The sequence below is a fragment of the Aulonocara stuartgranti genome (assembly GCF_965226115.1).
Source record: "Aulonocara stuartgranti genome assembly, chromosome: 16".
NCBI lineage: Eukaryota > Metazoa > Chordata > Actinopteri > Cichliformes > Cichlidae > Aulonocara > Aulonocara stuartgranti.
In genome coordinates this window covers 11,992,820-12,095,975 of record NC_138952.1, presented here as the reverse complement: position 1 = coordinate 12,095,975, position 103,156 = coordinate 11,992,820, and the positions used below count along the sequence as shown (strand labels likewise).

At 39.0% G+C, this 103,156-nt stretch overlaps 4 protein-coding genes and 1 long non-coding RNA gene across 7 annotated transcripts; 3 read left to right on the top strand and 2 right to left on the bottom strand.

Moving 5' to 3' along the window:
- The first annotated feature begins 29,593 nt into the window (after positions 1-29,593).
- htr1fa (5-hydroxytryptamine (serotonin) receptor 1Fa) lies at positions 29,594-56,253 on the top strand. 2 transcript variants are annotated; one of them, XM_082508971.1, is made up of 3 exons: positions 29,594-29,775; positions 52,928-53,050; positions 53,454-56,253. In XM_082508971.1, exon 3 carries the CDS (start codon positions 53,455-53,457, stop codon positions 54,652-54,654), a length of 1,200 nt encoding a protein of 399 aa, XP_082365097.1. In that variant the 5' UTR covers positions 29,594-29,775; positions 52,928-53,050; position 53,454; the 3' UTR covers positions 54,655-56,253. The 2 variants fall into 2 exon arrangements, with proteins under 2 accessions (XP_082365097.1, XP_082365096.1); XM_082508970.1 differs by having other exon boundaries at positions 29,594-29,779.
- Positions 56,254-57,884: 1,631 nt separating this feature from the next.
- LOC309691116 lies at positions 57,885-63,639 on the bottom strand. Its single transcript, XR_014271889.1, has 5 exons — positions 63,403-63,639; positions 61,811-62,073; positions 61,546-61,717; positions 61,041-61,161; positions 57,885-60,736 (listed from the first exon to the last, which is right to left on the bottom strand). It is a non-coding gene; the product is annotated as an uncharacterized lncRNA (long non-coding RNA).
- Positions 63,640-64,417: 778 nt separating this feature from the next.
- LOC309691349 (zinc finger protein 654-like) lies at positions 64,418-80,794 on the top strand. The gene is made up of 12 exons (XM_082508962.1): positions 64,418-64,661; positions 66,672-66,817; positions 67,347-67,428; positions 67,640-67,775; positions 68,480-68,682; positions 69,871-70,007; positions 70,875-71,016; positions 71,276-71,560; positions 71,701-73,038; positions 76,964-77,739; positions 77,897-78,972; positions 79,082-80,794. Exons 1-12 carry the CDS (start codon positions 64,536-64,538, stop codon positions 79,084-79,086), a joined length of 4,452 nt encoding a protein of 1,483 aa, XP_082365088.1. The 5' UTR covers positions 64,418-64,535; the 3' UTR covers positions 79,087-80,794.
- On the bottom strand, positions 80,312-90,536 carry LOC309691353 (uncharacterized protein). The gene is made up of 11 exons (XM_082508969.1): positions 90,367-90,536; positions 88,707-88,954; positions 88,456-88,573; positions 85,363-85,515; positions 85,053-85,241; positions 84,210-84,283; positions 83,702-83,899; positions 83,472-83,609; positions 83,300-83,389; positions 82,945-83,088; positions 80,312-82,814 (listed from the first exon to the last, which is right to left on the bottom strand). The coding sequence occupies exons 2-11, from the start codon at positions 88,944-88,946 to the stop codon at positions 82,686-82,688; spliced, it is 1,473 nt and encodes a 490-aa protein (XP_082365095.1). The 5' UTR covers positions 88,947-88,954; positions 90,367-90,536; the 3' UTR covers positions 80,312-82,685.
- A 467-nt stretch (positions 90,537-91,003) lies between these two features.
- On the top strand, positions 91,004-96,523 carry cUnh3orf38 (chromosome Un C3orf38 homolog). Of its 2 annotated transcripts, XR_014271964.1 has the most exons (5): positions 91,004-91,210; positions 91,435-91,610; positions 92,742-92,944; positions 93,132-94,011; positions 94,055-96,523. XR_014271964.1 is itself a non-coding variant. In XM_082508973.1 (4 exons), the coding sequence occupies exons 1-4, from the start codon at positions 91,084-91,086 to the stop codon at positions 93,493-93,495; spliced, it is 870 nt and encodes a 289-aa protein (XP_082365099.1). In that variant the 5' UTR covers positions 91,004-91,083; the 3' UTR covers positions 93,496-96,523. The 2 variants fall into 2 exon arrangements, 1 of the variants encoding a protein (XP_082365099.1); XM_082508973.1 differs by having other exon boundaries at positions 93,132-96,523.
- Positions 96,524-103,156: the final 6,633 nt, after the last annotated feature.

The following is a 103,156-nucleotide window of genomic DNA, read 5'->3' as shown; positions in this document are numbered from 1 at the left end:
GCATTAAAGCCCTTAAAAAGTACAATTTATGTTCTTGGTAAAGAAAAAGTAGCCAAAGAAAAACTTAAAAAAAAATCATCCAAAGCCTGAAGAACTATTTCTCAAGATCACTTAAAAAATATAATAACTTTCTTGGAGACAAAATATAAATACATGAGATGAGGCTAAATATTTTTTTGCACAGGACTATATAAAAACATTTTTTTATATAAAATAAACATTATTTATTTTATTCTTCTTTATGTTATTATTTATTCTAAATATACTATTAATTAAATGCAGTTTGACTATGTTAAATGCTTGTTTTGCAGTTGTTTGCTCTTTGGAGGCTGGAAGTGGAAATCCATTTTCGAATACATAGCATCATTTTTTTTAAGTTGATATTATGCCACTATTATGAATACAGTTATGTTCTGATCTGCAATAAGTGCTCAAATGTGAGATGTTAGAAAACTGAAACCACCGATTTAGAGGTCGTGATCATGTTTAAAAGAAACCAATGAGAAAATGTGTGTAGGAGGAGAGAAGCAAGCAGTGCCACATGCCATGGTCACACTCTCAACACTCATTCATCTAGACCCCTTCTTTAAAAGGTTTTCCAGTGAAAGGTCAGTAGTCAGGGAAACATAACCATAAGCTGTTTTAAGCCTTTGAGCAATAACACTTTTATAGATTTTCTGGTCAGGGCAATCTTTAGCTTTGTTTATGAATAGCAGTCACCTGCACTGTGTGTGAAACACTGCGTGGTATTCGTGGCTAAACCATGTTTAAAATGTGAGTTTGACCAGTTGCTATGGGATTGCAGCTGCTGTTGTGCTATCACCTCTGTGCACGCGCCCATGAAGTTTCATAACATCTCCTTATTTACAAATGAAATAATTTAAGAGGGTGAAATACGACTTGCTGGCCTTGAGAAATAAGGAAGCAACCAAAACCACAGATTCGATGGACTATGCTGGCGTCACCATGGCAACAGCAGATAGCGCAGTAGCAGAACGCTTGTCAATCAAACCATCTCATGAAGAAAGAGCTTATCGATCTAGGAGAAAGCTGTAAGAGTGTGTATGATAAAAATTGCAAAAAGGGACAAGATGAATGAGAAACATGGTTAGGACCTTACTATCAGTTCACAGTGCTTTTAATGCTCCCACACCTTTGACCAAGGCCTGTTGAATATTGAAGCAATGGGCTTAGGAAGTGTGTCATGTTACAGTGCAGTCAAGACCTGACCCAGGACTGCAAAGATCAGTGTGTGGTGTGAGCTGCACTCTGCTGGCGTGGGGACAGAGAACAGTCTAGCATAATACAGCAGGTCCTCTGGAAACAAGAACTGTAAGCAACAGGCAATTTTTAAAAACAAACAAACAAACATAATAAAACATTTGTTTTCAAAGTAGATTAATATTGCTTCTTAGTATTTGGATGGGTTACGAGTTAATATTCCACAGATAACCCATTTTTTAGCTATCTATTGATGTAATCAATAAGTAGGTAAATTGTATTAAACTATTCCATCAAAGAGCTGGAAAACATTGTGGGAAATAAATTAAATAAATAGATGGAATTGTTGACATTGCAAAATGTTGCCAATAGTAATTCTTCTCTTTAAGAAATGCAGAAATCCTAATGGTCCTGGTAGCTTGATAAGACTGCCGACTGAATTACTGTTTCACTTTACATATGCAGAAGTCATATTTTCTTGTTTTTTCATGTGAGAATGTAAGTTACTGCATATCGGCTAAATCCGCCCCAAAATGGGAACCACTAATCCACTATTTGAGCCATTTTTGTGGGAAATTTCAACATTTTTCTTTTTTTCCAGAGAACAAAAGTAAAATGGCCTGCATTTGTATAGCGCTTTTCTAGTCCCTAAGGACCCCAAAGCGCTTCACACTACATTCAGTCATTCACCCATTCACACACACATTCACACACTGGCGATGGCAAGCTACATTGTAGCTACAGCTGCCCTGGGGCGCACTGACAGAGGCGAGTTCTGTTAGTTCTGCCACTTCACAGTAAAGGCTTAAAAATGGCTGTGTGTTGGTCCCACACAGAGACTGCCACACCTATGCAGACTCACATGTACATGTAGCCATTTACTGTCACCAGGGGGCAGTGTCACAAGCAACCAGCTAGTGCTCTAATTAATTACAAAGAGCTGAAGTGAAATCTAATGTTAAACCAGTTAAAGCTGTGCACTGCGGCCACACTGTCTGTACTTTTTGTGCACTTTTTTTGCTCTTTGATGGTTTTTTTTAAATGTTTTTTCGTCAACAGTTTTCAACCAGCCAGCATTAGACAGTTCACAGTTCAGTTGGTCTTTTAAAGGACTGTGTGCGAGCCCATCTGTGTAGGTTGCATGCCCATAATCCTTTGAGCTGCGTAGGCAAATACCTGAGCAAACAGACACAAATGTGGTACCATAAATCCCTCATAAGAAGGTTTCAGGTCAAATCTGCCTTTGAGTGTTGACCTCTCTCTTTGTTGTTTGCATACTTTATGTGGCTGGCTGGCTTTTCTAGAGTGCCTTTGCCTTAGTGGTTGTAGTGATAATTTGAGGTCCTAAATTGAGTGTAGGTGTGATTATGGATGTAAATGGTTGTGTATCTCTCTCTGTTAACCCTGTAATTGACTCTTGCATGGCTTATCCTTCTCCTCATCCAATGTCAGCTATGAGTTGCCTCCATTCCATTGAGAATCTGGTTTGATAAGAGATCAAGATGATATATGGATGGGTGGATGTCATGATAAAAATGATCAAAAAGCTCTGAAAACAACTGGCCTGATTTAAATGTTGACCGTCTCTTTGGTCCCTGGACTGTGTTCAGAATGGCTGCTGCGTTTAGATCTCAGTGAAAGTCCTCTTATGTCAGTTGTGCTTTAGCAATATCTCTTCCAGCTATCAATCTCTCAGCAGCAATCGCTCTACTTTTCTTTAACTTTCAGGAAGTGGATGAAATTGCAGGGAGACATATTTTGTGAATGAAGAAGTAAGGGAATACTGTTTGTCTGGCCACAAACCTCCTGCATTCTCAATGCTCTCTGAGCTGGCGCGCGCCACAGTTCTGATTGTATCCTTTTAATGTTCTCCCTCAGACACCCCACAATGTTACAGCAGAGCTCCACGTTGACAGTCTCACCCTGGGGGACCATTTCACAGCACAGAACCCCATCCGCTTCCTTCAGGCTTGCAAAATATGGGCTTTTCCACTGGAAACTGCTGAGAACTGTTCAGTTGTAGCCAGAAATGCAGCTCTCATCAATGATCCTCCACATGCAACTTTGCTCTCTTAGCAAGCTGCATCTTTGTGGTGAAAGAGCCTACAAGTTGTCAAAATAGGGCTGTCCAATCTATAAATGTAATTTTGATTGTTTTCCACTCACGAACATAATTTTTACATGTTAGAAAAAATATTAAAAGATTTAAAAAAAAAAACAGTTTTGTGTAAAAGTATCTGTATCTGCTTCTACTGAGTACTTAAATTATATGGGTGATTCAGCTCAGGAAGATAATGGAATAAATTAGAAGAGAATCTTTGAGGAAAAAGAACAGAGAGGGAGTAAGATCGCCAAACATCTAAGGAAGTGCAACAAGGAAAACAATTTGCATTAAAATAAAACTCTTAAGAGAAAACCAAGAAAGGCCCTGCAGTTTTGTTCTCTCTGCATTTGATCAATAGAATCACATATCCTGATGATATTCTTGCAACTACAAGTTTTTGTTAAATCGTTTCCATTACGAACCTGCGCCTGTGTTTAAACACCATATATTGTGTATAATTTCAAAATCTTCGCATTTTTCTTGCAACAGTTTTCACACCCGCAGTTCTTCTGAGATCGGTGTCAGCAGAATTAGAATTGCCCGCTAACAAAAGAATGGTCTTGCTGTAATTTGCATAAAATGATTTTGCATCCTAAGCATATAAACACGTTGAGCGCAAGTCAAAGAAAATGTCTCTTTGATTAGCCTGTCCATTCATGTGAAGTGACACGGGTCCCTGTCGAGGCATCATTGTTTCTCGCAAATCTGCAGCTATGACAACGAAGGAAATTGTTAGAGCACTTGATTTACAAAATGAGAATAGTTAAGAGCACAGGAGACTTTGAAGTGTAAAAGAGCACTGTGAGAGGAATAGGAGAGGAGCGGAAGACATATTTTGAAGTCGGAAGGAAAATTGGAAATGTAACGCCAAGAGGAAGTGAGCCAGAAAACAAATCTAGGAGCAGATAATGAGAACAATGCACTGATGAAAGTGGAAGAAGAAATGTCACAGGAAGACTGCAACTGATGTTGATATATTTTGGATGAAAGAAAAAGGAACTTTCTTATACTTCAGAATATTTTAGTGGCAGGAAAAAGAACTGTAATGAAGCACCCAGTGAAACACAGAATGACAAATAAAAGTTTTTATCCAGTCGCCCCTTTCTTTCCCATACACTGCTTCATCTACAGACAGACTGTCACTGGATTTCAGGACATCCTCAAAGTATTCCTTTTGGTGTACAACTTTTTTTCTGCATTTGAGGTCAGCAAGTCTCTTATTTTCCTCAATGTATAGAGTCTGGGCAGAACGAAGTTTCCCTCGATCATTTGACAGCATTCAAGAATCTTTTCAAGGCCACCTGCTTCAGAGGCTCAATGTTTTTTGTGCGCGCGTGTGTGCTTCAGCAACTGCCTAAGTCCCACTTCACTTGGTTCATCATTATTTGTCAGCTGCCTGTCAGAGACCCACAATCTAACAAGCCTGAGAGAACTCTGAATGTCTGGTGACTGCGACTAATGCGACTAAGCAGTTGCCACTGCAGTTGCAGCCTAATGGAGGTGGTGAACATGGCACATTCAGACTCAGTGTAGACCAAACAGCTGTATTTAATAAATCTGGATTGTTCCCTCTCCATGTTTACAATAATATAACTTAATTGTGTTTCTGTGCCAGCTGCAAAGCTTCCCTTTCATTCAGCTGCATTTCTATCTTTCACGGTAATATGCAATTATAAAAAAGGCATTTTCCCCCTAAATAATCTCTCTCTCTCTCCTTCTCTGTGTTTCTCTCTCTAAGCTGCTGTACATCGGAGAGTTTCTCTATTACAAGTCAAGGTCAAATAGACCGAAATGTCTGGCAATTAATGTTTTTATAGCATGCATTTACTTTCTTTTACTTACACAATCGATAACAGATATTTTTCCCACAGAGTGAGCAGAACAAATGTTTGCATTCGCAGTGTAATCAGTTAAAAAGCACCAAAAGATAAAAATGCTTCACACAGTGTAAACATCATGATTGGAACAGACCTGAACTGATCGATACTAAAACCTTTTATAAACCAATCGGAAGGAAAATATAGCAATGTAAAGTATTTAACAAGATTACTTTCTGCCTGTGTCCTTCCAGCAAATGGCCTGCATCATTACATGAACATATAAGCATGTATGCTTCTAATTATTCTATACGTGGCAACTTCCAAGCTGAACTGTTCTTTTGTGACGATTGTATTTTTAATAAAAACTGGAAGAAAGTAGAGAAAGAAAATAACAGCAAACACTGTGTTGAACAGATGATAGACATCCCTCGTCAGAGAGCTGATCAAAAATGCACCAAAGAGATAGCTTCTGACAAAGATGAATGCACAACATTTTCATCAATATTTTGCATGTCACACCCTCTAAGTGCCTCGGTGCATATAAATTCGGGCCTTGTTAAATCAATTCCTATATAAACAATTCCCCCAAGATATTTAATTGTAATGAATCCATTTGCAAATAAATAAAGAAATAAAGGAAATGCCTGCATATTACCATAGCTGTAGACATATGATGTTATCCCCTTAATGCTAATTGTAATTTGGTTTCTAGACACGCTATTGCCAAAAGTATTTGCTCGTCTGTCTTCAAACCCATATTTTATTTTTATTTAACCTTTATTTATACAGCCAGTCCCATTGAGACTCAATGTCTCATTTACAACTTTTTGAACTTTTGAACATTTAAACTTGAGTGACATCCCATTCTTAATCCACAGGGTTTGATATGGGGGAAGGCTTTCCACACAGTTTAGGAGTGTGCTCATGGGAATTTTTGATCATTCTTCCAAAAGCACATTTCTGAGATAAGACTGATCTTGGGCAAGAAAGCCTGGCTTGCAGTCTTCACACTAATTCATCCCGAAGGTGTTTTATCAGGTTGACATTAGGACTCTGTGCAGGCCAGTCTAGTGCTTCTACCCCAAATTTACTCATCCTTGTCACTATGGACCTTGCTTTGGGAACTGATGTGCCCTGGAAGGGGCCATCATCAAAGTGTTCCACAAAAATGGGAGCCAATCACTTCCATTTTGTTATAATCCCAATAACTGTGAAATAATGCCTTTGTTAGCATCCCAGAAAAGGTAGAGGAGTTGGCTGAGAAGAGGGAGGTCTGGGCTCCTCTGCTTAGGCTGCTGCCCCCGTGAAAGAATCGATGGATGGACTGATGGATATTTAGCGGAGAGGACATTTCACAGCTGGAGTTGTTGCACAGGTACCGCGCTGGAATTCACAGAGCTCCTGAGAACAACACATTCTTTCGCGAATGTTTGAAGCAGTCTTCATGCCTAGGGTGCTTGATTATATACACCTGTAGCCATGGAAGTAATTGGAACACCTGAATGCAGTGATTTGGAGTGGACTGAATACTTCTGGTAATATAGTGGTGGTGTGGTGAATGTAAGTCTAATTTTCACCTTATTATCAGTGTCCTTGGTCTCCACCAGCTGCTCCCAAGTTTCTTGTACCAAGTCTGTATGATGCCCAGTTGCTGGCATGTAAGGATAGAGGCGGTAATTGTCAAGGTGATCTGTAGTCAGAGAGTATGCTTGACCCAGGAGACACCATCAACTAAACCAAAAGAGAATCCTAGTAAAACTAAATGTTTCTGGATTGGAAGCATACATGTGTGAAAGGACAACTTGCATTCATGTTGAGGTAATGGGAATCATTTAATGTATTACCTGTAACTTTAATATACTTACTGAAATATTGTAATGCATGGTACTGTAGGTAACATGCTGGAAGTAGCTTTGTAAAACAAACAGAAAAAAACACACAAAAAAAAGCCATTATAACTGCCTCAAGAAAGTAAATTTAACAGCTCGAAGAAAACATTTAAATAAAGCAAAGCTTGAGAATCATCAAGTACTTTAGGACTCACACCACAGCAGCCTCTGCAGTAATGTGCATGACAACTGTTATATTTCCTGGGGTGTTCCTGGTACAATGGTGAAAAAGAAGTAAAAAGGACGCATGGGGGTGGACTGACAGGGATTGAGATGAATCAACACTTTCCTTTATCTGGTGGTGGAGCAAAATGCCTTCAGTTAAAAACAGAAATATACTGAAAGATGTTCTTCTTTCCTTTTCCTGTGGCAATACCAAACACTCCTCCCTGAGAATTTCTTACGCATTATTTCATCCGGCTTGATTTCATACCTTGCGCTTTGTGAACAGACTCAGACCGATGCACAATGCATTTCCTTTGTCCTTTTCTGTTCAAATTTCCAGAGTTCTCACTGGGTTTGTGGGACTTGAGAGGAAATCACAAACTGATGAATCCATTTAACTGATAAACTGATCTTGTTTATTTTGTTGAAACAAGTTATTTCCCCCTGTTTAACTGACACCACTGGCAGATAAACATTTACTTCAAATAGTTCACTGTTAAGAAATAGGGTGCTTACACATTAAATATATGCTGGCCATAGCTGGTACCTGCTAAAGATTATTATGCTGATGTCAGACTTTAGCAGTAAGCTCAAAGAAACCCTTGTCTACAGCCTAATAGTGACATTAAAACAAACTCTCAGACAGAAAATGATCTGAAAAAGAGATAACATTCAGCCAGTGGTAGTTCTCTGAGTGAAAATGCTGTGTTGATGATTGTTGACTACTTTTAGCCAATAGGAATGCAACAGTTATTCAAATAACCCCTTATTACAGCCAAGGTGTGCAGAAGAACATATCTGAATGCACAACACATCAAACACTGAAGCAGATGTGCTATAGCAACAGAAGAGCATACTTAGGGCCAATTACTGGTTCTTGATAATTTACCCACAAGTATTTATAAAGTTTGTTCCTCTTTTCCTGTGCTTTTTAGCTTGAAGTCTTCTTCTTTAACACTGTTGTCACATCAGACAACTGTCAATTTGAAAAAAGCAGTGAAATAGCAGCAGGAGTTTCCGTTTATATCTTTAATTCAAACAAAATTAGAAAGTTTTGCTCATTTGTGCTACTAGTGGTCAAAAAAACTCAGCAGGGAACTTTTAATTCCACAAATTAGGTAATTGGGATGAAACTGAAAAAAAGAAAGAAGCAAAATCTCTTTTCCTGGTTGTTCAACCTCCTGCAAGTGGCACACACAGAAAATGATCACAGTCAGTGTTAGAAATAAAGTCAATTGGGGCTGAGCTCCAACAATGCAGGTACACTGTTAGGCAAATCGCCTCCATTCCCAGCTCAGCTGGATGATGCACAGTCACTCACACATGCACAAACACACAGTTACTGTGGTGTTTGCTGCTTTGTCAGAAAACACAATGTGAAAATGAGCATGGGAACGCTCCAGTACGTCTATACTCTCCTCCACCATGACTGACAAATTTCAAATGCAGCTCCTTGTGGGATCGTTTCGTGCAACCGTTTCTCATTATTTCACATGACTGAAAGCTTCCACCATCAGCATGAATCTGTCTATGTAAGAAAGGCAATATATCTCAATCACACAGGGGTAACAAAGCACATACTCTGCCCCACAGAGTTCAATCTAATATGTCTCAACTTTATTTTAACTTGGAAAAAAACCTAATCTTTTCAAACTACGTGACAGCATCTCAGACATAAGCTTAATCTTCTTGTTGTAACACTAACAATATTTCTTTTTAATACTTGCTTTATGAACCTTTTAAAAAGACCCCTTTAATGTGACAGTGAGGGCTTTCGTTTTTTTTAGAAAATGAACATCACACACACACTTTTAAAGCTAATTACATAACCATCTGCCTGGTGACTGTCCTATTGTGGTGCCTTATTTAACCAGTGTTAGAGCAAGGGTTTTTTTTGGTCCACCTAAACAGAAACCTCCCACAACAGCTATGGGAAAAAAATGAATCATGTTTTTAAAATGATTACCTGCTTTTGCCGTATCAAGTTAATGTTGCTAATAAAGTGTGATTAGTGATTTAAGTCGGATAATGTCTGATATTTTGTTCCTATTGGGGTTGTATTGTAAATATTATACAGCCAATTTTTCACTTGAGTTAAATATTATTTATATATAAAATGCAATAACTGGCATCTGGTCTGTCTTTAACACATACTCTTATAACATATGGACCATCAAATGTATTTATTGCATTGGGATTTGTGTTTGTCATATGCGATGCATATATTTATATATTCTTACTCAGAGTCAGGGCCCACATGGTATCTGTTCTATCACAGACATTTAATATAGAACTGATTTATGTTTATTATAAAATGAATAAATCAGATGAAATGTATCCATGCAATCTGCTCTTGATCTATTTTGGTCATACTTTTAGTTCACATGACAGCTTGGAAACTCTCATTGCTGGGGCAAAGAGAATTTGGGGAACACAAAATAGGTCATGAGCCTGGAAAGGTTGGGAAACTACTCAAGTATTAAAATAGAGTCTTCACTCATCTACTGGGAGACTCTGTTTATTTGACACTTTCACAGAGTCTGCAACAGATGGCAGGTGGTAACTTGAGTTGTGAAAAGCACAGTTGTGTATACACAGTAAATAGGATAACTTCCCCCTTGTGTTTCACAATGTCTGACTTTAGGATTTTTTTTACCATTAGGTGTATTTGCAAGTTTTCCAACCTGTGTGTCTTTTCTTTAAATCCAGAGTTTTACTGGGTGCTTTAGAAGTTGCAATCCTAAAACTCACAGAGTAAACTGATGGTGCGTGAGGCTACAAATCCATGGCAACAAGCTTCCACGGGGTTCACAACTGCTTGCTTAGTGCTTCTTTTGTCCAGATGTCATCTACTGCATCTTCCCTTGGTGCAGTTAGAAATAGTAATCAGTTCACTGAGTATTGGATCAGAACGCCACATCAGGTCAGAGTGCTAGCGAGAGTGCCGGTGACGCTCTCTGCTGAACACTTCTCCAACAGTTGTGAAAAAATAAGAAACTAAAGCAAAAGTAATGGCAGATTTTTGTTTTGTTGTTGGATTTGAGCAACATTCAATGTTTAATTGGATTTAGTGTTAACACCAGGTTGTATTTATGGTGGGACTTCTCACTGCAGAGAATTGATTATTTTACTAACAGAAGTCTGGAAAACATTTGGCAAGAGGACACACAACTATGAGGGATGAAGGATGACATGACCAAGGACAAGGGGAGACTCAGATAATATGGAGTCTGGAGTCTCTGGCTTGAAGGCAAGAGTGGAAGACTGAGATGAGTTTGGTGAGGTGTCTCACCTTAAAAAAAATCATGTAAGTGTTACAATAGTAAACAGAGACTTATTAACCCAGGTAACAGGATGACCTAAGTGACCTGGCAGCTAAGGCATGGGAACATTTTTAAGTCAGTTCTGCCTTTGAATTATGACTAAGTAAGACTGAGTGGTGCTCTTTTTTGTACACTTTAAGACCTTTTAAAAGGTCTAAAAAAATTTAACTCACTTCGGTGTTGGCTAAGTTCTAAACTGCACCAGGTTTGATGCAGCAGAAATGATGCTTAATAATGCCACATCTGTTTTTGTCATAGTAGTGTAATGATTCTTTAGTCAATGTGCTATGATTATAAAACTTGCTGGGAACATGCTGTTTCTATAGCAAATAACACCTTGACTCAGATCAGCAGGCTCTAAAGCATGGAGTGATTAAAAATCTGATGGCTACATTGTGAACCAGGCTCTAGAAAGTGTAGAATCGAGTAACCTTTCAGTGAGGAAACTGTGGGAGTCCAGCTGAGAGGTGATAAACATATGGGAAACTGTCTCTGAGTACTTATTAGATGAAAATATCTATAATTTGTCTCCTTTTTACAGGTTGGTGAAAAGCTGCTCTTTAAAAACATAGCTTTTTCTCATTGAATGTCAGGCAAACTCCAAGATTTTTAATGACTGTATTTGTGGATATGTGGACAGGGGACCGAGGACCAGTTTTTTAGCTTAATGACAGAATGGAGGCGGAGTAATTTGGTTAAGTTTTGTTTTCATTTTGTTGAAATACAGTACTTAACATCTACATCTGACTAGCACCTAATCTCAGGTTTATGCCACAGCTGCACTAAATTAACAGTACTGGATATTACCAAAATCCATTTTTATATTTCTGTAAAGGTTAATACACCAGCATGTGCTAACCCTTTGATCAAATATTTAATGCTAAAAACTAATTATTGTGGTTATTCATGAAGTTTTACAGAAAACAGACAAAATAAAGCACATTTTACATTTAGAAACTGCCATTTCCAACAGAAAATCTTATATTTGCATTAAATCTATATTTGTCAGATTTCTAAATATTTCTGTTTTCTTGTTTTTATGACGAGTTGTCTAATGAATTTGTTAAGCACTGTAAGTCCAGACTTTAGGTGAATTGAGTAGATTAAGTTAAGCATCTTCTGCAACAGTGAACATTGTTTCTGAAAGAATCAAAGAGGAAAAATGTATAAAGGAAATAAGAGGGGCTAAAATTAAAGCGTGAGGGATGCCACCTTTAATGAAAGCAGGGGATGGAGAACAGTTTTGTATTCTGACAGAGATGCTTCTATCTCTGACAGGAAGGAAACCAGTGTGAAATTGGTCTCTGCCAACCAACAAAGCAGAGTCACAAAATATTGTCAACACTATCAAACTTTGTGCTAACATGGGGCATGACTAAAACGCCACCAGACCATGAATCAACACGGAGGAGATTGTTGTATACCTTCAATGATTGTAAACCAGACTGAAATGTTTCAAATATTTCTGTGGATGAACATATTTATTAAATGATCAAGACACAAGGTTTAATATTGAGATCAATCAATTAAGCATCAGTGAGGAAAGGGGCTACTTTTAAAGTTAAATAAGATGGCTAAGCCTCGTTTGATTCTGTGAAGACGACAGTGACTTCCAAGAGATGTTGTCATCCACTGGAAGTCAGGACTCACTTACAAAGACTTTGTGTCCATCACAAACTTCTTTTTAAGTAAATTCAAACAGAAGGAGATGCGATGAATTTATTCTGCTCCTTAAAGCACCTGTCTGTGTTCACTCTAGCTATTAAGCTGTTAAATGTTCCGCTATGTTCACAAGATTGTCCCCTGAAGACCGCCTGCCCATTGCATGGTGCTGAGCAGGCAGTGCACAACAGGAATTTAGACTTTTTAACTACAAACAGGAATCTGCTACAGGCAGTTTGTCAGTTCATGCATTGAAGTTTGCTTTATTTAAATTTTACCAATTAAAAATCAAATACTTTTAGTTGCAGTTCATGAAGTTGCTTTCGTTGCCAGGTTTAGATTAAAGAAGCCGGTTTTGGGTGACTGAATCTGGACATGTTCAGCCGTGAGGCATATTCTTCACTGTGGGCTTTCTAATGAGCACAGCAGACCAGTGCAACTAACAACGAGTTACCACAGCTCTAGTTCATGCTCACTGTTATGTTACAACACACAGCATGTTCGGCCAATTAGAGTGTTTTCTGTGTAGAAATGAAATGCGTTCTGCTTTTTGTTTCTTGTTGCTGCTCTGAGACAAAACAGGGAGCGAGAGACAAATATTTTCAGTTTGCCCTATTATTGAACATTAAAGATACTTAAAGATAATGCAATTTTCATAGCCATAATGCAATAAACCGTTTGGTGGGGGTTTATTTTTCCGTACTGTGCATGGAAAAGTAGCTTGACTAATCCAGCAATGGACATTTGTATGTGCACCTCATTTCCTTCCAGCCTCTTCCTGACATCATGAAATACCATTCTACGTCTGCGCCCTTAGTTGACATTTAGACCAACTGAAGGTGGGAAAGTGTACATGTGAGTCTGCTTTTGTTGTTGGAGAGCTGATAGCATCTGATTGTAAAAAGGATGGCCTGACTCTAATAACTCCCTCTGGCCCACAGACTCACATACAAACAAGCAAACAAAAACACACACACTTTTTCTCAGCTCTTTCTCAACATCTAGCTTTCTGCGAAAAGCAGTGCCTTGTAACAACTACTACTATCAGTACTGAGGTAATAGGGCAATATTTTGGGCAGAACGTTGCACTGTAAAAACTAAAAATGCACAGGGAAAGGCTGTAACCACTTGTGATGAAAAACAGTAATGATCCAGGGCTGGATTGCCATGGATAAATTAAATTTAAAAGAAATGTTCAGTTTCAGAAAGTTACTCCTCTGGGCTTTGAAGATTTTTTTCTGTAATTGCTAGGTTGTGTCATTCCCTTTCTCTGGGTAATAGGCACTGTGGAAATTAATACAGGTTCTTTTGGAATGAGACTGGAGCAGAAAGTCACCCAAGCAGACATAATCCTGCACTGGTGGAAATGACAAAATACACACTCTGTGTGCTGATAATCAGGGCTCGCTATATCCCCAGACATCTTATAGTATAGGATGATCATTGTTTTCATCACCTGCCCATTTTGGTTGCCTAACCCTCCAACAATAAAAGAGTGTTATGTCAATATCCAAGGCAGCAAGTTTTCTTTTATCCTAGCGTTTCACCTGTGTGTATTTGTTGCTTTTCCACTGTAAGCTCCTCTACAAAAGCATTTGTCTGCTCTTCCATAAAGAGGCTGTCTTTTCTGTTTCTTTTGAGGAGGTTAATCTGGCAGTATGTTTTTGGCTCACAGTCATAGTCCACTGAGGAAGGACAGACACTGTCCAACGTGGCCATAAATTCTGACAGATCCACACAACCCTGCATGGACAACAACCCGAGTGCTTGATGAATTAATCATGGATGAGAAAAGAATAAATCAAATACAAGGAAAATTGCTACAATTCACACAGAGTGAGAGATCAGTTAAGTGAATTACAGTAGAAATAACAAAGAATATTTAAGATCCTCACCACCGAACTAGTGTCAGACAGAGACCTCGGCGAACAACTTTAATTGGACCTAAATCTGGAAGAATATATGTTTTTCTCTTCTGTATGCCATCATTATCATCTTAATGACTAATTTATCCACAATGGATAATTTCACTTGTTCATGCTGTCACTTGGTGACATGTTTTGTGGGAGAATGTGGGACATTTTTTTTTATCACATCTTCAGGTACTCTTTCACACCCTTGGCTGATTTAACAGGATCTACAGACTCATTTTTCTGGCAAGACACCTCTTTCATGTGCAGCTGCTCACTCAAAACTCCAGTAGACACTTTCCCTTTAAAGATAATGAAAAATGGAACCTTCGAACTACAGATGCCCGTACACTAATGCTCTAGAGTATTTGGAGATGCCTTGACTTTTCATCATGTGCAACCGCATTTTTGACATTTGGCGTTCAAATTGAAATATTTCAACTTGGATGGATTTTTGTGAGTTTTTTTTTTAATCAGTACACTGGAAGCAACATCTTATTCTGACAGTACTTGCTTTGATTTTTATTTAAGCATTTCAACACCAGCAGAGTTGACAAAAGTACAGGCATTCTATACGTAAGTAGAAGTACAAATACTATTGTTAAAAAATACTCGAGGAAAAGTTGAAGTTCTAAATCAACTTCTTTACTCAAGTAAAAGTAAAAAAGTACAGGCTCTGAAATGTACTCAAGGTGAAAAAGTAAAAGTGAACCTTGTGCTAATAGCAGGTCTTCAATTCAGCAGGTAGGGGACCCCTAAAATCAGCTGTAATGGCTCAGTGTGACTCACAGTCACCACTGAGTGCTTCAGTAGATGTTCTTCGTGTACAGGCTGTGATCAGCTGACGTGCTACTCTCTGTGGATTTACACAACCGAATTCAAGCAGATGTCAGCAGATGTTTCACGAGTTGTCCTGGCTGATTTCCATCCTCCACACTGACAGTACTCTGTTTAGCTATCTTTTTTCTAGATGGCATAAAGCTGAGTTCAGTCAATGGAGCTAAGCATCATCGGTTAAAATGCACATGAATCTCTGCTATGAGGCTCTGTGACCAAACTCTGACCATGAAACCACAGCCACACACTGTTATTTACTTTATATCTGTCACAGTACAGCAAACTATGCTCATGCAACCTTTAAATAACACAGTAAGTCTACCTCAGTTTGTTTAGCAGCATGTTTCACTTGTTTCACATCACCTTAACCCCTGACTATAGTACACAGTTTTTCTGAAGTATTTGTACTTTGTTACTTCCCACCTCTGAAAACCAGTAAAGTGATTTATCTGTTTGATAGGTCTAAATTAAATTTTATTCAAAACTATTCAATCTGACTTGCAGAATTACTCTTCTTCTGTCTTAGCAATGAACATATGCTTGCAAGGAGATTATAATACTGGTTAAGCTAGCATGACTGCCTATTTCTGAAAAGTTGGGATACCATGTAAGTCGTTCACAGAGCTGACAGTGATTTGCTATAAGAATGGAGTCTTTTAGAAGTAATAAGGTTCTCAGTACTTTGCTTGGTCAAAGTTTAAGGATTAAGGGTTCGTCTTTCTCTAATGCTAGTGTTAGATGGCGGTACATGGTGGCTGAATCTGGCACCATGGAAAATTTTCACTGACGAGGCATGTAACTAGGATGCCTTCTGGGCTTCTCATAGGAGCTCACTCACATATATATATCTATATGTTCCTCATGGATGAATTGATGGATGGATGAGTGGATGGGTTGCTTTCAGGTCTGTCACATCGAATTGGGACAGGTTCAAGAACATCATTGTTTAATGGCTCATTGTTACAAAGGTATTATTTGCTCTCAAAAGTACAGCTCTAGGCAGCAAAGTAAGAAACTAAAACTGTGAATACTTGCTGGAGTTCTTTTTCATGTCGCTGAGAAGAATAATGGGGACTTATTTTAAATTTTTCATTCTCAATTAACCGTAAAACAAGTATTACATTTCAGTCTGACATGTTTGCATCTGTTGGTAATTAAAGTTAGGGTTTTGTGGGGGGTTTTTTGACAACAGGACATGTTATACAATAGCATTCGTTTAAGGGATGAACAGCCCAAACGCATACACCTACATGTATACTGAAGCCTCAATCAGACTTACTTGTGCTCGAACAAAATGAGTTACAATATTCCTGCAATTTTCTGAACTGCAGTGGGTTTGTAATGAATAATACAGGAAGCCTTGACCACGCACTCAGCAGCTGTACAATGCACATCCTTGAATAAGTGTTACAGGACTCAGTAAAGCGTCTCAATCTTGTTTCTGCGGAACATAAATTGGGCGATAGATTTGAAAACCATGAGAAGCCGCAGTTATTCTGTCTGGTCATGTTTGCCCTTAGTGGTCACATAAACATTTGCATTAAGAAATAATGCTAATAGTACCATATCTGTTAGTGTATTTACATGTCTGTCTCATGCAACATCTTAGTCTTTGTGTTGTCAGTTTCCTTATACAAATTTAAAAGTAACACAAAACTGCAAAATTGGATTGGTAAAATTTCTCCAGTTTCAATATTCTGCAAATCATACCTGAATCCTGCCTTTGTTACTTCTCTGTCTCGTAACAGTAACTGAGGCATTACCATTACTGACACTCACCTAACATTCATTCAATGTTGCTGAGACAAAAAAAAGTGGTTGATGGTAAAAAAAACACATTGGCAGCTCACCAGGTTTCAAAAAGGTTTTCACATTTTCACATTCCAAACTTGAGTCACTCTCTCCCTTGGCCTTAGGTTGTTGTGTTCTTCAAAAACCAATTATTTCACAAACCTAGCAGCAATCCCTCAATAATTATGCCTGTGATAAAAGCCTACTGCAGCTGCTACTCCTGATTTGGCCTGATCAGGGGAATTAGAGCCATGCTATTCAGTGTCCACATGGTAGAAACCAAAAGAGAACACTTGAATGGGTGGCAAAGCGTTTCTCCGGGGTATCGAGTAGGTTAAATCTTACACGGGGTCAGTGACGTGAAAAACGTGCCATATACAGTAGTCTTTGTATTTTTCATACAGATTTCTGCTACAGTTGAAAATGATTATTTACCCTGCATCAGACAAAAGGAAGGCAGTGTCAGATGAACAAAGCAAACAAATTACCTGCCAGAATCCTGTCTGCTCTTCACCAGGCATTATCTGTGCCTCCATTATTTCATAGCATATGAGCTAAATGAAACTGGACAGAGAAAATTATTTTGGTGCAGTTTTTCTTTCTTCTTGCATGACCCAATATTTGTTTACAGATCTGTGCAGGCAGAAGGTAGGCAAGGGTACAAGATAAGCAGAGGCCTATTTAGAGAATTAAAACCATGGTGGGACAATGGCATTTGATCCCATCTGTAAACTGAGCATTTAATGAGTGACACGACTGTGAAAAAGCAAACAAAATGTTGTTTTTCCTTCTTTATTCAGGTGAACCTTAAAGCATTAGCTCACCCTCATATGTTAGTTTGATAGAATAGCCTGGCAACCTCTCGGGGACAAGCAGTACATTTACAACAGGTAGGTGACAGATAGATTTAAAACTACACATTGTTATGTTATACTGAGGGGTTTTCTTTTAATATAGAATCTAACAATCAGTTCAATTCAATTCAATCAGATTGCCTCAAGGCACTTTATATTGTAAGGTAAAGACCCTACAATAATACAGAGAAAACAGAAATTCCCAGCAATTATATGACTCCCTGTGAGCAAGTGCATTGGCGACTGTGGGAAGGAAAAACTCCCTTTTAACAGGAGGAAACCTCCAGCAGAACCAGGCTCAGAGAGGGGCAGCCATCTGCAGCAACAAGTTAAGGATGAGCAGAGGAAGGATGCACAAAGACATTGTGTAGAAGAGAACCAGAGATTGATAATAACTAATAATACAGGGAGTGCAGAATTATTAGGCAAGTTGTATTTTTGAGGAATAATTTTATTATTGAACAACAACCATGTTCTCAATTAACCCAAAAAACTCATTAATATCAAAGCTGAATGTTTTTGGAAGTAGTTTTTAGTTTGTTTTTAGTTTTAGCTATTTTAGGGGGATATCTGTGTGTGCAGGTGACTATTACTGTGCATAATTATTAGGCAACTTAACAAAAAACAAATATATACCCATTTCAATTATTTATTTTCACCAGTGAAACCAATATAACATCTCCACATTCACAAATATACATTTCTGACATTCAAAAACAAAACAAAAACAAATCAGCGACCAATATAGCCACCTTTCTTTGCAAGGACACTCAAAAGCCTGCCATCCATGGATTCTGTCAGTGTTTTGATCTGTTCACCATCAACATTGCGTGCAGCAGCAACCACAGCCTCCCAGACACTGTTCAGAGAGGTGTACTGTTTTCCCTCCTTGTAAATCTCACATTTGATGATTGACCACAGGTTCTCAATGGGGTTCAGTTCTTGAAGGATGCAGACTTCTTCAAGCAGTGGTACAGGAAGAAGGTGTCTTCCAGAAACTGGCAGTAGGACTGGGAGTTGAGCTTGACTCCATCCTCAACCCGAAAAGGCCCCACAAGCTCATCTTTGATGATACCAGCCCAAACCAGTACTCCACCTCCACCTTGCTGGCGTCTGAGTCGGACTGGAGCTCTCTGCCCTTTACCAATCCAGCCACGGGCCCATCAATCTGGCCCATCAAGACTCACTCTCATTTCATCAGTCCATAAAACCTTAGAAAAATCAGTCTTGAGATATTTCTTGGCCCAGTCTTGACGTTTCAGCTTGTGTGTCTTGTTCAGTGGTGGTCGTCTTTCAGCCTTTCTTACCTTGGCCATATCTCTGAGTATTGCACACCTTGTGCTTTTGGGCACTCCAGTGATGTTGCAGCTCTGAAATATGGCCAAACTGGTGGCAAGTGGCATCTTGGCAGCTGCACGCTTGACTTTTCTCAGTTCATGGGCAGTTATTTTGCGCCTTGGTTTTTCCACACGCTTCTTGCGACCCTGTTGACTATTTTGAATGAAACGCTTGATTGTTCGATGATCACGCTTCAGAAGCTTTGCAATTTTGAGACTGCTGCATCCCTCTGCAAGATATCTCACTATTTTTGACTTTTCTGAGCCTGCCAAGTCCTTCTTTTGACCCATTTTGCCAAAGGAAAGGAAGTTGCCTAATAATTATGCACACCTGATATAGGGTGTTGATGTCATTAGACCACACCCCTTCTCAATACAGAGATGCACATCACCTAATATGCTTAATTGGTAGTAGGCTTTCGAGCCTATACAGCTTGGAGTAAGACAACATGCATGAAGAGGATGATGTGGACAAAATACTTATTTGCCTAATAATTCTGCACTCCCTGTATGTCTTTTTTAAATATCCCCAAATCTCTTTTACACCCGCAATCACTTTTTTTTTTTTAAAACCTTTTGGGCAATCATTCAGCATCTAAGGACATGACTGGCTTAGTCCAGCGTGGCTCTTATTATTTGTTGATCTCCACCAACTCTGAGAAAAATATCTGGCTATTAATTGGACCCTTATGGTCACCACAGCTGGCTGCTATCTTTGTCTGATTTTTGTCTATGAGCAGGCAGCATACAGCTGATTTTTAAAGCTTTTTTTTCATGAATAAGACCTAAATGCTGCTGTTGAAACCAAGCCTAGGGAGCAATTCATCTAAACCCACCAATAAATCTGAAAAGCTCTGAAAAAGAGACATTAACAACACCGTGAACATCCAAAATATTTCAATTTCCACTAGAGCTCTGCTGTTGTAAGACTCTATGAATGAACAGAGATTAGGCTGGGAAAGTGAATTTCTGGAGGAAAATAAGAGAACACAGAGTTGCTGGCAAGTTTGGGGATTAATCTGCCCAAGCTGCCACAAACAGAACTGATGCTTGTTGGCACAACAAATCCCAATCAGGGAACTTACTGACCAGTTTTGGCTGCGAGACACAGACTGGAAAAACAATCCAGAAACTGCAAGTTCACCACACTTTTTTGTTCTTTTATATTATTCCACCTTGAAATAACACATTGTTTTAAAAGAAATCACTGCTGTACACTTAGTGCGATGTGCTATTTTAAATGCAAACAATCATGCCACAATGCTGTGACCCTCTTTCTTTAAGAGCATTAATTCAAGATAACATTGCATAGAGGTTGCATAGACAAGCAGTGAACTAAAAGCCAAACAGGCTCTAAATTATGTAGGCACTGTAAAAACAAAATTTAAAAAATAATAATAAAAGAAACCTCACTTCTATTAATTCAATGACAAGATGGACAGTTTGGCTAAGACCTCAAGGACATCAAGCTTGAGAGGTAGAAGTCACTTGAGCCAATGACCAGATTTAGAAACAAAGAGTGCCAGGTTTTGACTTGGGCTTATACAATAATTATTTCTCCTGCAGAGCAGAAAAAAACCCCAACCATCTCTCTCAGGATCTATTGTCTCATATCAGTACTGTGTGTTCCTCTGCCCATTATAACGTATCAGCAAAGATGCCCTCATTTTCCCATTCAGTGAGTTAGCCTATGCGAGTGTGTTTAATAGCAGCGTGCATTGTCATTGCTGTTTATCAGATAGGACTGGTATTATCTGTATCTGCTTGTCTTTTTTAGCGCCGCCTCAGTTGTCGCTAAGACGTGAGAGTGACTGCTTTTCTGAGAGTGACACATCTTCCCTTGGCTATATTAGTTGAACCAGACACATATTTTTGCTTGTGTTCAAGTGGGCTTGTGCGCACGTGTTTACATGTGTATGATCTTTTTAGCGTGTGCCAGGATCCTCCATTATCCTGTTTGTGAGCTCGCCCTCAGATGGCACTTTCCATCACTTACGCTGTTCAGCTGGACCAAGGGAACACTGGGCGGAGGCCAAACCCACTTCAATCTGCGGTAATGTGTAGACTGGCACAGACCTTTACAGGGTTTGACTGATAAGTGCTTTCAGATGTCTGATACCCATGTCAATTTTTAGATTGCGACTGCCAGAATTTTTGCACTGACAGACAATAAACTTGGATTTTACTTTTTATACTCCAAAAATACAAGGATTCATGGCCAAGATGTGAAACAGCTTTTGGAGCATCACAGGACACTTAGACATGCCAGTAAAAGACAGATTTTGTTTACTATTTGGGGATTCGGTATTTGTCCATATTACACAATGTGAAAAATTTCACATTGTGAAAAACTTTTGTTTGCAGTGGTTAAGTTGCATTCAAAGACCAGTGTGACCCAGAGGCTGCACACACAGTTCCATACATCCAGAGTGAGCTTTGGTACTATTGTGGGATAAAATGTTCAGAACAACCTTTCTCACAACTGGCAATGAGAAACTGGCTTAGCTTGGAGAATTTCCACTATTTATGTTTGGAGCCCAGTCTTATGTATTTAAAAAAATGTTTTCAGCTAAAGCAGCATGCCTCTAGGGATGACGGATGGCAGTGACAGTTGGTCGACTACTTTAGTCCAGACTGAAATATCTCGACCACGTTAGTGTTGGCAGTGCATGTTGTGTGAACATGATGTAAGAAATAATGACATTAAAATGTCTCAGAAAGCTGAAAGATGTAGCAGATGCTACCTTGTTACTGGTGACATACTGAAGGACTAAAGTTTTCCTCCTCAGCCAACCACTCCGACCTGCAGACCCTCTTTGATGGATCCCAGATGTCTGCCAGGTTTGCCCGAGTACGTAGTTTATTAATTCAGTGCCAGCTGATGTTATTTATTTACCAGCTCGTGTTCCATATATGGAGTAGCTGGAATATTTTCCACTAATTTCATTAAAATAAGATGGCATTTAAGTCAAATTGATTGCTAAGACTAGCCTCTGACATATTCCTCTTCAGATTTAGAATATAATAGTTTGAGATGTCCTGTTTCATTGATCATAATGGTAGGTGTATGTTAGGTTGGTAGCATTAAGGCATACTTGTAAAAACTTATATAATCCACCAGCCATAAATCTAATCTTTTAAAGCATCAATTAATACCGTCAACAATAAAAGGAATGTACGTTTTCCTAAATGTACAATTTAGCACTTACAATTGTTATTTTGGTGGTGTTATGTTGTTAATGGGAGGGTTTTAGCATGCTTCAAAGCACAACAGCTGATAGCGTTGACAACCCTGCTGTTACAGTGTTTGAACAACTTCCACTTCTTGTTTAAACTGGGGTATTTATGGATTAGTTTACTGCATGGTGACTTAAAAAAAATGCTTAGTCCATGGATATGATTTAAAACGCTCACCAAACAATGGTTACAAGTCTGAGCAAAAGAATGCAAATAATGGTCATTTCACCAAACACATTAAAAATAATTAAAATACTCTCATCAGCCAAATACTGTACCAAATATCTAAACACAAACACGTGATATCACCAAAATCAAATGCTGTCAAACCAATTTTTTTCTGCTTCATGAATCTTTTATTGTCACTTGAGATTGTGCCAGAGTGATGGTGATTCAGCTTGCTGGTCATTTTCAAAGCTTGTGGTGGTGGTGTTGATGTGTAAGGTGTTCCTGAGAATGAAGGCTGCTAGAGAAAAGAAATCTCCTGAACATTACACATTATATTCATAGCTAAAATCCTTGAGACACACACATATTTGTGATAATGACTAAAAGCTCTTTCAGCGGCGGCACTTTTGGCTAGAACCTGCCTCCACTTCTTCTTTACAAATTCTGTTGGATCTTGAGGCAAAAGTGTCAGTATATTTGGGAAGATTGTTGTCATTAAAAATTTAAAAAAGAATATGCTTGTATCAGATTCTCTCTATGTGTGTGTATGTTTATGTCAATATTCCCACAGCTTAAGTATCGCTAATAAAAAAGAAGGTTAATAAACTTGTATCTGAAAGCACTAACACAATGCAGGAACCAACCAAGGTGACTAAGCAGTGAAAACCTCCATTTTCCAACAAAGAGTGCAATTTAACAAACATAACTGAACTGCAGTTTTATATTTTTTTATGCTTATAATTTAAGGTCTTTTTAAGCAGCTGTAGCAACAGAAAGCAGAAACTTATGAAACAGAAAAGGTTGCTAGCTTGTAACTTATGTTCACCACAAATGTTTGTATAAAACATGTACCAGGGAAATGCTTGTAGATACATCTCTTAAATTTCAATCCCTTTAATTCAGTTTTACAATTACTTCAAAGCAGCATCTGCCATTTGAGAAAAAATAATCTTAAACGTCTTCAGCATTACTGTGCTAAATAGGACAACATGTTTAAGGGTCAACTGATACAGGAACATTTCCATCTGTTTCTACATCAACTTGTCGTGACACTTGTCTACTTCCTGTTGAGGCAAGGCACCAGCGATACTGCCACAGAGACCCCTGGTAACCAGTGGTCACTAGAGAAAATTTTGTATTCCCCATTGGCAAACACTTGGCTGTAGCTGGGCTTATTTTGTGTAAACATACCCAGCTGTCAAAAACAGCTTGTTTGGCTCCAAGGTAGAAATGCCCTGTGAAGGCACAGTAGACGTTTATTGACATGGGTACTCTGACTGATCTGTGGCTACGCAGCCTCATGCACAGCAGGGTACAATATACTTTGTGTTGTGACAGTTTACTCCCACAACTAGTTTACATTTCCTTTGAATTGTGCTACAATGCTGTTCTGTCAGAGCATGCAGGATGCCAGATGTAAGACTGAAACAACTTTGTTAGGCTATTTGTTGCATCCTCTCCACAGTGAGAGGCTTGGTGATTCGGAAGGAAGATGGAAAATATGAGAACATTTGTTGTGAATGGAAAATTAAAAGGTGGTTTAGAATAACACCGTGCTTGTTATTGTTTAAGAATCTTGAAACATGAGTGTCAAAATCATTCCCATAATATTCTCAGGCAATAATATAATACGACTGTTCCAGGTTGCTCTCACTTATCGCTGCCCCTGCCAGCCCTAATTGTGCCTGTTTACTGTAAACTCGAGGGCAGGAAATCATTAGGTAATGCTTGTGTCGTGATGACATTAAAGAAGCCGTGCCATCCATCTGTCTCTCTTAAATGACTAATAGCCGATGGTGGAGAATAGAGTATTGGCATGTTATACAAGTGTGACCCGGGGTTGTTTCGCACTGTCTACCTTCACTACAGTTCCCACGCTGTGCACAGAACATTTGGTTCAAATTATTTGTGTTGCTCTTGATATTCAATTGTGTGGGTGGTGAAATAGCTGATTTGTTTTGGAAATAATGGACTGCAGTTCAGTAAAGCAGGAAAAATTATATTTGAACGCTCTTTTACCAAGTGCTCCTTCATCCTTAAACCTCCAATTTATTGCTCTTGTAGTGGAAGAGCACTGCATCTCGTCGAAAGCAGGCAGTGGGAGTATTCAAGTGTGCACAAAGAAAAAGAAAAAAATAACTTTAAGTTCAGAGAACAGATGTTCCTCTGTCTGTTTTTTTTTTCTCTCTTTTTTAAATTAAAAGATATGTTAGATAGAATACGCGACACACTCTGATGATTCCAATGAGCTGCAATCACCAGTGGATCTATGTTGTGACACAGCAAAGGTTTATATCTCTGCAGGGGTGCCATCAAATCTGGAGTATCTTCTACTGATCTTTGCCTGAAGTATCTCTGAAACCCAAGGAGCGAGTGTGATATCAACACTAAACTGAAAGAGACAGCAAACAACAATAATGTAAGCTTTTGCAAAGCCACTAAAAATTTGACTCGGTTACACTCAAAACACAAAAAGTAACCTCACGACTGGTGATTTTAAAGAATCATCTTTAGTTGGATTCCATGAATAAAGTATTTATTTTTTGAATTATTTTAAAAAGTTATGTCAAGAGGTTTCAGGCGACTGTGTTACATAACTCTTAATAAACTGGTTATGTTTTATTCAAATATGTTGAACTGACTCAATAAAAAAGCCATTGAGATACTGCCAAAACACTGTATTATATTGAAATAATGAAAATTACTAAAATAAATGTTTTTTGGGAGTTACTTAACACAGCTGTATGAAACCGCTTGGCATAACTTTTTTAAGTAAACCAAAAAAAGAGAAAACAACAAAAAAAAAAAAATTTGGGGGAGTGTATATCTGTTAGAACAGTGCAAATTTCAAACCTTTGTCCCTACTCTGCAAACATTATGTTCTTACTGTAAGCCTTTTTTCCTTAATTTGAAGACATGGAAGTCAGTTGGAGTGATTATAATTCAGAAAATTGGAACAGGTGTTAAGCAAAGCCAGAGATGAGTCGTGCATTTGAAGAACAGGTTGCGTCTTTTTCTAAAAAAGAGAGAATAAACACACTATCCAACACATGTGCTCTAATTTGGCTCCCCCCCCCTTTCAAACAAGGCTGAATTTTAAATGCAAACTTTTTTCCCCATTTTAGTAATTTTACTACAAATGTGAGCAGATAAGATTGCAGGAGTACAAGAATACAGTAAATGTGGCCATTTGGATTTAAAAAAAAATCTTACGCACAACTTATTTTTTGTGATACCCAATTACCAAAAATGTGCTACATGTGCCATTTGAGACAGTTTTTCAGTTTTTCCTACCTTCTTGCTTTAAATATGTGTAACAATATACAAATACATTGTATGGCCACAAAAACAACACTGAATAAAACACAAGTTTTCCCAGTGAGAAGGCCATACTGATGTAACCTCCGCTTATTCTGAGCTTTCTAGATATCCCATCGTGACTAAATAAATGGCAGACAACATACCAGTTCTATAGTTCTTCAGAATACCTGCCGAATTTGTGTGTCAAATCTGTTGACCTTGTTACATAACATTCATGACGACATAAAAGAATGAGTAAAATAGGTTGTACAGTAGTAGGCGTAGACAAGCAAGCACACTGGGATGTTGTGGTGTTTTTAAAGTGTGGCAAGCTTGTAATAATTGCCAGTGTTATTTTTTTTTAAATGGATATCTGCTTTTTATAAAAGAAAGATAAAAGATTAGACAATGCAGCAGATACTATATTAAATTCAGTGAAGACTTAAAATATTAATTGTTCAGAAACGTTATTCTGTTTAACTTGCTGTGTATGATCGTTAACAAGCAAGACAACATTAAAAGTGGCAGATTTTGCAGTCGAAGACAGCAATAAGCAGACACGCATGACTAAAGCATGATGAAGGTTCATTAAATTTTCAGTTTAATCTTCACACTGATAAGATGGCAAAAAAGTCACTGCTAATTAAAAACAACAACTGTGATTGTAATTTCTCTACTGAGAGCTCCTTATAAAGTCTCTCTATAATGCGGAATAAAAATAGGAGCCTGAGCTGGTTTAAATATGAAGCTTTAGTTATTTAAAGCAGATAAAAAAAGATGATGGAAGATTAGGTTTCTATAGATAGACAACAGCAATAGACGTAAAATATAGACTTCCCGAGCCTCCGCTTGCAGGTACCTGAAACTGGACTCCTACATTTTTCCCTAGAAATTGATTTAATTAGAAAGCAGTTTATTGGTGTTTACCCTTAAGAGCAGCCTGCTCAAATGTAAATCGTTCATGCACTCTGCTTGCATATGAAAGCACAGAATTACCAGCTTATATCATTAAACCCTAATGAAATGGACACATATGTGCATGTAGATGTAATGGTAAAGAAAATGTTGCCCATATCTTTTTTTATTTTTATTTTTTTACAAACCTGTGTACGCACAAATCTGTGGTTTACTATCCGGGATTACTCAATATTTTCTTGTGTGAAATTTTTCACATTGTGTAATATGGACAAATACCGAATCCCCAAATAGTAAAACATATATTTTAAATGAATGTATATAAAGCATATTAAAACAATGACTGAAAGGGATTTGACTGAAAACAACATTTAATACCATTAGTTCCCTTACTGCTTGTATCAGCTTTCAAATGTGTTAAATAACCATAAAATTTATTCAGTTTCCATCCTTGGATTTCATCACTTTCACTCTCATTTCTTTGTAAGACCTAGGTTATGGAGGTTTGTCAAATTATTGCACTGAGTCTCTGATCTTGGTTTGACAGATCAGGCGGTTCTTGTCCTCCACCTGCTTCCTTCCTCGGCGACAGTTCTTGCCTTAGGGGACACAACATTCAACACCTTAATTATTGCAGCCCGAGCCTTTGATTGCAAAGAGTGAGCATGTTGCTCTTGATTTAGAATCATTCTAATTCACTACACTGAATAACTGAAATTGATTTGGCTCATAAACACGTTTCGCCGATTGATAATTTTGTGTACGCACTTGTTTTAAGAATATTTGAGTGCACAAATTAGGGAATTGACCCTGCATTTTGAACATCTAAGCTGAACACTTTGAAATGGATCGCTAAGTTAAGGTTTTGTTTTTGTTTTTAGTTCACTACCTGGGATGAGATCCTCATTTTAGGTTTGACACCATTTCTAGTAGATAATGGCAGATGTCTTGAGCATGAATTGAGGCTGCGGTTTGTAGAATGTCTCAAAGGGGAATGGCAGCAGCTCCCAGGCCAATAAATTCCAATAAATTATATCCACTTAAGGTTGCATTCTCATAGATCCATTAATTGTTTTAGCATTAAAACAGCATAATATACACTCAATTGTATTTTAGTGGTACACCTTACCAGTATGAGTGTTGGACCCTCTTTTGGCCTCTGAATTGCCTTAATTCACTGCAGATTCATTGCAGGTTGCACTACCTAAACATAACAACATAGATGGCTTCCCCCAAAGGTTCAACACTTTGATCAAATTGGTTTACTTTCCGGAGGGTTTATTAAAAGAAGGGACATTTCCACTTTAATAGGCTTGTGGTTTCCCAGAATTACTTAATTGTATTTCTCCTTTCCCACAGAACAAGGCCACTTGTTATGCATAGACTAAATGGCCTGTATTTGTATAGCGCTTTACTTAGTCCCTATGGACCCCAAAGCGCTTCACACTACATTCAGTCATCCACCCATTCACACACCGTTGATGGCAAGCTACATTGTAGCCACAGCTGCCCTGGGGCGCACTGACAGAGGCGAGGCTGCCAGACACTGGTGCCACTAGTCCCTCTGACCACCACCAGCAGGCAATGGGTGAAGTATCTTGCCCAAGCACACAACGACTGAGACTGCTGGAGTCGGGGCTCGAACAGGCAACCTTCCGATTACAAGACGAAGTGCAAACTCTTGAGCCACGATCGCCCCACTGGAGAAACCCAAGAGCCAGCATATCAAATAAAATGTCAGTTTCACAAATGAGCTTTTTTAAATAGATAAAGGAGGTTTGTTACATGTGGCCAGTGTTTGTTTTGAGGAGCATAGAATCACCTGATGTAGATATTGTAGAGATTAAGGCTGTCCACAGATTTATCTCTAAGGAAATGGAACATTTATCCAAAAGTCAACACTTACAAGAACCAAATTTTTCACTCTGTCTATATGTGATTCAGTAAAGGTTTTGTATCATTTGGCAACCAATACTTTATTCTCAGTGACTAACAGGAGCTTCAGCTTCTCACAGGTGTTGTTATAGGCAGCAGCAATGATAATTCTTTATCACTGTGGCCAAGCCGAGTAGACTGCAGTGCAGAAAATTTAAGACCAATTTATTTTCATTTTCCAGTCTTATGTTTTCTTATTAAATCAAATGAAGCAAATGCAAGTCCACAGTGCATGATCAGCCTATGCAACACATCACAAAGTGGCCATATTTTATTTCCACACCCTGCCATAACAGCTATAAAGCCAATCTACATCCACCAGTCAATCATAAGAGACTAAACATCAACCAATGGTTTCTTACAGGAAACATAGTGACTACACATTTACATAACACCCGGCTAAATAAACAGCAGAGAGCTGCAGTGCTCAGAGGGAGGTGAGTTGAGAGATTGATAACACACACCTCCAGCTCTAGATCACAAGCCAGCTCATTTTATAATCAGTGTTTTCCAATTCCCTAGTAATGACCAACATCTCAACCACCAACACAACCAAAATGACATCTACTTTTTCCATTATTTTTTTCTAGTGGCTTCATACTTGTTTGCATTCTTTAATGAAGGCTTTCATCGCCTCCTCATGAAACCTGCACAGATTTCACACTTTCTCTGTAAAATAAGTGTGTTTCTGCAATACAGCGAGTTTTCTTGCTAATGTGACCAATGATGCATATTCTAGGCACTGTGTACTGCTGCTACAAATTCCCCATGTTAATGTTAACTATTTATGTTCAGCACAAATGTTGGTGCAAAACTCAAGTTACAGAAGTTATAACCATTCTGTACTCCACCTGATGCATGCATGTTCACAACTTGCGTGTGGCTCCAACACATTTAAGCAGTCAAACATCCTTGTTTTGTATCCACTACCCCGTTTCCATCGTATAAGATACCCAATTACGCTGCATTACACTAAGGTCATAGCGAACCAGTAGCAGGCTAGGCGACGTTCTTGCGCATCTGGCAAAGTTATATACAAAATGCCACAATAATACTCGTTTTCTTCATTACTGGAGGGCTGTTATTACTCTTATCTTGTCTTCACACCTCCTCCTTACTGACGCATCTCTCAGAGCTCTGTCTATGCTGGCCAAGAGGCGCGCTCTCGCTTGCGCGTCCCCTTCCGTCGGCACACGGACGGGTGTCGGCGTGAGCGTCGTTGAGCTGTGAATGGACATTAATGGGGAATGTAATACACTTCTCTCAGTGACTGGTTTCGTCTGTTATTTAATCGCTGCAGCGGAAGAGTGGGTAAGTTTATTTTCTGCAGGTTGTGCATTTATTGAGAGACAGACTGTGTTCAGCTTTTGAATTCATGGACCGAAATTAGGAAGGACTTTCTAGACAGAGACAGATCTCTATGTGCCAAGTGCATATTAAGCTTAATTAATGTGGCATCAATATAGTCTTGGTACCCTAATTGTTTTTTGAAATGTCACTCAGATATTGCAACGTTGTCTTTGTACATGTATAAATCAAAGCAGAGCTCCCACTTTGCCTCCACATATGTGCAAAGCACAACTATTTCCACGCTTATAATTCGATAAAGTCTGAACTGGATGTTCAAAAAGACTCAGGAACGATGCACCATCTTTACACTTGTACCTTTCTATTTTTTGATAAAGTTACAGTCCTTCGTTTTCTTTTCTTTTATTCAGTTTACCCTCCTCTCAAATCTAACACAGTGACTTCATAATGAGCGTGCGGTTTTAATTATATAAGAGACAGCAACAAATTAATGTACCTGCTCCTGGTACAGGCTGTTTTTGCATTGACTGAGTATTGTTTGGATCTTCATGGCTTATCAAGAGTGAAAAAGGATGAGGAAAAAAAACCATCTTGTCTTGAAATGTTCTTCTGAAAGCAAAGGCTTTCGAGTTGCTACATGTGTGTTTGTGAATATATAATACAGCCATATTCTCTGGCTGCTCATAATGTGCTTCACATCAGAAGGACATTTTATAGCAGGCAATCAGGTTTCCAAATACCTGGTGGAATTCAGCTACAAGGCTTTTTTGCTGCAATGAAATAGTTCTTTGACCAGCAGCATCAGCAGGTTCACTGGTGTTCCTGGACCAACCCATGGAAGATCAAACCTACAGCATTACATCAAGTGTGCTCAAGGAGGAGGATGATGTGTGGTAGAGACAGGCAGAGCCTTGTATGTGAAGGGAGTGTGGATGTGTTTGTGTGCGTATTACAGCATATGTGTAGGATTATGTGCTGGTATGATAAAGAGAGAGTGAGAAACAGTGATGGCATCAAAGGAGAGGCTTTGCTTTTTCATATAGTTGTGAGAACCAAGCATGGTCACATATCTGACTGCATGCATGTTCATGCACATCTGCAGATGTGAATGTCAATATCCTAATGGGCCAATTTGGCAACATTTATATCTACTAACAACATTTGAAAAAAAGAGTATTTCTTCCCTGATGTGTGCACATGGCTGAGTCTTTTTATGGAAAATATGGCAAGGTTAGTTTATAGTAAGGTTATACAATGACTTGGCTAATGGTGAAAGTCTGTGTTTTCAGGATATGGAAATATCAATGCTAATCGCAGGGCTTGTCCTGGCTACATGTCAGTTGGACACAGTAAATGTTCATCCACCCCTGACTTCCTGCCTCGTTATAAAGGATATACATCTTGCTCCACTGACATTAATATTGAGATAAGATGTACATATGGATATAACTCCCAGGATACTAGAGTGGTCCATGTGCACGCACAGCAAAGTGCCACACCATCCTTCAGAAGCTTGAGGACAGTATTAAGGACTCTTTCATTTAAATGACATGAAATATTTGAGAAGGTCTCCACGCTGGGCTCTTTTTCTGGTCAAGGTGACACATTTACTTATGGAACTTAATTACAGCTGCAAAGTTATCTTGGAAAGAAAAATAATGGACCTCAGTGATGAGTAGCAGAGTCAGACCAAGGACACGTCGTGGCTCGTGATGGTCTGAGGGCCCCGGAGTAGCAGGTATTTAGTGTAGCTCATGCTAACTGATTCCCATAGATACAATATCACATACCAGAGTGATGCTTTATCCATTTCATGCTTAACAAAAAGATCCAAGTCATTGCAAAATCCATTCTAAAATTTATGTTGCAACATATACTGCAAGACAGAGTAGGATTTTATTTTTTAAATATCAATAAGAGCAGTAGTACAGCAATAGAATCAATTTTGCCTGAGGCTAGTTTTTATTGACAGTTTGTCCTACCTCATCCTTACTTGTGATCATGCTTGATTCTGCAAGAACATATTTACCTCATTAAATTATTAAAGCTTCATACATCTTTAGCTGACACATTTGATTTTGGTCAAAGGTCAAATTTACAGATAGGAAATTTATGAGATCCCATTTTAATAGTCACAGTTTTAATAGCAATGGTACTACACTACTTCTGTGTTTCTTAACGAGGGTTTAGGGACCTTCGGGGAAGGAGGTGGGTGGGGTTGGAGAGACTTACAAAGACTTCAATAAAAAGAGAAACATTAAAAGCAAACAAAACATGGAAAATGAGCAGAATATATATATATATAAACATTTAGCAACAGAAAAAGCAAACAAAACACAAAATGACAAGGGTTCAACAATAAAACAGACACCCATGTCACACATTCTGCTAATTCACCCAGAGTGCATCACGGTATTCTGTGTAAGAAATGATAAAAGCATCCCTGCAACTTTATGTAAATGTGAATGTAACATTAATATTTCCCTTACGCTGAAAGGTAGCTGAAAAATATGCCTCTGAGAAGTTCTGAGAGGCAATGTTGGTAAACTTTAGGCTGTAAGCTTGGGCTGCAGGATTATTATTATAATTACTCCATAAGGGATGAGCAGTAAAGAGCAAAGCTCTATGGCAATACTGAATAACCTGTGCGTTGATGCATTGTGCTCTGAATATTTTACAGTTTGAGTTTTTGCAGCCCCTCAAAGGAAACTAGCAAACAGCACTGAGTAGATGAACTAAACCAAAAGGTGTAGCGGATGTGTTTGCTCACTACAAAAATGATATTTACCTTGTGTTCCCCTTCTGTTTATGTCATGCTCCGATAAACTTGTTTTCTTTGCATCACAGTGGATTTCAGTGCTTAGCTGAGAGTTCTTCATCTAACATAAGACTCTTTAAATATTTAAAAGTATGTAATATCTGTAGTTTTGTGATTGGTATGCAGACAAGACCTGCTGTTTCTGTTTACACTTTGAATTATTTGATAGTATCAGCAGTGCAAAAGACAGTATATCAGCAAAATAGAACATCTTATATTGTTTGTCCTGAAGGGGTATTTGTTTGCTGTCTTTACTCTTAAATACACATGTTATCCTTTACCTGTGGCCAGTCTTTTACCTCAAAACATAATTTTATTAGAGAAATGAAGCTTTTAAGATTTCTCTTTCAGCTGATCCAAGTAAATCAGATGAGGGCTGGCACATTTTTCATAAATGTAATGGCTTAAATCGTTTTAAAGAAAGACTTCTGGGACAAGCATTATCTTGTCTTCTTTCCATTTCCCTCTGGCTCTTAACAAAGCCCAGCCACATAGCTGATGTACATCTTTTCACTGACACATGTCACAGAATCAAGAGCCTCAATCAAAACCTGTTTAGACACATCTGACCAATTGCTACCAGACAATGAAAATATATCTTGTTGAATTCTCTGTCTCATAGCTCTGCCTGTCCTAAAAAGATGTGCATTACTGCTTTCCAGCTACCTTAAAAAGTCCAAGGCCTCCCCGAATCAATGTTTAATTAATTGTCACCAGTACATGGCAGATGAAAATTCAAATTAAGGGTTCTTATGCCTACATTAACCGCCAAAAGAAACCGAAATCTTGACAGCTCTTATTGTTTTTTTCATGGATTTTTGAAGGCGATGCTCAAAACCATGACAGCAGAGAACAAACATAGCAATATTGCACACTCTCATTTTTGTGTGTGAGAGAGAGATAGATAAGTGTGCAGAAACAATAAAATAGCCACCTATTTACTTGTTTTATTCTTAAAAATTAATTGAAGCCATTAGACATTAAATGACTTTGCAAGGGTGATGAATGCACACTCTAAAAGAAAAATACAAAATGAAAAGAAAAACAGGGGTTTGTTATTAGCCCTGAAGAGTCCATCATCTGGTCATATCTAACTGAGTGGACTCTGCCCTGGACCTTGAAAGATGGTCTCCCCTATGGCATCTTATATGAAATTGACTCCTAATGGAACAGGGGGGGAGGACCCATAAAGACCCATTAGCGGCACCTAGAGGCTGTAATGTCCATTACACAGAGTGTTTTAAGGAATAAACAACTCATCATACTTATATGCTCATCTTGAAAGCTTATGTAACAATATCACTTGGTTAGGTTTGTTTTCTGAGAGCAATGCAGTAAAGACCACAGGATCTCATATGTCCATCCATGTATTCAATTCTATTCTATGTCTCTTTCTATGCCTGCATATCTTCTGGGGGCTGCATCAAAGAGACAGCCCAAAAAGTCTTTTGGAGACCTGAAAGTCTCACAGAATCCTTGCATTCATCCCAAAGGGAATAGTGTAGCACAGTTCCCCCTTTTTCTGCCAGTTCTTCCCTTTGAAAACTCAAAGCGTCACTAACTTATCCTTCCAAAAGGTGCAGTTATTTTTGTATCATTTATATAAATTATATAACATTCCTGTCAATAATATTATTGATAATGTTAAAAAAACAGATTTATGATGTGGACATGCTATGAAAAAGGTGAAGGCAAGCAAACAGCACTATTTGGTTCATTTTCTTAAACACATTTGATGATACACTATGAAACAGTGATGGTGGTAGACATGTTTTTATTGAAGTGGGGGTGATTGTTTGTTGGAAGTACCATATAATAAAGAAATTCACGCTGCATTTGCATTCTGCTGTTCCCTTTTCATCTGCTCTAATAGGTTTATTAAAAGTGGATCACCATTAGAAACAAAGGGCAAAGTGGCCTGTAGATAACTGCTGATGCCTTTCAAAGCCTAAAATTGCTTAAATTTGACTCTGACAGCTATCTGTGAAAACATTCCCTATCTATAAGCCTCCCGCAGGCTTTACACCTTAGTATACGTTTGCAAAGGTGTTTGTCTATGTAAATACAGATGTTCTTGCATGTAGTCTCCCAACTCAAATACAACATGTAAGCCCACAGCGTTGATGCTTTATGTAGGTAGAATGCTGTACTGTTGAAAAGTTGTCATGTACGGGTAAGGTAATGACAGCAAAATTAAAAGTGAAGAGGAAGAAACTCTGAAAAAATATTACTTTGAATCTGGGTCAGGGACAAGTTTCTGCCCAAGTGGAGGAGTTTAAATACATCAGGATCTTACTCAGTAGTGAGGGGAGAGTGAAGTGGGAGATTGATAGATGGATTGGTGCCGTCTGTAGTGATGTGGATGCTGTAGTAGTCTGTTAAGGTGAAGAGGAGCTGAGTGTTAAGGTTTATGGTCAGTCTATGGTCCCACCTTCATCTATGGCCATGAACTCTAGGTACTGATGGAAAGAATTCGATCACAGATTTGAGTGGCAGAAATGAGTTTCCTCCTAAGAGTGGATGAGCTGTCCCTTATCAATAGGATAAGGAGTTTGGTCATTTGGGAAGCTGGGGGAGGTTTTCTAAGAGAGAATTTAATAATTCTTAGCAGGCTTGCGTCAGTATCCTCTGAGATGGGATGAGGACATGGCCTGGCAGAAGGAGGTTTGGGGTTCTCTGCTTAGACTACTGCCTTTGTGAGCTAGACATGGATGGATGGACGGACGGACAGACGGACGGACGGATGGATGACAGACGGATGGATGGACGGATGGATGGATGGATGGATGGATGGACGGATGGACGGATGGATGGACGGACGGATGGATGGACAGACGGATGGATGGACGGATGGACGGATGGATGACAGACGGATGGATGGATGGACGGATGGATGGATTGACGGATGGATGGATGGATGGATGGATGGACGGATGGATGGACGGATGGATGGATGGATGGATGGACGGATGGATGACAGATGGATGGATGGATGGATGGACGGACAGTACACAGCTACAGCATGTAGACAATGCTGTGCTAAGCTCTGCATAGTACCAACACACAACCATGTTGAGCACTTCACTAACAGGATGAAAAGACACAATGCTTGGCCAAGTATCTTTCTTTGGAAATCGGGAGTTCCGGTACACAGTGAGGGTGTTGTTCTAGTGGGTCAAGTGAGAAAAGAAATCATGGGAAGCGTCAAAGCACCGACAGTGCCACAGGTTTTTTGGATAACACCTAGATATAGTAGGGATGAGTGCGACTAATTAACTCTACATTAAAATGTTGCTGTTTGACACCAGAAATTCAAGTTGCCAACTGGCATGCTTCTGTAGTACTTTTATGTGGCTGCATATAGTCTGTGTAAGAATATAACTAAGAAACCATTGTTTAACTCGAGTGATTAGACTGGGCTCAGTTTTAAATGTTTTCTGTCGTTTTTTCTGTCTTTTAGGCTAGTCGACTAGTCTATTTATTTTCTTGTTTAACTTCAATAAATTAGTCTCCAGGAACATCCCTAGATGGTAGCTGTTGAACCTAAACAGAACTGTCATAACCAGCTTAACAAATACTGAAAGCCTTTATTGCTTTTACTCAAATGTAAAGAGTCAGATTCAGCAGCGTTATCTTTACTTTACCTGTCTCTCAAGGCATCCATTCCATGTGTCTACTCCGCTCTTGTGTTTGTGCCACACTGACACACACAGGGAGGGAGAAGATGCAACACCAACACACAAGCATGTTATTTTGAAAAGCATATAATGCAAACATGTTTAAGGACCCAAAATACAGAGACTTTTATGACTCTTTATAGCTAAGGTCAAATAATTGTGATGATTTCACGGTCCATGAGCTTACAATTTTTACATAGTTAAAATTACACAATAATGTAAAAATCTAGGAAGACAGATAAAAGTCAGAGAGATCCATTAAGAGCCATTACACAATACTGAAATTAAAAAACAGTAGAGAAATTTAAAAAAAATCTAACCCAAGATTAAAAGCTATTCAAAGAATGAATAAAACTAGTGATGAAAGTAAATCAAAAGCTAAAACGTAAACATCTGTAACGGAGCAGAAAGGCTGATTTTATTTCCACAGTGTCGTTTTTTAAAGGAAGGAAACCTTCCTCCAAACGGACAGAGCAGTGGAGCCGCCAAGGGAAAGCACACGCTTAAAAAACTGTAGAATTAAAATATAATTTATTATATTTAAATAGTTAAAAATGTAAAATGAATTAAACCAACCTTGGCCAAGGGGTAACACAATAAAAAGCAATAAAACACAACATCAACAGTCCAGTGGCATCCGCCACGATATAAAAGTCCAAACGGTGCAGAAACCAACAGGATTGTCGCCGTCCTGTCGGCCTCTTCATTCTGATGCCAACCCAGATGGGCAGAGCTCCTAACTCCGCCCACCACTGTGTTGTGCTTCACACGCGTAGCCATAGACTCGCCGTCCCGGGGAAATAAGGCGCCATCCCGCTGCCTCTCTATCCCCTGCCGTGGGCCTCTCTCGGCGAGGAGCTACCTCCCGTCAACACCAGCACAGACCTCTCCGCTCAGCTCCGATCACTCCCTCCAGTGCGCGGTCGTCCGCGATCTCTGGTCTCGTTCTCCTTTGCCGCACGCCTTGGCCAGCTGCCTATAGCCGGGCCTCTGTACCGCTCTGCGCGGCCGTCGCCCACACCGGTTACCATGCCATGTCTCTCCTCCTCTCAAGCCTTCTCTCAAGCTTTTTCTCCCCCTCTGCTCTATGGTCTGCCAGGCCCTCTTATTGGCCTCTCTGGGATCTCTCGCAGGTGTGATCAGTTTACTATCAGGTAGGGGCGGAGTCTTTCCAGGACAAGTCATCAAATAAATACCATTAAAACATGCAGTAAAACTCATAAAAATAAACCAGTGTACAATATTAAAATATTAAAAAGGTAAAACAACAAAACATGCAAAACTTAAATAACTTGTCCCTTTCCACCCCGTGACACATCCTTCCTAAATACATGTCTGCTCAAACAGGCATTTGGGTAATGTTTGTGTACCAGTTCTGGTTTTATGTATTTATGAACTGTAAACCTTGGAGATGCAGGCAGCGCATTCCACTGTTCAGATCCCACAGCCTCAAAAGCTTGATTACCCAGGGTCCTTAGGCAAACTGTGTGACCACATACACAGGAGCTGATGCAGTATTTGCACATAAGGATGAGAATTTTAAACTGGCAAACCTCTGTATTATCTGTTGCGAGCTCTAAGAAATTGTGTGGCACCTGTTTATTGACAGCATTAAAGAACTTGAGCCTTTATGAACTCTAAGCTTTATAAGGTTTTCCCCTTAAGGAAAAGTTAATATAATCAAAGTGGTATCATATTGTAAAACTCTCTACAACATGTCTCAAGGCCAGCAAACATAAAGACAATAACTGAGCTCTGCTAGACATTATGTGCAAATACTGCACTTAATAAACTAATCCGTAAGGCCAGCAATGTTGTGGGGATGGAGCTGGACTCCCTCAAGGTGGTGTCGGAGAGGCGGATGCTGTCCAAGATAAAGACAATGTTGGATAACACCTCCCACCCACTCCATGACATGCTGGTCAGTCACAGGAGCTCGTTCAGTGAGAGACTGAGATTACTGAAAAGCACCACTGAACGACACAGGAAATCATTCCTGCCTGTGGCCATCTCCCTGTACAACGCATCCACTTAACACACTGTTTGCTGCTACAGCTACACGTTTCTTTTCCAACTATTTATTTATGAGTGACTTATGTATGTATGTATGTATATATATGTATATATTGTACTATTCTTAGTTAGTGTATTGTCTGTCTTGTCTTAATGTTGGTTTAAAATGGAGCACTGTAACAAAAAATAATTTCCCCCAGGGATCAATAAAGTATTCTGATTCTGATTCTGATTCTGATTATGAGATAATTAGGAGGTGTGAAGTTTAAAAAATGCATAGCAAACCCCAGATTTTTAAGATAAGAAATAAACCAGTATATACCTTTGCCTGACATGCTAACCAGTTGCAAACTTCATAATCAGGAGTGAAATGCAGAGGTCAGGTAGCATTAACACAGAACAATCACGCGGATAAGAGGATATTAAATGATCATTTAAATTCTCAGAAGAGCAGCTACAGATCTCTCATGAGGAAAAGTACCTTTTTTCCAAAAGCCAGGCTGAATATCATCATAAATATTGTGCCTGTCTGTAGCTGGCTATAGTTCAAGGACACAGCAGGGTCTAAGCAAGGCTACTACTTAAGTAAAATAGGGGTAGGTAAATCCTGACAATGAGGGCTTAATTACTGCTACTCTAGCAGGGCCAACACTGACAAAACTTTTAACAGAGGACAGTATTAGTAGAAGATGACTTCATTTTGCTAATTAATGGCATCAGAGCTTGAAAGCTGATAAGTTGAAATAAGTTCTGAACAGTCAGAGATGAAGCTGATACGTCACACGACGAATACTGCTCCTCATAACCATAACCTTATCAAGAAAAGAGTAAAAAACGTATTATCGCCATGGACAGAGAAGCATTGTAGAGAAGAGTGGGGTGATGAAACAATGTTATTGATAGCATCAAATTCAATCTTTAGATTTCTTTTATGATGCATTCAATAACTGTAAGTGCTCGGGTCAGAAACGCTTCTGTCTAAGACAGCCGACAGCATCCGTCCTCGGAAGAAAAACATTGCAAAGACATTTAGTCCTGGTTTTTAGTGGTTTTAGCCACACTGTCCTGCAGAATTGAACAATCTTCATTAAAAGTTTATTGCTTTGTGAATTGGGGACCCAGACAGGAGTAAAGGGGTACAGCATTTTAGTAGAGCCTTGAATGGTATGTACTGCAAGTTATGCAGCTTAAAGGGATTTTCAGTGCTGTTCATCCAGGCACCAGCAGTCTGAATACAAATTTCTAATTGGCTTTTCCCTAGCGGTTTTCTTCAGTTCAGGTTGAAACATCCTCCACTTAAAAGGTCAAATAATTCCCTCTGCTTGTAGTTCAATTTCAGCTCATTTTCACCACTGGGAACACAAGTTGTGTGTCAGTTCAGGATTTCTTCATTGAGGACAAACCTGTTAAATAAATCACGAAGTTTTGATTTATTAAAAAAGAAAAACAGGAGTGTTTTCTGTGATGTTACCAAAACAATGTGGCTTAAATTAGTATCCAGCTGAGTCACATTGGTGAGATTGTTTTCAAACTAAATTCATCCATCCAATCCCTTAACTGCTCGTTCAGTTTACATGGTTACAGAGCCTCTGGAGCATATCCCAGTTGTTATGTGGCGAGGAGGGGTACACCCTGGACAGATCACTGATGCAAGGGTGTTTGAAATGATTTTGATTGTGATCCGATTGTGCAGCTTTTGTCCTTTACTCTTCCAGTGAGAATTGGCAGTGACCTCATCGATTCGTTCTAGCAACTTCCAGAGCTGTTAACTTTGTATGTGTGGGAGGGTTGTAGATGCAGGAAAGTAAAATAATGTTGCATTATTATTTGTGTGTTTAGGTGTTTGTGAGTTACACTGTAACTGTGAGTATTGTTGCTTGTGAAATGTGCATACTTCAGAGTAAGGATCAAAAAGCACAATGGATTTGTGTGCTGTCGGTGCGTCTCAGGCTCAAAACATGCATACCAAGATTTGCTAAGCTTTTATTTTGATTGCTCTGTACCGATGTACTCGAGCATCCTGATGTCAAAATTGGTCAGAGAATTTATCTCGGCAATTCATTTGTTATGACATGAAAGCTTAAACATAATGTATTGGTAGGACTGTAATGGCAAGACACTTTTTTAAAATACATGATATTTCTGTTTTTGCAACTCTCTACTGCAAATTCTGCAGCCCACAGTGACCGATGTGACAATCTCAAAAAGTTTAATTTACATAAATGTCTGTTAAGTCACTTTTTCCAAATAAGGTAACAAAATTGTAACTGCATCTAAAATTACCATATTTGTCTGTAGGGATGTTTCCATCAAAGGTTTCAGTCCACACACACATTAAAAGGTTTTACCACAGAGGTGTTGTAGATGAGATGGCTCTGCATGGGTTCTCTCTGGGTATTCTGACTTCCTCCTGCAGTTTAAAGAGAAGCATTTTAGGTAATTGGCTATTCTCATTTGGCTGCATGAATGGTTGTCTGCGTCTCTGTGTTAGCCCTATGACAAATTTGTGACTTGCCCAATGTACCCTTCGTCTTGCCCCATGAAAACTGGAAAAGGGCTCCAGCTCGCCCTGAAAGAAAATGTTTGAACTAGATCTTCAGGTTCTGGTGTATACAAGTTGGTGTAACTCTTCTCTGCATGTCCACTGATGCAAGTGTTTGCTTGGTTGTAATGCCTCTAAAGGGCTGGTCAGAGCAGGGAAATTTGTGGAAATGTACGGATGGAAAAACAAACTGATTTTCAATATGGCATAATCATGTGACATCTGAGGTGCAGAACAGGAGTGTAGTCCTTTTTTCATTTTTGATTGGAAGATCAGAGATAATTAGAAACAAAAAAGAAGCAGTGACACTGAGCCATTAATGTTGAACTGCAGGTCACAGTTATTCAAAACTGATGATACTGAAAACTGATATAATAAAATGACTTTCTGACCTTATTAAAGCTTCCTTTTTTCCTGACCCCAAACATTTTGTTTTTACTAACAGCAACTATCAAATTAGTCATTTTCACTGAGAACAGAAATCTTTAAATTCAGTTTGCATTGCACTGGATAAAATACTGTCGATGTAAAACTTGTGTTGACTTTTGGCGTTAGTATGAGTTTAAAATAGAAACGTAGCCAACATCTTATGTTTGTTCCTGGTGTCTACTAGAGTATAGCTGTTCAAGAAGTCCTGATTTATCTCATTCTGGGCCTCTGTGCGGCCCCCTCAGTTCACCCACTGTATTAAAGAAGCTATTTTAGCTGCTATGTGTTTAAGGCCACCCTCCCTTCAAGCCAGTGTTCTTCTAACTGGTTGTTTTGTTAGAAAATTGTTTGAATAACAGGTGGGTGTGATCACAGATCAAAATAAAGTAAAATAAAAAGGGCATTTAGATCACTCTGGGGTGTAGGCTTTAGGCTTTACAAGGGACTGACTAATCTCTGTATTTGAATCTTCATCTTTTTTAATATCCATATCCATCATTACACCGGTGAAAATCATTAAAGGCAAAAGTAATCTAATCTTGTGTCACAAAAGTTTAAGCTGTATCCAGAATTGTTTTTTATATTACGTCTGAGTGTGGCGTGAAGCACAGTGTACTGTAGTACTGGTGTAAACTTCTTATTTCTGTGTAGCTTTGAATGTAGAAGCCCAGAAACAATTACCAGTGATGTGCTCTCTGGTAAATCCAAAGTAGACTTTAATAAGCAGTAAAAGAAGTAGTAAAAGACAGGGATATAAAATGTATTCTGATAAGCTTTGTTTTCTGTAACTTCAAAGTTTGCCTACGCATCATGAACTGATTAAATACAGCAGGAAGTGCATGTGTGTCTATAAACCAATTGCTTGCTGCTGTGAGTAGACGTGAGATTCATCACATTCTTTTAAATATTTTAGCATTTAGTTGAAAACAAGACAAATAAAAAGATTCTATTGCACTCTTAGAAATATTGTTACTTAATCTTATTACGTTCCTACATTTGATATGACACCCTTCAGTCTGCAGGAAAGCCTCCTCCCACTAAAGCAGTTTAGAGCACAGTGATAGTCTTGCAATAGAACTTTGTCAGTATTTGGGGGGGGGAAGTAAATCTCTGCCCTTGTTAATTCATGAATCAGCTGTGATGAGACACATTTTTGGAAAGCTGGGTTCAGTTTCACTAGCTACACCCAGGCCTGATTACTGCTAGACATGTGGATAACGAAATCACTTAAAAACAAGTTGTTCTGACAAAGTGAAATAGACTAAAAGATCTCAAATAGGAACAATCAACACTCTAAAGAAACAACTGAGAAAACAAGGTTATTGGCTATCAGTCTGAAAACGGTTACAAAGGGTTTCTAAGGCTTTGGTACACCAGCAAACAACTGTGAGAGCCATTTTCCACAAGTGGAGAAAACTTGAAACAGTGATTAACCTTCCCAAGATTGGCTAGACCAAGATTACTCCAAGAGCAAATCAACAACTTATCAAGGTCACAAAAGAACTACAGAAATTAAGGACTCACTTCTCTAAGTTACGGTCTATTTATTTCACCAATAAAAAAGAGACTTGGCAAAAACCCATAGGAGAGCTCAAAGGGAAAAGGCACTGTTTAACCAAAAAGAGCAGAAAGGCTTATCTCACACTTGCCAAAAAACATCTTGATTATTCCCAAAACTTTTGTGAAAATATTCCATGGGACAAAACTTTGTGAGTCCCATTACATCTGACATTAAACTAACACATCATTTTATAAAAACAGCATCATACCAATGGTCAAACATGGAGGTAGTGTGATGGTATGGGGAAATTCTGAAATTCCAAAAAGAAAATCCCCCAGTTATGCAGCAAGACAATGATCCAGAGTACACCAGTCCACCAAACAAAATAGAGGTTTTGGAGTGGCCTAGTCAAAAGTGGCATAAATGCCTTTGAGATTCTTTGGCATAACTTAAACAGGCCATTCATGTTTGAAAACCCTGAAGTATGGCTGAATTAAAACAATTCTGCAAAAGGAGAGTGGGCAAAAATTCCTCCACAGAGATATAAAACACTCATTGCCAACTACTGCAAACGCCTGATTTTACGTTTTTGCTGCCAAGGTGGGAAGAACCAGTTGTTAGGTTTAGGGGGCAAACCCTTTTTCCCCCCCACATAGGGCGATTTAAGTTTGGATAGATTTAATTAAATCAACATTTAGAAACTGCATTTTGTATTTGCCTGTGTTATCTCTGTATAATATTGAAACTTGTTTGATCATCAGAAACATAAGTGTGTCATGTGTAAAAATATTTTTCAAAAACTGCAAAAAGAAAGAGAGTGATAAGAAAAGGGTCAAATACATTTACACAGAGCCATATATGGAGTATTTTCACAGATTCACTTTGCAGCATGACAAAAATACAGCCAGAGCCACGGAGAACAAGCAGAGGAAGAGTGAGGAGTCCTGTACCAGATGGTGTGACTCCCACAGGGCCCTGATCTCCACATTACCTAGTCAGTATGGCATTAAATTAAAAGAAACTGAGGCAGGATAAATCCACAGAAGAACTGTGTTAATTGTGTTGTCAAGTATTGAGAGAAACTATTGCGATTTTAAAGGCAAAGCGGGGTCACAATAAATATTCATTTGTTGAGGTTTTTACTAATGTATGTAAATAGAAGAGCCATTATACAATACATTTAAATTTCATTGTATATTTTACACAAGTACATATCCACAATTGATTTCCCATATTACAAATTTAACACTGTTTTTTATACAAGTGCCATTTCCAGCAAAAGCAATACTTAAAACTCCAAAAGTAATCAAATTAAAAATGAGCAAAAGTCTCCTCAAATTACACCCAATTTACTTAGTACTCAGCAGAAATTAACCCTAGTAATTCACCACTCAAAACTCTGGAGACGGCAAGAATATGTGATTAAATATTGTAGTTTTTTTCCCTGACTTGCTTGAAAATTTGTTTTGAAAGCTTAACACCTTAGAGTTATATTATTAATCATAGTAATTTTTGAACCCCCTACAGTTATGTCAGCCTTTTGATACTGTATTCAGATTTTAAAGCTGCATACAAAAGAATTCAAAGCTTTTTTTCACCTTGCAGTCTCAAATCACTTGTCTGTTTTCAACAGTGAAGAACATGCAGTTTGAGTCAGCAGGATGGAAGTTTCAGTAATTTCATGTGTTTCTGACAGTATATTACTAATACACACATCAATCTCTCAAGAAATGTGTCTATAATAGTCATGTATAAAGTGTACAAATAATTTTACATTGATTTATCCACTTCTGGTACTTCAGTAATAGATTGTAATAGATCTCTTTAATTAGGAGTTAATTCATGATCTATAGGAAAAACAATAATCTTATTGAAATGATTGGTCAGTTTTCAAACCAATTCTCATGTTGTCAAAAATGTGGTTTCCATATTTTTAGTTGTGCTGTTGTATTAATGTACATTTGAAATTAAAAAGTCAATGCCTTAAATTAAAAAAAAAAAATTAAATAATCAGTATGAAACAAGTCAAGACTGCCATTGTTAGAAAAAGGACAACATATCTTTAAATAACTTACTTCCACATGAACACTTTTTTCTCAAAGACTTCCCATCACTTTAGCCATTTGCTTCCAATCTCCCACCCGGTCCATTTAAACTGTGTCGTGTTAGAAGGTAACTCTTGCAGAATTAATGAACACCGGCGGAGGATATTAGCTCCTGCTGGTTTGAGGAACTATGAATGCACTTGGATTCATTTCATTTGGCTGATTATGCAGTATTACAGCTACTTATTAATTATCTAAATATAGTTATAGATTCAGTATGCATATGTGGCAAAGTGTTCACAAATTCATAAGCACTCTTTAAAAGCTCTATGCTGAATTTCTCACCAAATTAGCTGTGCAGTGCAGAAAATGGCATGAGAGATCTTAGAAAAGGCTCACCCCCACCAGGATTCAAAATAAAAGCCTTACATGGTGTTTTACTCAAGGGTATAGGCAGGAACTGAGGTGGTGAAATTGTAGACTGATTAACTGTGGCTGTAAACTTAAACACAAACAAAATGTGTTTAACCTCTTTAACCATTAGGACTGCGCAACATTGATCGTCCCGACAACGATATATAATGACAAAAAAACCCCACATTTTCTGTAAATTCGGTGAATCTTGGGCAACTTGACTTGCGTGAAGTGTTTTCAGCTGGGCGTCTTGTACCTGGAGTTTAGTGTTACATACATTGAAACAGCAAAAATTTTCTTTGTGAGTATTTATTTCACGGCGTGCTGCGGAAAAAAGCCTGTTCTACGGGGGTTAGCACCTGATGGCTCTTTTTAGCTTCTCATCCGTAAACACTCTGCATACTATTTCACGTGATTAAGTTTATTTTGAAAAATCTCAACAGAATCTATTGTGAAAGGTTTATGTGGAAAATAAAGATGCGGACGGCGGAGCCACGCAATGGATTTACTGTCATTGTTGCTAACGACAACACATAAAAACAGTCGCTTGTCCGTCCGTAGTGTGGTTATATTAAATATAAGAAAAAGAGAGAACTTCAAGAAATTCTACAGTGACCATCAAAACGATGAAAAAATATTGCCGTAAACAGTTTATTTTGCAACACCACAAAACAAATGGTAGCGTAATATGAAATGATAGATGTTTTTATATCGTCATCCGATATATATCGTTATATCAAACAGCCCTATTAACCATGCTGACTAACTTTAAATTTATCTGGCCTTTCATTTAAAATATTTTTTTCAAGGCTTAAATAACAAAAAAAAAAAAGTCATTTAAGTCACATAAATTTTAAAATTGTGTACTGCAATAAAATATCATAATAATATGTATTTTTTAAATGTACAAAGAAGCCAAGTAGTACTAAGTCTTCTGCAGTTTGTAAATATAATCAGCACATATCATGTTTAGGATCAAAAGCTGGTGAGACGAAAGTTATCACACTTCAGTCATCAGTTACACATTAACAATCACAGTGCTGTACTTTCCACTCTAAATGGAATTAAACCAGAAAAAAAAAGTTTAACTGCTTGCATATTCTTTGAGTTTTCTAATCTTGCTTTTCTCCACAGCGTGATAAGTGAAATAAGAATAACTTTTTTCCTTTTTTGTTGTAACTACTCACCAGTAATGTTTACTTTTTCAATCAATGCTCTCATCAGCTCAAATAACATTTGGCTCTTCAGCTGTAAATTGATGAGAGATAAGCACTCTTGTTTCCTGGCAGTAGCTGTAGGCAAATCCACTCACTGGCCACTTCATTAGAACCTCACCAGCACTGTGCTGGATGCCTGTTTGTCTTCAGAAATGCATTAATCCTTTGGGGCACATATTCAACAAGGTGCTGGAAACTTTCCTCAAAGATTTTGGTCCATATTGACATCATAGCATCACACGGTTGCTGCAGATTTATTGGCTCCACATCCACGATGCAAATCTGTTCTACCACATCCCAAAGTTGCTCTTTTAGATTTCTGATCTGTTGATGGTGGGCCAAAAAAAACTTTTGAGTTTATTCAAGTTTTGTGAAATTGCACAAGTTTTCCTGCTGAGAGCAGCCATTGGAAGATGGGTATGATGTGGAGAATAAGGCATGCATATCGTCAGTCAGCAACAAAACTGTAGACTGTAGCATTTAACTGATACTCAGCTGGTATGAAGGAAGTGTGGCAAGAAAATGTTCCCCACATTGTTCCACCACCACAAACCTAAACCACTGATTCAAGGAAGGATGGATCCATGCTTGTGTCTTAAATTCTGACTCTAAGATTCAAATTTCACATGATACATTAGAACAGACAACATTTTTTCTGTCTTACATTGTAAATTTTTAGTAAATCTATGTAAATTTTAGCCTCAGGCTTTGTGTTCTCAATAGTAATGCGTGCCACCCAGTGTCGTCTGAATTAAATCTGCTTTGAGGGTGGATGTGTTGTATGTTCTGCATATTTTGGTTTTAACAATGAGCTACAGTTGCCTTCCTGTCATCTTGGAGCAGACTGGCCATTCTTCTCCGACCTCTGGTGTCAATAAGGCATTTTGGCCTGCAGCTCACAGGACATTATCTCTTTTTTTGCACCATTCTCTGCGAACTGTAGAGATGGTTGTGTGGAAAAAATCCTAGTGGATTAGCACTTTCTGAAATGCTCAGAGCAGCGCTACTGGCACTAACACCAACAACCATGCCATGTTCAAAATCCCCATTCTTCCTCATTTTGATTCTCAATTTGACCTTCTGCAGGTCGTCTTGAGCATATCTACATACCAAAATGTTGATGCCATATGATTAGTTGATCAATGAGCAGTTGAACAGGCGTACCTAACAAAGCCGCCATTAAGTTTAGATTTCTCTGAAGTAAATACTAGTGTCAGTCTTCAGTTTCTGACATTAAATCTAGGAAAAGAAGTATTATCCCCCACTTGCTCTCCTGTTTACTTCCTGTCATTGTATTAATGAAGTGCTCAATTTAGGTATGTCATACACTGTATTTGCTTTACCTCATAAACTAATAACAGTGACAGACTCACCTAATTGTCTCCTTCAGTAGCGTTCTAATTCGGATAAGGACACCAAAGAGGAGGGTTGGGCAGACAAGGTTGTGTTGCCAGGATGTTCAGTGATGCTGACAGGAAAATGCTGTAAATTGTCATGAGGCCTTGTGTCGCTCCCCCACGCTCAGATGTTTGTGTAGTTGTTTTGTAGTATCTTTGTGAGCGGAAGATACTAGAAACATTTTAAACATTTGTTGTGCACTTTCGTCACCCCCAATAAAACGTGCTACTAGCCATGTGTTCTTCAAAGGGACTGAATCTCCTGAAATGGATTACCTTCATTCACAATAAACTGTAACTGACAGATACAGGTAGAAATGACCCATTCATTTTTAACTAAGTGCAGACAATGTTGGCATTTATTGCTACAAATACTTCTTCAGGTTCCTATGATTAGGTAGCAATCTTGCCCTTTAGGGCAGAGAGTGTATATGGCTTAAGTAGGGGCTAGTCTACAACTAGTTTTGCCTGTTTGGGTTCCTATAAGGAAAGTCTGTAGGTAACAAATTGTGAAATTTGGAGCATGCCTGTGCCCCCCATTGTAGGGCTAGAATGTGCAGTACATTTAACCATCTGTGTGCAGACCGAGTGGCCCCACATGGGCCCCAAGCTGCCATGTTTACTTGATATGGATGCTCAACAAAGTATTTCAGGGTTATTCTAAAATGTATATATAAAAGGAAGTCCATAATATACACTTTAACTTCCAAGCCAACACTTCAGAAGTTGAACCTGATCACATAATATATTTCACATATCACATATATATTCACACATACACTTAGACGTGAGTGTGTGAATTATATTTGCAAGGTCATATGTTCATGAATTGTCCAATGAAGGAGAAGGAGTAGATATATGAGGTACTTTAAGATGGTAATATCACAAATTATTGTACCTATCGGTGTATTTTGTTTGTGTTTCTAAAAAAAAATGTGTGGAGGTGATCTGTAACAGTGAACACCAAATAACCAATACTGCATTACCTGCCAAATGAAATGAAAACAACAGCAACAAATGCACTACAGCAGCTATATTTGCCTCTGGTGAGTGCTGAACCAGTTCCATCAAATTAAGTCCTCAGTGGGCATCTTGCCAGGTAATACATCTATCTCCATGAAGCAGGTAGGGAGAGCTGCCGGTGACATGGTGTGTATCCGCTTGTGTACAGAAACCCACGAGACACGTGGAGGACACAGGTCAGTGAGCGAGAACACTGCTGTAAAATAGAGATGACAGTAATTTAGTGTACTCAAAAAAATAAATAAAATAAAATCAATGAATTAGATCACATTAGTAGCTGGCACAAAATGTCCTTTAGTCTTTGTCACTGTTATCCTGAATGTTACACTTTTTTTACTGGTATTCTTTATCTAAATAAAAAAGTCTCGTCACTTGATTAAAAACAAGGCTAGAGCTGTTTAGTTTAGTTCAATGCCCTAAGCTATACAGGCTGTGCCCAGCAATGCTGTCCAAAGTCTGCCGGGATAGCCCCGTCCCACACCTTAGTAAGTTACTTTATCATTATAATATTGTAGTGGAAAGTATTTTTCTGTCCCAGAATGCAGAATTAATCTTTTAATTGTACTTTTATTCAACTCAGAAACAAATAAACAAACAGCAATAAAAGCAGTAATTAACCTCCTTAAACAGTTTCCTTTGCAGCGTTACTTCTGGCTAACTCTGTCATTTACCTCAACCCCAAAATTAAACAGATACAGAACAAGAAAATAAATAAACAGACAGATACTGCTCTGCCCTCATAGTGATTTATTTAGCATCTTTCCTGAGCTGTCAGTCACACAATCTGGTTTTTCACAACTCTCATCCTTCACAACAACACTTGGCAGCTTGATGTCCAGCCTGGGCCAAACTGTGTTTTAGAGATTGTAATCCACATGGTAAATGCAGCTTCCATGAAGCTGTAAGAAGAAAACAGAGAGAGAGTGAGAAGAGAAGGATTGAATGTCAGGGGAATGACACCTTTTTCACTGATTGCCATCCTTAAAAGTTGATGTTTGTGTGTATACATATAGTATACTGCACTGACTGTTTTGGTTTGTAAATGCTTTTACCGTATGTCTTTAAGTATTACTGAAAGACTCTGGTTAAGATTGGATTATACTGATCTCTATGACATCATCTGTGAAAGTTGGAGAACGATTTTAGCGCGTTTCTGCTTTGTCAGCCTCGAGGTGACAAAGCAATCTACATCCTGAATGTAGTAGACTGCAAGAGTACAATAATCTTGGAGCACAGTTTTATATAATAATTGGGTGCTGTGTAAATCGTCCAATATTAGCAAATGTAAAGATCATTAAAAGTAACTTTGCAGTGTTTGGGTCTCTTATATCTTATCGCAACTTATTCATAATATATAGACTGAAAGTAAATAACGAAAATAATGGAGCAACAGGGCAAACAATGGATTAAAAAGTTACTATGTAATTTTGAAACAATGTGGCTGTGATACAGTAAATTAAGTTCTTTCTGCAGTTTGCTATTTCTACAGTTTGCCAAATTCAAGCAAAGGGACTGGTATTTTTTTTTTTTTTAACAAAGCAGATCAGACTAGATTCATGCTGGCTCACTGGAGCTTATCTTCAGATGACCTCGGACTGAAAGCCTGTCTTATAGAACATTTCAAGGCAAAAGCAGATGTTTTCTTTGTTGCATATAATAACTGGCTGACACTGTTTTTGCATACGTCAACCATTGTGCATGCACACAGAAATGCCCATACTCTATGTCTAAATATACATTTTTGCAAAGACACTGAAAAAAATAAACTATTTTCAGATGCACAGCTGAAAATATGGCAGTGCTGTAACACAGAGTGCGACAGAAGTGCAGCGGTAATTATCATTTATCTAACTGAGTAATCTGCATATTAAGTACTGTTAGGGTTTCTTGCAAACTCATCCATGGGTAAATGGGAAGGAGTGTACAATTGCATCATTAAGCAGAGGAAGGAAATTTCATTGCCATTAAAGACTGATATCAAAGGTGTGAAGGAAGTAGAGACCATCTTGTAATGGGATTATACCAGCTGCGATGCAAGTGAGTTTTTAGACCACCATTAAAAAAAATATACAGTCATGTGAATAAGAATGTTTCCACAAGACCCTACGCAGTCCTGTGAAAAATTAAGAATACTCTTAATGCTTCCATAGGAATTAAGAAGAGAAGTAGCAGCCAGACTGACAATCAAATGATTAATTAATTAATTAGCAAAGGGGAGTGAGCCAAAATTCTTCCACAATGATTGATTAAAAGACTACTTCACGTTATGGTATGGTATAACCTCTTGACTGCATAGATTCCTGCGAAAATGTTGTTTTTCTCATCACTGTATGTTGATTTACTAGACAAATCTAGTTTATAGGAAAAGTATCAAGAGGACAGAGGATGAATTAAGGTTCGTACTAGTGCCTGGGGGTATTAGCTACTCTATATTAAGGAGTCAAATCGCCCACCCATCATTTTTGATATCAGCTACACACCTGTAAAGTTTCATGACTGTGTCTTACACAGTTGTGACAGTTTCGTTGGACAAAATCTGTCCATAGTTAATCAGGATTTACTTTCAGTCAGTGTGGCAAAATTTGTTTTCTCAAACTCTGTTCCACCAAAAATGAGGTGTACACAATTTGTCATAAAATAACTATAGTTCACAAGGGGTTTGTGTCAGTGTGCTTTATCAATAGAAATCTGTACTTATCTTATGCAGTAAAACAATAACACTAAGCAGCAGTGGCACAGTCTGACTAAGGGATGGCCAGTGCCCACACCTTGGAGGATGCTGCAGTTGAAGAATACTCATCGCACAAGCCTGCCTCTGCACTGTTCTTAGTGAATTTCACCTACATATTATATCTTTATGGGGATTTCACCTAGATTACATTACAGTATGGCACCAGTAAGAGCTAACTATGGACAAGGTAAAGACACATTTGAAAATATTTTGTGCTAAGTCAGTAAGACTGAGGTATTGTGAACTGAAATCTCTTATCTCATTTACTCATTATATAGTCTTGCCACCCCACTCACCCACCCACAGAGCCCCGGACATACCGCCTGGGAATCGAACAGTCTCAATAGAGACCTGACAGTCAGAGTTTGGCTGCCTCTGCTGATTACCACATTAAGTGAAAGTACTGTACTTCTTGTGTTTCTATAGCAACAGTTTCCACTCTCGTCTTTGGGATACTGAGCAATTGGTGGAGGAGAGCTGCAATGGCAGCCAAATCTATGCTTTTTAATTTAATCACAGTGGCTGTTGCTAAATTAATGGCAGACCATTACACATTGGGTGTAATGGTCATACCTGCAAATAGGCCTCCATTTGGACTGAAGTTGCTGATCGTGGTTACAACTCTCTGATCATGCTGCTGGTGCTTTTTTATGTTTTATAAAACTTTTTAATCACATTAATTTTAAAAAGCCTTGATAACAACATATACACTAACAAATCATAACATGAAACATAAATTAATCATATTAACAGCCAATGAACTGAACCATATTACTGTAGTAATCATTGGTGGTACTGTTGTTGCATGTTTGTACATGATTATGAGTGCTTGATAAGAAGGCAACTTAATTTTTTTAGGTTTGTGAAGGTTCGCTTATTATCCATGAGGCTTGTTCAGTTTTAAAACAAATAGCCTAGAGTCGCAGGTATTTAAACCCTAGTCGGGGGTGTTCCCCTAGAGGGGGTCCTGAGAGTTTCTGACCTAGTATTAATCGCGTGAATTGCCACATGAGCTAAGGTGTGAAAAAAAATTTGGGTCATTCCCATCATCATTATTGTTCCAGTCCACCATCATGTGAGCTATTAAGATAGGAAAGATGTAAATGGGGGGTTGAAATGCTTAGGAATTGATTGTTAGGTACTGAGAACTACTGTATCCTGGATGACTGAGAACCTACAGATATTTTGTACATGATTATATTAAAGTGTAATTCACTGTACTTTTAAAAAGTGCAAAAAAGTGCAGTGTCTTGAAATGCATCTCTACTGTTTTGGGGTCTTTTTCTCTCTCTCTCTCAATATTCACCTTTTTCACATTTCCATCTCCCTCTCTTTGTGTCCCAGGTGTTGATGAGTTGATGACTGACAGAAGTGATGTGATAGCAGGTCTGCCAGGTTAGACAGATCAGAGCAGACTGTCTGCTGCACAGTGAACCACCTGGATGCAACACGTTACAGCATAGACAGGTAGGACTGGAGTAATATATATGTAATGAAAGATTTGGCCAGACTTTTGTGGGCAAGGCAGCTGTTTCTCCAAGCTTTCTCAGCCAAGTAATGTTTCAAGACCCTAGCAGACTTTAAAAGCATATTTTTAATTAAAAGAAAACTGACTTAATTCATTTTGACATCTTTAATTTATGAAGTCCAAAAAGCGAGAAAATTGACTGATAGTTCAAAAGAAAAATAATAGTGCAAGTCTTTAAACTCCGTCAGAGATTGTAGCCCTATCGCTTAATAACAATTAATACATGCAGGCAAAAAATAAATTTAGACTTGCGCAGCCTTTCTTGAAAAGGAATTTAGTAAAATACAATTTCCCCTAAGCCCCTTTGATGTCTCACTCTCTTCATTTTCTCTTTGCTTGCAGAATGGATTTCCCCAATTACACTGAAGGGGTGTTTGCCACAAGCAACGTTAGCAGGAATGACTCACTGGAGACCACTGAACTTCCCCCTAGTGAAATCCTGCTTACTATAACTCTGTCTGTGCTGGCCATCCTCACCACATTTTTCAACTGCCTGGTGATAACAGCTATTGCAGTCACTCGCAAGTTGCACCACCCAGCCAACTACCTCATCTGCTCATTAGCAGTGACCGACTTACTGGTGGCTGTGCTGGTCATGCCCTTCAGTATCATCTACATCCAAAAGAAGAGCTGGGTCATGGGTCAGGTGGTGTGTACCTTCTGGTTAAGTGTGGATGTCACCTGCTGCACATGCTCCATTCTGCATCTTGCTGCAATCGCCATTGACCGTTACCGGGCTATCACAGACGCAGTGGAGTACTCTCGCAAACGTACAGGAGCCAGAGCTGGTGCAATGGTGGCAGTGGTGTGGCTCCTGTCCATCCTCATCTCACTCCCTCCTCTACTGTGGCAACACTACAGTGGCAATAATGACCATGAAAATGAGTGCATCATCATCCATCCTCACATGGCCTTCACCCTTTATTCAACACTCGGAGCATTTTATATTCCACTGCTGCTCATCCTCATCCTCTACTATAAAATCTACCTGGCCGCTCAGACCCTATATATGCGGAGGGAGGCTAGCCGGGCTAGCCGTCACTCATGCATGACCAATGGCAGCATGATCCCCTCTACCTATCCTGCTGGAGATGGTGATGCCGATGGCGGGCCTCGAAGTCCTGAGCCTGTAAGCCCACCGGAAAAGTCTTTCTCTGAACCCTCAACAGAGGAAACTCCACGTGAACGGGTCCGTGTGTCTGTAAAGGCCTTTAAGTGCAAGTCACGACGGCACGAGTCACGCAGTGAATCACGTCGTAGTCAGTTATACCAAGGACCTCGAATCTCGGGCTCACGAGAGCGCAAAGCGGCATCCACGCTGGGGTTGATAATAGGGGCCTTTGTCGTCTGTTGGTTGCCGTTTTTTGTCAAGGAATTGATTGTCAACACCTGCGGTTCTTGCAGTACTTCAGGGGAAATGGCTGACTTCCTGACATGGTTGGGCTACCTTAATTCTCTGATCAACCCTCTGATCTACACCATCTTCAATGAAGACTTCAAAAAAGCCTTCCAAAAACTTGTGAGGTGCAGTCATTACCTCTGATGATTATTTATGCATGATCAAACCTGTACACCATCTATATATGAGAGGAAACAAAATTAATGGCTTCAGGTCAAAAATACTGACTGAATAACTGAGTTATTATGTCTGAAAAAGAATAATTTAAAAGAGCAAAAGGATTGATACTGGAAAAGAAACTTCATCAGCCACTTCAGCAGCCTAAATGGCACCGACTCAGCAATGAGATGGTGCGAGTTCCCAATTGAAAATCAAGTCCTGCTATTTATAGAAGAGCCTGAGACCTCATTGATGTTAATTGGAGTATGTAAAGGGACACTGAGAAAATGTGCCATCACTGACCTTTTTTGAGGCCTGAGTTCTGAGCATTAGTGATCAGCCCCATTTATACGTCTTGAAATAGCTGACCATTATGTCTGTTTCATCTAATGACCTCCCTTCTGCCGAGTCCACGCTGCTGGCTTAAATATTGGACATGTGTAAAATACCACAGTATACCAAGTTGTTGCTTTTTGTGGCTGTGATGTTATGAAAGGTGACTTGTTTTCTGACTGTTGCAATGATTGTTAGCAGAACTAGTATATATTTAGCCCTGCAAAACATTCCAAAAATATTAAACCTCCATTGATTGATGGTTTGACCTTCTTGTAAGTTAATGGTACAGGTACTGGCTTCATTTACTTGACAGTCTAAAAAGACATGGGAAGATATGGTCTAACTTTCATAAGATGTCAATGCCTGAACTTAACAAATAATATTTTAAATGTTTACAATTAACAGCGTAAAATGTAATTAATATAAAGAAAAAAAATTTAACATCTAGGGCTAAGTCATACCATAAATAACAACAAAATACTGGGGTACCAACATAAACTTGACCCTAAGACTTTTGAAAAGGTCTACTGTTACAAGTTATACAAAGCACTGCCACTTTTATTGATTTTTTTTCAACATCATTTGATTATTTCCTATGGTATTTATATATTATTTATCTAGTGGAACCAACACCCCATCTAGCTTCACTCCCACACCATAGCTAGCATTAGATTAATTGAAGGTGAGAGTCACTGGTGGAGAAATCCTCATTATACTACTCCCACTCAAGTACTTGGAATAGAACTACTATTTCTTTATTGGTTTCAAGAGGGCACATGATATGTTGATGGATGTGGATGAGTCAAGTGTGAGGGTGTACTGTATACCAATGAGATAATATAAGGCATTCCATAAACGTATATAGATCTCTGACAGTATGACCAGTCTGCTGTTTCTTCCTTTGTTTTTCACTGCCTAAATAATCAATAATAAATGGTCCACAGCTGAAATATTTGTTCCTGTTCTTCTCCGAGTTAAGTAATTGTTTAAGGAGAGAGTATCACCATATTCCCTGTATGTATGGAGAAAATGGTAGCAGGAATACCAATGATAAGCTGTATGTGTAAATTAATGTTATTATGCTATATTACATCAGTCTGCTTACTGTTTAATGTGAATAGAGTGGATATTTTCCATATTTTGATTTGATGGTGCCCCCTTGTGGCAAGAAGAAAGACACTCTGATTGGTTAGTACTGTCTTTCAATGCTACAGCAACAAGATTCATGAATCTGAAAATACTGCTCACTTACTCTCATCGGTCAAACAAATAAAAGTAAATAGAAATAAGCATTGCTGTGCAAGTTCTCTCTGTGTCAAATGTTTGTGGATAATGTTTTTACTTACATCATAAACACTGTTCATGTCATGATGAAGACCATGTTTAAATGTTGCCTAAGCATAGGAAAGAACATGTTTAAATGGCATCTTTTCGCACTTGTTTCTTCAAAATTACATGCATTTATGTTCCGGTGTGTGTGTGTGTGTGTGTGTGTGTGTGTGTCAGTCAGTGAGGAGTTGCACTGTCTCACTGGGAGAGCTGATAAAGCTAGAATTCCTGCCAGATGGACTACGTTACACTGCAAGTGGGTGTCCCAGTAGAACATCAGGGCATTCCAATTGTCAGTCCCGCCAGTTGTATTCACTTACAAGCACTATAGCATTTTCCTCAAACAGAACCTGTCGCAGGTTTGCCCAATTTATTTCAACAGTTTCCACATTAAACTTGTAGACTTGTAGGCTGCAATAACGTACCCCATGTCCATACAGACAAAGGCATTTGAAGTGCTTTTCACAAAAAGACAAAGGCCACATCTGTTGGTTATGAACAGAGCTTCTTCTAACTATAGCTGCAGCATAACAGCTGCTTCATTAAATAGGGAATACCAGTGCAGGAATAAGGCAGAGACAAGGTATAATATACTCTACTTTCATATCCTATACCTAAGCAAAAAAAGAACTATTATCAGGGGCTTTGGATTAGTGAATTTGCCCACTAATAAGGATATCAACATACTGCGCCTGACCCTCTATGGGCTTTTCTGATGTTAATGTTATTAGCAGTATTTTATTGAACAGCAATACAAGAAACATTGCCCGCCTGTCTGTGTGTGTGAGAGCAACATTGATAGGGCTTTATGGAACACTAAGTTGTTAAAAGGTGTTAAGTAGGGACCATTTATCTTATACTACATAAAATATCTTTTTTGAGAGTTCTTTTAATTTCAAAAGTACAAGTAAATTTGGCATGTTGTAGTACAAAAAGCACGAGTATACACCATAAAGGCTGAATTAAGTTTAGTTACTTTACTTCTAGTATTTTGGTACTGTGCATATTTTATGCCAGATGCCCTTTCTCATGCAATCTCCATCTGGATAATTCATCTGGGCTTGGGACAGGAGCAAGGAGTACACTGACTTGTGCTTCCCAAGCAGCTGCACCATGTGAGGTATCACAGCAAAATCGCCAGTGTTAAATTGACACTGTGAGTGTTAAATTTAACACTAGAAAAGTGTCTATATGTGTCCACTCTTTTGAGTGTTAAATTAACACTTTTCAAAGTGTTATATTTTTAACAACGAGCTAGTGTTATTTTAACACTGCACAGAGTTAAAAATTAACACTGAGTAACACTGACCAGTGTCAAAAATATTCTACACTGGTGTTAAGTGTTAAAAATTAACACCGAATAGTGTTGGTGGTACTTTACACTAGCCCTGGTGTTAAAAAATTCAACTCTGAATAGTGTTAATTTTCTAACACTAGTGTCAGTCAAATCATTAATACCACCAGATTACAATAAACTCCCATTAATCTCTGATATCTCTACTGCTACAATTAACCCCCAACATCCACCCATTACAAAGAAATACAAGACATTAACGTTCCAAAATACTTTGTATTCAGATACACCACAAGTAAACAAGTCATACAAAATTACAGTATGGGACAATGTACATTTTGTCATCAGTGCCATTTGAAAATTGCCTATCATAAGGTCTATAGTACACCAGATCATCTACAGAGATCAGTGCAAAGACATCTAATCCATCCTCAATAACAAATGCATTTAAGTGATCATTGAAATATACTGTTGAGACCTTACAAGTTAGAAGATAAGTATTGAAATCGCTAACAATTATACTGACAATCTTACTGAACAAAGGCATCTCATTTTCAACACCAGAACAAACATACATCCCAACTTGATATTCTGTACCATAACTTTTGACCCAGGAAGTTGTAGAAACAATAGAAGAAACATCAAACATTTTATTCAGTGCTTCACTGCCTTTTAAGCTGCTGGCCAAGACTTCATTAATGGGGCCGAACTGTAATCTTTTAAAATAAAAATTTTCAAAATGAAAGGCTAATTGATTCTGATGTTTTTTTACTAGTGTTTTTGTGATATTTTTAAAGTTCTTTACAGATCTTTTGAAGAACTTGTGCTTTGCTTCAAATCTCATGCACCACATATGTATGAGTGGCCCAATTTTTCTAATGCAGCGTGGGTAATGGATCATTAGGTGGTGCTTTGGAATCAAATTCCGTTCTGGAAAGAGAGATTTGAAAGCCTTGTGATGATCGGCAATCAGATGTTTCAAATAGCAAGTCATGCCATGAGTTATAATGGGTGAAAAAACAATGTTCACAATTTGAACTAACAAAAGTAGCAAGTTCCAATGTCCATCATTTCTGCAAACGATATCTCCAAAAATCAATGGGCTATTCCGCAAAAGACACCATGACTGCACAGCATTAAGCCCAAGATCTTTGCTGTTGTCATCCAGTTTTAGCCCACCTGGCCTGTTCCTTCTCTGTGCATATCCGTAGTTAAAGCTTATAATTCTCTGTGACAATGAATTCAAGGATATCAAAGAGGTCTTAATCAAGTACTGAAACACAAGCTTTAACTCATACTGCACCACTCCCTCTAGTAGATCATGCATTATGTCTACAGCATAGTTGTCTGAAATATGGAACAGCCGAAGTGAATTGAGTAAACAATTTCTTTTTACACCAAATGTTGAGGCCAAAGCAGGATTTTGTTGAATGGCACCACAGTGTTTGTAATGAAGTTCTTTGGAACGCAGTGTTAAGCCTACATGATCTTCACTAAAAACTGACTGCAACTCTGTCTTATCAGTTAAACAAAATCTACAACAATAGTTTGCACTAAATGATTCAACAAAACCAAAAATGCTATGTAAAGCCAAGTTGTCACCTGTAATCTGAAAAAGCGAACCTCTCACAGGTGTGGCTGAAAAGGGCACTTGCATTCCTTCAGTCTCTAAAATCTTTAGATCATCAACAAGTGGCTTTAGGATAGGATCAAACCCATATTTTTTTAAGTCTTCTGAATGAAAAAGGGCTACAAGATGAATGTTCATCACCACAGAATTTAACTCTGGTGGCAAATTTCTCAAAACAAAATAAATACAACCAAGTTTGTGCACCCCCTTTTTTGAGCCTAAAGGATTAGCAGTTTCAAAATCGTCATAGTAGAGCTGGATCTGGAGAGCATGTTCTTGTTGTGAGAATAAACTGTGATTTTTGAAGTAGGAGCCGTCATTTAAATCTCTGTACAATCCCTCCATGTTTAGTTTTTTTTTCTGGAAACTGCTACAAAGTTCACTGTTTCGAAACATAGATGAAAGGGATCCCATGATAGGAACGTACATGAATTTATCATTGACAGGAACTTGCCTGTATGTCCCTGTTGTTCTATCTTTGCGTACATCAAAACGCACACCAAGAACATGCTCTATGGGTTCAACTATTTTCCATTTTTGCTCAAAATATCTTATCCTTTTAGATTCTGTGTTAAGACATGAAAATGGATTTTCAAGCTGATCAAAGCAATCCTCAACTTTTTCTAAGGTTTCTCTTGATGTATCAGTTGACAAACAGTCGACAACAGATTGTTTTGCATGTGCATGGATGTCATTAACCAGTTCCTCCAATGAACCAACTAAACACTGTACAGTACTTTCAGGAACTCCTGATGATTGTACTTGAGCAATAACAGAGCTGCACATGTTCAGTATTTGCCTTTTTTCAACTGGAACCGGTGTAGTTATTGTCATGGGATGAGCCACATTTACAGGCTGTGAAACAGAGGTTCCATCGTTAGGTACAGGCTCAAAATTGTTGATGACCTCAGAGTGAACGCAGTCTCCATGTGCTCGGAATAAGTGCCGCTTGTAACCAGAGTACGTGTGAAAGATAAATGAACATCCAGGCTCTCCACAGGTCAAACGTAAAAACTTTCCTGGGTACAAACCATGCTGGAACTTCAAATGTCTAAATAACACTGAGCAACTTGTGTGGTGTATCTTGCAAATGTAACAGATGAACATTTCCAGTCAAAGTGCTGAATAGTGGATATCTTTAAACCGTACAGTGAAGACTTCCTCTTGTTTCATTGACCCGAGGACTGTCCTTCACGCTGCCAACATCAATGCCATACACTTGATGGTCTGGATGAATGTGTAGAAGTTGTCCAATGCCTTATCAAAGGACACGGCAAATTAAAAAATGTGCCTTGAAAAGTTTTGCCTTGTCAAAACCTGCATCTCCCATCTGTGTCACACAGGGAATGACCTTTTGATCTAGGACAATGTAGAAACTTTGGGTAGAAACTTTGGATGATGTTCTTTCTTTCTCCAACCCACAGGACGAATGGCTGAGTGGGGCCAGCCTTAAGAAAAGCCTCTGTGCTACCTCCCACCTGAGGGAGAGAAAGAAACCAAGTGATTCACATTAAACAAAATTGATAATCTGATGTTGAGGCATTGCTGTTTGAAATTATGACAATATTAAAATGTTTCACTCCGCGCGCACAATTATTTTTGTTTCAATGTGTACATTTAGTTTTAATAGAAACAATGACATGTCAGTCCTGCAACACCAAGCTTGTCTGGGATAGATACATCTGCTGCAGGTTGGATCACCTTGCCATCTTAAAATATCAGCCGTTGATAATTTGCATCTGTTCTCATCAAAAGAGAAATATACAATTCTAAAAAGCATACCTTGATGAATTTCATTAGGTGGTGAGCAGCATCTGATGTGCTAATCTTTGAAGACGTCCTTCCCTTAGATGATGGAGTGAAGTGAAGCAGCAAAAGAGGGCAGCCGCCTCGCAGTCCCAAACTACAGAATAGAAATTAAGATCATCACAATTACTGTCATTTAAAGGACCACAGCAGTCATTTTTCCACGTTATGTAATACCATGATGACATTTTAGACACCTGATAATTTTTCTAATAAGGCAGTTTTCCAGCGCCTTGGTATAAAAATTCATTTCTAGAGACTTAAAATCTTCTGGCCATCAAGTGAAGTAGATATCGAGTCATAACAATAGTAAGATTATGTAACTTTTTTTGTGTTCAAACTACATTAAATGTCATTTCAGGTTTAACATGTTTGTAAGCTTGTTTTCATACCATACAGAAATGAGTGATATATTGTGTTGTGGGAATTAAGCAAATGCTGTAAAGGCATGCAAAATCTACCATTTCCAACTTACACTTACCAGCCTCGTTAGAGTAACGCTGTGCAGAAATGAGCAGCTCATCCAATTCTGTACTCTGGGACAGATTTTTGCAATCTTTGATGATCCTTGGCTTGAAGAATGTTGGCCACTTTGCAAGGAACTTACCAGACACTTCCTCCCCAAAAAACAGCATTGTGAAGTCTTGGTCAATCTTAAACACAAAGTGTAACAACAGAAACAACACATTAACAAGAAAACAAACAAAGGAACCACAAAGCAGTCATTAAATTATTTTATGCCTTACCAAGCCAGGTGTATCTAGAAATCTTGGGAAAAGGTCCAGGACAGTAGAAGCTATGGCAGGTTCTTGAACCACTTTTTGCCTATGTTGAAATGTCACCTTCATGTTGTCTTTGACATGTTTCATGTCAGTTGAGTGCCTCTTCCTTGCATTTATCACCTGACAACGGCCTCACATTTGAACACAATTTGCGAAGAGTCTTGGGGCTGTCTTGAAAAGCTGACTTTGATTAGTTCATCTCTTCTCGGGAACCAGCATATCACCACCTGCCAAGAGTAAAATAAGGTCCAGCATATAACACCATTTCTTTGCAAAATATCTAGCATGTCTAGTCCCTTTAGACTGAGTTAAAATTAATTTTGTTAAGAAAAACATCCTTGATCCATTTTTTAAGTAGTACAAGCTGTGTAACATGACTGCAATACAGTATTCTCTCAACTATCACAGGGGTTAGTAGGAACCATATTTCTATTTTATTATTTTTTATATATTTTAAGCAATAAAAACCCTCCCCACAAATATTCCTGACAATGTAGCGTTTGGTTTGTTCGTTTTTAAATTTCAAATATTGTATAACAAGACAAAACTGCAAATATGAACGCATCCCCCCCTCTCCCTCTTAACTAACCGATGCCTTTAATTGAACTACCAAATTAACACAATGGTCCTCTCTTTCTGGTCAGACACTTTGCAGCACTTCTGCTGTAATTTTATTCATATTTAACAAAATAAAAATGCAGAAATAAGTGTACACATTAGTTTTTGACTCTCACTGAACTAACAAAGCCAATCCCTCCACATGTTTGTACTCTCTTGTTACCTCGGCCAGGTCCGCGGCTCTGAACCGTGGTAATGACACCTCTGGCCAATACGCTGGGTTGTCGGGCTTGTAGCTTTACTGTCAGCGAACACAGTGTACAGTCGAATCTTAACAGCTTTCTTACAAGCAGGCACTCATTTTGGCGCCAGTGGTTATTATTATATTTACATGCTCTCTTCTTCCATTTCTCATCGGTAACAGCTCTTACTTTCTCCCTCTCTCGCGCTCAAACACACAACGGGAGGGGCAGTTCCACACGTTCTCCCCGCAGCACGGACTACACTACCCATGAGGGCCGGTAACACTCTGCCCTCATTGCCTTTATATTAAATCATTTTTGGCTAATGACAAAAAAAAGTCACTTTAAGGGCCAAATTGCATTATACTTCTTCACCTCACCTGACGTGGGCCGCAAGTGGCCTTTGGGCCACGAGTGGCCTCTGGGCCGCGAGTTTGAGACCACTGACCCTAAGGCTTTGGCAGTTTAATTCGAAAATAAATAAAAGGCATTTAATAAAAACTGTGAAATATATTAACATGTAATATTCATTACAGTCTGCCAATAGCCAGATTATGCTAAATGAATATTAGGAAAGAAACTGGTACTTTGCAGAGTTCTAGCTAGCAGTAGCCCAGCTTAACAAAAACAGTTAAAATTCAAATATGACACTTAAAGATGATGTATTTTGATATAAATACTATTTCTTTTACTAGTTATCATGTTACTTGTTCTAACATCAATCTAAAACTTAATATTTAACCGAATAAAACTTACCGCATCAGCAAGAAAAAATGGCGACCGAAGATTCTGGATTGCGAAGCTCCACAGGAAATGAAGGTGTGGTCTAATTTAACACCCACAGTGTTAAAATGCAGTAACGACTAAAATCTACACTTACACTTTTCAGGAATCAACTCCCGATGTGTTATTTTAACTCGATTAAGTGTTGAACTAACTCGGAACTCTGTTGAAATCTACTAACACTGAAAAATCAACACTGGCATTTTTGCTGTGTAGTTTGAAGACTGTTACACTGACAAAAAGACAGGAGGACAAGCTGGAGGTGGCACAGCTAAATATGTTAAGATTTTCAATGGGGTTGATTGTGATGGACAGAATTTGAAATGAGTATATCAGAGGGGCAGCTCAGGTGAAGTGGTTTGGAGGAAAAGTTTGAGAGGCAAGGCTGCAATGATTTGGACATGTGCAGAAGAGGGATACTGGATATACTGGACGGAGAAAGGTGGTATGGAAAAGGGTGAAGTGAAGGCAGATGATGCCCTGTGGCGACCCCTAAAGGGAACAGCCGCAAAAAGAAGAAGTAATATTTACCTATATGTGAATAACACCTGTGCAGTAGGACTAAGTCCCATTCTGCATTCTTCCTATTGAAATAACAGGTATTATTTTAATTAATGACATTTCTCACTTCTCTTTTAATTATGAATTTCTAACCGAATTCCTCTTTGTGATTAAAGATTCACTTAATAAGCTGTAAAAATGTATTGTCTGATGATGCAGCATGCTAAGGATTAGATTAGGAATTCTAAAAAAAGAAAAGAAAGATTATTGTCATAAATGTGGGTAATTGTTATTATTTAAGCCACGTTTTACAATTTTTTTTTTTGGATGAGTCTGACATGTAATATATATTATATAAGAAATACTGATTTATGCAAAGTCCCCTATTACAAGTGAATAGCTATTTAATACTATTTTAAGTCATAGTGGGTACCATCTTTCATACCGGATTTCCTATTGGCAACAGCCGTACAAGGAACGTACAAGGGTTAGTGACAAGGATAATTGCGCGGTTGCCAAGTAGTTAGTATCCTGTCGTGAGGAATTGGAGGACGCTTTCTTACCAACCTGGCAACTTTGAGTATGCGCTGGATACGGCAGACAGTATGGCGGACAACGAAAGTGATTTGGAAACAGACGGGCTTGAATTAGCTCTGGACACGTTGTGTGCTAAACACTGCAGCGGCGAATCGTCACTGAAGAGCAAAGAGTATTGCTCTGAGTTTTGTGAGGTATGTCGGGTGAATTTATATCCTGTGATTTACGGAGTCGGCGTTTGTTTATCGCTAACGATGCTAGCTTTGAGAGCTAATGCTAGCCCCTGAGCAGCTCTTTTAATGCAGTTATGTGTTTAAGGCGGAGGCATAGCACATCAGAGACAGAGCAGAATTAGTTAGTCAGAGTTTACAGGTACGAACTGGACTTTTGGGTGTCTTATTTTTGTATTAGTGTTTGTTTTTTTTGTTTGACGTTAGCTTTATAGCTAGATAGTAAAGCTAAGCTAATTAACGTTGTGGGCTTAACAAGGTTTGATGAACGAGGGAAATGGAGCAGTTTCTACCCTTGCTGCCTAGAGTTGACATCAGTTGATAAAAATGCAAAAAGACGTACGTACTGACAAATGGTAAGTTATTTTTAGGGAAAAGCAGGAGCGTGGTTTCCTTTCACAATGCAAGGTGCCCTCGAAGTGAAAAAAATACCATAGCTGACTGCCAAATCGCAACTGAATTGTTTCACTATCCAGAATAACAGTACTCTGTTTTACATATACACACTTGGAATGCGTTTATCTGGGAGCCAAACGTTTGGATAGCTAGTCGGATGAATTGGCTTTTAACTATCCTAGAGCATGGAGCTTTAATTGCGTAAATTAATCCATAAGTTCCACCAGTAGCTGTACTTAAAGTTTACAATTTAATAAAGTTGATTAACTTTACTATTATAGCACTTATACTTACAAACACGCAGTTGCGAAAATGCTTCACATTTAGGATAAAAGAAACATCCCTCAATAAAATGGCACACTGTAACTACCACATGGTACCTATACTCAAAGGTGTATGATGTATAACTGAAATTAATACACATGGTTAAAACAAAGAAAAAAAATACGGAATACAAGTTTATAGTGTCTGCGAAATGAGTAATCTAAAACTGTGTTTTAAAGTGGACATGAAACACTAAACGTATTAAGGCTAATTTACACCATGGAATCTCACTCTACAAATGGTCATAGATTTAACACTATTTTGAAAGCGGATTTAGGAAATAAGTGTTTAAAGTTTCAGTTTTTAGATCATCTGTAGAACCACTTGTGCCTATATGTTAGCTAACTAGAGACAGAATTAATAACCTTGTACAAACTATAAAGCAGTGTATGAGGGTCACTGTTGCCTATGTCTGTAGCAATGACTTTTATTTTAAAAACAAAACATGGATATACTGTTCATTTTCACTCTCCATTTCCCACTTAGTGGTTCTTTGTTGTTGGCTAGCTGCACTGAACCAGGAAAATCCACCTGTTTGGGCTTGTGCTTTATAAATGAGCACTGTGTGGAGGAGAGCCTGTTTGATTCAGGTGCACTAGTGGTTCACTGGACCAACAAGCTAAATTTGAAAATTCAAGGATAACAGTAGTTATATTTTATCATTACAAAATATCATTTCAATTAAAGAGTTTGGCCATACTTGTGGATTAACCATTACAGAAACATTTATTTTTTTTGATAATTATGAATACTGTTAAGTTATGAGAGCTGTGGCACAAACCTTAGATTGGGTGATGGTCTAACAAATGTGTTAGACATCCATACAATAAATGTCTAATGGAGATGTCAAATAGAAATGTGCATTCTAATGAACATTTCTATTTGATTGTGTTACAGTGTGTCTTATTTACGTTCTTATACTTTGGTTCTAAGATCCAATTTGTGTTCATATTCACACAGCACATCCACCAGCTGTCTTTATTATCCAAACAATTTCAGTTAGAATTCTTCTTGGTTTTGATCGTAGTGTATTGTTAAAACATTAGTACTCTGATGTGCAGTGTGGACGGATAATGAGTTCCACCATTTCATATCAAATCACTATTTTCTATATATTACTTGTTTTTAACTTTTGGCAGCGTAAACCTTTCTGTTGTAAACTGTGTTAGATGTGGGATGAAAAACATACAGCTTTTAGCTGTCATGCATAGGATTCATTTAAGTCTTTCACATTTCTGTTTCATTCCTCGACAGCTTGTTGAGGAGTACACAGGGCAATGGCAAGTTCCTCTCCCGCAACTGAAGGTGCTGCGGACCGCACTCTACAATTTTACCAAAGCCACCACTGCCTTTACAGATGACTGTCAGCACATCCAGTATGTTCTCAGCAGTTTGGCCTTGTAAGTGCAATGTTCACTGGAAGCTGTTTTAATGTGCTGTATTGATTGTAAATAAATTTATTTGAATAGCTGAACCCACGTATTTGGTTCGAAAATTCTTAATTGCCTAGCAGAGACACGACATAAAATGTTATTTCTAAAACAAAACTGTGAGACAGTTACTGTGAAAAATCAGTGTTGAAAATAGTACAGAACATTTTCTGTAAATCAGTGTTTGTTGATGCTTTCAGATAAAATTTAAAGGCTGTAGCTCAAATAGAGGTGAACCATAAATTCATGGAACCCTTTTTTATCTGTTGGGAAGAGCTGGAGCTCCGTGTCCAAAAGGAATAGCAGAGTTGTATTTGCTGCCTGTCTTTGAAATAGAAAAAGACACATATTGTTTTAACTTGAATCATTTGGTAATGAGCAGCACAATTTTGAGTTGATCACCTCTCCTTTAAAACTAGCACTTGTAAGGCATTCATGTTCTGGTGGTTGTCACCTTGGTGTGAGATATTTTTCTAATGTCTCTGTCATTGTCTTGCAGGAGCTTCTTTGAACTCATGCTGTTTTTCAGCAAGGAAGAATTTGTGGAAGAGCCTTTAAAAGACATCCTTGACTCTTTTCAGGTGATTAAAAACTGACCTACTGTCAATTCACAGTACAATTTTGTAAAAGCCAGGTGTTTTTACAGGTGCTGAGTTTTAAACTAAAGGTAACAATACTTGTCTCAAAACTGCTGCCAGTTTCTTCTTGCACCAATGTTTTATGATTGAAAATAGTGACTAACTCAGCTTCCTTCTATAACATTAAGATTTTGAATGAACGTCTTCTCTGCAGATTTGCCACACTCGCCTCATGAGGCACAGGAACATCTACCTTCAGCATGTAAAGCAGATTATTAAAGTAGGAGGCCCATGGGAAAATCCTGTGTTACAGGGAATCCTGAAGGAGGATGATTTGCCACCAAACGACGGTAGGCATATGTGACATATAGGAAATAATACAATGCCTGTCCAAAATAAGAAGTCATACATGGTTATATTTCATTGCATTGCCTTTAGATTTGATGAGGCACACATAAGTTGTGATAAAGTTTCAAATAAGCTTGGGCAATGTCACCACATTTACAGAGTTGCATTAAGTTTTTTGCCCAGATCTTGTATTGATGGTAAAGGACCACTGCATAAAATCTTCCAAAGATTACATCAGGGTTATTCTCTGGCTCTGTGATGACCACTCCATGTATAAAAATCATTTTTCATGCATGGAGTCATTTTTCATGCAATCACTTCTTAAGAAATTAAGTGGGATGAATCTTGGTATGTCATCTTGGAATACGATAAGAAAATGGCATGTAATATCACTGAAACTTGACCTGGCCTCTTGAAGAAACCCCATTTCAACCCCTTCTTACCCTGATACACTCATTATTAAACAAATTTTGTTACTAATCTACCAAATGTTTCAGTCATCTTCTGTCATGATCATCCCCCCCCCCCAAGCAACCACATTTCGTTCTCAATACACCATTATATCTATCATCACGTTTTTAATAATACATTGCACTGTCATTGCTTATATATAAATATAGGCAATGACTTTATTTTCAGCAGGTAGTTCATATTAATACCCATCCCATGAGATTTACATTAACACATGTAATTACCTTCTATGCAGTTGAGGACTACGTGAGCTCAGAATTGCCAGTGTTCTTGGAGCTGCGAGTGCGATATCTGCAGGCCTGTGAACGAATGCAGGAGGCAATGGCTCTTGCTAAAAGCTGCCTGGAAAATCGTGAGGCTGGAAAGCATCTATACTTCCATCAGGCCTACTTGACCTGCCTCTACAAAGCCTCGCTGCATGAAAACCTTTACAAGGAGGTGAGAATTGAAGAGCAGAACAAGTAACCTTGAAAGAATTAGTGATAGGCGTTTCTAAAAATGGACATGGATGAATAAGAAAGGGGGGAAAAATGCATTATTTAGTCTTATTTATTTGTTGATCTACTATGTATTTAAAGTCTATGTTCAAATCAACCCAAAACAGGAAAATAGTTAAGGCTATCCGGTTGTTCAGTGATGACGCGACGGATCCTACTTCCGGGTCTAAAGTAGTCTGCGTTTAATATGGCTTTTGTGTTGTTAACATGTTTAATGTTATGTATTTTCTTCTATTTGATTTCAAAAAGCTCCTAAAACAGTCAGTGATCACTGTTGACCTCTCTCGGCTTTTATTACCACTAATCATTTATTTAAGCTCAGTTTTTAAAACCTTAGGATGTAACTACAGCCCAGCCCATGCAGCAGTATATGAATGACTAACCTCGTATTGTGGATGGATTATCTCAGTTGTTCTCCTGGCTGAAGGTTGGTCCTTTTACAGCATCCTGCCATGCGATTACATTTGTTCCTGACCACCGAGAACACTCACGTTAACTTTTATCGAGTGGAAAAAAAAGTTAGCTTGTTTATATTATGCTAACATAGCTGTGTCGCTAGCGGTCACGTAGCACATCATTATATACCAGCTAGCCCAACTTCAGTAACCCTACAAACGTCACTGCTGTTTAGTTTTCTGTCTTCATTGATGTTGGAAGTGATAACAGAGCTGTACGTTTGAATTTGTTTCCAAAACCCCGCAGTCAGGACATGCTATATTGTATTTAGATAGAAGCTAGCGAGCTAACTCCCTGCTAACTTCTAACTCCGTTAAATGTCATAAATTCCGTTTTCATGGATGCCTGGATGTTAAACTCAATTGTTACACCTGGTAGAGCAGAACGCTGATCATTTTATTAAAGATGAAAGACTTTAGACAGTTTTTCTACTCTCAGTAATGCCATAGTGATCGTTTGATATATGGACCTGCAGCGGAGTTTAGGTCCAGACATGGCTAGTGACGTCAGACTGAACAACCGGATAGTATATTAGTAAATATGATGTAACTGTATCACATATAATAGGTGACCATTTTGCAAATGAAAAGCTTTGTGAATGCCATACATTAACTATAATACATGTTTTATAATAAATAAATGTATATGTGTATTTTCTTAACTTCTTCCTTAGATGGCAGAGATAGATGGTCGTGATGCAGTGGAGATAATCTGCAATACAGAGAGTGTTGAAAAAGATGAGCTGTTGTTATCACTGTGTAAAGCTTTTCTTACACAGCAGCTACACAATGGAGACATGTATTACATCTGGTAAGTGTGACCTCATATAAAGGATTCAGCAAATATTCAGACCCTCTATAGGCTTATCAGGCCAGATTTCAGTAGTTTATCCCATTCCTTTTTGCAGATCCTTCCATGATTTGTCAGATTGGATGGGTACCATCTGTAAACTGCCATCTTTGGGTCTTTTAACATATGTTCTATGGGACCATGTCTCAGGTTTCTGTTACACTCAAGGACAATCAAACTTGTACTGAAAGTAAAGCTTGCACTGTTGTCTTGACTGCATGCTTAAGGTCTCTTGTGCAGGTCTTTTTTTCCAGCCCCCTTTCTGAATTTAGCTTTGTTTATTCTTTCCTTATTTTTGACCAGTCTCCTTGTATCTGGCACTAAAAAGCTCTGGAGCGCTTGTGAGGGGGAAAATCTTAAAGCTTTACATTTATTAAAAACTTTTTATTGACTGTCCCTCTCAACATCTCCGTTATAGAAGTCTTAGAGTTCTTAAGAGAGTTCCTTTGACAGAACTTTTTTTTTAGTAAATGTAAGGGATTTGATTATACATTTTGGTGTGCCACAGCAAAAAGTAGAAATATTTTAAACATATTTTTACTTTTTGGGCAGGAGGTTATTGACTATAGAGTGAAAGAAATAGCAATTTTACTACAATGGTGTGTCTCGCTCCTGTCAGTTTCTTCAGCCAGATTATGCAGGGTTGGGTATAGGGCATATCTTTGAATATGGCAGTAATGTGAGTTGTTGAAGTGATAACCCCATTACAGTGCATGACTTTATTTAATTATTTTAAATGCTTTAGCATCTCTCTGTTTGTTGACTTAATATCATAGTTGTTGCCTGATTAAAATCATACCTGAACTAGATGTATATGTCTTTATGCAGGGACCTGGTGTTTATCTGGAGCAGACTGTATCTTAGGGCCCATCCCTCCAGACAAGGCTTCTTAGCTGAGTGCTTGCAGCTGGCCTCCTCTGCTACCAATGTCAGAGCCATCTTCCCCTTCATAAAATTGGTCACTACAGAGGTGAGATGTCATTGCAGCATCATCTTTTGTCGCCCTGTTAAATCGTAACAGTTTCTGTACACTGTCTATAGTGTACAGAAACAGTTTAAAGTTGTGTTTTTAATACTGTTAAATATTAGTTAAATGCTTTGGTTAAACTGTTAAAAATAAGTACTGCAGACATTTACAATTGGCAATTGAATATTTTTTTCCTTTTGATTTGATTCTTATATCTGTTTTAATCAGATTTATTCATCTGTGTTTATTTCCTTTTGAATAGCTGGGTGGTGATGGAATTCAAGTTTGCGTGGAGCTTTGCGCCAGGGCCCTGCAGCTGTGTGACATGCAGGCTGACACTGTAACCCGGTCACTCGTTTGCAAGACAATTGCCTTCCTGCTGCCCCATGACCTGGAGGTCTGTCGAGCGTGTTCCCTTCTTGTGTTTTGCCAGGAACGAAGCTTGGAGGCATACCGAACTGTCTCCCTGCTTTACATGCATCCTGATCAGGAGCCGCATCCCCACAACAACCCTGTCCGGACCTGTGTTCGCTTTCATATTCTTCAGGTTAGAGGGGGTGATGCGATATATGTTGAACTTTATCTGATATGGGCTATATTTCGATATTATAACTGTGTGATTTGTTTACAACTGTGTTTTGCATGATTGTTGGTTTTTTTTGTTTTGTTTTTTTTTTCTTTTCCCAGATGCTAAAGGAGCGCCTATGTTTTGACCCTGAATTTTGGAACTTCCTGACCCTTAGGACACATTGTTTAGAGTTAATGAATGATAAGGTTGTGACTGCTGCTGTTCTCGACGAGATGGAAGAGGAGAAGGCATATAGTGAAGAACTACTAAAAAGTAACTGTGTAAATGAGTCATGCACTCAAGACTCCATCTCTTGCAACTGCACTGAAGCTGGATTTGTGAACCTTCCAGAAGAGCAAACTGTAGATGGAGAGGCTGGAAAACGTGTTGCACTGTCGGATAATGATTCTCTGAAGAGGAGGAAATGGAGAAAAAGGCTACGACGGAGAAAACGGCCTCGGTCTGATGATGAGTTTGAAATAGGTGATGATCCAGAGATCAAATACAATGTCAAATCAACCTCTTTAGGTAATAACTCTGTGTACTCACTAAGGCGCAATCACACTAACAAGGAAAATTCTTCTGTAAGTCTCCCTCTGAACCGCAATAGGGAATACTTGTCTAGATGTGTTAAGAGCAAAATTTTGAAAAGAAAAGGTCAAAAGAAAAGATGGTTGCAAGGTCTTCCAAGACTGGAGCTGGTACAGGCAGTGACAGAGAAAAAGGTCAAAGTTAGAGGGAGAAAACGGGGAAGGAAGCCATTATCAAAACTGGAACTCTCATATCCCGATAATGAAATATACCTTAACAAGGAGGAGTATGGATTTGAGAAAAAAATGGACACAGAAGACAAAGAGCAGAATATGCCTCAACTGAACTGTGAGCTTGAAATGAGTGACCAGAAAGAGAACCAACTTGGGCACTTGAACAGAGAAAATGGAGAACATAATGATTTGTTTTATGAAATTAAGAATGATAGGCAGATGAAAGACCTGAAAGACAATGAATTTGAGCAGATGACAGACTTTAAGGAGAATGGAGAACATCCTGATTTGGCCTTTGAAATCAAAAGCGAACAGAGAGCGTATCAACTCGAGAAGATGATGGGCCCTAAGAAAGAAAATGGAGAACATAATGGCCTTGATTGTCATAACACTTTAAGTGAACCATCCCAAGAGGAATCTCAAACACAGGTGGAATCCAAACTTTGTGAAGGTCCACCCATTGAGAATCAAGCTGCTATCGGTATTGCTGAAGCTGATCCTGTGGACCTTGATGGTCCACTATTGGAGTTATTGGATTGTCCAGTAGAACTCTTTCACAGTTACTCCTTTAAATCCAAATCACCTGACAGTGAAAATCCTCAACCGCCAGAATCTACAGCATCTGAGGACCTTAATGGCAGCAATGAAGAGGAACCCCATCCGTCAGTTGAAACAGAAACAACAAACATTGAGGTTAGTTATTTCTCCATATTTACATTACTGTGCAAGTGTCTCAAGCCTCCCTTATTTTGTTTTTTGCTGGGATGCGAAAGAGGAAAGGGATGCAGTGATTTATTTAAACATGCACACCCATGGAAATACAGGCAGAAACAAAGTTTGTACAATTCTAGCAAGTCAATTAAAGTCAATATTTGGTATGAACACCTCTATTCTTGAACTCTCTTAGGCAAGTTTTCCTGTGGTTTCTTTAAGTAGTCTTCAGGAATAGTTCTCCCAGGACATTCAAAGCTCCTCTTTGGATGGTGGTTGCCTTTTGTTCTATTCTTTGTCAAGATGATCTACACTTCATTCAATAATGTTGAGGTCCAGGTTCTGGAGAAGGCAATCCATGATTGATAGTGTTCCACTGAGTGTTTTTTCTAGTCAGGTACACTTTTCTGCACTGACAGAGTGTTTGGGGTCATTGTCATGCTGAAAATTAAGCCACTGCCAATCAGATACTTTCTGCATGGTATTGTATGATGACTCAAACTATGACCAGACTTTTCTGCATTTATAATAGGATCAGTTTTGACAGTTAACCCAGTATCACTGGAGACCAGTGTTGGGCAAGTTACTTTAAAAAGTAATTAATTATAGTTACTAGTTACTTCTTCAAAAAAGTAACTGAGCTACAAGATTCTAAAAGTAATTAATTACTTGAAAAGTAACTATTGCTACTTTAGAAAAAAAAAAGTTTAATCCTCTGGGGTCCAGGGTATAATTAGCCATTTTAACCACTTTTGATTTTCCCTCTACATTTCACCTTTAAAAACTATTTATTTGCCTTGTTTTGTATCATTCTTTCCAGCACAACCTCACGTGTCTGAATTTACAGTTATGCTTTCATTTTGAGATACTATATTAACACAATTGATCTAAAATCAGACATAAAACATAAAATCTGAGTAGAAAAAGTTATATTTTTTATTGTAACAACCACAAACATGTTTATTGAATCATATTTCATAACTTTAAATGCAAATATAAATTGTCAGTTTTAAAAGCCTATGCACAAGTTTTGCAAACAAGTTATTTGCAGCTTTTTACCTTTTACTCTCTTTTTTTAAAATAACCATTTCAAACTATTGACAGAACAATCAGCTGTTCTGCATTCAATACGATGCCACACAAATTATTTGTGCCACTCCAAAAAAATAATTTCTGTCCATTATAAAGGAGAACATACAGCCTGATACCTGCAGGTCTGACAGCAGCAGGTGTATCACTCCTGTTTTCTACCTGGAGATAGCAGTCACCTCGTTGTTCTGACACACAACACAAAACTATCCGCAACACTACACACTAACTACACAAGACAACACATTAACTACACACTCCAAACATGCTAAATGTCAGAAATCTCAAAACTCGCTCTCTCTCTTTTTCTGCTGTCTGTCTGTCTCTCCCTCCGTCTCTCTCGCCGTCACTTGTCGGGATGAAATATTATTTTACATTCATAATCTAGGTTACTAGTCATAATCCTTATTATTACTGTTGCATCACTTATGATTTATCATTATTATCATTTCATTGACACATTTATTATTTATTAATATAATGTAGTTATATTAAAGTCGGTATTTCAGGTGTTATTATTTATTAATATAATGTAGTTATATTAAAGTCGGTATTTCAGGTGTTATTATTTATTAATATAATGTAGTTATATTAAAGTCGGTATTTCAGGTGTTATTATTTATTAATATAATGTAGTTATATTAAAGTCGGTATTTCAGGTGTTATTATTTATTAATATAATGTAGTTATACTAAATGTGTCAATGAAATGATAATAATGATAAATCATAAGTGATGCAACAGTAATAATAAGGATTATGACTAGTAACTAGAGCTGGGCGATATGAGATTTTTTCATATCACGATATGTTTTTTTCATTTCAGGCGATAACGATATCTATCACAATATAAACCAAATAACTATATTTGTAAGATTTAAATGTGCCGTTGCTCACAAGTAAAATGTGAAATAATCAGCAGCTTGTTTTTATTTAAATATTTATTTCCCATAATAAGTTCAACAGGGTAGATGTACTTAAGGAACATGAGACTTTTTCAGATAAATAAAGGCAAATATTGCAAACTACACAAAAGGCAGCCACTAAAGCGTTTAAGTTTCAAAATAGAACAAACGAAACAGACTACTAAATTGTCAATTCCACTTAGAAACAAAATATTAATTCTAAAAATAAATCTTAGTTTGTTTTACAGAAGAACAGACAAAACTGACTAACTTTTGTCAATATCAAATAAACTGAGAACTAAAAGGAAATTCTCAATCTCTCCTTGTTGTATAGCTGAGCTTTTCAAACAGTTTTAACAGTTACTTTAGTCTGACAAAAGCCGAATGACGAATTAGCGCTTCCAGTCAGAGACTGAGGCTACGTCCACACGTACACGGGTATTTTTGAAAACGGAGATTTTCCGTTTTCGTTTTAAAAAATAATCCCGTCCACACATAAAGGCAGAAATGAAGGAAAACGCTGCTATGAACATGCCAAAGCAGCAGGTGGCGCTAGATTCCTAACCGTGCAGAAATGTTGGCCAATCAGAAGTCTAGAAGCCTCGGTGGGAAAAAGTAAACAAAGCTGGGGCATAGAAGCAGAACCGAGTCGTATGTGTGGACGGACAGTAACTGTGTGTATATGTAAGCATTTAAACACTGCAGAGAGTAGAATTAACAGTATTGTAGAAATTCATTTCACCGAAACAATAACGTGGCGCACAGTGTGACGCATGCACCAGTTTATTGTATTTCCAGACTTGCTTTCGGCACAATTTACAGTGCACGCTACTCTGTTTTTTGTCAGACTTGAAATAGCCGAGATACCTTCACACTACGGAACTTCTATGGCTCTTCCGTTCGACAATCTCTCCGGCATTGGAACCATCATCTGTTTTCTCTTCGGTCACGCTCGGTTGATTTTTCTAGTCGGCACGCTCTCTCCATTACCCGCTGGCTGCTTCCCAAACAAACACACGTGCGGCTTGGCACTTGTGCTGTAAGTAACAAGTCACGCGACGTGACGCTGCGGCTGTGATTGGTTCGGCTCTGTGCTACTTAATTTGGATTGGCTGACCTTTTTTTTTTTTTTTTTTTTTAAAGAGGACAAGAGCGGCGAGGTCTATCGCGATAGCTTAATTTCTCTATCGAGTAAAAGTTATATCGCGATACATATCGTTATCGTTCTATCGCCCAGCTCTACTAGTAACCTAGATTATGAATGTAAAATAATATTTCATCCCAACACACTCCTAAAACTTCCATCTTCCTAAACCAAATGTCATTTTGCCATATCATTTTTGATTGGTCGACATGGTGCATTTTTCCACCAACACGAACGGGCTGTTTTGTTTGTTTGTTTTTTTTGTTTTTTTGGTCTTAAGCAGAGAGTGCTTGCTAGCGCTGTCCTTAGACGTTAACGTGACGAAACTATTCAGGAAAAAACATGCATATATATTCTTTATCATGACTCAGACTTTTGCGTGGCCTATCAACACAATTTAAAAACTGGTACATATCACCTTGTTGCTTTGTAATCTTAAGCAGCTGCGCGCGCTCCCGCGGGCACCAATCACTTTCTGGTAGACGATCTGGTAGGCTTTTCTAATGACCATTAGAAACGCCGTTGCTTGTAACGCCGTTAATCCCATCACTGCTGGGGACCACAGACTTTTGCACAGTACTGTAATTTAAGAAATGTTGTTATGAAAGTCAATTATTACAGGGAGATATTTGAAGTATGTTCTCTTTTCTTCATATTAGGTTGCATTTGATTGCACATATACACTTCAGGAGAAGTACAGTTTTGCATGCAGTGAAATGTGAATTGATGCTCTGCTGCTTCCAGCTCTGATTTGACTTTTCTCTTTTTCAGGTAAAAGTTAAGAGAACATGGAAGGACAGGGCTCTCCGTACTCAACAATATTCTCATTTGTCCCACTACTGCACATTCTGTGGCAAAGACTACAAAGGCTTGAATGTTATGAGACATGCTCTCTCGCACCTCAAAAGTAGGAAACTAAAATGCATTCTCTGCGGAAAACGCTTCAAACAGCTTCCTTTTGCCAAAAAGCACATTCTTGAGCACATTGATACAATGTGCAAACAAAAATCTTCTAATAAGGAGCCATCCATTGAAAATGCTCAAGCTGCTAATGGAGTAATAGACAATGCAGGAAATAAGTGTAAGCCTTGGGATAAAAAACAGACTATTTCTGAGGGCGAAACTTTTGGACAGAGACCCGGAAGCAAAGCTAAAGTGTCACATCTCAAGAGGGAAGAACGAATCATCAGGAACCTCCGTACCCTCATCAAGAAGACATCTGTGCTTCACAAAAAATGCAAAAAACCTAACACAAATATATTCAAACAGATCGACTTTAAGGATGAGCAGGTAATCATTAAAGAAGGCCTGGTAATTGTAAGTAATCCATCTGTGATTGAAGAAGAGGGGCAGGAGACGCCTGCGGGAGAAAATGCTTGTGGTGCAGACATCACATACCACTTGTGCCCGTCTGACTCCTGCGATAGAGTATTCTTGAGGATGACCAACACACTAACAAAGCATGCTATCAAATGCCATATTACTGAAGACAAGGTGCTAGAGAAGACTTTTGTTTGGGCCAAACACAAGTGCACCCTCTGCCTCAGGTAAGAGAACTTTAAATAACTGCAGATATTTAAAACAAAAAACGGTCTCGTAACTGATTGTAAAACACTAAAAGACTCCATACATGTACAGTTAAAGGGTTTGAATTTGGGAAGTTGATTCAGCATGTTGCGCACGGTTTTTTTTCTCTCTCAACAGGCAGATTCAGTTTCTTCAGCATTATAAGGACCACATGAAGAGCCACAGTAGTCCTCTTCCACACTTCTGCTACCATCTAGAGTGTAAGCAGCGCTTTGTGACACAGCAGGAATTAAAGGATCACGTAAATACCCACCAGCCCTTCCGACCTCAGTGTCCTTTCAGTGGCTGTGAGAAACTTTTCTCAAGTTATCTGGGTCTATATGACCATGAATGGAGGCACTATGTCCCAGTCCCGCAGAAAGACGAGCTAGAATTGGGACCCAGCAAACTGATAAAGGAAAGCGCTGAAGCTCCATGGAAACAGAGAGTGAAGGTCGAGGAGATATGGCTACAGAGTAAAAAGGGGCAGCAGGAGATTCCCATTCCTGATGGTGAGGCCTCTCGTGTTGAGGATCTCACACTAATAAACAAAACTGATGGTGAGACTGGTGGAATAAATGCGCAAAACAATAATCTTCTTAAGTCTGATAACTATTCAGAGAAAACTGTTGCAGATCAGCACACAGATGATACCAAACCTACCATCAATGGATATGAAGATGTGAAAAGAAATGTTTCAGAGGGGTTCATGTCCACTTCTCACACTAACGCTGCTTCAGCGACTCCCACCAAAAGATGTCGAAAAAGACCAACTACTGTCGAGGTAGACCCTTTAAATGTCAGAGATCTTGAAGATATTTCTACTTTGGCCGAGGGAGTCCAACAGAATATAGCAGAGCCACACATTCCTGAGCACAAAACCTTCAAGCCCGAAGATCCCTCCTACGCAACTTTTGTTAAGGCCCCTTTCATCCGGCCACCTCCATCCACCTACCTGGATGAATCTGTGCTTTCAATGCGCAAAAGGAGGTCCACTGATGATGCTCCCAAGAAAATCATTTATTGGAGTCATAAGAAAAAGAAGGACCCTGATCCAGAAAAGGAGCAGCAGGTGGAGGATGTGGCCCCCGAGCATAAGATCAGACATCGCTGTGATAAATGCCTTTCCTCTTACAGCAGTCTGGAGGAGTTGCAGAAACACAAAGCCCTCAACACGTGCTCTTCCCTCTTTGGCTTTGATTCAGATGATGAAAGTAAGTTTGCTTAACTCCATTTTCTGACCCTGTGGTTTTTTTTTTTTTTTGTTTGTTTTTTTATTACCTTGAACAACCAGTAACTGTTTTTCCCCTTGCTGTTTTTTAGGTTAATATTTGCAGGAGTGTGAAGAGTTGCTGCAATTGGAATGGCTATTTCTGTTACTTGGCTCAGGAAGGTCCTTCATGACAACTAAACACTAAAATCCTTTCTTAATGATCAGTCATAGTGCTTAAGGCAAAGGAGATGTAAACCAGAAAATACCTAGTACCTAAAGTACCTAAAAACCAAATTTGGGTTGAAACTACACACAATATTTATTCACACTTTTTTTTTTTTTTTTTTTTTTTTTAAAGCTAATTTGACCTGCTGACTTTGTCAAGTCCATGTAAATTTGGGAAATACACTAATTGTCAGGTAACGGGAATCTGAATAATGGACCCATTCCCTCTGCTGTGGTGTTCACGAGTCTTTGGAGACTGGATAAGAGAATGAATTCTACACACAGTTCATCATTGGAGGTGTGAATTGCAGTGTGCAAACAACATGTATGTTCTGTGGTCTTCCAAATGAGGCATAGACCACTTAGTTTGTATCGTAGAGCACTTGAGAACTTACTAGACATGACTGTAAAGGTGGATATCAGATGGCTGCATCATCGTAACTTTTGTACACTGTAAAATCTATTTTCTAAATAAGTCCTTAAAACCCCTGTCACAAATGCACATTTTAAACTAAGAAAATCATGTGGGTAGCAGTTGGGTGGGACTGGGGTTGCCTTTATTAAATTTCTCTAGTTGCGATACAATTATGTATTAGGGCCGTGGCCAAAACATTTGAAACAATGTAAATCTGCCTTCATTTTGTCAAACTTTCTGTACAGCGTATGCATTACTCACAATTCTGTTAGTGCCAAGACTGAATCAGTGTTCACACTGTAGGATGATAAAAACCATGTAACTAATACAGTACCAGCTTGCTTTAAAGTTTTTATTCTTTTAAGTTGGTTTAAACAATGATTGTGCATTTCTTTATGTAGAGTATTTCACATTTATCATATATGAACCTTTCAGGTGGTTGATCTGTTTAATACCTTTTTGATGTAATGTTTATATAAGACGATGCACTTAAACCTGCTTATTTATATGTACAAATGTCAATAGATTGGATTTGTAAAGGTATTGATTCCCCATCTATTTTTCTTAAAGAAAAAAAGTGATGAAATTTGTTTGAATAAACAAACTAAACCTCTGCCCTCTAGTGTGATCTGCTTTAAAGCTTAGGTTGCGTGCTGTGAGGTAGTATAGTAAAGGAAAACACAAACTCAGTATACGCATATAGGTCAACATTGCATATTTATTTATTTAGGGATGTAAATTTTTTTGTTGTCAATCCTAGGAAAGAGGAACAGTGATATTAGAATTGTTTAAAAAAGTTTTTTGCATCACATCTTCCTGATACATGAGGTATGTTTATCTTTTGGGGGGAAAAAAAACAAACAAAAAAAAAAAAAAAAAAAACGGGGAACATCTATAAACAAAAATCTTGTGTTGTTTAATTTAGTCCACAAAGTGTCTCCCACTCTTAACACTAATATAGTAAAGCCAAAGGTGCACTTTGTTGCTGAAGGCTGCATTCAAAGAAAAACTACAGTCTGTTAAATAGACTGGTGTCCTCAAGTCTATACGCAGTAATCAGTGTATGCCTGACTTTTATCAGATGTGGTTTTTTACTTTGTGTACTTCGATATCTGACATTTTAGGTCCAAGCAGTTCTTATAGCCAAGCACACAGGCTGGGGGAAGAAAGAAAAAAAACAAAACACTAGCCAGCAGAGGCAGTCCTGTTAAAGTTACTATTCAAGACTGAAGGGTATTCCTCTAACTCATGCAGCAAATGTGTTCCATCTCTGAGACTAATTTAACCATTTGCTTTGGTGCTGCTTGTAGCCTTAACAAAAACACAGCAGTGTGCAGGAATCAAATGCTGAAAATGATTTTGCAAACAAATACAAACTATACAGAAATGCTAAGACTAGAAAACAACATGCAGCATACGATGCACTGATGACATCAAACAACCTGGTGTCAGATTTTGCTTTGACCTGAGATAAGAAAATCTTAATTAAGACGATGTGACACATTATAGAAACTTAATGGAACGTTATTGCACTGCTATGCAATGTACAATGAAGCACCATACTAAAAATTAATAAAAAAAAAAAAAAACCCCATGAAAGGCTAAGTTTAAAGAAAAGCTCAACTCCTAAATAAGAATAGTTTCTGTAAACTTGTTCAAGGTGAAACTAAATACACTAATATCCTATTGAATTAATGACCAAGTGTACATTTGGTACATTTTGGTAATGTACACTTCTAAAGACTTTTTTGTCCAGTTTCTGTAGACATGCTGAAATAAAAAGCTGGATCAACAGCACATTATTCACATACAGACAAACAGAACAGCGACCTTGTGAAAAAGTACAAATATGTCTCAGTAGCATAAGTAGGCAAAAAAAACATGCAAAGTGTCAGAGTGCATCCCGAACGGGTTTGGTTTTGATAAATGTTTCATAATTTTCTTTTTAAAACAAATAACTGTGCTAAAAAACCCAAAACACAGTAATAGCACTTCTGCAATTTACAGTGGAATACCTGGATTAAAAAGAGGGTTGAAAAGCCACATAGGCTAACATGCATAGAGGAAGAATAAGTTTACCTATGGTTGATAGGAAGACAAACTGATCCATACATTTAAATAAAGTCTAAGCAGCAGACACTGGATATGTCTGTGTGTTCTACACAGTGCACACAGAAGCTGCTCCCTTTGCTGACGTAAATCAACTACTCATTGAGTGCATCCTATGCTGACCAACCAGGACAATAAGAGCAGCACATCCAGATTTCATTTGTCCCCTTTAAAAAAAAAGCTCAGAGGTTGTTAACCGCAAACAAACTCAAAAAGGATCATTATTTACAAAATCTTCACCTTGCATTTCAGATTCTACAGCCACAAGCTGAGTTGTGACTATATAATATCCACACCTATATTCGATTTCATTTAAAAGATAAAAGGAGCAGCAGCTAATCCTTCCTTTCCCCACAGAATGGAAAACCAAACCATTTAAATATGTAGGTTGCAAAATGCTTAAATGAAGGACCAGAGAGAAGAAGGTGCAGTCTGCTGCACATGAATGAGTGTTTTTCTTTAAAGTTCAAAAGGTTTTCTTATGGCTTATAAAAGCAGTATGTTTGATAAGCCAAGTTATCGTTTCCATCTGCTATAAATATACGCACCACATGAATAGCTCAACCAGTGTTGAACTGGACAGAGAGGAATGGGATCATCTATGAGTCCTGAGTGGCTGACATGGAAAGGAGAGCCACAACTATGGTTACAGATAATAAAATATGTTTAGTGTGCATTTGATGCTATCAAGCTGCTGGAGTACACCATTCATGTGTAGAAAATACTGAGATGATCTTACCAAATTCTCTAGTATTTACACAGCATCAAAAGATGGGGTGTAGGAGCTTACAATGAGAGCAGAATGTGCTCCTCATGTCACAGGGACATACATTATGTTCTGTATAAAACATACGCATGGTTAAGAATAAGTGTTTTTCCATTTTGTACAGATTCAATCAGAAGACAATGGACGTAAAACATGTAGACGTACATACAGGTAGGTGTGAATGCATTTGTGTGTGAGCTCAGTGGGTGCTGTTGGAGCTCCAGTCATAAGGGAGAAAACTGACTTTGGTCTTTCCAGCAGAAACGACGCCCTGCAGGCTGGTCTTCTTTGGTGAGTCACCCATGTGATCCAGCACCCATCCCAGCAGCTATGAGATAGAAGGGGATGCAACAAAAAAAAAAAAAAAACATTAAAAAAAACAATTCATCTATTTTTCCTACAAGAAAAATTCAGGATCCATACATGTGCACACATACAGCTATTAAACTTAAAAATACCTTCTCATCCGTGCCTCCAAAATCAGCTTTGTACCACTTAAATATCTGACTTAGGTGCACTTCTTTTTTTACAGAATCTACCACACAGGCGTAATCATTCTCCAGGAAGGCCTCGGCTGCTGTGCGGAGCTGGCTGTCAATGTCCTGAGAGGGGCGAGCACATAAGAATTAATTTCTGACCATTCAGGGTGCCGCGATTATGGGAGACATAAGAGGCAAGACTTGGGAAACCTGATATGAAATCTATGGGACAATTTCACAACTGTAAAAACTGTGACAGAAGAGGGAGTTTCCAAGTGTATTTATTTTAGCTAAGCCTTCTCAGAATCAAAAAAACTAAAGCGAAATCACTTACTTGTGGTGTGTATGTTTTAATAGGTGGACAGCCCTTTGCACCACAGTTCAAGGCAAAGTGAATCAGTGGCTCAGCATCTGGAAGTGCCACCTAGTGGACAACAAGAGACATGACCTTTAGTTAACTAAAGAAAACTGTCACCACATAAATTCAGCTATCAAAATGTGAATACTTGAAGTCGTGGGTCCGTTTTGGAGAAGGGTCTTCGAAGCTGTGCGACACCTTTTCTGTTCCCTCTAAGAATGCCATTCTCAATGTCCTGCAGCGTGAATACCTCTCCTCCAATCAGGTAGCTCACATAATTGAAGAACTACAATTCAAAACATTCCTAATTTCAGCACATAAGTCTTATTGATATTACAAAGGAATTCTGGGGGAGACAGTGTAGCTGTGTAGTCCTACTCTGTATCTTTGCCACATGTTGGTGGGAGCCCCTAGGCGTAGGTACCCATGGATGACTAAGGCATTGTAGATATTGATGAAGAAGGCCAGCTTCTCCTCCCGGCTAAGCGACAGCAACTCCACCCTCTGCAGCTGAATAGCTAGCTCACAGTAACGCTCAAAAACAGGATTTGCTGACATGCCTTTATAGTCCACAGACTGTGGGAGCATGGACACAAAGTACATGCATTTAATTTAACCGTTTGTACAGGGATAAAGTAACAGAGAAGCATTATCCTGTCAAAATATCTTGACAAACAACCTTGAATGTAGGTCACAAAAAGACCTGCAGTGAAAAATACAGTAGAAATGTTTGCAGACAAGTTTTTTCTGTTTGCCAAAGTGAAACTTCATATGAACACACAGCTTGCCCAGTGCAACAGTACACACTGTGTGGCACAGATCCAAATGCACTGTTGCTTTTACAAAATAGCAACATGCACTCAGTGAGCATCAGGGACAACATTACCTTGCCATCGGCAGAGAGATGCTCCGAGAACAATTTCAGAATCATCTCCCGTAAAAGCAAAGAGAGCTCAGTGGCTGGCAGGAAGACAAAGAGAGAAAAACATGAAATAAAAATCAACATAGTTCAGAGTCAAAATATTAAACAAGAGCTGGGAAAAAACAAAACAAAGAAAAAACAAAAAACAAATTGTGCTTTTTATCAGGCGCTATAGAAAAAAAGGAAGCTGGGTAAAATCCTGCTGGTATCATGGTGTGACTCTACAGGTTCTACAAGTGTGCAGCTTTCAGGTATAAACACGCCAACACAGAGCCAGCCAATATGACTCACCACCACCATTGCAGAAGTAAAGGAATATCTGACAGGAAATTAAAACCAAGTATTAATTTGACCCAAGCCCACAGCAAAGCAGGAAACTGTTGTGAAACAGCCAGCAGCTGACATTGAAATCCAGCTAGGTTCTTTGCAGCCTGATACACTTTATGCATAATATCATCATAAAGCATTATTTATGATCAAATATAGTTTATTTATTTAGTCTAAATTTGCTAAGTTATGTTAATTCACTGATGAAGACAGTGAGTTTAAGTATTTTTTTAAAATACTGCATAGATTTTCAAGACAGAGAATGCGCTCAGTCACGCAGGCGTTGCAAGCTAATGAGCGAATGATGTTTTTATTGGATACACCATATTTCAGCTCTTAAAGCCACAAACCCAGAAGGATCATATGCTAAGTTAGCAGCAAAGAAAGGACATGGGTTAGTAGAGTGCTGAAAGACACTGCTCAGAGTGAACCTGAAATGCGATACGTGCACACTCCAAGCCTTATCTGGTCCTGACGTACCCTGCATGGGACTGCAGGTTGAAGTCGGTCCTGCGTTGAGAGCTGAATCATCCTCCAGTAGCCTGTACAGTGCATCCATGGTGTCTTTTCCTTCGCCAAAATTGCCATCCTGCTGCTCACAGCCATGAACTCTGATCATGTACTTCTTCTTCAACAATGCCTGTCCAGTATTACAGGCTGCAGCCCTGGCTAGTGTACACATAGCCACAATCAAGTGCTGACAGAACTGAATTTGACTATGTTTTGTAAGGATAGGGGCGCTTGGAAAATTGCATGAGATTTTACCCATATCACTGACAGCCTTACTTACCCATGCCCTTCTCTTTTTGCAGCCAGTCAACCAGCTGACTTCCTGAGAAGCTCTTTTTGTATAAAGTCAGCCCCCTCCTATGACTGCCAATCATGCTGGCATGTTTGAGGTCTTCCACTAGGTCTGCCAACTCATCTCTCTCACACGTAAATTCTACACGCGTGGAATTTCCAGGTCACACATGTATAAACACACAGAAATATAATCATGTTCACACATGTATGAAAGAATTTGATAAACGATGTAGTTCTGCATCTGTGAAAAAATGTCTCGCTGGTGAGAAAAGGTATTGCCTGAGCTGGGTAAACTTCTGGCTTCTTTCATTTCAACACAGCAGCATTGCTTTGGTTTGTAAATGAGATTTTTGGAATATACACTACTGAAGAGGAATTAAGTAAATGTGTAACTGTGTATATATGGCACAAGCATTACTAAGATTTTTTTTAAGCATCAGACCTCAGTCCTGTCTATTATATAAAGTCTGACAGGGATCACAGAGACAAATCATGTTTCCAAAGAAATATTTACACGCACAAATGGCAATTTCATTCTTTCTTCTCCCCCCCATTATATTGTACACTTACCTGCCACTTAATTAGGTACACCAGTTCAACTGCTCATTGATGCAAATATGGAATCAGTGAATCTCATGGCAGCAACACAAGTCTTTTAGGCATGCTTCTGCAACATTTGGATGGTTAGAATCTGGTATAAGGAACGTATTGTATAATATGGTTCTGACTGTATATGTAAAGGGTGTCATTGTTAAAAAGGCAAAACTAAGTACTCCAATAGTCTATACATCTGTGCAAACACTAAATAAAACTGCTCTATCAGAAGCAGCTCACCTATATTACACCGACTACAATCTGATGACTTGTTCTGCTCTTCAGTGCATTATCGTTATGTGCCAGAGATGTACAGTGGGGCAAAAAAGTATTTAGTCAGCCACCGATTGTGCAAGTTCCCCCACCTAAAATGATGACAGAGGTCAGTAATTTGCACCAGAGGTACACTTCAACTGTGAGAAACAGAATGTGAAAAAAAAAAATCCATGAATCCACATGGTAGGATTTGTAAAGAATTTATTCGTAAATCAGGGTGGAAAATAAGTATTTGGTCAATAACAAAAATACAACTCAATACTTTGTAACATAACCTTTGTTGGCAATAACAGAGGTCAAAAGTTTACTATAGGTCTTTACCAGGTTTGTACACACAGTAGCTGGTATTTTGGCCCATTCCTCCATACAGATCTTCTCGAGAGCAGTGATGTTTTGGGGCTGTCGCCGAGCAACACGGACTTTCAACTCCCGCCACAGATTTTCTATGGTGTTGAGGTCTGGAGACTGGCTAGGCCACTCCAGGACTTTCAAATGCTTCTCACGGAGCCACTCCTTTGTTGCCCGGGCGGTGTGTTTTGGATCATTGTCATGTTGGAAGACCCAGCCTCGTTTCATCTTCAAAGTTCTCACTGATGGAAGGAGGTTTTGGCTCAAAATCTCACGATACATGGCCCCATTCATTCTGTCCTTAACACGGATCAGTCGTCCTGTCCCCTTGGCAGAAAAACAGCCCCATAGCATGATGTTTCCACCCCCATGCTTCACAGTAGGTATGGTGTTCTTGGGATGCAACTCATAATTCTTCTTCCTCCGAACACGACGAGTTGAGTTTATACCAAAAGGTTCTACTTTGGTTTCATCTGACCACATGACATTCTCCCAATCTTCTGCTGTATCATCCATGTGCTCTCTGGCAAACTTCAGACGGGCCTGGACATGCACTGGCTTCAGCAGCGGAACACGTCTGGCACTGCGGGATTTGATTCCCTGCCGTTGTAGTGTGTTACTGATGGTGACCTTTGTTACTTTGGTCCCAGCTCTCTGCAGGTCATTCACCAGGTCCCCCCGTGTGGTTCTGGGATCTTTGCTCACCGTTCTCATGATCATTTTGACCCCACGGGATGAGATCTTGCGTGGAGCCCCAGATCGAGGGAGATTATCAGTGGTCTTGTATGTCTTCCATTTTCTGATGATTGCTCCCACAGTTGATTTTTTCACACCAAGCTGCTTGCCTATTGTAGATTCACTCTTCCCAGTCTGGTGCAGGTCTACAATACTTTTCCTGGTGTCCTTCGAAAGCTCTTTGGTCTTGGCCATGGCGGAGTTTGGAGTCTGACTGTTTGAGGCTGTGGACAGGTGTCTTTTATACAGATGATGAGTTCAAACAGGTGCCATTCATACAGGTAACGAGTGGGGGACAGAAAAGCTTCTTACAGAAGACGTTACAGGTCTGTGAGAGCCAGAGGTTTTCCTTGTTTGAGGTGACCAAATACTTATTTTCCACCCTGATTTACGAATAAATTCTTTACAAATCCTACCATGTGAATTCATGGATTTTTTTTTTCACATTCTGTCTCTCACAGTTGAAGTGTACCTCTGGTGCAAATTACTGACCTCTGTCATCATTTTAAGTGGGGGAACTTGCACAATCGGTGGCTGACTAAATACTTTTTTGCCCCACTGTATGTGTAGTACCACGTACTGTTGATTTTAATTAAACTTCACAAAAGCTAACATTAAATTTCAATATTTTTCTACAAACACTGTTTACACTGTACATATGAGGTGCTGTGGGGCAGCCCAGCACTACTAGGCTTATCCAGAGTTTCAGGTTTCCTGTATCAACTGTCCGTGTTGGCATTTGGAGGAGTAGAGGAGCATGGATGTAAGACACACACACACACACACACACACACACACACACACACACACACACACACACACACCTGATGTTGCCTAAAAATGGCTTTTTCACTACATCAGCCAATGCTATTTCATAACCACTCTTTGCTCTTGGCTCACCTTCAGCCAACAATGACTATGCATAACCGGACACGCTGACTTCAGACCATGCTTGTCTATTTCTTGAAAGATAGGCAGTTAATATACTAAAATATCAGAAGGTATTTTACAAATATATTTAAGAACCGCATTAAAATGTGCCTTAAGAGCATTTTTGACTGTAAAGGGAAGGAAAGGAAAGTAATGATCTTAAGCAGGCAAAAACTCTTAAGAATTAATTCCTTACCTCCTTCGTTCTCTGAAGCTGTATGCTCTGACTGACTCTGTTGTGGCAGAGGTGGTGCATCTGCTGGAAGGGGCTCTTCCTTCACCAGACTTACCAGCCTCTGAAGCTCTTCAGGTGACTACAGAAATTACAGTATCAATTCAAATTAGTTTTTCTCCCCCATTTTTGGACATTGCTTGACCTCTTAGTTTACTGGTCATTAGGGACCAGTAAACTAGTGGTATCGTCAGAAATGTTTTCCTTTTCCTCACCAGTTTCTGCAGGTCGTCGTTACCTCCAACATGAATATTGTTAAAGAAGATCTGAGGGACTGTGCTGCGTCCTGTCAGCTCCTTCACCTTTGCTCTCAGCTCTGAATGACTACCGAGGTCTATGTCACATACAGGCACTCCCAAGCCAGCAAGGGTGGTCTTGGCCTGCGTGCAGTGTGGGCAACCCTGGATTGAATACACAGTTATTCGCCCAGGAGCACTGCTCTCATAGTCTCCCATCGGAAATACTAATGGAAAATCAAGAGAGAAAGATTTATACAATTTGAAGAATGTATGCAAAAATAGATAATCCCTAAGCAGAAAACATACCCAACATGAAGCACACTTTTGGCCTCCTCAATTTGTACAAAATGTAATAAACTCCTTGAAATACAATTATCTAGTTTTAGGCTTTGTGTACATATATCTAGTGTATACTGTTTATATGTCCTGCCCCTGTGACCCGGCCCCAGATAACCAGAAGAAAATGTATGGATTGTCTCTAACAACACAGAAAAGTATATATATTGAAAAGTATATATACACAGGTTGAAATATATAGATACACCGCCGCTAATATTAAGTTAAGTTTCCCTTAGCAAGTTGCACCTCAACAAGACACTTTTGATATCCATTATGCTTATGGCATAACTGTGCCTAGATATTAGACCACTATTCTTGGCAGAAGTAGTCCACACATTTTCAATAAGTTTGAGGTCAGGGCTTTAGGAAAGTCAGTCCAGAAGATTAATGTTTAATGCTTAATCCATTTCAAAACTAGTTTGAATGTAAATGGTAAATGGCCTGCATTTGTATAGCGCTTTTCTAGTCCCTAAGGACCCCAAAGCGCTTCACACTACATTCAGTCATTCACACACTGGCGATGGCAAGCTACAATGTAGATGTTTGTTTGGGACCATGGTGGTGTTGGGACATCCAGTTATATTCAAGTTTTAACTATCTAGCTGTTGATTTGAGGTGAAGTTGAAGAATTTGAAGGCAACCTCGTTCATTATTCCCAGCCCCAGAGCATGATACTACCACCACTAGACACTGGCAGTTTCTTCCTCCTGCTCATTTCTTAATATTTCCTTGTGTTGAAAGCTGGCCAGTGTGATGTGCATGTCCTGCGAAATGATTTTTTTTTTTTTGCAATGACACAGTTCCTCATTCCTTCTGACAGCTTTAGCTTTGAAGTCTATCAATATTTGTCTATGCGACCCAGATGCTAGATAAAAACCAGCAGGAATAGGTCAATGTCTAAGGTACGTTTCTGTGTCATTGAACGTACACATGTCAAATCCCCTGATTTGCTCTCGACAGAAACCTCCAGATCTAATCGCGTTACCACGATCATACACTGATTTCAAGAAAAGTATCAAACTGTAAGATGTAAGATAGTTCAATTCAATAAGACCAAAGATAAACAGTAAATACTAACGTGTGGTTGAATGTGAATCCCGACAGAAGGGAAAATAATATTACATACCCTAAAACATTACTGTAAGTGGACCAGCAGTTTAACTGAAAAAACTAACAAGAATGCCTAAATGTTTAAGTGACATGTAAATAAGCGGCACTGCACTAACAACATACCAGCTAAGCTAAACGAATGGATAACTAGCTGAGGGTAAATTAGCAAATGATAACAGTACATTACCTTTCGGGTTCACTAGCTTCACAGTACGATATTAAACTGGAGAACGGATCCTCTTAGCCTCGTTAAAGCATGTTAATATGATAGCGTGACGCCAGCTAAACAGGCTGACCAGCTCTCCCGTCCGAGCATCGCTAGTGCGCAGGCTAGCTGCTAGCTTGGTTTATGATGCCTTCAGGAGCTCACCGTACACTTCAAATTTCAACGATTGATATTTTGGTATTTATTCTAATGAGCCTCTAATAACTCAAAGAAAAATGGAGAAAACTTCCCTTTTTTTTTACGTAATAATTACCATAAAACGTGTCAGTACACAGCACCAGTTTCCCTGAATGATACAGCAGAAGACACTGCACTCTCTAGCTCCTACTTATTAGTGAGAGCAAAAAGTAATGGAAAAAATGTCTTTTGTTTGTTTTGCTTTCTGTAAGTAAATATCAAGATTCCCATATTTTTTACAAACCTAAAGGCAGCGAAAACCCTTCTGTACTACATTCGTGTTCACTCTGTTATCGTAATTTCTAGCTCTTACGGTGACAATTGCGGTGTTGACAATACCTTAAGTTGTCTGCCCTCCGAAATATTGCGAACGCATCAACGTAACATAGCAACCAGTGTTTTGAACGGATCCCGTTCCCACTACTGCTTGTTTCCGTACGGAGAGATTTCTTGCAGGACTCGCATGGACGAAACCGCCCCAGTGTTTTCGTTTTGCCAAAAATGTCAGGACTATCAGAAACAGAGCGTGCTGGATTTACGAAGATACTGAGCCTAATGACAAAATGCGACTTACTGTCACTCAGTGATACGGTCACGAATAAGATGATAGTCGTGGAAAACATTACGGGTAAGACTTTTATTCAATTTCATATGGCAAAGAGGAAGTCAGCTTACTTCTCTTTACTGGAGCCCAGTGAGTTACATAATGTCCTTAATCAAGAGATTTGTTGTATACCTACCAAGAAATAACAAATAAATTGCATGAACAATTTCAGTGTTTTCTCACCTCTGCTGGATAGATAAATAAATGATTAGCTTATCCTACTCTGTCTGATCATTTTTCCACTGCAGAAGCTAAAGAAACCATTCTCGCCTTCACTAAAAATGCCGAAGAGCTCCTGAGGAGGAAAAAGGTTCAGCGTGACCTGATATTCAAGTACCTGGCTACAGAAGGTGTGGCGATGCCCCCAAATAGCGAGAAACACATGCTTATAAAGAGGACCCTGGAGCTGTGGTCCTCTGTAAAGGTAACTTGACACACGAGAGAAACAGAAGCCACTGCCGCCAGTAAATGTTTTATTTGGGGATAAGCCAAAGGCGACCCATCTATTTTATAAAGGATGGAAAGTATTGTTTATTGAATAGTGAAGTTCAGTGAAGTGAAGACATGGCACTGATGTTGGTATGCCTGGAAAGAGAAGACATAATTAGGGTTATTCACACACAGTGTCCTCACACACCTTTATAACAGTTTATATATTGCTTTGAAAAAGTAATCACCGAACAACAGACTGTGCCACCCTTGGCAACAAGAACTGCAATCAAGCAGTTTTGATATTGAATAGGCCATTCCAAAAACTTCATTTTATTTTTTGAGCTATTTAGAGATGGAGTTCCTGTTGTGTTTTGGATCCCTGCACTGGTGCATAACCCTAGTGCTCTTGAGCTTCAGGGTGCAAATTGATGGCTGGACATTCTCTGGATTTTCTGGTAGAGAGCAGAATTCATGGTTCAATCAGTCAGGGCAAGGCATCCAGATCCCAAAGCAGTCCCAAATGATCACACTACCACCACAGTGTTTGACTGCTGCTGGGTTTTTTTTTGTTTTTGTTTTGTTTTTTATGAACTGCTGTGTAGTAGTTCTACACCAGATGTAACAGGATGCAAACTTTCCAAAAAAGTTAATATTTTGTTTTGTCAGTCCACAGACTATTTTCCATTGTCTTGACAATCAGAAAGATTTCTGTTTTTTGTTTTTTACTTAGGGCCAGGTAGGGTTGGATAGCTTTTTACTCATAATAAATGCAAACATCATTTAAAGACAGCATTTTTGTATTTACTCTGGCTATCTTTGACCAATACTAAAATGTGTTTGATGATTTGAAGCATGTAACTGTGACAAATATGCAAAAAAATAAGAAATCAGGAAGAGAGTGCTGTTTTTTTTTTTACAGCACTGTATATTGATATTAGAATTTGTACTTCCCAAAATTCAGGGTCAACACCAGCTCTAAAATCAAGCCTTACTCAGACTTTATATTTTAGAACCTGTTGCCATTCCATCAAAGAACTGACCTTCTAGCTAATATCGGTGTAGTGCTCTGACTTGTAGAGACTGAAGATCATATGTAACAACAACCTCTCATTTCTTTATGGAGGTGGTGGATGAAAACCCTCAAGGAGAGGCGGCTTTCTCAGATGTGAACTGTGGGATGGGCTTTGATCCGCTGGTCCTCGGCCAGCAGTTCTGTCAGTGGTTCTTCCAGCTGTTGAACAGTCAAAACCTTTCACTTGGCCAACAGCCCCAAGACTGGGGACCACAACATTTCTGGCCTGATGTGAAGTTACGTCTCCTCTCCAAGTAAGAACCTCATTAGTAGTGAAAGCAAATGAGAATTTAAATAATACTGATGTTGTTGGTTTATAATCTTATTCAGAGTAGTCCTCTGTTTCAGGTAGATTATTCCTTCTGATTTTCTTCTTACAAAGCATAGAGATGAAGGTAAAACAACCCCAAAACACTAATAACAGAGTTATGTCTTTCTCAGAGCTGGCAGTGAGCAGATGGAGGAGTTTCTGGGTGCTGATCTGGTTAGTTGTCGATTCTTGGCACTGACCAGGGATGAGCGTCTCCTCTTTAGTCCCAATTTGGATCCCCATGGCCTCAAAGCCTTGACCTCTCGTCATGGCTTGGTGTTGGTGGCTGTGGCTGGGACTATTCACAGAGATTCAGTCTGTCTGGGAATCTTTGAACAAATATTTGGCCTTATCCGCTCTCCTCTGGACAACAACAGCTGGAAGATAAAGTTTGTCAACCTGAAAATCAGAGGGCAGGATGCTCTTAGTGGGACAGATGTGCCAGCACCTGCTTTGACCTACAATTCCAGTGAACTGCAGCTTCTCTGTAGCTGACAGTCAAGATAGATTAGTTTTAGATTTATTAGTTTTATTTCCTTTCACATTATTTATCCAAAAGTGGTGGTTTGGCCTTTTGGTTCTACTCTACACTCATCTTATTTGCATGAACACTTATTTTCTGGGCATTTGGGACCTCATATTGCATCTAATAACTCATCTGATACAACCCTATCTTCTAACTTATAGGCCGTCATGCAATAATATAAAGGTAGACTCAAACTGATGCATTTAAATTGAATATTTGCATCATAACATGCAAAGCAGAATTCTCAAAGATTATCCTAGAAGGTAAATGGATGGGCTGCTTTAAATATACTGTACCTTTTTGCAAAGCATGTAGTGCTTTGGAAGCCTGTGCCTTATGTAAAATATGTTCAATGTATACATTTGTGGTATAGTAACAGTTATTCTGTCACTCAAAAGATCTCTTAGAAATGTATTTTTTAGGAAAGAAAAGCACATTAAATTTTATTTCAGCTGTAAAAATGAAAAGAGTTGTAAGTGACTATGGTTTTTAATTGACTATGTTCATGCAGAGCAGCCAGCATTTCAGTGTCACAGCAGGACATTGAGATGCCTAATGCAGGTTTATAATGCTAATAGGCTTTTTTTTTTTTCTGAGATGGCACAACTGAAAGCAGTTATACTTGTTCAAAAAACAGTAAGCAAGAATAGGTATCAGCCTTTGCATGTTTTATTGTCTGAACAAAAGCAACCAAATATCTTCTGAAACTCTTCAGGTTATTCTCGTTTAAACAAATTCATGCTTTTTTCATGCTGACAGTTGTTAAAATGTATCTTCCCTCACAGAACACAGCAAACTAACACAGCAGTTTTATCCGTGCCAACATAACTGCAAAGGATTTAACATAAACTTGCATTAGGCAGCACAATGTCCCAACAGATGGTTGTAGAAAATGGGCACCTGTGTGATATGTAGGCATTTTATTCAAGTTGTTCGCAATTCCTTTAATCGGTGCCATTCACAACATTTCTCAATAATTTACTGTTGGATTAAATTTAATTTTGAATGTATGTTTTTTTTTAAAGGAGTTTTATGAGTAACAAACTTTTGAGATGTAACGTAGCCATTTATTAACAAATAAATATCTGTCTTTATGTGACACTACAAAGTCAAGCAGTGTGCTTTCATGGCTTTTCATCCCACAATGTTTACAGATAAACAGTCTGTTAGAAATACCAACAGAGTAACATAGTTCAGAAAAAGTCTAATATTTAGACAAATGTGCATATAAAAATATTATAATTTCAGCTAATTTGTTCCTGTTCAGTGCCAGGTGTTAAGTAGTTTAATTAAATGGCTGGAAGTTGGAGATTGGAAAACATTGCTGTGAAACTGACTCTCCTTAATGAACTGAATTACAAGTCTAAATGGTGCTTTTTAATTTTGCTGTTTTAAGGATCTCCCAGAACAGACAGTTATACTTTTTTTTCTGCTGCTTCCTTTAGGGGCAATCAGAGTAGCTCATCTGCTTTTATCTCACCCTGTCCCTACCCTCCTCCGTGTCTGTCACATCAACCCTCTGCATGTCCTGCTTCCCTACATCTATTAATCTTCTCTGTGGTCATCTTCTTTAGCCCCATATTCAATGTCCTTTGTCCAGCTTATCCACTCTCTCCCCTCTGCACATGTCCAAACCCTCTCAATCTCGCTTCTCTAACTTTGTCTCCAATCCGCTTAACCTGAGCTCTCCCTCTGATGTACTCATTTCTAATCTTGCCTCAATGAAAATCTTCAACTCTGCCACCTCTCAGTGTAATGCATATACCGCTGAATCACTTGCAGGTTGACTGGTTTTTTGGTACCAAACTCGTCATCCTACTATTCCCAGCACTTGTTTAGAAAAACTGGCTTTGTGGCATTTTTAAATTGTGACCAAACAGTGCAGCTGTGGGCAAAATAAAAACATGCTCCCTTTTGTCTAGGAATTGTGTTTGTCAGCACAACGTTTGCCTGATGAATCTAAGACAAATTTAGCTCAGGTTAAACCACCGCAGTGACAGTCAAACAGGTGATGCCCTTGAATATTAGAGAGATAACCTCAATGATCATCTATGAGCAAGCACTTGGCAGTGGCAGAAAGGAAGACCCTGTTAAAAGGAAGAGACCTCTGGCACAGGTCTTAGGGAGGGACAGTCATCTGTTTCGGAGAGAGTAGGAGAATGTAGAGAGACCCCGACCAAACAAAGCATTTGAAAGAGTACACAAAAGTTGATGACATGCAGTAGTACTATATGAATGCATCAGGAGTAAAAAGATGAGTTGAAAATTGGTGCAATCATGTAGGCTTGCTCTGCCAGCTAGCCAGAGCCGGCTATCATAGAGTATATTATAGCCTGCCATTGCTGCTGTTCACTCGTAACTTTTAAAACTCAAATCTCCACAGGGTTAATGTCTGAGATGTTGTGTCAGCGGTTAATGTCCACATATTTAGCCACTTTCATACTCTTTGAGTAGGTTTGATTGCACACAAGCTGCCACACCACCCTAGAAGGGCTTTACTGGTTGGTCAGACATTTCATATAAAAATATACATTTACTACCTGTGGTCAGGAAAAAAAGAAAACTCAGTGCTATTGGTCTTGCCTTTTTTTTTATTGGACCAAATGGCACATGACATGAATTCATCTAGACCCGCTTCAGACAGCTGCGGATTTGAAATTTTGCTGGATGGGATGAAGAAAGCAGATCGCTTTTCCACACAACGTGCCTAAGATCATTTTACACGTTCAAATTCACCTGTGCTGATATCATGTTATCAGGTATATGTGCTATATGCTAAACATGTGACCTGTATCAATGCTTCTTTGCATTTGTCTCTGAAGCTTGTTCTAGTGTGACTTTTGAAAATAGTTTGGCAAAGCTCGTTAATACTCATGGTACAAAAACTGGGTCACATTTGAGCAACACCCGAGCAGCATCCAGTTCTTGCTTTTTTTCTCCTAAATGTTTTTTTTCAGCCATCTGTATATAAAAAATAAAGACAAACGTGACTCCTTATTAATGAAGTGGATCTGTTTTTCCATCGATTCTCCTGCGTCACTCTAGCGAGGGCATGTGGGGTCTAGTGGGGGCACAGAATATGCCAGTATGACTCTGTGGCTTTGGTGGGAAATGTTACATGTGGGAAATTATTCTTGGCAGCCTCTTTCAAAGGCCCCTGGAATACTTAATATCTGTGACTGTATGGGTCGGAGCCACACGGGTCTTTGTGCTTTATAGGGCCATAGTTGTGGCGAGGCGAAACCACTGCAGCCATTGATCTCAGCCTGTTCACCTCTCAGAAAGAATAATAACAAGCTGCTTGCCTTCTGTCTTTATGGCACTTGGCTTCTCTGCGTTTTAATAAGCGGTTTGGCCACGGGCGCAGCTCTGACGCACGGGTTCAAAAATACCGCTGCAGTGGCGTCTGGTTAGAGTTTTGACTCCAGAGAGTTTCCCCCACCACACTTTTCGCTTTACCCTCCTCTAATAGAGAAGTGTGTTTCTTATAAGGAAACATGCTAAAACTCAGACCCACAGTTATTTGAAATAGCTTATTGGTGGTGAACCATAGAAACTGCTTCTTTAATTGTAATTACATTTTTTTTCTCTTTTACAACTGTTGAGATATATGTTGTGCTCCTAGAAGAGACCTCATTAGGGGTGACTTTATTTATTGCTGAATGCTGATAGGCTGATAGATTTACAGATTTATTGATGCCCAGGTGTTTTCCCCTCCCTTCCTAAATGGCTTTAGCTGTAATGTTTAAAGTTGAACCCACGGACTCCCAGTGTCTTCTCAAACCATTTAACAAATCCTTGAATTGGTTCCAGGCATTTTATACATGTATAAAAATGATCTTGATATTTTACTTTACTGGAAGAGACTACAGTGCACTTGTAGTCTCATGACAACATGAGGCCAGAAGGGGGCACTCAAACTCCACAAAAAAAGGGCAAGGCTGAGCCACAGGTCACAAAAAGCAGAGAAAAAAAATAGGACTTTTAAGATCACGGAGGAAACTAATCAATTCATAAGAGCAATCTAAGCTGAGCTTATGTTACTGGGCAATTTCTATATGGCTGCATCCGTGAGGAAAACTGTAAATATTTCAAGCTTGAATTGTCCTCCATTAAAGTAATGGGGTTCTAAAAGAGAGAACTGTTGGCTTTCATAGGCAGTAATTTATCTGGACCGGTGAAGGTGTTAAGAGACAGCTTTGACACAATATTCTCTGCGGTCTGCATTCTCTGGACAACAAAGAGCAGGATTTATGAATTGAAAGCAAAAAGAAAAATCAACTAGTGGCCAATGACATTTCTCCTGCTGACAAAACACATTAGAAGAGAATTCAATCAAAGGTTGACAGTTATTTTATCATCTTGTTGGACTTGCCCTCCAACCCAGCAGTGTTTCATAAACCTGCACACACTAAAACTGCACAGAAACAGCTACATAACTTGAGGCTGAGGAAATGAGGTCAACATTGTTTGGTGTTAAAGTCTCACTCTGTCGTTCTGCAACGCCATATTTCATCCAGTTCTGTGGAAGGGTTCCATTTTTTTTTTTTTTTTGCGGGGCTGACACACAGCTGTGCAATTTATGCTGATTATTCAGCACGTTTTCTCCCACTGATAACTGCACTGAATCATCGAACGTCTTAAAGCAGGAATTGATGGATGCTGGGTCAATATGAATAATAGGATTTGGACACCTTCAAATCAAAATCTGTGATTGGTGGGAGGGGACTATGGTTAGCCAGCAGCTGTATATCTGGTGATATAAAATACAAAGAAGTCAATAAGATCAAATTAATAGAAATTGCATACTGGGTTTCGTGGTCAGAGCATATTGACAACATCATTTAGAAAATTGCGAAAGGTATAACAATGTTAATTGTTTTGCTCCCTTTGTTATAAGAATGCCATTAGCTCATCTGCAGTATTGCTGAGCGATATGGTCTGCCGCTCCTAAGAGAGACTCAGGCAGAATAAGGTATAACAACTGTCAGGTTTAGTTTTCTTGTCCACACAACAGCAGCATCACTGAAATCCACAGCAGACAGCATTGGTTCGGTGTGGAAGTTAAACTTATAGAGGAAAGCAGGTACACCTCGCTCATTTTCAAGCAAACTAACTGCTGTGGCTAATGCAAATCCAAATAAATGAAGCTAATGAGAATGTCATTAAATCCCATTTTATCCACTTACTTCTTGCTACAGTGTAATTGTAATCCCCTGGAAACATTTACATTTTAAGTACATTACACAAACGAGGAACAAGTTCAACAACATCGTCCCATCTGTAGAGTCATGTTTGACCTCGTGGCCTTTTAGCCTTTCTTGGGAATGTGCATGAGCGATTAATTGCTCTCTGCGTGCATTATAGAACAACGCTGCAGGATCTGACTTTATTACGGTATGTTTGAACTGACATCACTGCTCCGTTTTAACACAAATTGCTTTGGACCTGACGAGGCAGCCGTCACAGTTCATAACAAACCCCTCACTTGGCCTGGCAGTGTATCCTTACACATGCATCATTATCTCATGTAAACAGTGGAAATGAGAGACCGCTGGGGGAACGAACGTCATTCAAGGCAACAAAGCGAGGGCTCAGTGAAAAGATCCTGGGCCGTGACACTCTCGTTTAGCATCAATTAGAGGAAACAACAAGCAGACCTGTTCCTGAAGGCATCTGGATCTGATGTGTTTATTTATACTTAAGCAAATATGCATACTTGAAAGAATGCATGCATTCAAGGATGTTTCAATCGGAAAAACATGGAGGCAGTGTGGGGGCAACAAAAATGTCCCTCAGATTGTACTTGATGTACTTGAGCTGAGCTTGCACACAATGCCCTCCCCACTTCTCTCTCACTTTATCTTTTTGTGTTCCTCTATCTCTCTCTTTCACACATAGTGGCTCCAATGTGCTGCTTTGCAATGAGTCCCTTTCGTATGCAGTGCAGGGGCCCCCATGAGTTCCTTCCCTTGGCTCTCAAACTAAACAGAGAAGATGGTGTTATCTAAATGCTGCCAGGAGGTTGTCAGCTTGTATTGGGCCAGGCTGACCAAGTGGCCTGTTGGCGGATGCGTGTTGATGCCAGGCTCCCAGCGCCTTCTCTCTGTGGACATCTGCTGTGTGTGGGAAAGCTGTGGAGTTTGTCTGTGGTTGCATCTTAATCCTCCATCTCTTCAGCTCCAGCCATGCCTGGCCGAGCAAACCAGCAGCCCTGCTCGCTTTGCTTGTATTAATTGCCCTTGCCTGGCTCGCTGTTTGCTTATGATTACACTCATTAATTTCAATTCCCCTGGACGCCCCTACTACAGTAGCTGCCTTCAGACAGACTCACACACACATACACAGTTATGCACTTATTCACACTTACATGTATTGTTGTGAAGCATGGCAAGGAAAGGGTCAGCTTTCACCTGCAAATGAAGGGACGAGGAGGAGACTGGAATAGGCCATTTTCAAAGCAGACGTGTCAGTGCAGCGTAAACACAGGTGTAATTAATGACATTAATTATGGCCTTGTTCCATTTAGATGGGCGAGGGCATGGTTTGTACATGCTTTCTCATCGGAATGACTGTGACACACTAAATAGAATGAGACCGTAATTTATTTTATCAGTTACCCTTGTGTTTACCCTGGGATGACATGCCAAAATGGCTGCTTTGAAAAGCCCCGGAGGCATGGCTGATGAGCAGCATATGAAAGGGATTCACGTGTGGCCTCTTTTTCCCTGATCACCAGCAGCTTGATGCTTCAATGTCGATTGCTTCAGTGTGTAAATATGAGCTCTTTTGTTCTCTGTGTTAATGTTCCATGCTTAAATGTTTTAAACATTTGTGCAAGTGTATGTGGCTGATAATGGCTTTTCAGCACTCTGTGTAATATACTTAGAACTGTACTGCCATATGTTTTTATCCCTTTGTTTAGAGAAAACAGTGAACTAACAGTCGTCATCATCCTTACTGCTCAGCGCTGCAATAAACCTGTCAATCTGATCTCTTCATCTTCTGTGTTCTTCATTTCAAAGCTCACATAGTGTTTATCCTGCCCTTGCTATTCAAACTAGTGCAAGCCTGCCAACACTGTTTCATATTTCTGTATATATGGTTATGGACAGCCAATGTGGACAGTCAGCATATTCTGATGGACACAAATTTATGTTTTAAGTGTGAATTTGTATTTAAGACCTGCATGTTCTCATTCTGCACACATACCTAATGCTGCAATTATACTGCAATACAAGGGGAAGGTCGTCATACTGTGACTGTAGTTGAGTGGGAGGAGAAGTGTGATTATGGAGCGCTCCAAACATCCACAATTAAAAGTGATAAAAGGGTTTTTTAGATCAGATGTGCGCCGCGTGTAGGTTTAAGTCTGCCAGCGTCTATCCTTGGGGAGCACAGTGATGTTTGGGTTAGCATTGTAGCCTTACAGGACAAAGGTCCTGGGTTCAGGCTCTGTTCAGGTACTCCAGCTTCTAGCTACAGTCCTGAGACATGCACATCTAAACTGGCCATAGATTTGACTGGTTATTTGTTTTTTATATTCACCCTGCAAAAGTGCAGTGACCTGTCCAGGGTGTACCTCACCACTTACCCCATGGTAGCTATACTCCAGCCCTGTCATGACCCTGACTTGGATAAGTGGAAGAAAATGAATGGAGTGTTATCTTCATAATCCGATGATCCGATATTAGAACATGAAGAACCCGTAGATGAGGGAATATTGTTGATGCTAAAGGTTTCTGGTATTTGTAGTGCACGTAGTATTAAAAAAAAAAAGATGATCTCTTTGTCCATAAATCAGTTATCTGAATATCTAGATATTGGCTGGCTACACTAGAAGCTCCCACAGGTGAGCTCTTGAGAGCACAGTTGATCAGTTCCCACATTAGTAAAAGCTAAATATGGTTACTGCTGTTGCTTTCATCTACAAATATGCACAATGGTCATATGGACAGATGCAAGCATCACCCTTCTCATTTTTATGTCATTAGTAGCTTTGTTTTATACATCCCCTCACGAAGAAAGTTACTGTGCTGCTGTTTATATGCTGAAGTCCCCATTCAAGCAGGTGGAGCACAGCCAGTAAAACCCAACATCTGGAGTCATATGGTGGCCTTGTAAGTTGCACAGACGTGGATCAGAACAGCTATGAAAATGTACCATTGGATTTTCAAGGCCATACACAATCAGGTTCCATTACATAACTATTGCATAATTAGGTTTACAGCACCTTTTAAAAATATGATCTAAATACATTCTATAAAAAAAACCAGTTTTGCTAATAACCACAGAAAATCTCCCATTCTAAAAAAAACAGAACACAGCTATTTCCTGGATGAAATGTTATCAAAATCATTGTGGCTCCATTCAGGTGCTTCCTTCTGTGTACATTATCTTCAAACTGTATTTAATCTACAGCACTCAGCTTGTTTTTTTTCCCCTGTAAAAGGAAACTAACATGCCATGCCACTCCTCAGCAGCCACTAATCTGTAAGGAGCAATAAAGCTCTCATAATACCAAGCTGTGTGGCCTTTTGCCTTCTGTCACCCTATCACCCCAGAACTTGGGATTTTCTGGGAAAGTGGGGCTTCTGGACTGACTCATCAGACAGCTGTACCTTAAAGGGCCTCGTGGGGGCATCATAACTAGAGTCGCTGCACTGGGCTGTGATTTGGTGTCCAGGCACAAATAAAAACCTCTGAAGCTTGACAACATCCTTGCTGAGCCCACGTAACCCAATTAGTGAACCAGTCCTCAGTAGGAGAAAATGAAAACATTCCGGACTCAAATTCCCAAGATGGCTGTATTGGTATATTGTGGCGGACCACCAGGTGGCTCCACTCACACACAAGTTGAAGGGAAGTGTGGGGGTGGAGATTTTGGCGCTGACTATATGTGAAGTTCTGTCAGTTAATAAAGTTGTTGGAGTGAGACACTGAGACCTCTCCTGTCGTTGTTACATACCTCCACATTGGTGACCCCTGTAGTGAACATGCTAAGGCTCGACGACGAAGCCAGCTCTGGCCTGGAAGCATCGGCGGCCGCCGGACCTTCACCTCCGCCGATGGCTGCGTTTGCTGTGGCGCTTAAATTGCCGGATTTTTGGCTTCACGATCCTCGACCCCGCCAAACTGGCTGTCGCTAGGGAAGAATTTGCCACCATGGAGCGTCTGGGCATCGTGCAGCGTTCGAACAGTGCCTGGGCTTCTCCGTTACACATGGTGCCTAAATCTGATGGTCGGTGGCGACCTTGTGGGGATTTCCGCCGTCTTAATAATGTCACGGAGAACGATCGTTATCCCATTCCCCACATCCAAGATTTTTCCGCCCATCTTGCGGGGACCTCGGTTTTTTCTAAGATCGATTTGGTACGGGGATATCACCAGGTTCCCGTGCGCGCGGAGGATGTCCCCAAAACCGCCGTAATTACACCTTTCGGCCTTTTCGAGTTTCTGCGCATGCCGTTTGGCCTGAAAGGTGCCGCCCAAACCTTCCAGCGGTTGATGGACTCGGTCTTGCGCGGGCTGCCCTTTGTTTTTGTATATCTTGATGATATACTGGTGGCCAGCAGCTCGAAGGAGCAGCACATGTTCCATCTGCGTCAGGTTTTTCAGCGTTTGGCGGAG

What these genes read in the sequence shown, in the direction of transcription:
- htr1fa (XM_082508971.1), top strand. Translation starts at nt 53,455, where the DNA reads ATGGATTTCCCCAATTACACTGAAGGGGTGTTTGCCACAAGCAACGTT.
- cUnh3orf38 (XM_082508973.1), top strand. Translation starts at nt 91,084, where the DNA reads ATGTCAGGACTATCAGAAACAGAGCGTGCTGGATTTACGAAGATACTG. An exon ending in AGTCGTGGAAAACATTACGG is followed by an intron (nt 91,211 to 91,434) that starts GTAAGACTTTTA and finishes TTTCCACTGCAG; the next exon opens with AAGCTAAAGAAACCATTCTC. An exon ending in AAGTTACGTCTCCTCTCCAA is followed by an intron (nt 92,945 to 93,131) that starts GTAAGAACCTCA and finishes TGTCTTTCTCAG; the next exon opens with AGCTGGCAGTGAGCAGATGG.
- LOC309691349 (XM_082508962.1), top strand. Translation starts at nt 64,536, where the DNA reads ATGGCGGACAACGAAAGTGATTTGGAAACAGACGGGCTTGAATTAGCT. An exon ending in TGATTTGCCACCAAACGACG is followed by an intron (nt 67,776 to 68,479) that starts GTAGGCATATGT and finishes CCTTCTATGCAG; the next exon opens with TTGAGGACTACGTGAGCTCA. An exon ending in ATGAAAACCTTTACAAGGAG is followed by an intron (nt 68,683 to 69,870) that starts GTGAGAATTGAA and finishes CTTCTTCCTTAG; the next exon opens with ATGGCAGAGATAGATGGTCG.
- LOC309691353 (XM_082508969.1), bottom strand. Translation starts at nt 88,946, where the DNA reads ATGGGAGACTATGAGAGCAGTGCTCCTGGGCGAATAACTGTGTATTCA. An exon ending in GCAAAAAGAGAAGGGCATGG is followed by an intron (nt 85,242 to 85,362) that starts GTAAGTAAGGCT and finishes TGTGTACACTAG; the next exon opens with CCAGGGCTGCAGCCTGTAAT. An exon ending in TTAAAACATACACACCACAA is followed by an intron (nt 83,089 to 83,299) that starts GTAAGTGATTTC and finishes CGCCCCTCTCAG; the next exon opens with GACATTGACAGCCAGCTCCG.